The sequence below is a fragment of the Ranitomeya variabilis genome, chromosome 2, assembly GCF_051348905.1.
Source record: "Ranitomeya variabilis isolate aRanVar5 chromosome 2, aRanVar5.hap1, whole genome shotgun sequence".
NCBI classification, from domain to species: Eukaryota; Metazoa; Chordata; class Amphibia; order Anura; family Dendrobatidae; genus Ranitomeya; species Ranitomeya variabilis.
Genome location: NC_135233.1, coordinates 44020850 through 44165028, shown reverse-complemented (window position 1 = coordinate 44165028; position 144179 = coordinate 44020850). Strand labels below are relative to the sequence as shown.

The following is a 144179-nucleotide window of genomic DNA, read 5'->3' as shown; positions in this document are numbered from 1 at the left end:
CGAACTCGGGCGTCCTGTGCGTTTATGAAAGCCTTTAGTGTCTGCTGAATTCATCAGTCCTTATTGACAAGTCTGGTTAAATTATCAAGTTGTATTTAATTTTCTACAAGCTTAGGAAAATGAATGTTACAGCCAAGACCTTGGTGTTTTCTTTTCCTGAAATGATGATTTATACGTCTTGGCTTCGATAGATAGGGTGTCAAGGAGACGTTATACCTCTCCGTCTCTGACACATGAAGCACTTGGTTTCCAGTTGTAACTTCTAACCTCAAGCATGTTTCCCATTATACACATCCAAGTGACTGCTATCCACACTGACTCACATAGCTGTTTTACATTTTCACTAAATATATATCCCAATCAAAATAAAATACAGATGGTGTCACGGCGAACAAGCGGAGAACGGGATATTCACTTTTTCCTCCCTTGATTCTCCTTCTGTACACTGATTTGAAATCTTGTCAATTAAAACTCACTTGATAAGGGACTTAAAGAGAATTTGTCACCAGATTTTTGCTACCTTATCTGCGAGCAGCATGATCTGGGGGGCAGAGACCCCGATTCCAATAATGTATCACTTAGATTACTGGATGCAGCAGTTGTGACATAATCTGGCTGTCAATCAAAGCGCTGGGGTGTGCTTACACCCAATTCTCACAGCGGTGCTGTGAGCGGTGACCATAGCCACTCCCTGCATGCCTCTGTCGCTGAAAGATGGCAGCTCCCTGGAGGAAATAAGTTCATTTTCTCCCGGTTGGTGCACTTTCAATTAATCCTCAGGGCAGCATTGTAACACTATTTATTTAGATCACTCTATTTCTGAAGATGCATAGTGTTTTTCGAGGTGACAGGTTCCATTTAAGGGTCTTAGTACACATTTTGATCTGCCAATGACAAGTCAACCTCAGATGAGTGCCTGAACTAACACCACTCAAAAATACAGGGAAACCCAAGTCATTTCTTTCTTCAAATTATTTTTTTATAGTCCAATTGATGGGTTAATTGATGCCATTTTCCCTCATGTTTGCCTCTAAATGTAGCTGTTTTGGCAGCTTTTTGGCCCCCTGAAGGTGTTGTCTATGCGTTTGGTTTTTCCTCCCATTAAAGTGAATGAGGTTCCTTGAAAGGTTACCTAGTTGAGATGACTGCGACAAATCCATTACCGTGTGATGGGAGAGGCTGGTTTTGTGTGCCCAAATACATATTGTTACCAGAGCCACTTTAGGCTACCAATGCCAAGAGAGGTGATCTTAAAATGGATCCGTGATTAGTACTATGCATATGTGCTGCATTGAACTGTGAAGAAGATGACTGATAGATTGTGTCCATGTGAAGGATATGCTGCTGAGGTGTTTGCCAGCAAAGTGTTGTAAAACAAGCAAAGTGTGGCCAGTGTTAGCTTATTACTGTATGGAGTGTGATACAATATAATCTTAGAGAAAACCTTGTTATGCCTCCAAATGAAAATAAGCCACACGAGGCAGTTGCAAAAGTAAAGGAACAAAAAGTCCTTCCAATTCTAAATATCTAGATATCAAAATCGGTGGTGGGATCAACTTCTCATATTACATCATCTACGTCAGATAAAGACTCCATTAAGTTAGACAATTGGCCAGTTGATTCACTCAAAACTATTGATTATTGTTGATAATTAAAAACTCATTGTAATCGGTGGAATTTAATTAATTTTAATGTAACATACATTTATAATCAACACTTCTTGTGCTCAGCCATAATTGCCATCACAAAATAAAACTCCTCATCTGACATTGACCTTTTGTAGCTTTTCTCTGATGGAAATTACATTTGGGTCTCTATTGCATGGCTTGTTGAAGCACTGTACCCCAAGGCAATAGAATTAATAAAGTATGGACACTCTTCCGGAAACGAATCGATAGATTGTTAGAAATAACCTTGCATAAGTCCTGTGAGGCCATTCGGATTTTGATGATAGCACTGTGGTTACTCACTGCTATCTGCTGATCACTGTTGTAGCGTTCGTTTGGGGTACACTCAGTTTGGGAGTCCAGGGCAAAAAAAATCACAAACTGTTTTTCTACTGTCAGTGTTGTCTATTTGTGAGCCATTCATTTAGTGGGATGTACAAATATACATGTGTAAGAAAAAAGAACGCAAATGTGCAACGTGTTTAAAGGGAACTTGTCACCACTTTTCTGTCCTACCAGCTAAAAATATCATTTTATTCAGTGTCAGCTATGCATTCCCTAAATACTTATGTAACCCCCTGACTCCACATTTATCACCCATAAAAACCTTTTATATTTCTCCTGCTATTTATGCTAATAGGGTCCATCTGGTTCAATGGGTGTGGCTTCGGCTCACTCACTCCACCCCTCTCCTCAGCTCCTGCACTCAGTCATTGACATGGATGATGCAGATCGCTGTGAGATATTGAACCTGAGCAGTCAAATGGTTTCTCGCGTGTGCGCACTTCTGCTTTTTGGCTTGGTCTGGAGTTGGGCAAAGCATAGTGCGCACACGCGAGAAACCATTTGAGGTGCATGAAACTCGACTGACTCCTGTTGCGGTAGAAATCTTGAATTTACTATTATATGCAAGTCTGCAGGATGGAAAATCTGATCAGGGGCATAATGACGAGAGTCACAGAGGTCGTGATGGGGCCCATCTGGGTGGGGGCCATGCAGGTGAGGGCCCGCCGACGCCAGCAGAAATTTCAACTGGATGTGCTTCTTCGAAAGCACATCCAGTTGAAGTTTCTTGCGATGCACAGACCCATCAGAGCCGTGCTGGGCAATACACGCTTCCAGTCAAACAGAGGCCAGCAACTGACATCAGAGTGCACATGACTGGGAACACATGGCAATGGCATCATGCACTCCTGTCGCATGCATGCTGAAGTCATCTGCCAGCTTCATAGGAGAACACCGCATGGTGGGGGAGCAGAGGGTAGGTGAGCATAATTTTTTTTTCTTTTCATTAAAGAACAGCAGCAGAATGGGGCACATATACAAGCATGGGGTCCAGAATAAGGGACATATTACCAGGGTTGTGGATATAAACCAGGATGGGGCCCAGGATAAGGGGCATGTATACCAGGGTGGAGAATCTATATGCCAGGATGGGACCCAGACAGTATTAGGCACATATACTGTATACCAGAATGGGGGATATACACCAGGATGGAGGACATATACAGTGGGGAAAATAAGTATTTGACACCCTGACGATTTTGTAAGTTTTCCCACTTACAAAGAGTGGAGATGTCTGGAATTGTTATTGTAGGTACACTTCAACTGTGAGAGACAGACTCTAAAAAAAAAAAGAAAATCACATTTTAAAAAGAAATTTGGCCCCGATTTATGGTATTGTAACTGCTTTCACTGAAAACTATTACTAACAAACAATCAGTTTGTAGATAGAAACATACAATCTGATGAATGTCAGTAACATACCACTAATGGTTTAGTGGGTGTCAGTTCTGCACTTGTTGTCTTGCCTAACACATGGAGAGACAGGATGCACTTCATAATTAACCCCTTCACCCTCTGACAATTTTCAGGGTTTTTTTTTCATTTTTTCCTTCCCTTCTCCCAAGAGCCATAACTTTTTTATTTGTACGAGGGCTTGATTTTTGCAGGACGAGTTGTACATTTTTTTGCCATTATTCACTTTATCATACCATAAAGCAGAAAAGAAGAAAAATTTCCAAGTACATCGAAATTGCAAAACAAAGTTCAATTTCACAATAGTTTTTTGGGTATTTTATTTACCACATGCCACGGACTGGCTTTCACTGTAGGCTCGGAATGACAGACGTGGGGGACATCAGCAGATCCCCAGCTGTCATGACCACCCATCGGCTCCCGCGATCATTTGACGGGATGAATGATGCACTTCTTCAGTGGTTGACAGTGGCATTTAACTGATTAACAGCCGCGGACAGAGCATCACTCCATCGGCAGTTGATAGAGGCACATGATGGCTGATTAAATCAGCCATCAAGTGTGGGAAAAGATACCAACTCGTGAACCCACGCCACATTATAGGCAAAAACAGTACGTACTATAAGCACATGAAAGGTAGTGAAGGGGTTATCCAGGACTAAATTATTTTTAACTATGAGCCAAAAAACGATCAGGCAGGTAGTTGCTAACTAGTTAACAACCACCTCCCTGTTCTTTCTGGCTCCAACTCAGAGCGGTCACTTTTTTTCCATTATGCCCTGATTCTTATTTACAGCCAGTGTTTCAGTTGTTTTACTAGTATACATTGCACTTTATCAGCAGGTTTACTTCTGTTTTATATGTATATTTATTCACATTTGCACTTTGAATAGTTTTGTATATTTGTGATAATAATTATATCTTCTCTGGAACTTTACATTAGTATTTAATATAATAATAATAATAATTGTTATTTATATAGCGCCAACATATTCCGCAGCACTTTACATTTTAGAGGGGATTTGTACAGGCAATAGACATTACAGCATAACAATAAACACATAGATCAAAACAGATACCAAGAGGAATGAGGGCCCTGCTCGCAAGCTTACAAACTATGAGGAAAAGGGGAGACACGAGAGGTGGATGGTAACAATTGCTTTAGTTGTTTGGACCAGCCATAGTGTAAAAATTGGGTGTTCATGTAAAGCTGTATGCCTAAGTATGTAACAGTACAGACACAGAGGGCTATTAAAGGGAATCTGTCACCCCAAAAATCGTATCTGAGCTAACCCCACCGGCATCAGGGGCTTATCTATAGTATTCTGTAATGCTGTAGATAAGCCCCTGATGTATCCTGAAAGATGAGAAATAAAGGTTAGATTATACTCACCCAGGTGCGGTCCTGATGCGGTCCGGGTCCGATGGGCGTTGCGGTCCGGTCCGGTGCCTCCCATCTTCTTACAATGACATCCTCTTCTTGTCTTCATGCACCAGTGCAGGCGTACTTTGTCTGCCCTGTTGAGGGCAGACAAAGTACTGCAGTGCGCAGGCGCCAGGGCTCTCTGACTTTTCCCGGGGTGAAAGATTCCCTTTAAATGCATAAAGCATGTGAGAACATGCTGTGAGGAATCTGGTTATGGTAAAAGATTTTAATGGTCAACACAGGGATAGTTAGGTTAATGCGTTGAGGCGGTAGGCCAGTCTGAACAAATACGTTTTAGGGCACGCTTAAAACTGTGGGGATTGGGGATTAATTGTATTAACCTGGGTAGTGCATTCCAAGGAATTGGCTCAGCGTGAAAAGTCTTTGAGATGGGAGTTGGAGGTTCTGATTCTTGAGGATGTTAATCTCAGGTCATTAGCAGAACAGAGGACACGGGTAGGGTGGTAGACTGAGACCAGGGAGGAGATGTAGGATGATGTTGAGCCATGGAGTGCTTTGTGGGTGAGAGTGATAAGTTTGTACTGGATTCTGGAGTGGATGGGTAACCAGTGTAAAGACTGGCACAAGGTAGAGGCATCGGTGTAACAATTGGTGAGGGGAATATGATCCTGGCTGCAGCATTCAAGTCAGATTGGAGAGGGAAGACTTTGGTAAGAGGGAGGCCGATTAGTAGAGAATTACAATAGTCCAGTCAAGAAAGAATAAGAGAAACAGTAAGAGTTTTTGCAGAGTCCAAAATAAGAAAGGGTCAAATTCTAGAAATGTTTTTGAGGTGCAGATAACAAGAGTGAGCCAATGATCGGATGTGGGGGGGTGAATGAAAGCTTGGAATCAAGTATGACTCCAAGTATTTGATTAGAATTGTTTTATATTCCATTATTGTTTCATTTCATAGCATTCTTTGTCCATTATCTTTGTGGAGTTTGGATACAAGACGCCATAATTATTTGTAGTAACTGTACAATATAACAGTTTTTAAATGTTTTTAATCCTTGCCTTTGTCCTTATATTTGAACTCATTTTAAATAAAGTTGTTACGTTGTGCACGTGTGTGTAACCATAGCTGTTTTTTATGTGTCACTTAGGTTTTTGGTGTCTATGTATGCTTTGATGCATCTTTTCGGCACCCTTTTTACATGTTGGTTGGTCAATGTCGTCCACACTCCTATTTTTCATGTTCAGAAGCAGCATCGTGGAGAACATTGCACCGTAGTACCGAGCAATGTAGCTGTGGATCCAGCTATAAGGTGAGATAAACACTTACTGGAAAGCAGGAACAACATCTGTGTGTGTCTCAGCTGTAATCTGATCCCTCAGTAAGCTGGCAGTTTTGGATGTATTTCTGAGTAAGTGATCAGTTCAAGCAGAGGGAAGGAAAAGAAGCATCTTTCTCAGATATATTACAAAGTTTCTTAGAATTGCTTTTACTATTGATTTATTCAAAATTTGTCAAAACGACAGTGACCATTTAAGACATTCATCAACATTCAGCACCAAATTTTGGACCTAAGATGTAATATAGTTGTAAAGCGTGCCGAAGCACTTCAAGAATGTCAGCCTCAAGATGACTTACTCACTAAACTAAGTACATCTGGTCCTACAGAGGATACTTACGGGACTTGGAATGTGCAGTCATTCCGTGGTCGTGTGCAGGTGATCACAGATCACAATTCTCCACCAGCTATTCAATACGTACTCACTTATTTTACTGTCTTTATAATACTTGAGCAATTAGATTTTCCCAGGCCAAACCACATTGTTTAGAAAGCTGCATACATCTTGCCTTCGGAGATAAAAGCAGGAAGTAATGGGCTGATTGTGGTTTACTAAGCAACACGTTTTCATTGTAGGAAAATACTTTCTATTATACTTTCAGATTAAGTTCTCTATTAGTTTTGGACGTGACTGCAGGACAGAAGACGGGGAAATAATGACAATATTATTACACAAAAATCCATTTTTTTTAGGTATAGCACTTTATTGCAAAAGCTTCATATATTCATGTTTATTCAGCTTTTCTAGGGATTAGTATTAGGCTTTATTCAGACATCAGTGATTTTTCTCTTACGCAAAAAATACAATTCCCATCAATTCCTATCAACCAAGTAATAACTGACAGTCTGCTCTCCTAATCTATATGTCTCACACTGGTAATGTCCTCTTTCATTTAAACCCGTCACACATATGACGTAAACTTTTGTCATATGCCGCGTCCCGCATCTATCCCCACACATGATGGCCGATTTAATCAGCCATTATGTGCCTATAAATCACAGGTGTGGTGAAGCACCACTCATGGCTCTAACAGCGGCATTTAACATGCGTTGGAAGTGGGACGCGTCGGTGCAGCCATGATGTGATCGCCGAGTGCCAATGGTTTGTCATGACAGCCGGGGGTCTGCAGATATTATAATAATCCTGTGAAAACTGGCTCATGGCCGGCATTCATAGGAGATCATGATTTTTACTATACATATAGTACAAGCAGCTAGCTTCAAGTACCCTAAGGGGACTTACAGTAAAAAGTGAAAAAAGAAAGTTTTTAAAAGTATGAAAAAAATCAAAAAAACACAAAAGTTTAAATCACCCCTGATCTGTAAACGACATAACGAGAAAAAGATTCAAATTACTTTTTTTGCACTCCACAATTTTAAAAAAATGCAGTAAGCGGCAATCAAAACATCAGTTTTTATCAGTAAAAATGTCAGCTCAGGATGCAAAAAAAATGCCATCACCCAGTCTCTAATCCCAAATAATTAAAACATAATGGATCTTGGAAATTTTTTATTTTTTTTTTACAAATTTCTATATAAAAAAAGCTTTACATGTTTTGCACACTCATAATGACTTGGAAAATCACATTGGCTGGTCAGTTTTAGCAGACAGTGACCATGGTAAATAAAATAAAATCTATTTTTTTTTACAATTTCACCACACTTGGAATTTTTTTTCCTGTTTTCCAGTACACTATATGATAGAATGAATGGTGTCAATCAAAAGTACAACTTGTACCACAAAAAAAAACTAAACCCAACTTTAAAAGTTATGGCTCTTGGAAGAAGGGGAGAAAAAAAAAATGGAAAAAAAAAATGGAAAATTGCAATGTCCTGAAGGGGTTAAAAAAAGCTCAGGGAGATTTATGTCCAAAGTTCACTTTCCCTGCCTTTAGACATATTGAATGTCAACAGGAATAAAATAGAGTGCAGCCCTTGCTTCCTGTTGTTGTTCAATACTCTGAAGCCAAGGAGAGTGAAGTCGGAGCTGACTGGGTGTAGACCTCCTGTGACGTAACAACCTCACGTGAGTCCCGGGAACGCGAGTGTCGACACCGCTGGAACGGCACTGGCACAGGAGGTGTGTAGGAATGTTTTAACAGGGCCAAACAAGAGGAATGAGAAGGGGCTGGTCAAATAGTGGACAACCCTTTTAATAAATACCGAGCTATGATTGGCTCTGTAGGTATCCTGCATATGTAGACAGGACAAGGAAGTAGACAATAGAAGAGAAGTTTTGGAGTAGGAGCTGCTGGGAATTAGTGACTAGTCTTAGCACTATAAAAAGATTTTTGGGCTCACTAACCTATATAAAGGGAGTATATCAGCAGAAAATGACCTACTGTTTAAATAATATTTTATGCAATATTCACACTGGCCACTAGGGCTATACTAAATTGTGTCTCCATATCTCACCAGGAGGTCTAGCTAGGGCCAAGAAGAAAGGTAACATTTGGCACCTCCTAGGTCTTGGAGGGGAGATGCTAATTGCAGCCTGAGGGGATCTATTCCTGAGAACCTTTTCACAAGTGTCTCAAGAGAAAATAATATATTCATTAGTAACGTGGCCGTGGCCAATCAAAAAGCCAGCAATTATGATATTAACCTGAGGGGTCGGTCTAGAAACCTGACCTCCAGACCAAAGTTATAAATTTAGGCTGCAGACAGAGAATTGTGTTCACATGATGGGGGCAGCCTGAGAAGCTGGTGTGATCCAATCTACATTCGTCCTACCCTCAGGGAGCAGTAAGCAACTACCAGTTAGATAATTTCTGTAAGTTTCTCCTCTTCATTTTATACTGTTTTGCATAAGTTGTATGTCTTTTTATTATCATATTTTTATACCTTTTTCTTATTGTAAGCATTGAACCTTTTGTTATTAAAGTATAAAACTTTAACAAGTTGAACCTTGAATGTTCTAAAAGAATCCATAGCCTAAGGTGTGTGAGCCTTATGAGTGATAGACATATTTTATTAGTATTCTTAGTTTGGGACTCATCGCCCGTGTATTCGGTGAGTGGTGGCAGCGTGTATGAGCGGGTGTGTGGACTGGGTCGGTGTGTGATTTATGCTCCCATTACAGCATAGGTCAGAGGTTGAATGCTGGACTGAGAGTGGGGAGATAGGTTAACCCTTGCAGGCACAACCCCAAGTCACATGTGAGAGCAGGCACGTGACGAATAAGTGACACCATGGAGAAGGGATTCATGACAATTTCTATACTAGACTCATACTTCCTGTTTTTTCACCGCTGGAATGGCACTGTCATGGGAGGTGAGTATAGGTGTTTTGGCACAGGAGAAGAGTATACGGTAAGTGTTTTTATTTTAACGGGGTCAAACATGAGGAATGAGAAGGGCTTGTCCTAGTAGTGGACAACTCCTTTAAATTTCAACTTGTCTTTCTGCATAAAGCCAAGATGGCTGCTACTAATCATGAAAAAAAAAAAAAAAGAATAAAAACACACTAAAAATAAAATTATAAAAAAAGACCTAGTTTTAATGTAGATATCTAATTAGTAAAAAAATAAAAGAAGGTTATAGCTTCCCTTTTAATGAAAGTTACAGGGTATAATATACTCATGTACAACAATCTACATGGATTAAAACCACATATGCTGCATGTTAGAACATAGAGATTACATATAGCGCTGCCATATGGCTCTAATGATTTCAAGTACAAGAAAAGTGAAGGTCTCTTGACAAAATAAACACATTTAATGCATTGTGAAGGCACGAGTTACTATTCATAGATGTCTTATGTCACTTTTGTAAAATGTAATGCAGACCCAAGGAAGAAGAAAGAAGTTACAATTATTGCAAAACCCATCTTACAGTATGCAATGGCTATTTTCTATATGTATTTCCACAAATTACAGAATTGTTAAAAAATATATTAATCAATTATAAAATATACTTTTTTAGCTTTAGAGAATATTATTTATTTTACAGAAAAAAAGGCATACGCTTTCCTGTGACTTGAATAACTTTAAGGTGTCAAAAATTGGCAAATGTAACCCTTTTTAATTTAGCTTTAATTTTCGCAGTTTCTCTTTTCCGTTCCTTTTTCTACAGTGCAATAACTTTTATTTTTCCATCGACATATCTGTGGGCTTTTTTGTGGGACAAGTTGATATTTTGATTGACACCATTCACTTTGACATATAATGTACAGAAAAACAGGAGAAAAATGTAAAGTGGGATGAAATGGTAAAAAAAATTGCTATTTTTATTTTGGTTTTATATTTACTGCATTTAATCTGTAATATAAATTACCTGGTAAGTACATGATTTCCCCCGGTCAGTTTTTTTTTAATTATTTTATTGCTATAAAAAAATCATTTTCTTTAATTTTCTTTGTGTGACCATTTTCTGACACCCATAAATTTTTCTTTATTTTTTATTTTGTCATTGAAGCTGTCTGAGGGTTTGTATTTCTTGGTACCATTTTGAGGTACAAATGACATTTTGATTGCTCCTTATTAAGTTTTTTTGGGGAAATAATGACACTTAAAAATAGCAATTATGAAGTTTTTATTTTATGGTGTATACTGTATGGGTTGAATAATTTTAAATTTGTGAGATCAGATATTTAGGAATTCGGCACTACCAAATTTCCTAATATTTTTTTTTGGCTATTTTTCTATTTTTAAAACAGGAAAATAAGGATGAATTCAACCTTTGGGTTGAATATCTTTTCAAATACAATTTTTTAAAACTATGTTTTACATTTATTTAGTACTAGAACCTATAAGCATTGCTAGAATACTTTTACAATATATTGTAATGATACCAATTTCCTATGAAGCCCGGCTAAGGGCCAGGCTTCATAGGAATACAAAGCTGGCAGTGACGGGTTCAGTAGTCCACCAGCTGCAGTTGTAATGCGGCGCGCCCCCACACCGCCGCAGGGCCGAGGGGTACCCGGAGCCGGGCCTCTGGGATCTCAGTCCTGGGGTTGTCATGGTGGCTAGACCCGGTCCGTGGCCCTGTCCGTCAGTGGGGGACGTCCGGTGAAATAGGTGGTGATAACGGTGGTGTAGCGGTGCAGTTGTGGGGTGCAGGTCGCGGTAAATAACGAGGACACCAGGTTGCAGTCTCTTTACCTCTTTACTGGAGATCTCTGAGTCCTCAGTCCAGAATACGGTTCACCAGGCTGCGCAAGTCCGGCCGGTCCAATGGCACCTCCAGAGTTCTCTTCACAGGTGGAAATCAGTGCCTTCCTTCTTAGCGCTGTGTGTTGTAGTCCTTCCCTGCTGTGCTCACGGAAAGTACCCCACAACTGTTGTGTCTGTTTCTTAAGTTCCCTCACAACTCGATTAGATGTTCCTCTCTTATTCCGTCCCTCCCTGGTATTCAGGTTGGAACGGCACCCGTTTGTCAGGTAGGCCTGGAGTTCTTCCGGGACCCTAGTGACGCCCCTCTCCCGCAATTGCCCCCCAAGACTTCATAGGTGATATGTGGTAGACAGCCCGCCTGAGACTGACTGTCCTGCCGCTGTTTGGAGTATGGCTTAAAGCTGTATATTATTCCACTCCCTCGGCGTTCCGGCCACCGGTAATGCGCCTCAGCAAGGTGCTGCCTCTTTCAACAAAACCCCTGCTGGTATTCTCCGTCTGCTTGATTTCGTTTCTCACTCAGCACAATCTATCTCGCTTCTAGTCCTTTCTTGGGCACCGCCGCTATGCTGAGCAGGCACGGTCCCGTTACGTTCTTTCCAATGCCAAGCCTCTGCCAGGATCCCACCCCTGGCAGAGACCCTACTGTCTCTTCCTCCACAACACCCTCTCTCACTAGGTGTTGCTTCGTTCAATCCAGTCAGCGTTCTCTCTAACTTCCTGCCTGACCCCCAGTTTACCCACTATGGTGGGGAGTGGCCTAATGAATAGCACCCTTAGCTCCCCCCGGAGGCCCTGCTGTGAAACATATTGGTGTCTGTGATACCTGATCAGAGGAACTCCTTCAGTGCCATCGAACGCACCATGGCTCCCCTTAGTGGCGAAGCCACAGTACTGCAACGACCAGGACTCTGGGGCGCTGCACTCCCCCCTGGTTAAACACAGTACTCCGGGACTGGGAAGAAAAACAACAATACAGATTAGCAAAAAGACATACAATTTTGTTGAGTGCAAAACGATAAGTATACTTGAACAGGCTTCCCTTTATGGGAGGTGAGGACACTTTAACGTTACAAACATAGTCAACATTGTAAATTTCAGGCTATACATAACTCCTGCTACCCAACCGGGTATTCTACTAAGTGCAAATGCTAGAACAATAAATTAACATTGCCTTTAAGAAACATACACTCTTAGTTTATCAAAGGCCTTCCTATAATCACATTACAGGGCAAAGTAACTCTTCATTCTCCTACTTTTGAACCTGCAGGACCGCCTGTCCCTATGGCACCAGACCTACTGCCTCTCCTTTCTTTTACAGGACCGCCCCGTTCAGCCAGGGCCTACTGCCTTTCTCTACTATACATAGTATAGACATAACATTCCTTTCAGTTTGAGAACATGGAGCCCACTCTGCCTGGCTCCTATAAGGACTCACTCACTAACCCCTACGGGTCTACTTTCTGTCCTTAGTAACAAACTAACTTTCTATGGGGACGCAGGGTTTACCTTCTATCCTCACCTTCATTATTACTTTCTTACGTTTCTATCCATGCAGAACTCTAGTCTACCTCAACAGGCTTTCTGCATCTTTCCTTTTGAAGAACATTATTCAAGCTTCACATTTCAAACATATTAAACACATAATTTTTCATGTAAAACGGTTACATTTCTTGCAAAGCATCATCATGACATTACTGTTCCAAAACAGTATCACTTTCAGGTTCAATTCTAACCTCCACTTTAAGAGGAGATCAAGTCTTTCTGAGGTAGCTCTTCTTCTCAGCCTACCAGTCCATACCAGAGCTCCGGAATGGCATCTTCGCAAAGTGTCTTTAACTAAAACCAGTAGGAAGCACCTTTAAGAAGGTGCAAACTATTTACAGGAAAGTTTGAATCATGCACAGTCCATGATTACTGCAGTTCGTGTAACTTTGTGCAAAACTTCTGGAAAACAACAATAGTGACCCCGGGTCAACAAAGGGGTCACCTTTTTAAAGTTTACCCTGAACGAGTTTAGCAGCAACAGGAACAAAAGAATAAACAGTAACTATTTACATTTTCAGGTTTCCGAGGTTTACTCTTTCTCAGGTGGCTTGGGCTCCTGCCCCCCGGCCACTGTGGTGCCAGTGTCCGCGGTTCGAACGTGCAGATGAACTCGAATGGCCAACTCGGTGGCCGCTACCAGGCGCACTGTCGCGATGGTGACAAGGTCGGGTGCTCCTGGGACCAGGTCCGAGGTGGTAAGGGTCGCGGCTCCAAACATACACCGCCGAACATTCCGTGCATACCACCCGAGCGGGTTCTGGTGGCGGCTGTAGGTCACCTGATCCCCCTTCTGCAATGGTTCTCCACTTCAGCCACAGCAGGGAGCCCTCACGTTACAGTGCGCAACAAAAACGTCAGTATCCAATCCTGGCTCGTGTATGAGGCCCCACCCCCTTCTTGCATGGTAGGCCAACACAGTGCCCCGCCTTATCACGTCTCTGTCATCCCATGCCGGAGGGGATTGTTGTATTTTCGATGGACCCATCGGCTCGGCCTCTTTCCGGCCTTTCCACTGTAGAATCAAGCACTGTCTATATTGTTCCCACGTAAGCACCGCAAGAGTGGACCCGTTCTCCTGGGATCCATCTGTCCCAACCCAGGGGCTGTCCCACCGAAGAACTACTCCATCTAGACTCACATCCACGGGCTCTCCCACTCTAGTCGACAGCGGTGGCACCATCCTCCCCAGGTCACCAGGGGATAACACCATTAACCCTGCCGAGAAGGGTCGACCTTTACTGAGATGGAGGTGGGTCGTGGAAAAGGACTCGGGAGGGGGAGCAGGGGCGTCTTCCGTACCTACGCCTGATGTGGTTCCACCGATGTTGATCCGGTCCGCCGACAAGAACGCTGGAGTCGGCTGCTGCTCGGACCGTGGCTCTTCCGATGCGGCCCCCGAACGCTGCTCCGCTCGCTGTGGTTCCTCCTCCACGGACTCCAAGGTCAGGGTTGGTGGACTCAGCTCTGCTATCTGCTCCAGGAGTTTCAGGCCCTCCGGCTGCAGGGGACATAAGTCCGTCTCCGGTGAAGAGGGGCAAGCCGGAGTCGCATCTTCCTCGCTCAGGCACTTGCTGTTCATCATCGCTGCCTGATAGTCGGTGGCAGTGCATGCACCTGACTCCGCCATTTCTCCGAGGTCGGGCTTCTCCATCTCCTGCTTCCCGCCGTTGCAAATCAGGAGGTTGTCTTCTGCTTTGGGGCAGGTCATCTCCTTGCAGCCCGAAGCGCAGAGGGCGGTATCCATTTCTCGCGCCATTCTGGTAGTCTCCTACCATAGCACGCCCTCCTTCTTCTCCAAAGTAGCAATGGCGACGGCTTTTGGCGGGAACTTCTCTTGGTCAATGGTAACACACAGTCTCTCAATAAAGTACGGTTCAAGTACAGTAAATCACAGTCTCTAGGCACACATGACCTGATTCTTCAGGCTTAAGTAGATCCTGTTCGTGACGCCAAGTCTGCGGCGCGCCCCCACACCGCCGCAGGGCCGAGGGGTACCCGGAGCCGGGCCTCTGGGATCTCAGTCCTGGGGTTGTCACGGTGGCTAGACCCGGTCCGTGGCCCTGTCCGTCAGTGGGGGACGTCCGGTGAAATAGGTGGTGATAACGGTGGTGTAGCGGTGCAGTTGTGGGGTGCAGGTCGCGGTAAATAACGAGGACACCAGGTTGCAGTCTCTTTACCTCTTTACTGGAGATCTCTGAGTCCTCAGTCCAGAATACGGTTCACCAGGCTGCGCAAGTCCGGCCGGTCCAATGGCACCTCCAGAGTTCTCTTCACAGGTGGAAATCAGTGCCTTCCTTCTTAGCGCTGTGTGTTGTAGTCCTTCCCTGCTGTGCTCACGGAAAGTACCCCACAACTGTTGTGTCTGTTTCTTAAGTTCCCTCACAACTCGATTAGATGTTCCTCTCTTATTCCGTCCCTCCCTTGTATTCAGGTTGGAACGGCACCCGTTTGTCAGGTAGGCCTGGAGTTCTTCCGGGACCCTAGTGACGCCCCTCTCCCGCAATTGCCCCCCAAGACTTCATAGGTGATATGTGGTAGACAGCCCGCCTGAGACTGACTGTCCTGCCGCTGTTTGGAGTATGGCTTAAAGCTGTATATTATTCCACTCCCTCGGCGTTCTGGCCACCGGTAATGCGCCTCAGCAAGGTGGTGCCTCTTTCAACAAAACCCCTGCTGGTATTCTCCGTCTGCTTGATTTCGTTTCTTACTCAGCACAATCTATTATTATTATTATTATTATTTATTATTATAGCGCCATTTATTCCATGGCGCTTTACATGTGAGGAGGGGTATACATAATAAAAACAAGTACAATAATCTTGACCGATACAAGTCACAACTGGAACAGGAGGAGAGAGGACCCTGCCCGCGAGGGCTCACAATCTACAAGGGATGGGTGAGGATACAGTAGGTGAGGATGGCACCATCTCGCTTCTAGTCCTTTCTTGGGCACCGCCGCTATGCTGAGCAGGCACGGTCCCGTTACGTTCTTTCCAATGCCAAGCCTCTGCCAGGATCCCACCCCTGGCAGAGACCCTACTGTCTCTTCCTCCACAACACCCTCTCTCACTAGGTGTTGCTTCGTTCAATCCAGTCAGCGTTCTCTCTAACTTCCTGCCTGACCCCCAGTTTACCCACTATGGTGGGGAGTGGCCTAATGAATAGCACCCTTAGCTCCCCCCGGAGGCCCTGCTGTGAAACATATTGGTGTCTGTGATACCTGATCAGAGGAACTCCTTCAGTGCCATCGAACGCACCATGGCTCCCCTTAGTGGCGAAGCCACAGTACTGCAACGACCAGGACTCTGGGGCGCTGCAGTAACTCCATCATTCAAGTACGTAATATGAGCGAGCACTAAAATACTCGGATGCTCGTTACTCGAACTGAGCAATTCCTAATGCTCGGATGCTCGTTTCAAGTAACAAGTATAATGGGAGTTAACCCATAGCAGAAATTTTCAGGAATTTTCTTTATCTTGGCTGACAATCACTTGAAGAATGTAGATAAATTTTTTTGAATTGGCTGCCATAATAATTCCCAAAGGTCTCCTCTTTTAACTACAGATTATTCACAAGAAGTAACATGAAGCTATTCCATCTCATTTAACATTTTGGACTCTCTCAAACAAATAATTTCATACTTGAACTTTTGGACATAGCTGAGCTGATTTAATTAATAGTCTGACTCTTCTGAAAATCAATTTATTCCCATAGTGTATAAGTTCCGTGTGTTCTCCATCGTAATTTCCTTGTAGTTGCTTTATGATTATATGATAATTGGAGCTTATTCCGCTGGCTGTTTTCTTGATGTTTTGAGGTCACCTACTGAGAAGTGGAACTGGATCTTCTTTCACTTTTTTTGGCCTTGGTTGGATCCATGGGACTTTTAAGCTTGTTTGACCCTTGAAAATCATGAAAAAAGAAACAAGTACAGTAATTTATCACCCTGAAGTTCTTGAACAATCTTTCTGCAGTCCCTTTTCAACTAGCTGCCAAAATCACGTTTTCTCAACAAATGCTCAAACCCTCCAGAAGTTGCTTTCATTCCCAACATCCTTCAAAAAAGGAGTTTATTTGGAAAGCCCTAAAAATAAAGAACAGATGGAGACGGAACTGAGGCCTGGACTAAATGTTTCATCAAAATGCTGCCTTCAGTATTCACAAGGATAGTATAAAATGCAGAGCTGTTCTATGTGATAAATTAAATGTAAGCAAAGGATAAAAACATACCAGGACTGCAACACATATTGAGACTTTTTCTAAGGGCAGGTCATTATGGGAGCTCACAAGCCAAGATTGTGTTCACAGTTTAGTCAAGTTTTTAACATTTCTCTTCCATGATACAAGCAGAAAGACAAAAATAAGGAGACCCTGATCCATCATATGAGGGACAATAAAAATTCCTATCAGACCCACTTTATGGGGGCTGCTGGATTTTGCCAAAATGTCTGCACTATTTTTCTCATTAATGGCCGGGAAGAAAAGCCATCTTAAGGCCGGTTTCACACATCCATTTATTTCCAGTACAGGAAAAAAATGGTACCGGAGATAACCATGTCCGTGTGTCCATGTGTCCGTGTGTGTTCTACATGTGTTCTACGTGTGCCACCCGTGTGCCGCATCAGTACCACATAGACAGCCGCCGGGGAAGAAGCGCTACAGTAAGTGCTGTTCCCCGTCGCCAGGTGCTGAAGCCGGCTCTCATCATTCTCCTTTGCTCTGCCGGTGAGCAGAGGAGAATAATGAGCATTGTATTAAAGTCCGAACGACAGCAGGTGGGGGCTTATGGGACTCTTACAGCCCCATGGGTGAAGTAAGCTGATCAATGCATTCCTATGTGTGCGGATTCCACGCGATTCCGCAAATTTAATGAACATGCTGCGTTTTTTTCTGGAAAGCGTTTCTGCTCAGGAAAACAATGCAGCATGTGCACAAAAAATGTGGATTACATTCTATTAGATAGGATGCTTAATGTGAGCGTTTTTTTCATGGTTTTATAGTGTTTTTATAGCTGAAAAACACGAAAAAAACACGGAAAAAAAAGCGACATGTGCACACAGCCTAACAGGAAATGAGTCTAGACCAAAGGGAGCATTATTTTTCAAGGTAGACATGAGCCCTTTTTATCTTCATGGTCTCTTTACAGCAGTACAGGTTGCACACATGGCATTGTAATGGTTGCACTGGCCGAGGTGAGCCGAGGCACAAGTGGCATGGGTTAGCCACATCTGGCTAGATGGTACAGTAACTCGAGATTTACAGTATAAACAAGAAAGGATGCAATCTATTTTATAAAAAAAAACTTGATTTTATTGATCAGCTGGATGCAACATACAGTATATAGAGAGAATGATAGGTACATGACCTGAAAATCACATCTGTATTGAACAGAGGCACAGTTAAAATATCCAGCAGTTATACTCATTGCCTGTCACAGGCCCTTCATTTTTCTTGATACTACTGTACTTTCCTTCTGCCTACAGCCCACTCCCAGATGTAGAACCCATGCCCAGACTTTGTCCACTAAAGTGCAAGTACAGTTTACACTTGCCTCTGTCTCTGTCACCTTGGCCATCTTAGGGTCCCCACAAACCTTTGCCCACCTCTCCAGTCCTTTGGCTCAGTACACTGAAGTTGCTTCCTTCACATCTCTCCAAGATTTCTATCCTGGTCCAGGTCTTACCAGTCTCTAATTCACAAATCAGTATCGGAGTAAATTTAGAAGCATGTTATTGTCATCCTTCCCTGTCATACACACTCTGGTGTGGCTTTCTCTTTGCTTCTCAGTCTCTTACGTCCTCCCTTGTAACACACTACTCCATAACTAAAGACTAGCTCTAATCTAGAAATATTTTCCGTCTTCTTTTTCAGCAACTAGAACCACCATCTGGGCTGGCCAGCTATGACCCCATCTCTCCCAGACAGTGTCAGATTGGGACAACAATGGCCCACTAGTAACATTGATTGTGGGGGTCCACTGTTCTGCTACATGCAAAAATAACCCGACCCTTGTTTTATAATAGAAAACAAGGTATTTTGTTTAATGAAGGGTTAGATGCTGCTTTTATCTGTAAAAAGTGAGTAAAGTGTATTAATTAACACTTCTTACATAAGTGTGTGCATTGTCCACTCCTTCACAGGGTTCTACCAGGGGATTTACCTGTTCTCTGGTGGAAAAGTTCGAGCCTTCTGTCTATTCTTCTACAGCCCCACTTAAGAAGTATCACAGTAATCCATATTAAACAGTATATAACATTTCTATTCAAATAATTTATGAACATAACCGTGACTGGGTTGTTTGGGAAGCCTGAAGTTATGTTGCTACTGTCTCTTTAAGAGCTATATAGGTGGTTACTAAAAAATATTGTTTGCTAGGGAAAGATTCCTGGCTTTGGAGCCATGGGGAATTTAATTGGGAATATAAACACACTTACTTATTGGTTTTGTCTTCAGCTTAGCAAAGATATGGTGAATTCTCTTTTCACGAGCCTGTAAGATAAACCTAGCGATACGTTTGTATTACGCTAAGGTTCTTTGCATGAATGATATTTATTATGTCTCTGACACTTCACTAATCAAAACACGTTCCCCCCTCAGAGCTTCTTGCCAAATCATATGGCTTTGTTTGCTCATGTAACATAAGAAATAAAGATTACAGAGTCCAGGATCCGTCTACTGTATGTTGGGAGTGTGGGGGAAGGGATCCAAAGGAAGCCATTCAAAAATGTGCAATAGCAAAAGGGTTGCTGCATTTTAGGTAAATACATTTCCCTTGAGCAGTCAATATTATAGGATGCATGATTTATATGTATATACTATTTAATCATAAGTCTGTGTTTTTTATTATAGGACGTGTAGTGATAGCAATACCACTTTAAAGTGAACACGTCAGCTCATTTTACATAGGGTAGTATTAAAATGGCTGTGTAGGTGCTTCCCTCCCAATAAAAATAATACTTTTTTTTGTAGAGATCCCATGTTCCAGCAATGAGAAATCTATTAATAAAATCCATATGCAAATCAGACTATAAGTGCACTGGGGCATCTCGATTTTGCCCCCTATGTCCATTGGCTCTGGTTGTGCCCCCTAGGTCCTTTGGCCCTGACTGTGCCACCTCGGTCCCTTACTCCTGGCTGTGCCCCCTGGCCCTGGTTGTGACCCCTTTGCCCTGGTTGTTGTCCCTTGGCCCTGGCTATGCCCCCTAGGTCCCTTGCTCACTGGCTGTGCCTCCTAGGTCCCTTAGCACAGGCTGTGCCCCCTAGATCCCTTGGCCCTGGCAGTGCCCCCTAAGTCCCTTGGCCCTGACTGTGCTCCCTTGGCCCTTGCTGTGAAGCCTAGGTCCCTTCACCCTTTCTGTGCCTCCTAAGATAGAGGATAGGATAGGGGGCAAAGCCACAGCCAAGGGACCTAGCAGGCACAGCCAGGGACAAGGGACCTAGGGGGCCAAGATGGTGCACATTATTAAATAAAGGGGGCCAGGATGAGTGACTGGAAGGGAACCTATCAGGTACCCCATGCCCTCCATCCCAGCAGCATTCACTTATTTATGAGTAACTTCTTTGCCTAATCAGCCCTGTATGACGTTTGTCTGTAAAAAAAAAACTTTTATATTGTCCCCTTTTCCTATGCTAATGAGGGCTTTGGCTAGTCAATGGAGCATTAGTTACTGACTACTCAGCCTTCTTACCATGTTATCACGGGATTCAGAGGTGCACTGTGCATGGTCGTAAGTTCAGAAGATGGCTTCCGGACATAAGCAGTATGCGCCTCTGAAGCCGGGAAGCGTACACCTGGCTGCAGAGGTGCAGTGATGCTGCCGAAAAGTATGGCACACGTGCACAAGATTTGCAGGGGCTGGCGATGATGACAGCTCCTACAAATTATGTTATCACTCCCACAGGGGCAAGACAACATGGAAAGATGGCTGACTACTAAGGAGTAGCTAACGCCCCATCGACTAGTTAAAACCCTCATTAGTATAGGAAATGGGGAAAATATAAGTGCTTTTTTTAAACCTCATTTTTACAGACAAACATTATACAGGGACAGTTAGGCTGGGAATTTACTCATAAATAAGTGAATGCTGCTGGGTTGGAAGGCTCGGTGGATCTGACAGGTTCCCTTTAATTACTGTGTGGAGGCCAGAATGAGGAACATACATTATTAGTTTATGGTGGCAAGTGGGGGACATTATTACTGCTGAAATATGACTTACTTTTTAGCAGAATTTAGTGCTGCCCTGCACAGTATGTCACTTTTATTCTTGATCTGGCATAGTAGGGAATGTGTTCTAAGAATGATCAACTATAGATAACTGTGTGTTATTTTCTGCAGAGAGTTGACGAGTCCAGGCAGGAAAAAGTGATGGTGATAGAATGTGGACCCCACTGACAATAAGAGCTTACACTCTACAGGAGAGAGAGGAGCCCACTGTCCATAAGAGCTTACACTCTAAAGGAGAGACAGAGGACCCCGCTGACCATAAAAGCTTACTCTCTACAGGAGAGAGAGGACCCCGCTGACCATAAAAGCTTAAACTCTACAGGAGATAAAGAGAGAGGACCTCACTGACCATAAGAGCTTACACTCTAAAGGAGAGAGAGGACCCCAATGACCATAAGAGATTACACTCTAAAGGAGAGAGAGATAGAGGACCCTGTTGACCATAAGAGCTTACACTCCACAGGAGAGAAGAAGAGAGAACCCCGCTGACCAAAAGAGCTTACACTCTACAGCAGAGAAGACTCCACTGACCATAAGAGCTTACACTCTACAGGAGAGAGAGGACCCTGCTGACCATAAGAGCTTACACTCTACAGGAGAGAGAGGACCCTGCTGACCATAAGAGCTTACACTCTACAGGAGAGAGAGGACCCCACTGACCATAAGAGCTTACACTCTACAGGAGACAGAGCCAGAGCAAGAACCCCACTCACCATAAGAGCTTACAGTCTACAGAAGAGAGACAATTACCAAATGGCTCTAGAGATAGAAAATGACTCTGCCGTACAAACTGTGCTCCACTGGGAACCGCTGATCTGTGATGGTCCCAGTACTGACCTCTCCTGTACAGGGGATGATAATCCGCTAGATTTCATAGCTGAAGGGCATTTGGGGAGACTCATTTGGTAATACAAAAATAAATTAGCCCACTCTCTGATGCTTCAGTAGTGTGGGAAATGTTGCCGTGCTTTTGTGACTCTCGTATCAAATCTCAAAGTGTTCAAATTCACTTGAAACCATGAAATTTCAGGAAATTTAACTTAAACTCAGATTGATCTCCTCATTGCTTTAATGATGTACCATCAATAATTAAATTTTAACCCCTTCATGACCTTGCCGTTTTTTGCAATTCTGACCAGTGTCCCTTTATGAGGTAATAACTCAGGAACGCTTCAACGGATCCTAGCGATTCTGAGATTGTTTTTTCGTGACATATTGGGCTTCATGTTAGTGGTAAATTTAGGTCGATAATTTCTGAGTTTATTTGTGAAAAAAATTGAAATTTGGCAAAAATTTTGAAAATTTCGCAATTTTCACATTTTGAATTTTTATTCTGTTAAACTAGAGAGTTATGTGACACAAAATAGTTAATAAATAACATTTCCCACATGTCTACTTTACATCAGCACAATTTTGGAAACAATTTTTTTTTTTTGCTAGGAAGTTATAAGGGTTAAAATTTGACCAGTGATTTCTCATTTTTACAACAATACACCATTTTCATAGGTGAAATATTGCAAATTGCTCTGATTGGCTGTTGCACTTTCAACAGCCAATCAGAGCGATCGTAGCCACGTGGGGGCAAAGCCACCCCCCCTAGGCTGAAGTACAACTCCCCCTCTCCCTGCAGATCGGGTAAAATAGGAGTTAACCCTTTCACCCGATCTGCAGGGATGCGATCATTCCATGACGCCACATAGGCGTCATGGGTCGGGAAGGGGTTAACATTAAACTGCTTTGAAAACATTTGCAAAATGTTACTAAAAAAGACTATGAGACAACAAACGATTTTTACAAAACTTTATTTTTTTTAGAAAAATAAAACATTTTTAAAGCTGAAGTACAAAAACAATCTAATATAATAAATGTCAGTGGCAGCTTTCATTGAAAGCAAATACGTTAGATACCAGACGTACCTATTAAATACAACAACCTTCAGCACCAATGAGGATAAGTTAGATAGTTTACAACTTTTTCTCAAAAATATTGGAAAATGGAAAACAATTTATCAGTTACAAAGGGCAATTTTACCCTTTTTCTTTTGCACAAGTCCTTATGAATCTTCCCAGATATCGTTTGGTCACTGGCTAATTCCAATCATGGATGAGCCAATGAAAACTACAGATTGTGAAAAAAAAATCAGAATAGACAAAACGTAAAAATGAAAAAAAATAAATACTGTAGGTTCCAGTTGTGACAAAAAACTTATCGTACAACAATGCAATTTCCTAATCAAATAATTTGCAACATTTAAAGATTTATTGTCAATAGATTTACTTTGTGGACTCTTGAGTAGAATTTCCATGCAAAAGGGAAACAATTGTGTATAGTGAAAAATTATTTTGTCTTCAACCGCCAATCTATAAAGTTTGCAGTATTACATGGATTCCTGTTCTGTGAATCATAATTCATCAATACTCTTTCAATTCCTTTGATAGATAAAAGGGGTTGACCACCACTACTCGGACAACCCCTTCTTAAACTAAATGTTCAGCCTCGATAAAATAGTAAAGCTTATACTCACCTCCTGTGATGGCCCCCGTTCTCACGTTGTCACCACTGGCCCTTCCCGGGGCTGTTATGCTGTGTTGTGACACGTGACGCCGGTGCCCAATCAGCTCTGGTGTCACTGTCTCGGCCTTCAAATGAACTGAACATGAAGAGGAAGCCAGGGATCAGCTGCAGCCCGACCTCCTCTTCATGTTCAGTTTGTCCGAAGGTGCAGACAGTGACGCCAGCACTGTATCACAGCCCCGGGATCATGAGTGCCAACACCGCTAGAACGTAGCCGGCATGAACCGTGAGTATAGGCTTTATAATTTTATCAGGCATAACATTTAGTTTAAGAAGAGGTTGTCCTAGTAGTGGGCAACCCCTATAACCATGAAAATTCTGGTCACTCGTCTAACATGGTTGTCATAGAATAATACAGCTATTTTGTAGCACTACAAGATTATATTTCCTATTAAATTTGTAGAGGATATAGTAAAAGCCAAATTGTTCACAAAATTTATCTTATCAGATTTATCAATAAGACAAAATAAAATAACCCAAGTTGGGGTCTGGAGCAATAAAAGATGCTCAATTTGCAAATGTTTTCCAAGATTTTTCTTTTTATATTTTTTGGGGCTATTTTTTTTTATGTTGAAGTGCATATGCGACATGTACATAGCTATTATTATTATTATACTATTTCCAATTATTGTTATGCTTTGTGAGATAATCTCATATTTGGTCATAATTATTCCACTTTAGTTCTGCCTTATAATTGGCTTTTCCATCTGTACAACCATTTTTCACATATCCTATTAGAATATAAGGACATCATAGATAGATGATCTCGATTGGGCTTGGCTCCCGCTCTGGAAAAATTCAATTGAGTTGTCTTTCTGCTTAGCTTCAACAGTAGACTTAAAGAGGTGTGCTCAAGGGGATAATTTTTCAATCTTTGAGGGTCTGACCACCATGGCCACCCATCGATCTCAAGAATCAGAGCTTTGAAGAATCCTCGCTGAATGGAGTGATGGTTGATCATGCCCACTACTGCTCCATTTCTTCTTAAAGGGAGTGCCAGAGAATGCCAAGTAATGTGGTAATCTAGTCTTTAGCATTCCTATTAGAATGAATTGAGTGACAATATGCATGATCGACCTCTGGCCCATTCAACCCAAATTCTCGAGACCCCCGATGATCGGAAAGTTATCCCCTATCTCGTTCACAGGGGAAATCCTTCAAATACGTTGTCTATTCTTTTAAATGGGCACCATATAATACTACATGCCCCCTTTAGCAGCCTTGAGTTTCCCCTCGCTAATCTGCTGACTACTGGGGCCTTGACAAACTAGCTATCTCCGAGAAGGATTTACTCTATGAAGGTGTGGTCTAGATGAGGCAGACCCTTTAACTTACGTGCAAGTTAGGGTGATTTGGTTCAAATGTTTTTGGTACAAGAGTAGTGATCACTTTGGTACATATTAAATATAACATTCATGCATTGGTTTAGTTTCTTTTTTGCCTTGCTTTTTTTGTATGAAACCATAAACTGTGTTGATTATTCCCTGTATAAGTTCATTTTATATTATCAGTGAGGTACTTTCCTTAGACAAGGCTGAGCCATATGGCTTAGCAAGAGAAAGAGAGAGAGAGAGAGAGAGGGAGGGGTATGTTAGGAGATATTAGGAAATTGAATAGATCTCTCAAAAGCTTTATGAAACTTATCAAGATGTGTGATGCTTTCAAATCCATCACAAACACGTTAGAGGACATATGTTAACTCAAGGCCATATAAATTCAAGTTCAAATCCCAAAACCTTAACCACAGACCAACCTTAGTGGCAATCTGTTACTAGATTCATGCTGCCCGAACCACGGCTAGCATAAATTAGAATTGGACTGCGCAATTGCAGCAGGAGAAAATATCGTTTGGGGAAAACAAAGTTTGCAAAGTTGGCCAGGAATGATAGGGAAAGACCTGACTTGTCTGATGATGTCCCCCCACAAGCTTCTACCTACCCCAGGTGATTGACAGGTCTTTCCAATTTGTGTACATAGGTAGAGACCTGTCAATCACTTAAAACGGGTCAACCGGGGGCTGCACTGGATTAGTCATATTTTTATCTATGGTCCCTGGTGGCTTGTCAAACTTTGTTGCATTTGAAACACCGCAGCATTTTAGGGGAAGACATACCTGAATGCAATCGAATCATAGACAGCATGAATCTGGTAACAGGCTCCCCTTAATGTCACTATAGAGTTATGTTGGCAAGCCAGTCATTTGTGATGGGACAGGCCGATCATCTAATATCTACAAAATGTTCAACTTATGTTCATACAGCAAAGATTGAGGGGGAAAACAGATAAAGGAATTTCAATATGTCCATTTCTTTCTCCACAAGGGAGGTAGGCCTATCATCCTCTATTCTCACGGGAAGAAAAGTTGTTCTTGAACTGGGCCTTCATATTTTTGGGGAGTATGGCTACACTTGAATGGCAAAAATCTAGATTATTTTTTAACTCTAAAGTTTTGAAATAAACGTTATTGGCAAAAGTATAGATGGATGGACATACTTCGCAGCCTTGACGAAGGCAATACTTAAAGTAGAAAAATTAGAGCAAAAGAACTGAAGAAGAAAGCGTGATTGTGCGGAGAAGGACAAGAGAGAAGCCTGTGTTAGGTGGCAGCCTTGTATACATAATTGCTGGTTAACAAGCCCTAACGTATCAAATAAGTTGGTTTTCTTGGAAAATTGCTTTCTTACATATTCTATTGCATTCAAAGTCCTCTATTTTCCTAGAGATTGTCTTCTGGGGAAAGAAAATGGTCAATGATGGCCATTTCATATGAAACCTTTGTAATCTTTAATTTATTGATTACTTGCTTTACATCTTCAAAATGTAAGATTTCTTGCTATGTATATGAAAGTTGTAGGTGCATTTATTAAGAACTGAGACTATTTGAAATGTGAAATAGCTTTATACCTCTTTGAAAGTCTTGAAACATAAGAGCTATGGTTTTGTTTTGCTGGAATCTTTATGAATCAACATCTTAAATTAAGATGTTTTATAATTAAAATCTCATAATTTACAATTAAAGTAGCAAATATTTATAATATAAAAATAATTACTCATCCCTGTAGAAAAAAAAAAGAAATATTTCACACTGGATGCAAATTGCCAGTGTACCATTGAAGAGTCACACAGAGTTAAAAGCCAGCAGCCTACTGACATTGGTGCGCTTGAACCAATCCAAATGTCGTTCTTCTTCACCGCAGAAATAACACTATGTACAGTTTAAAGATAATCACCATATTCATTATCTTCATTTCCAACAGTGTATCACATTTTTTTGTCTTTTAAATCACATTTAAAAAAAAATTGCTGACTTATTGCACATCCACCCTGGTAAATTCAGGTAAATTTGAACAGCACTCTAGAAATTAGAATGGAAATTAGAATGAATATTAGTGCATTTTTCTCCAATTCATTCAATACTAATGACCTCATTAGAGAACCACTTTGGTCAAACTTTGATTTTCAGGTAGGTTATTTTGTTTTCATCGGGCACAAATTTTCTTGAGCCTGTTTTGAAGAAGACAAGTTGTCGCCCTAAGAAAGAAAAAAGAGAGATAAATATCAACAAAGCAATTATTATATGACAACATTGTAAAATATTTTTTGGTATAGAAAACTAAAAACAATTCATATTTTGGATCTAACGTAAGAAAACCAACAGCTCAGCACCACCCGCAATCACTTCATCCAGAATGCTCCACTGCTTGAAGTATGTGAGCAGAACCAAGTGAGAAAAAGCTTTATTTTATAACTTAGCTTCCAAGTAACCTATATTTGAAAACTATATTTAGTATTGCTATAGTTCCCTAAAATTGAGATTCATAAAGCCAGTCTTTATTTTGAAATGAAGAACCAGAAATAATGACTTTCTTGTGCTCAGGTGTTGAGAGCGGCTGGCTTTCTGCTCAGCTTCAATTACACAATCAATCCTTCTTCACATTCACATTTATTTTAACCTATCTTTCAGTAAAGTGTTGCATGTTTTTCTTCCCAAGATACTTGAACTGGGCACCGATTCCATAGTCTGCATCCAAGTCAATGACTTCTGCAGTGACAAAGAGGAATTCTCACCTTTTCTTGTTAGCTGGTTCATTCTTCGGGTCAAATGTTTTTGAGTTTCAAAAATGCTTGGCGTCTACAATATTCTAAAGTTGGCCTATATCACATTTAGTTCTGTCTCGGAAGTTTTTTTGTTTGCAAAAAGTGTTGTGTACAAGAATAAAGGAAAGTCCCTCACAGATGAAGGAAATAGTTCCCGTATCCGTAGGGGTATTCCTTAAAATGGTATTATGGTTGCCATGTTTTTAATTTGTATTTTTAATGTATTATTGTTGTTAATAACTTTTTTCACATTTTGGATATAGGTGATTGTTGCACTACGCTGATAGGGATAGAGGGAGGGGCAGAACTTCCTGCGAATACTACTATGTACCCACCCTATTTCTTCTCAGTGTTTGGACCCGTTGAAGTGCTGAGGCATTAAACGGCCGTTGTCCGCATTTTTCTACACTCTCCCTTGCTTTTGTTGTAATTACGTCCGAATAAAATTGTGACTTTTGCATACACGGGTAAGTGCACTTTTATCACTTTTTATAGACTGATATCTATAAAGACCACCACATCAAAAAATATACATCTATATATATAATTGTCTAAGGGGTACTTCCGTCTGTCTGCAACTTCCGTCACGGAAATCCCGCGTCGCTGATTGGTCTCGCCAGCTGCCTGTCCTGGCTGCCACGACCAATCAGCAATGGACACAGTCCGGCCAAGAATTAGTCCCTCCCTACTCCCGTCCAGTCAATGCCCGGCGCCCGCTTCATACTCCCCCCGACTCAGCGCTCACACAGGGTTAATGACAGCGTTAACGAACCACGTTATGCCGCGGGTAACGCTGTTATGATCCGGGTGGTAGGATCTCAAACTGACCGGACAAATATACCCTGAATATATAGGACAAGTTCTGGGGATGTGGAAGCTATACTGACCGCAATCCTGATCCTATCCAAACACACTAAAGGCAGCTGTGGAGCGTTACCTGAAAACCTAGATGCCTCGTCACAGCCTGAGAAACTGACTACCCCTAGAGAGAAAGCAAAGACCTCACTTGCCTCAGAGAAATATCCCCAAAGTTCTAGATAGCCCCCCACAAATAATAACGGTGAGTTAAGGGGAAAACACAAACATAGAGATGAAACAGGTTTAGCAAATGAGGCCCGCTAATACTAGATAGGCAGATAAAGATAGGTGTCTGTGCGGTCAGTACAAAAACTATCAAAAGTAAACCACGCAGAGAATACAAGAACCCCCACACCGACTCACGATGTGAGGGGCGCACTCTGCACCCCAGAACTAACCAGCAAGCAAAAAATCACATGAAAGCAAGCTGGGCTGAACTCATCATATAATGAGAAACGTTTTCAAGGAAATAATGAGAAACTGAACAAGCAAACTTAGCTTCTCATAGCAGGAGACTGGTCACAAGGAATATTCAGGAGAGCACAGGATCAGGACTGAATACACCGACAGCAGGCGACGAGTAAAGGTCCAGGTGAGTTAAATAGGCCCAGCCTAGCAGGAGATGAAACAGCTGAGCCCAGCCATATCGCTAAAGGCCACCAGAGGGAGCCCAAGAACAAACTCACACAGTACCACTCATGACCACAGGAGGAAGCCCGAGAACGGAATTCACAACAGTACCCCCCCCTTGAGGAGGGGTCACCGAACCCTCACCAGAGCTCCCAGGCCGATCAGGACGAGCCAGATGAAAGGCACGAACCAAATCGGCCGCATGGACATCGGAGGCGACAACCCAGGAATTATCCTCCTGACCATAACCCTTCCATTTCACTAAGTACTGAAGTCTCCGTCTCGAAATATGAGAATCCAAGATCTTCTCCACCACATATTCCAACTCCCCCTCGACCAAGACCGGAGCAGGAGGATCAACAGAAGAGACCACAGGCACCACATATCTCCGCAACAATGACCTATGGAACACCTTATGAATGGCAAACGATGTTGGGAGGTCCAAACGAAAAGACACAGGGTTGAGGATTTCCAAAATCTTATAAGGACCGATAAAACGAGGCTTGAACCTAGGAGAGGAAACCTTCATCGGGACATAACGAGAAGACAACCATACCAAATCCCCCACACGAATTCGGCGACCCACACAGCGACGGCGGTTAGCAAAGCGCTGAGCCTTTTCTTGGGACAAAGTCAAATTGTCCACCACATGGCTCCAAATCTGCTGCAACCTATCCACCACAGAATCCACCCCAGGACAGTCAGAAGACTCAACCTGACCCGAGGAGAAACGAGGATGAAAGCCAGAATTGCAAAAGAAAGGTGAAACCAAAGTAGCAGAACTAGCCCGATTATTGAGGGCGAACTCAGCCAATGGCAAAAAGGTCACCCAATCATCCTGATCAGCAGAAACAAAACATCTCAAATAAGTTTCCAAGGTCTGATTAGTTCGTTCGGTTTGACCATTCGTCTGAGGATGGAAGGCTGACGAAAAAGACAATTCAATGCCCATCTTAGCACAAAAGGATCGCCAAAATCTGGACACAAACTGGGATCCTCTGTCGGACACAATGTTCTCCGGAATACCATGTAAATGAACCACATTCTGAAAAAACAGTGGCACCAAATCGGAGGAGGAAGGCAACTTAGGCAAGGGTACCAAATGGACCATTTTGGAAAAACGATCACAAACCACCCAGATGACAGACATCTTCTGAGAGACAGGAAGATCCGAAATAAAATCCATGGAAATATGCGTCCAAGGCCTCTTCGGGACAGGCAAAGGCAAAAGCAATCCACTGGCACGAGAACACGAAGGCTTGGCCCGAGCACAAATCCCACAGGACTGCACAAAGGAACGCACATCCCGCGACAAGGAAGGCCACCAAAAGGATCTCGCCACCAAATCCCTGGTACCAAAAATCCCAGGATGACCTGCCAACACCGAAGAGTGAACCTCGGAAATAACTCTACTGGTCCATCTGTCTGGGACAAACAGTCTCTCCGGTGGACAACGGTCAGGTCTATTGGCCTGAAACTCCTGCAACACCCGTCGCAGATCAGGAGAGATGGCAGACAAAATCACCCCCTCTTTGAGAACACCAGTCGGTTCAGAAACTTCCGGGGAGTCAGGTACAAAACTCCTAGAAAGGGCATCAGCCTTCACGTTTTTCGAACCCGGAAGATATGAAACCACGAAATTAAAACGAGAGAAAAACAACGACCATCGAGCCTGTCTCGGATTCAACCGTTTGGCAGACTCGAGATAAGTCAAATTCTTGTGATCCGTCAAGACCACCACACGATGCTTGGCTCCCTCAAGCCAATGTCGCCACTCCTCAAATGCCCACTTCATTGCCAACAACTCACGATTACCAACATCATAATTCCGCTCGGCAGGCGAAAACTTTCTTGAAAAGAAAGCACATGGTCTCATCACAGAGCCATCAGAGCTTCTCTGCGACAAGACAGCCCCTGCTCCAATCTCAGAAGCATCAACCTCAACCTGAAAGGGAAGAGAGACATCGGGCTGGCGCAAGACAGGAGCCGAAGAAAACCGACGCTTAAGCTCCTGAAAGGCCTCCACGGCCGCAGGAGACCAATTCGTCACATCAGAACCCTTCTTGGTCAAATCCGTCAAAGGCTTAACCACGCTAGAAAAATTAGTGATGAAGCGACGGTAAAAATTAGCAAAACCCAAGAACTTCTGAAGACTCTTCACAGATGTAGGTTGAGTCCAGTCATGAATAGCCTGGACCTTGACTGGATCCATCTCAATAGTAGACGGAGAAAAAATAAAGCCCAAACAAGAAATCTTCTGGACTACGAAGAGACATTTAGAGCCCTTCACAAACAAGGCATTGGCATGCAGGACCTGAAACACCATCCTGACCTGCTTCACATGAGACTCCCAGTCATCAGAAAAGACCAAAATATCATCCAGGTACACAATCATAAATCTATCCAGATACTCTCGGAAGATGTCGTGCATGAAGGACTGAAACACAGAGGGAGCATTAGAAAGCCCAAAAGGCATCACCAAGTACTCAAAATGGCCTTCGGGCGTATTAAATGCTGTTTTCCATTCATCGCCCTGTTTTATGCGCACAAGATTATACGCTCCTCGAAGATCTATCTTGGTGAACCAACTGGCCCCCCTAATCCGAGCAAACAGATCAGACAACAATGGCAAGGGGTACTGAAATTTGACCGTGATGTTATTTAGAAGGCGATAATCTATACAGGGTCTCAGAGAACCATCCTTCTTGGCCACAAAAAAGAACCCCGCACCCAAAGGGGACGAGGACGGGCGAATATGCCCCTTCTCCAAGGACTCCTTTATATAACTCCGCATAGCGGCATGTTCTGGTACAGATAAATTAAAAAGTCGTCCCTTAGGGAACTTACTACCAGGAATCAAATTTATAGCACAATCACAATCCCTATGAGGAGGTAGGGCACTGGATTTTGGCTCATCAACTACATCCTGGTAGTCTGACAAAAATTCAGGGACTTCAGAAGGAGTAGAAGAAGCAATTGACACCAAAGGGGCATCGCCATGAATTCCCTGGCAACCCCAACTTGACACAGACATTTCTTTCCAATCCAGGACTGGATTATGAGCCTGCAGCCATGGCAGACCCAACACGACAACATCATGCAAATTATGTAGGACAAGAAAGCGAATCACCTCCTGATGTGCAGGAGTCATAGACATGGTCACTTGAGTCCAGTACTGAGGTTTATTCTTGGCCAATGGCGTAGCATCAATTCCCTTTAGTGGAATGGGGAATTGTAAAGGCTCCAAGATAAAACCACAGCGCCTGGCAAATGACAAATCCATCAGATTCAGGGCGGCACCTGAATCCACAAAAGCCATAACTGAGTAGGATGACAGAGAGCAAATCAAAGTAACAGACAGAATGAATTTAGGTTGTACAGTACCAATGGTGACAGATTTGGTAAACCTTTTTGTGCGCTTAGAGCATGCTGAGATAACATGAGCAGAATCACCACAGTAAAAGCACAACCCATTCTGACATCTGTAGTCTTGCCGTTCAACTCTGGTCAAAATCCTGTCGCATTGCATAGGCTCAGGTTTCTGCTCAGAAATTACTGCCAGATGGTGCACAGGTTTGCGCTCCCGCAAACGCCGATCAATCTGAATGGCCAAAGACATTGACTCATTCAGACCCGCAGGCGTGGAGAACCCCACCATAACATCTTTAAGGGCTTCCGAAAGACCCTTTCTGAAAATCGCCGCCAGGGCGCACTCATTCCATTGAGTGAGCACAGACCACTTCCTAAACTTCTGACAGTAAACCTCTGCTTCATCTTGACCCTGAGAGAGAGCCAGCAAAACCTTCTCTGCTTGGTCTACCAGATTAGGTTCCTCATAAAGCACTCCAAGCACCAGAAAAAACGCATCCACATTTAGCAATGCAGGTTCTCCTGGCGCCAGAGAGAATGCCCAATCTTGGGGGTCACCACGCAACAAAGAAATAACAATTTTAACTTGCTGAACAGAATCACCAGAGGAGCGAGGTCTCAGAGAAAGGAATAACTTACAATTATTCTTAAAGTTCAAAACCTAAAACCTAGATCTATCTCCGGAAAACAGCTCAGGAATTGGTATTTTAGGCTCTGACATAGGACTGCGGACTACATAATCCTGAATGCCCTGTACCCTTGCAGTGAGATGATCCACACTAGAAGACAGACTCTGAATGTCCATATCTGCAACTGAATTCAGAACCACCCAGAGATTAAGGGGAGGAGAGAAGCCAAACACAGTGCAGAGGAAAAAAAAAAAAGACTTCAGGATTTCTCTTCTCCCTCTTCTGCTGCATTAACACTTTGTGGCCTGCTGTACTGTTATGATCCTGGTGGTAGGATCTCAAACTGACCTGACAAATATACCCTGAATATATAGGACAAGTTCTGGGGATGTGGAAGCTATACTGACCGCAATCCTGATCCTATCCAAACACACTAAAGGCAGCTGTGGAGCGTTACCTGAAAACCTAGATGCCTCGTCACAGCCTGAGAAACTGACTACCCCTAGAGAGAAAGCAAAGACCTCACTTGCCTCAGAGAAATATCCCCAAAGTTCTAGATAGCCCCCCACAAATAATAACGGTGAGTTAAGGGGAAAACACAAACGTAGAGATGAAACAGGTTTAGCAAATGAGGCCCGCTAATACTAGACAGGCAGATAAAGATAGGTGTCTGTGCGGTCAGTACAAAAACTATCAAAAGTAAACCATGCAGAGAATACAAGAACCCCCACACCGACTCACGATGTGAGGGGCGCACTCTGCACCCCAGAACTAACCAGCAAGCAAAAAATCACATGAAAGCAAGCTGGGCTGAACTCATCATATAATGAGAAACGTTTTCAAGGAAATAATGAGAAACTGAACAAGCAAACTTAGCTTCTCATAGCAGGAGACTGGTCACAAGGAATATTCAGGAGAGCACAGGATCAGGACTGAATACACCGACAGCAGGCGACGAGTAAAGGTCCAGGTGAGTTAAATAGGCCCAGCCTAGCAGGAGATGAAACAGCTGAGCCCAGCCATATCGCTAAAGGCCACCAGAGGGAGCCCAAGAACAAACTCACACAGTACCACTCATGACCACAGGAGGAAGCCCGAGAACGGAATTCACAACATAACGCACTCCGTTAACGCTGCTATTAACCCTGTGTGACCAACTTTTTACTATTGATGCTGCCTATGCAGCAGCAATAGTAAAAAGATCTAATGTTAAAAATAATTTTAAAAAAACCCTGCTATTCTCACCTTCCGTCATCCGCTGAGATGCAAAATTACCCAGAAGACATAGCAGTCTTGCGAAACCGCTAAGTCATCTGGGTAATTTCGCAATGCATCGCTGGGAACGGAAGCTGGCGGCAGCCATGCGCATCGACACAGCTTCGCTGGACGCCGGCGGGTGAGTATAGAACTATTTTTTATTTTTATTTTTTTTAACAGGGATATGGTGCCCAGACTGCTATATACTATGTGGGCTGTGTTTTATACTGCGTGGCTGCTATATACTACGTGGGCAGTGTTATATACCACGTGGGCTGTGCTATATACTGTGTGGCCAGTGTTATATACTGTGTGGCCTGTGTTATATACTGCGTGGCTGCTATGCTACGTGGCCAGTGTTAGATACTGTGTGAGCTGTGTTATATACTATGTGGGCTGTGTTATATACTGCGTGGGCTGTGCTATATACTGCATGGGCTGTGCTATATATTACGTGGGCAGTGTTATATACTGCATGGCCTGTGTTATATACTGCATGGGCTGTGTTATATACTACGTGGGCTGTGCTATATACTACGTGGGCAGTGTTATATACTACATGGCTGCAATATACTACATGGGCAATACTACGTGGGCAATGTTATATACTGCGTGGGCTGTGTTATAGACTGTTTGGTATGTGACCTGTGTTATATACTATGTGGCTGCTATATACATGCATACATACATATTCTAGAATACCCGATGTATTAGAATCGGGCCACCATCTAGTATATATATATTTATATATTTTTACCAGTCCATGTTGTCTGATTTGTCCAGATAAAAGCTTGACACTGTGAATGGCTCTCACAAACTTCTATTGCTTCATTTATATCGAATACTGAAAGGAGACATCCGTTATGATGGTAAGATGGCCAACATCTGTAGTCTTCATCAACTATCGAAACGTCTTGCACTTGTCTATATTCTGAATGACAAAAAAACAAGATTTGTGAACTTTTCTGGTTCCAAAAATAAATGCAAAAAATAACTTTTGCAAATAAGTATAAATGCTAACTAATTTATGCAAAAAAAATCTCAAATATAGAATATTTATATATAAGCATTACCATGAATTGCCAATAACTTCTGAAATTATATGTTAGCTGATGGTAGATTTGGTAATATGGTTTAGGCTAGTCATACACATTTGATAACTGGAAAGAGCTGTTATAAAACCTTTAAAGAAGAGGTCACACTGTGTTTCCATAGCCTTCATATTTTCATGTTATACATAAAAATTGTAACTTGTTCCCGGTGGCGTAACTTGAAACTCACGTGTCCAAAATTTCCTACAGCGCCACTATTACTGCAACTCTTTAACAGTATTACATTTCTGATATGGGCCAAAGGAACTTTTTGGTTTTCACCTAGGCCCCAGTGCCCGAATGCAACTGAAACCTTTGTTTCATCCCTACTTGTACGTGTACTATCACCTACTTATAATATATACTACATAGTATAAATAAAAATTAAATGACTGCAAGGTAAATGTGATTTTACACATTGCACATATACCAAGAGGTGTTCCGGCTCATTTCTTTGGTTTTACTTTAGTTTTTTGCACTTTCTACATACAGGGGGTGTGGCTCAGCATTTTGGGGCTATTTATCTTGTCTATATAGATTTTCAAAGGCAGGTGCAAAACAATCAGGCCTGGGTCTTTCTCTGTCCCCATCTATTTTGAGGTCTGCTAACAGATAGAGAAGTGAACTACCAGAGTTAGGGTCCATCCTTGTTGCGGTGGGATGACTTTTACATCGTTTCAATCAAAATAGTGTTAACTAAGTACCCTACTGTATCCTGTTTACGTGTACTATTACGATTTACTTATTTGCTCATTTTGGTTTTTTTTTAGTTTTTTTGTATTCTCTATAAACAGATGGAAAACAGTTTTCTCTTGACTGCACTGCTCTTTACCTATCACAGTTTTGGGGATCTTTGGTCGAGGTAACGCACAGTTTTTACCAAACAACTCTACAACCCCCAACTTACCACTCACTTGAGTAAATATGGGTGAGATACAATACTAGACAAAGCCTATGGACAAATGTGGCACTTTTTCAGAAGAAAAATGCTTTTCTAATCTCAAAATTAAATAAATGCTTGAAAAAAAAATTATAATATGCGACTTAGCACAAATTAAACCCTCCTAATGATCATATGACTAAAGATCAATAGCCTATTGTTAGAACTCAGTGTTCACCGCAAAAACAATATTTTTTTAGGTTTCTGTATTACGAAAACACATTTTTAATTTTTTGCAAAATTTATTTAAATCATAGGTCACTTTTGCAGATACACTCACTTATAGAATCATGTTATATTGGCAATATTTTCTTTTCACAAATTGGCCGTATTCTGTATAAACTGGCTGCTGACCAAAACTTTCTTATGCAACTGAGGCCAACTTTTCCATAGACATCCATAATAAATTAGCACGAGTTGCAAATTAGCCAAACTGCTGACATCAGCTCAAGATATCTTAATGCCTGATAAACAGCCCATGGGCAAATTAGGGTGCAATTTGTTTTCTCTGGTCTGTAAGTATGTGCCTTCTATCCCTAAAATGTAAAAAGTAAAATGAAGGTCTAAAGCGCTCTGCCCACGTAAAGTAATCACAGTGACTTGAGATCCCTCTCGCACTTCCGAGCAGCACAGTCTTCATCTCTGATGTAAGAATGTAACAAGTCCAATAAACTCTGTTAATTAACTGAAATTTCCTAAGACTTTCATTAATTGATCATGGGGAGGACTACATGGAGCATGTCACTTAGTTTCCTCACCCTCCTTTTCTGTGCTAATATATTACCAGCTGGTCTTGGCTGCCGTTCAGTCTCCGATGGATTTAAAAGCCACCCTCTTGTTTCCTGTTCACAGCTTCTTCAACTTCCCCGGCCATCACTGAGCTTCCTTTATTTTCACAAACCATCGGTGAATTAATCACTTTTTAATATAACAACTTAGTTCATTTAGAAACATTCAATTTAGTTGTAACAACTTAGTCGAAGCAGAGGTGTATCTAGGTTTTCTGGCTCCTTGGACAAGAATTCAGCTTGGCACCCCCCCACCACCCTGCTCAATCTTTTTGAGTAGTTGTCATGTGACTACTTATATGCCGATTCTCTTAAAGTTCAGTGAAACACTACAACCCCTTCTTCGATGAGAGAAGCAGGAAGAGAAGCTAGCTGTCAAGTGACTGTAAGTATGAAAATCACATACGAGTGGTCATGTGATGACCGCTGGAACCAGGAAACAGAGCTGAGTTCTGACAGGGAGTATTCGTATTACACGCTGTTAGGATTGGGCATGCTACAGGGCTTAATGTTATATTCAAAAGGGGTTGTCCAGGTTTGTGATGAAAGTCTGCAGCGCTTGCGCTCACAATGCATGCACTGCACACTGTCAGGATCCTCTGGTGACGGTGGACGGTCATGTGAGTGCAAGTATACAATTTGCATACTTATGGCCACATTCCAACTTGACGTGTCTGGCCTCTCTCAATTCACTCGCATGCATGTCTAGTTGGCACGTGACTGCATGTATACAAATCACATACTTGCTTGACCTCTTGCTTTCACCGCTGGCATCAGAGAATCCTGACAGCGTGAAATGCATTCGCCATAAGGATTCAGAAGAATGCAGTCGCATACTTGGGACAACCCCTCCTAAAACTTGGGACAACCCCTCCTAACATTTATAAACCATAAATAAAAACATAGTAACCCTTAACTTGTCAGAAAGTAAAACACTTTATTAAAAGAGAGCAGCCGACTCACACTCCAGGGGGAAGCAAAATGCAATTGCTGGGGAGAAATGTCAGACTGCCACATCAATTGGCCTGATGGTGCCCTCCCTAGATACACTCCTGGTCAAAGGATTCATATTTTTCATGTAACATAGACCATACAAACCACACAGCAGTGGGTCATGCAAAAGTAAATAGTGACTTCTGTTACGCCTAAGTTTATGTAGGTTGAAATTTCATACCCACTATATTGTAGGACCCCCTAGTCCAATGTTTTAATGAGAACATATTACAACTCCGCTATGATGGTCCTTATGTCTAGTAAGGGGTTCTTATCTTGACCAAGTTTTCCATAAATTTCAAGGTGCGTTAAGATAACTAACATGAGATTGTCATTGACCTCATTTACGAGCCATACGATGAATAGAAGTCTCAGCAGATATAGGAATGTTAAGATGTTTTTGAGTATTTGCATCTGTACCTTAGGAATTTTTGAACTTGTAATATTTTATAGTCTTGAAAATGTAAGTTTTCTCAAAGACAAACAGACACCGGTTTTGTTAGCCTCAACGCTTGATTAGATCTAATGCACCCGACAACATAATATCTTAGAATATATCTTAGAGAAAAAAAATAAAAAATAAATATTTAAGAAATTGAGGCCCGAAAGGGCATTCTTTCCTCATAATCTGTTGCACCATAAGGAACAATATTGAGCTCTGCATTGGAACTTATATATACACTCACCGGCCACTTTATTAGGTACACCATGCTAGTAACGGGTTGGACCCCTTTTGCCTTCAGAACTGCCTCAATTCTTCGTGGCATAGATTCAACAAGGTGCTGGAAGCATTCCTCAGAGATTTTGGTCCATATTGACATGATGGCATCACACAGTTGCCGCAGATTTGTCGGCTGCACATCCCAAAGATGCTCCATACAAGGCAGGATGGATCCATGCTTTCATGTTGTTTACGCCAAATTCTGACCCTACCATCCGAATGTCGCAGCAGAAATCGAGACTCATCAGACCAAGCAACGTTTTTCCAATCTTCTACTGTCCAATTTCGATGAGCTTGTACAAATTGTAGCCTCAGTTTCCTGTTATTAGCTGAAAGGAGTGGTACCCGGTGTGGTCTTCTGCTGCTGTAGCCCATCTGCCTCAAAGTTCGACGCACTGTGCGTTCAGAGATGCTCTTAGGCCTACCTTGGTTGAACTGCCGCTCACTGGATTTTTTTACTTTTTCGGACCATTCTCTGTAAACCCTAGAGATGGTTGTGCGTGAAAATCCCAGTAGATCAGCAGTTTCTGAAATACTCAGACCAGCCCTTCTGACACCAACAACCATGCCACGTTCAAAGGCACTCAAATCACCTTTCTTCCCCATACTGATGCTCGGTTTGAACTGCAGGAGATTGTCTTGACCATGTCTACATGCCTAAATGCACTGAGTTGCCGCCATGTGATTGGCTGATTAGAAATTAAGTGTTAACAAGAAGTTGGACAGGTGTACCTAATAAAGTGGCCAGTGAGTGTATGTCAACAGTTATATGAGAAAGATTTCCCCTAGAAGCTCTGGGATTCTGGAGGGAACTTGATCAGATAATTAGTACTATGTAACAGTTTTAGGCAGGTGTGGAAAAAATGCTGCAAAGTAAGAACGTTTTAAAAAACAGAAGTGTTAATAATTTAAATATGTATATCATTCAACATATTGCAAAGTGAGTGAACAAAATGGAAATCTAATTCAAATCTATATTTGATGTGACCACTGCCTTCAAACAACATCAAAGCATCAATTCTTCTAGGTACACCTGCACACAGTTTTTAAAGAAACTTTTCATGAAGGTTGCTCCAAACATCTTTGAGAATTAACCACAGATCCTCTGTAGATCAAATTCTTCTGTTTCTACATGTAATCCCGGTCAGACTCGATAATGTTGAGATCAGGGCTCAGTGAGGCCGGAACATCACTTTCTGGACTCTTAGTTCTTCCTTACACACAAGATAGTTCTTAATGACATTGACTGTATGTTTGGAGTCAATGTCTGGCTGCAGAATAAATATGGAGCCAATCAGACACCTTCCTGATGGTATTGCATCATGGATAAGTATCTTCAACATTGACGACACCAATAAATGGCCAACGTTAAGGACTGTAGAAGTTGGTCAAGGAAAAAGTGCAGCCGATGAAAGATAATAATAATAATTTTATTTATATAGCGCCAACATATTCCGCAGCACTTTACAACTTATAGAGGGGACTTGTACAGACAATAGACATTACAGCATAACAGAAATCACAGTTCAAAACAGATACCAAGAGGAATGAGGGCTCCGCTCGCAAGCTTACAAACTATGAGGAAAAGGGGAGACACGAGAGGTGGATGGTAACAATTGCTTTAGTTATTTGGACCAGCCATAGTGTAAGGCTCGGGTGTTCATGTAAAGCTGCATGTATGTAGCAGTACAGACACAGAGTGCTATTAACTGCATAAAGTGTATGAGAACACGATGCGAGGAACCTGATTATGGTTTAAGTTTGTTTTTTTTTTTTATTTGAATGGGCCACACAGGGATAGTTAGGTTAATGCGTTGAGGCGGTAGGCCAATCTGAACAAATGAGTTTTTATGGCACACTTAAAACTGTGGGGATTAATCATCGTATTAACCTGGGTAGTACGTTCCAAAGAATCGTCGCAGCACGTGTAAAGTCTTAGAGACGGGAGTGGGAGGTTCTGATTATTGAGGATACTAACCTGAGGTCATTAGCGGAGCGGAGGGCACGGGTAGTGTGGTAGACTGAGACCAAAGAGGAGATGTAGGGTGGTGCTGAGCAATGGAGTGCTTTGTGGATTAGGGTAGTAGTTTTGTACTGGATTCTGGAGTGGATGGGTAGCCAGTGTAATGACTGGCACAAGGTAGAGGCATCGGTGTAACGGTTGGTGAGGAATATGATCCTGGCAGCAGCATTCAGGACAGATTGGAGCGGGGAGAGTTTGGTAAGAGGGAGGCCGATTAGTAGAGAGTTACAATAGTCCAGATGAGAATGAATAAGTGAAACAGTAAGAGTTTTTGCAGAGTCGAAAGTAAGAAAAGGGCAAATTCTAGAAATGTTTTTGAGATGCAGAAAAGAAGAGCGAGCCAGTGATCGGATGTGGGGGGTGAATGAAAGCTCGGAAAATACATTGATGTTTAGCTTCCTTTGAAGTCGGACGATGCCCAGCAGTGCCATCAGCTCAGAAAGGGCAGAAACAAATGGGATTGAGTTACATCCATCCATTGTTTGAAGAAGTCCGACCATAAGTGGTCTTGCTGGAAGTATTAAGTCCAAAGACCATACTTTCAATGTGGAAACAAGGCCATATGACTCAACTATACATGAAAGTAAATGAACTGGGGTGCAGAAAAATGGCAGCAGGCGCTCCGGACTGATGAGTCAAAATGTGAAATATTTAGCTGTAATAGAAGGTATTTTGTTGTAGAAGTGCTGGAAAGTAGTACTATAATGAGTGTCTGCAGGTAACAGTGAAGCATGGTGGAGGGTCGTTGCAAGTTTGGAGCTAAAATGAAGTTGGTGATTTGGTCAAAATTTATGGTGTCTTCGATGTTGAGATCATACTATACTCAATCAATACTCAATCAATACTCAATACTCAATCATGCAATACTGCAAACTTTTTTTTCAGCTGGACAGCGACCTCCGACAATGAAGATCTGTGGTTAGTTATTTATTATATATAGAATATCCTCCCTGCCGAGTTCCTTCAAAAACATTGTGCATGTTTACCGAGAAGAATGTATGCTTTGATGTTGTTTTGAAAGTAAAAGGTGGTCAGGTCACATCTAATATTGATTGGATTTAAAAGTCTCTTTTGTTCACTCACCTTGCATTTTGTTAATGACAACTGAAAAAAACTGTTACAAATAGTGTTGAGCATTCCGATACCGCAAGTATCTTGCGGGTATCGGAATTCCGATACCGAGATCCGATACTTTTGTGGTATCGGTATCGAAACAACATTAATGTGTAAAAGAAAGAATTAAAATAAAAAATATTGATATACTCACCTCTCCGACGCAGCCTGGACCTCACCGAGGGGACCGGCAGCGTTCTTTGCTTAAAATGCGCGCGTTTCCTTCCTCCCGTGACGTCACGGCTTGTGATTGGTTGCGTGCTGCCCATGTGGCCGCGACGCAACCAATCACAAGCAAGCCGTGACGTAATTTCAGGTCCTGAATGCAGAATTCTGCAATCAGGACCTGAAATTACGTCACGGCTTGCTTGTGATTGGTTGCGTGCCGCAACCAATCACAAGCCGGGATGTAATTTTAAAATGCGCGCGTTTCCTGCCTCCCGTGACGTCACGGCTTGTGATTGGTCGCGTCGCCCATGTGACCGCGACGCGACCAATCACAAGCCGGAACGTAATTTTAAAATCCTGAATGCCTAGAATTCGGCATTCAGGACCTGAAATTACGTCACGGCTTGCTGTGATTGGTCGCGTCGCGGCCACATGGGCGGCACGCGACCAATCACAAGCCGTGACGTCACGGGAGGAAGGAAACGCGTGCATTTTAAGCAAAGAACGCTGCCGGTTCCCTCGGTGAGGTCCAGGCTGCGTCGGAGAGGTGAGTATAGCAATATTTTTTATTTTAATTCTTTATTTTACACATTAATATGGATCCCAGGGCCTGAAGGAGAGTTTCCTCTCCTTCAGACCCTGGGAACCATCAGGAATACCGTCCTATACTTGAATCCCATTGACTTGTATTGGTATCGGGTATCGGCATCGGATTAGATCCGATACTTTGCCGGTATCGGCCGATACTTTCCGATACCGATACTTTCAAGTTTCGGACGGTATCGCTCAACACTAGTTACAAATGAAAATAATGTTTTTTAAAATATTCTTTCTTTGCAGCATTTTTTCACACCTACTTAAAACTTTTACACAGTGCTGTACGCGTCATGCAAAGAATTGCGCTGCTATTTTATATCATCACGCGTTAATACACTAGTATGCATTGCCCTGGTAAAATATGGCCCTATTAGAAGAGAGAAAACTTTGGTGGAGTCAATGATCAACACGCCCATTCAAATCAATGTGTCTGTGTTAAAAATATGCCATTCATGTGTTATCTGCGGGCTATATGTAATATGTAACATTTATGGTAAAATAGATGGTCCAACAAGCTGCAGCAAATGATGAAAAGCAGTTAGTTACTTCTTGGATGTAAGAAAACAGCAACAAACTTTATGAATGAGATTTTACTATCGGTAAAGGGAACCTGACAGATGATACATGCTGCCCAATCCACAAGCAGTATGTATCAGACACTGACTGTGCAATTTCATGTCAATCTCTGCAAGGAGAAACAATACTTTTTGGATAACGGTCTGACGCCTCTCACACAGCCAAACCAGATCTCCACTTTGCACTGACGAGGGGCAGTACCCCTGAAACACAGTGTCTACACATTGAGATTCTGGTTTGGCTATTATCCTAAGTCATGTGACAAGGCTCGTTAAAGGGTCAACATTGACTTGTAGGATCGCTACCTTCCAATAGGTGGCACTAGAGTTCTAGCTCTCTAAAGAGACAATTTGCATAATTAGCATATTACCCAGAGGAGCATTGCCGCTTTAAGTCTCCTCATCTCGGCATGCTTAGCATGTCGATCTCCGCAAGGAGAAACGATACTTTTGGGATAATGTGCAATTTCAGTAAGTTATGTCTGGCACTGAAAATCTGTAATGTTTCAGAGAAAAATATACTGTAAAAGCCGCACAGGAAACTAGTCGGATAGGCGGGTCCCTGGCCACCTATACCCGCCCACTCCACTTGAGTGACAGGTCTCTCCCTATACACGTCCATAACACAGTTAGCTTCTGATACATGCTGCTTGTAAATCTGGCACCAGAGATGTCAACCATCCAGAAATTCCAGGACAGTTTCTAAAAATAAGGCAATGTTTTGCTCTGTCTGTAAAAAAAATGTTTGTGGCGTTCGTGAGTTTTTTGAAGCTGAAGAAACTTCTACAGATTATGTTGACTACAGTTATCATCAATTTACAGTCAGAGAATTCAGCTTATGTCTTCAGAATTATCGGTTTTAGACATGCATCACTGAATCATAATAATTTATTATGGTTTTCCAATGTGTCCATAAAAAAATATTGTCTATCCCTGATTTTTTTTATAACCTGTCCAGAAAAAATAAAAAGTCACTGTACGGCACCATGTATCAACTTTCGGGTTCCCTTTATAAATGCTTTGACATATTGTGGTGAGATGTCAAAAGTTTTGATCAATCCCAGTTGATGGACAAAGGCTCCTCCCTTTAATGCAAAGATTGACTAAAGCAATCATAGACTCCTAGAATGTTAGAGTTGGAAGGGACCTCCAAGATCATCGTGTCCAACCCCCTGCTCAATGCAGGAGTCACTAAACCATCTCAGACAGATGTCTGTCCAGCTTCTGTTTGAAGACTTCCATTGAAGGAGAACTCGCCACCTCTCGTGGCCGCCTGTTCCACTCATTGATCACCCTCACTGTCGAAAAGTTTTTTTTTAATATCTTATGATATGGTATTTTGAAAGTTTGACAAGTTAGAGCTTGTTCACATGAAGTGTTTATGATTTGTGCATTTTTGTTTGCCGGAAAAAAAATGCATCATTTTACAGTATCATAAAGGTGAGAGCGATACCCTGATGCCATATTCCAAAAATATTGAAAAAAACATATCTTTACAACATTTTAAAAAAAAAAAATGTGGGAAAAGTTCAGATTAAAAGTATTGGGTGACCAATGGCAGTAGACATTTTTTGGAACAGACCACTTAGAACAGTGATCCCCAAATTCCAAATTGAGCCGCCCCCCCAAACTGATTTATGTTTTCAAGATTCCATCATTATTGCACAGGTGATGGAATTTTTATCAAGGCATCAGAAATTGCAACAGGTTCTCTCACATGTCCAATATTCAGGAAATCCTGAAAACGTGATCTGTTGGGGGCCCCTGAGGACTGGAGTTTGCGAAACACTGATTTAATCTTTCAACCTCAACAGTATAACAAACATAAGAAAATAGTAACATTTTAAATTCAATAAAACAACATATTAAAGAAATAATTTGATTTTTTTTTAATTTATGCACATTATTAATGTTATTATTAATAGTGGTATTTTATATGATGCATTACCTTAAACCACCCTGAACTATTTAGACTAATAAAACACTAAAGGTTATTACAATTCTTTGGTGAATAGCAGAAAGTTGTGGCTCAGAATTAGGACATTTTGCTCCTTTTTTCCTACCTAGAGAATCTTTACGACGTCTGTTTCTGCTTTTTATTCTGGAAGCAGAGCTGCAGCTAGGAAATGGTTGTAGATTAGATCAATATTTACCTTTTAATTTTGCCCTAAAGGCTTTCCAAATACCGTATAATTGTTTGATGCCAATTGCAAACTAATTGGAAACAAAAGTCTTGTATATTTAGACCTAGCAGCGTATGCTTCTTTTCAAGCGGCTTTGACTTGTGCCGTTGTCTATACAAATATTGGTATATATCAGTTCTGTTCACATTTTTTGCCATAATATTAGTAATAGATGCTATTGTTTTGCAAAGTTTAGATGGAGGGTGGCTAGTCTACATAAATGTTTAATACTATTATTAACTTAATATAAATATATATTTGATCAGTTATTTAAAGGGGTTGTACTGGATTAAAAAAAAGCCCTGCTTTATTTTCAGAAACTGTGCCAGCAGGGGCATACTGATCGTGGTCGACCGCGACCGGGCCGGTGCTCAAGGAGGTCCCCCTTACAACAGTGGCTATTGGATGGAAACCATTATGCCAGGATAGGGATCATTATACCAGAAAAGAGAGAGGTGTAAAGGATGGAGGACATTATGTCAAGAAAAAGACACAGATCAGGAAGGGGCCCAGGATGGAAGACATTATGCAAAGAAAGGGAGACTATATTAGAAAGGGGCCCAGGATGGAAGACATTATTCCCAGAAGGTGCTCAGAATGGGAGACATTATAAAAGAAAAATGCCCAGGATGGAGGACATTATAAATGGAAGGGGCCCAAAAAGGAAGACATTATACCAGGATGTGGATATTATACCAGGAAGGGGTAAAGAATAGGACACATTATACCTGGAAGGGGCCAGGATAGAAGACATTATATGACAAAAAGACACAAGATAGGCAACATTATATCTGAAAGGGGACCAGGATGCAGGACATTACATCAGAATGTGAGACATTATATCAGGAAGGTCCCAGATTGGAGGATATTGTTACAGGAAGGGGCCAGTATGGGGGACATTATTACAGGAAGAGACCCAGGATAGGGGACATTTTTATAAGATGGGGGAATTGTTACTTTGGGGGACAAAAACATATGTCTTCATAGAATCTTGAAGTCAGCAGGGGCCCATACATCTGATGAACATGCAGGTGGGGCCCAGGTCCAAATTTGCACGAGGCCCATCAGACTCTAGTCATGCCACTGCGTTCCAGGCAACCATTGGACAAGAATGTTGCTCTATTTTGGTGAAAAGTAAACCTTTAAGACCCCATGCATAGATATGAATTTTCCTATAACTAATCAGTCATCTGTCAAAATAATTATTGTTCACTCGTGAAATGAACTATTGTATGTCGATAGGCCCCAACACATTACAGACTACACTGGCCAATATTGGATTTTTTTAGGGAGTGATTAGAGGGGTTGGTCACTACTTTTTTTTTATTGATTATCTATCCTTAAGATGGGCCATCAATATCTGATCGATGGGTGTGCAACACTCAGCATTCTCACCAATCACCTGTCACTGGTGCCGACCAGAAGTTTTTGGATGCTGTACATTTCTATGGTGGCAGCCGTCAGGTCCTGCAGATCCACCGGCTATTTAAATGAATGAGGGGTGGATCTGTAGTACCCGAATGAGGACGCTATTGTTTTGATGGAGCTCTTGTCTTCTGGCAAATTCCGAGAGCCTCTGGCCACCACCGATGCAGGTAGCAGCTGATCGATGGGGATGCCGGGTGTCACTGAAATTACTTAGCTTCAAGGAGAAGGACTGATGTGTATAAAGCAATATAAAATTGCACTTTTTTCAATATCTTCACATATAAATAGTTTCTCACTAAATTCTTTTAGCTGTGATACATCTCAGCTCTGCATTTATGATTTGACATCTGGCTTGCTTGACATCTTGCCTTGTTAAAACATTCCAACTGCGGACTGGAAAAAATTCTTAAATATGAAAGAATCACATTCTATGTGCAGAATACAAGACAAATGTTTTGACAATTAACATTCTTTGCAAAAAAAAAACCCTGATATCTAAAATGTGATAAAGTACATTTTCTAAAAAAAAAAATTTGGTTAAAATAATTAAAAAAAAAACTTTCTTCAAGGCACAATAGGGGTAAGCTGAAGAAATTGTTATCACTGTTTTTGTAAACTTGGGGTACCGTCACACAGTGAAATTTCCATCGCTGCGACGGCACGATTCGTGACGTCGCAGCGTCGTATGAATATCGCTCCAGCGTCGTAGACTGCGGTCACACTTTGCAATCACGGCGCTGGAGCGATGCCGAAGTCCCCGGGTAACCAGGGTAAACATCGGGTTACTAAGCGCAGGGCCGCGCTTAGTAACCCGATGTTTACCCTGGTTACCAGCGTTAACGTAAAAAAAACAAACAGTACATACTCACATTCCGGTGTCTGTCCCCGGCGTTCTGCTTCTCTCCACTGTGTAAGCGCCATAGCCGGAAAGCAGAGCGGTGACGTCACCACGTCACCGCTGTGCTCGCTTTCCGGCCGGCAGGCGCTCACACAGTGCAGAGAAGCTGAGACGCCGGAGGACAGACACCGGAATGTGAGTATGTACTGTTTGTTTTTTTTACGTTAACGCTGGTAACCAGGGTAAACATCGGGTTACTAAGCGCGGCACTGCGCTTAGTTACCCGATGTTTACCCTGGTTACAAGCGAACACATCGCTGGATCGCTGTCACACATAACGATCCAGCGATGTCAGCGGGTGATCAAGCGACGAAAGAAAGTTCCAAACGATGTGCTACGACGTACGATTCTCAGCAGGGTCCCTGATCGCTGCTGCGTGTCAGACACTGCGATATCGTAACGATATCGCTAGAACGTCACGAATCGTGCCGTCGTAGCGATGGAAATTTCACTGTGTGACGGTACCCTTAAGCCCCACACTATCTTACCACTAATGATCAAGGCTTTGTCTCCCCAGAAAGGAAGCTTACTTAAATGAAGTCAATGGAATTTGAAGTCTTTCAGCAGTAAATCACATCATCAAAAGGTCAAAGTTCTGGTCAATTTCCAGACTAATGATGTTTAAAACAAATAAATACTTGCCTAATACAAGAAATGTAGTCATAAATTTAAGGGTGGCAAAACGTCAAACTGTTAACGTTCAACTGGCAAAGAAAAACAAGATGGAGAAGATCCAAAATTTGGACATGGAATTTTTGATTACTTCTTATTTAGAAATAAGATCACTTAAACTAAATGTCTTCGTTTGCAACATATTGTGTTATTGTTTTAATGTTTCATAATATTATTAAAAAATGAAGCGTCTTTACATACAGTTGTGAGTTTAATTTTTTACCGTTTTATGTCTATTGGTTCTATGCAGACCTATGTGTTCCCATGTTTACAAGCACATTAACCCTGTGTACGTTGATCCTGTAGTCAATTTGACATTTTTTGCAATTAAAATTAACAAGACGTTGGGGGCGAATTAAAGGAGTTAATTTTTTAGCTATGGGTCTAAGATCTTACAGGCAGGAGGTTGCTATCTACCTTTTTGTCCTGCCTAGCGTTGATCCTGTTGGCTCAGAGCAGTCTGTGACTGCCTCAACCATAGATTCTGCTGCTTCATTTGACTTCACATCAACAGAGCAGCTCTTCCTCTTCCGGAATGCTCTGTCAACAAGTCTTCCCTGTTGGCGTCATGGTGGTTGACAGCTGGCTCCCCGCAGTTAGGCAGCAGGAAGCCGGCTGTCAATCAGCATGACATCAGCAGAAACACCCCATCAGCAGAGTATAGAGGAAGAAAACAAACTGCTCTGTTGACATGACTTCACCGGAATCCGGAGGAGCGGTCCATGGCCCCTCTGTCTGTTAAATGTTAGCCTGAATATTCCTTTTAATGAAAATATGAATACAGGGCTAGATGGCACAGGATTACCATGGAGACCCAGAAATGTGCAGAGAAGTTGTAGACACAAGACAGTAGATTAAAATAAAAAGTCAAGTTGGCAACCCTGGGAGCAGGCTCAGCTTTGATATCACCTACTGAAATTGGTGAAACCCATATTATTTACTAAATATTGGGGTGTCATATCTGTCATTGTCATCCTGCCTCTGGTGATAAGGAGTCTGCTGAAAACTCTTCTGGTAAGGTCAGGGAGGACAAATTATCAGTGTGAAAATAACAAGATTGCTAATATTGACAGAAAACATTGACAGCAATATTTATAAAATACAAGGAATACGAAAACCTGGATATATACCAAGAAAAAACAATGGAGTACATGTCCATAAATATTTAAATACAATTTTATTAGGACACAAAATCACAAAATACAAATATTTACAATTTCAATCAAGACAATTGTCACTCATTCAGATTGAGACGAACCGGATAGCACAGACCAAAAAACTAGAGTGGGTCTCGAAAAACGCCATATATCACCATAAAGTGCATAGTGCAAGTATATAGGGGTATTATAACCGGGGGAGTAGTAAAAAGGTGGAGGACCATACATGAGCCCTGTACACAGACTCAAGGAGTGTCATAAGCGTAACCAAAAAGACCCCCCCAAGTTCTTACCCGTATGTTGGCGTCAGACAGAGGACAACACCGTTGCCCCAACGCGCGTTTCGCGTCGGCTTCGTCAGGGGGCGGTCAAATATGAAAACCTGTATAGGTCATTTTCTGATGACACATTCCCTTTAAGAATTTCTTAAAGGGAATGTGTCATCTTTCAATTCCCCATTCAGCACACAGGGTCTAAAGATGAGTGCCTTAACCCCTTAAATGTAATGTATGTGCTTCACATAAGTGCTGCCACAGACCTGTACTTTACTCAACCTTTGTTTTCTTTGGTTTAAATATAGAATTTACTCTAATGAGGATTTGTCTCTAAACCAAAAATGTCTTGTGACCTGATTTTCATTGTTTTAAATAGCTGGAATTACCCTCAATCTGATTTTAATCACTCTTAATGACCAGTTATTTCAGCCCCAGCAAACCTGACCGGATTTTACTACCAATTTTAGCTACCAACTGGAAGGAAGCCCGAAATCTTATTTTCTAGTCCTGCAGGTCATTGACCCTCGAAGCCATATTGCAAGCCATTTACTAACAGTTCACACTGTACTTGACTTTTTATAAAGCAACGTGAGTCCGTGAACTGTTCTTGTCATAACAAGGTTTTATCTCCTATCAGATGGTATAAAAAGATATCGATATGTCAGGGTTTATCTCTTACCATATTCCCAAGACTGTTCCAATTTTCCATAATGTACAGCTCAGAAATATCTCTTCAGTGCTTTACAGCATTATCTTCATGGTTCTTAAAGGGTGTTTTAATATATTAAAGTAACATCTTGTCTATTAACATGAATAAAGCCGGGCTACAATGACCAACACAGGCTATGAACATAGGTGGCACTGGTAGTGAAAGTAAATAGTCACAGTTTTCTAATTTCATACAACCCCTTTAAGATGGTCATGGTGGTCACCACAGAAAAAGGCAACATCCATTAGGGAAATGAGGGAATGATCATAAAACTGCAAGTTCATTGCGTAATGATTGTACATGTACTGAGACTTCCGTAAGGGGTCAAGCCTGTAGACCTGCTTTAAAAGGAATCGTAATAAAATAGCCAGGTTATGATAAAGCATCTATAGAATTAAATATTTTTGAGACTATCTACTAAAAAATTAATTTTTTATGCTGAATACTATCGCACACACAGAAGGTTGTAAATTCCTGTTTTCTGCAGGTCACTTTAAGCTTTGCTGTGTAGACGGGGATGCAATCAGCAGAGTCACTTCACTTTAATTAGTGAGTGGGTTCGTTTGACAGATAATAGCCTTATCGCACTATCAAAGGCTGAAAAATATCAACACTATATACACACAGATATGGCTTTTGATGCAGCCCCTTCATCACAGCCTCGTTTCTGAAGAAGGGCTGTAGTTTATCACTTCCTAGTGACTATATTAATCTATGAACACTTTTTTGCTCACTTTACCTTTATTTTACCAAAAGTGTCGGGGTCATGTTTTTTTGGTATTTACTAGTATATGAGTATTACATGCTTTCCAACTCTTCCTGCTCTTCCTGTTACTTCTTCTCCTCCACTTCCTGATCCTTCTTCTCCTCCTCCTACTTCCTTGCAGACTGTTCAGAACTTGTTATGACTGCCTAACCTCATTCACACAGGTAACGTACAAACTCAGAAGACAAATACCTGAATATGACAGGTAGGTCAGTCTAGGTAAAGCCCTTCTCTGACCCTGGTCTGTTCCTGCCTGACCGCAGTGGTTGGCACCCTAAGGTAACACAATGACGCCCCCACTAAACGGCGGCTTACCCTGAATGTCCCAGCACCTCCTAGGATCACTACAGTAACAGTTCCTTAAAGCGAACCTGTCAGCAGGATTTTGCTAAGTAAACTACAGGCATTGTCAGGTTGGCTTTGTTAGACTGATTAAATTATACCTGGAGGGAAGAAATCCGTCTTGTGGTTCTTGTGTAATCAGTGATAGAAGTTTTCAGTTAATGAGTTGTTTGTTCTCTGGGTTGGGACCATAGGCAGAGTCTTATCTTAGTGCTCTAGGACAGAGAAACCAAGGAAAGTCCTCCCTACATGCCACCCAGAAACAGAAACATGTTCTTCATCATAGAGATAGAGAGACAGACTGTTTGTGCTTTGGGTGGCCTGTGGGCAGGTCTTTTCTTGATTTCTTTGGCCTAGAGCACCAAAATAAGACTCTGCCTACAGTCCTGCCCTGGAGCAAGAGCATCTCATTAACTGAAAACTTCTAACACTGATTACACAAGAACCACAAGATGGATTTCTTCACCCCAGGTATCATTTTAATCAGTGTAACAATGCCAACCTGACAATGCTGTAGTTTACTTAGCAAAATTCTGCTGACAGGTTCACTTTACAGAATAAATAAATCCTACACAAAGCAACTGCAACCAACAAAAACTACAGCAAAGTGAATGAATCCAACAAAGTCTATCACCAGCAGGATCATCAGTAGGGTAAGGTATTTAGAGCTGCACCCAAAAGGTGATAGGACAGAAAAATAGAGTACATGAAAATCATCTGTTACCCAAAACCGACAGAAACAAAGACAACGGAACTAAAATACCCAAAGAAAAAGTGCATTAGTTGTGGTAGAGATACTGACCACATAATCAAGGGTTCGAATCTAGAACCATGACGCTCCTGTGACAGGTTTGGTGACATGCTTCTCCATCAACTGCCATTTTGATAAGAGGAGAGCTAACATGCAGGTGGTATATCACAATGGCGAAGAACCTGTAATACTTATATATTACAAAGTGCCATAAAATCTTGTCCCTTTTATTAAAAATAAGGATAAAGTGGACAATTCCTTTAAGCTCCTATTCATTTTATTTGCCATAAAGCACACATTTCCTTTGCAGATACATAAATATTATCCAAATTTCACATTGGTAAAGCAATATGAAATTTCTAAAATAATATAATAAAGTATAATAGAAATAAAACATTCCCGCGTCCCAGAAATAAAACTTATCATATTGTGCTGCTTGGCACCTCAATGTCTTTATTACAAAGGAAAAACTAACAATAGGCTCCTAATTCTCTCCCTTTGGATCGGCGGTTCCACAGATTTGCAGCCTTCCCAGTACAGTGCGCCAGAGCTGCTGCTGTAACAACGCTCCGAGTACATTAGAATTTAAAGCGCTATAAATGTTTTACAACTCAAACATTTTTAAAGCTTAAGACCTACATTTTTTTGTAACCCGATCAGGGTTCACCTTGTTAAACCTCGTTTTATGTGAACGCTGGGCTTCACATGCTGTTTCACTGGATTTTCAGAGTAATTGTTAATATCACTTTTCGCACTTGGTGTTGTTCAAAGAAATCACTTTTTTCCTATCGAAAACAGAGGGGTGACGCGTGAAGGGCAACTGCTCCACATGTTATACTGCTAGCTTTTATTTTTTTCCTTCTTCCTTTGGTATATGAGAAGAAAACACTAGAGGGAGGATAAATCAGCCTTTAAAAGGGACGTGTTCTCCTAAGTACAGGCCATTTAATTTCCTCTAATTAGATTTTTTTTGTAATTTTGACACACAGAAGGATAACTGGACCCCAATAAAAATTCTACAAAGGCCCACCCCTCTCTCCTATGTAATGCATAACACTAGGATCCTCAAATGAGAACCTTAAAGGGAACCTGTCACCTGAATTTGGCGGGATAGGTTTGCGGTCATGTGGGCGGGGTCTTCGGGTGTTTGATTCACCCTTTCCTTACCCGCTGGCTGCATGCTGGCCGCAATATTGGATTGAAGTTCATGCTGTGTCCTCTGTAGTACACGCCTGCGCAAGGCAAGATTTCAAGGGTCCTCTGCGGGTTCTCCCTGATAAATCTGCAGGGCAAAATCGCTGCGGTTATCCCTACAGATTTATCGCGGTTTGTCTTGCGGTTTCCGCTGCGGGTTTACTCCTGCACTTGTTTTACTATTGATGCTGCATATGCTGCATCAATAGTAAAAAAGATCTAATGTTAAAAATAATAAAAAAATGGTTATACTCACCCTCCGACATCCCGATCTCCTCGGCGCTGCACGTGGCGGTCCGGTTCCAAAGATACTATGCGAGAAGGACCTTCGTGACGTCACGGTCATGTGACCGCGACGTCATCGCAGGTCTTGCTCGCATAGCAACCCTGCGACCGGACGACCGCGTGCAGCGCTGAGAGGCGGGAAGACTCCGGGGCCATCAGAAGGTGAGTATATAATTATTTTTTATTTTAATTCTTTTTTTTTACACAAATATGGTTCCCAGGGCCTGGAGGAGAGTCTCCTCTCCTCCACCCCGGGTATCATCCTCACATGATCCGCTTACTTCCCGCATTGTGGGCATAGCCCCATGTGGGAAGTAAGCAGATCAGTGCATTCCTATGTGTGCAGAATCACGACAAAGAAGTGACATGCTGCAGATTGTAAACCGCTGCGTTCCCGCACGGTTTTTTTTTTCGCAGCATGTGCACAGCATTTTCAGTTTCCCATAGGTTTACATTGAACTGTAAACTCATGGTAAACTGCTGCGGATCCGCAGCTGCAGAAATGCTGCGGATCCGCAGCAAAATCCGCAACGTGTGCACATACCCTAACTGTCATTTCAGCAGAATGTCTGTCTCCGCCTCTAGCTCCTCCTCCTCCATAGAATGTTAAAAGCACCAACTGTCATCTCGTATCTCAGTAAGGGGAAAATCTGTCTTCACTGAATAGAGATTTTACCCATGAACTAAGAGTCAAAGATCAGTCCAGGAGGCGAAAGAAGCAGATTTCTCCTATAACATACATCACAGAGTTGCTTATTTTCACGTGTATGAAAGGAAGATAAAAACAATGGTCACACTTTAAGGTGGCTGCCATCTCCTATCTCAGTAATGTAAAAATTTGTCTTAATCAAAAACAGATTTTACCCCGAAATTTAGATTTTTAAAAATTAATGATCAGTCCTGGAGGACAAAAAAGCAGATTTCTCTGATAAATATATTGCAAAGTTTCTTATTTTCACATGTCTTAGAAGCAATAAAATAATGTGAGAAGTCTAAAAGTTAACTTTTACTAGTGTTTTTAAAAGGCCATACATAAAGACAACCATGTATAAAATGCCTTTGTATCTGTAGTGTTTCCAAATAAATGTATGTGTGTCTATGTGTATGGCCTTTAAAAAACACTAGTTAAAGTTAAAGGGGTTGTCTGGCCTTGGAGTACACTCTGTGACTGCAGATTGTGAATACTCACATCAATGAGCACTGTGAGGATTCTCCACAGCGATTTGCCTACTTCCAGCCACATAACAACTAGACGTGTCCGGCCTCATTCAATACGCTTGCATTGATCGAGGCTGCATACGTCTAGTTGGCCTGTGACCGCATATATGCAATTTGCTCAGTACACGCGATGTGAGGATTTACAAGCTTGCTGTCAGATAAAACGACTGCAGACTTGTACCCCAAGGCCGGACAACCCCTTACGTTTCAGACTTCTCACATTATTTGCTTGTTTCTAATAATCATTTTTTGACCAATTCCTAATTGGGACAGTGGTCATTTTGTATGCTTGTATATTTTCACATGTACTATTAACCCATTATCTACCAATGTCCTTTTTTTGGGACGCCTAATCTTTAGCTTCTAGCAACTAAGATTTTATAATTTTTATAATTAGGTCCAATTTTTTGTGTTGTGTTTGTAAAATGAATGTTTTCAAAATAGGAAATCATGTCATTGTCATTTTTAATTGAATATTGGGACGCCCTTTTCTGAAAAGTCCGTACTTGTAAAAATTTAGCAAAATATGGTTTTGATTCATTAGGACCCAAATCATTAAAAATCTGTCATTTAAAAAAAAATAAATAAAAAAATAAAAATGAAAATTGCTAATTTGGCAAGTAATGAATTAATTTATCAAATAAAAGTGAAAGTGACATTTATACAAGATCTGTAATCATGTGGACCTATCCTTTTAACACTCACTATATTCTCTACACATTTTTTTATAATTTATTTTATTTTTCACCATCCTTATTTTTTCTCATTGTGATAATTGTAATTATCTTTTAATTAAGCTGAATTTCCACCAGTGCGCCCATAATAAGCTGGATGGATACTTTCCTCCCGTCTGCCTGTACTATATAAACTCCCTACAATGGAATGTTTGTATTATGTCGCGGTGGCGGATGTAATGACACGCTGACGACAGCTTTCACTCGGCGGACAATGAAATGAGTAAATCCTTACCGGCTCTAGGTACGTATGTAACATTTGACAGATATAAGCCGCTCTTGTATAAGTAAAGGACCTTTTCGAACTGGGCGGCGGTTTCGTCAATGCCCCAGCGAAGTTCACCTGGAAAACACGGAAGAGAAGAGAAACAAATTTACATATATCTTCTATATTCACAGCATTCCATGTAATCAATCCCAATATATTCCTAGGGATTGATCTAATAATAATAATAATAATAATAATAATAAATGGAGGGGGGCAACATATTAGCAATGGGAATAGGCTAAATTATAGGTGTAAAATGTCTCTGGCATATTTATAAAAGGCTGCGCACCATATATAGGGTAAAAGAAATCCATCAGTGTGTGCGTTTTCTACATCAGCTGATGTACTTACTCTGAAAATCCAGATCAGAATGGCTGCATAATCCTGATATTCAGATGAGCATTTTAGAAGTCCGTAAAATGTTTACTTTAATATCAGTTAAAAAAAAAAAACTTTCAAAAAGCATTAAACAACCATTCTGATACGGATTTTTGTTGTGAGTACACTTGTATCATCAGGTCCAAGAAATCTTTTCAGAAGGTTATTCTGATGATTGCTTTCAGGAGCACATCATTTTCTTGTCTCCTGGCTTCATGCTTCCAGGGGGCGGTGCGCTCCTGATGGTTGACGGTTGGCGCAAGGGTCGTGGCTGGAACTATTCGAGCTCCACTGCTTGATGTAGAGGCAGTTTTCCTATGCAGCATCAGAGGAGTGCCAGGGCATTGAAGCTGGCTGGTTATGGTTATGGATATGTTTCCTATGCAGATAAAGAGCCTTCATAGGGAACTGTCCACTTCTGATAGACTGCAGAGGTGGCCGAATGAGCAGTAAACAATAGCAATAAAAATTCTTCTGTTCTTGAAGATTTTTAATCTATACAAACACTTTTTGCCTAATTACGATAAGGAGAAATAATGAATGTAGTTTGTTTTGTGACAGATCCGCTTTACAGTAGACCATCGTAATCTCAGAGGCCGACCCTGGTGATCAGCAGAAGCAAACAGTCACGACACTGGGGACATAGTCATTCACATATGATGGGGTGCACATGCTCAGCACTGTGTCCGTAGGGGTCCTGGAGATTAGACCCCCCATGGTGGATGCATTATTAACCTTATAATTGTACAGCTCATAATTAGAGATAAGTGAACCCAAACTATCCGGTGCTGAACTCCGAACACGGACTTCTCCAGGAAGTCCATTGTAGTGTTTGTAGTTCGGATGTGGAGAGAGATGGAGACCTTTTACAGCACTAAAGTTTGGTTCCCATTGACTTCTATGAGGTTCGGGGTTCATGTTCGGGTAGTGTTCTGGTACCTGAACCAAACATGGCACTAAAGTTTGGTCAAACCCGAATATCCCCGGGTCCGCTCACCCCTACTCACAATGTATGATGCCCCACACCATTAGACTCTACACTTGGCACAACAAACCGGGCTTCATTTTATTACTCCTTATGGGCTTTGCTATAAGGGGTGGGGTCCAAAGGCCGCTCGGCTACATAAGAAGACCCCAATATTATAAATGCCACCCTCCTAAATGTAACAATGCTTCCATCTCTGTCCAGCACCCACCTGTTGCATTCACTATCGCGTCCAGCAATGGCCTGAGAGAAGACGGTGCGCTGTGAGGGAGGAGGTAAGTGAAGAAAAACCTAAAAAAAATAAATAAAAATCCACATTTATTAATATAATAAAATTTATACAGATTTACAACTTACAGTTTAAGAGCTCACGATAAAATTCCAACAAGCAGTAAAAGGCTAAACTCTCCAGGAAACATGGTCCTATGTCATAACGAGAGAAGAAATACATAAGTGACCGTAACCCAGCAAAGCAAAACCAGGGCCGGCAGGACACAAAGCTGCCTTGTAATCACCTGTGAAGGCCCCATTAACACAGCCGCCCGCTCCGGAGCTTAGAGGATTGCGGCTATTTGGAGGGATGTCTGGTACTTGGAGAAAATTTATGGCCCTTGGATCACCAATGGAAGAATGGAAGACGTTTGTGGCTACTGGGACCAGAAATCTTGGAGAAGGATATGGAAATTATAAGCATACAAGTAAAACACATATAAATCCGGGAACAAGGGAGCAAAAATGGATGACTTTTCTGGAAAAAAAAAAAAAGATTTGGGGGTCAATTCATCATTGCTTTTTTTTCTGGATTACTAATAGTGATGCTTTTCATTTACGACTTATTCATTATTTAATTTACACCTTTTTAAAGGTAACTTTACTCGCTTTTGTCTATTTTTTGTTTGTTTTACATTTTTGGCAAAGTTTTGGTTATGAGATGCTTTAGCTTAGGACCGGGTGCATTCCGAATTTTACTCTCAATACAGTGGCTCCATCAAAGCTTAAAGGGGTATTCCTATCCCAATATGTAGTAGGTGTAATATTAATGTTAGAAAATACCTCCAATTAGAAATGTAGTATAGTTCTTCAGATTCGTTATTTCTTTTTCCAGGCATTGCAGGACCTTAGGTATCCATGGTTACGACCACTAGCAACTAGCTAAGAGTCACTCTATTAATGGTCATAACCATGGATACCTAAGGTCCTGTTTATTAGTTTATTTTATTGGATGTATTTGCTAATATTATTATTATTACACCTACTACATATTGGGATTGGATCTTGCAGATGAGAATACGCTTTTAAGCCCTGGAAAATGGCATTCAGATGTAAGCCATGATGTGTCCATTGACTGCCATATTGTAGGTGGAGTCACTCTATCAGACATAATTTTCGGACTTATTCACCTATTTCAGGTGGGCCCCATGACATCGCAGACTCAAATAGGGCAATATAGCCTAAAATGATGACTCCATCTGCGTTATTACAGTCAATGGCCCGTCGGCACATACGCCCAAATCCCATTTTCCAGATCTAAGCTCCGAAGGAGTCACTGACGTGACGATAAAACGCAATGTGAAAATAGCCTCATCCAAGAATGATTACCTATCTAAATGTAGCAAAATATGCAAACTAGTGGAGTATAAAAACTGACAATTTTTTTTATTTCAGCCGTTGGAGAATAATATGTGACATTGTGATGGTTATTAAAATGATCTTTTGATTTGAAAAGATGAAAAAAGTAATTACAAAATTTTTTTTTTTTTTGAGTTTTTGATATATTTGGTGCAAAATCCACTGATTATAAGAAAGACAAAAAAAATAACGTAAAAAATGCAAATAATGAATCTGGACCTTTTTATGAATTTAAAGGGATTTTGGTTAATTTGTGGAAGAAACCTCTTATCTGGCTGCTAAAATGTCAAAAAGTAACAGTTCTATTTTTCTCTTTCCCAGTGCAATCAGTGTTTGCCATTCAATGTCACCTGCTGTTTTCTCTTTTTCTCACACAGATGACATTACCTGCCCACAGTAACCACCTGTAGGCTCCTTTCTGGTATGTGTCATCAGTATGGAACACTTACAGTAATAATTGGCGGGAATCAGCTACTTGTATATACCTTAGCCTTATATACAATATGGATAGCTTTGTCCTATTAGGAAAAAGGGGAGAGGCTCCTGCTGCAGCCAATTTAAAGGGGACTATTTGCTGTTACTATGGACCTAAAAACTGACTATCTGCCTGTGTCATTGACCACTCCTGCTGGCAATTGAGCTGCTCTTCTGGGCTGCTCTGCTGATGGGGCGTGACTGCCGATGTCATGCTGATTGACAGCTGGCTCCCCGCAGTAAGGCAGTGGGGAGACAGCTGTCAATCAGCATGACGCTGGCATTCACACAAGAAAAGCTGCTGCTCTGCCCCCGACTGCTCCTGAATAGCTGTCAGGAGCAGTCTGGGGGCACAACAGACAGGTGACAACTACATGCCTGTTAGATCTTAGGCCCATAGTCTCAGATGACGCCTTTATCTGCCACACATAGAACAGTGAAGTGCATGAAGGTAACATGGCTGAGCTCCTGAAACATACATAGATGCACAGAGATGTCGGGTCCTCCAAAGACATTCTTAGTAGTCACTCTGAATAACTAATAGAAGATCTTAGTAATAAAACTACATTATGGAATTGCTTTTCAAGCATTTCTTTAATTTTTGAACATTTTTAACTACAGTGTGTAGCATAATTTTGCAGACTTTGGCAAATACTATCCGAAAGTTATAAAGTTATTTTACCCATCACGGGTCACTTTTCCACAATGATTTAGGAGTGTTTACAAAGTGAATGTAATATATTACTAAGAGTTCCAAAAACTTTTTTTTACTTTGTTTTTGTTAAAGGTCTCCCAGCGCTTTTAAATGAAAGCCTCGGCCTATTGTTGCCTCCAGCCTCGTATCCCTTTGAAAGAAAGTTTACGAGTTGGGCCAGAGTTTTGATATGCCATGACTTGCCAAGTGCCCCTATAATCTGTTTACTAGCGGTTGGGTTGCGATGAATAAAGAGTTTCCACAAGAAGTCCATTTGCTGCAGTTCATTTACATCATGGCCTTTTAGCTTGTTGAAATCATCAACCTTGTCCTAATGCAAAGTGTCATAAATCATCACACGCTCACTGTCTGCTGAAAGGAAGAGCGAGGATTCTGGCCACAAACCCTCCGACTTAGGAACACGGATTTAGCCGCAACAAGGACGGCTTCTGTAAGTTCAAAGGGGATTGGGAAAACACAGCAGATTAAAAGGACAAGTAAAGGAAAGTTCACCGGGTCGTGTGTTAATCATGGAGTAAACTATGTAAGGTCAACAGCGGATTCCAAATGTCCTCTACATCTAGAACACAAAGAAGGAAAGAGAAAAAAATCTATTTCACAATCACACAATAACTACTAAAAATGTGAAAACACCCATTATCTATCTACTGTATATTATCTATCCATCTGTCTATCTATCTATCTATCTATCTATCTATCTATCTATCTATCTATCTATCTATCTATCTATCTATCTATTGTCTATCTATCTATTATCTATCTATCTATCATTTATATATCTATTATCTATCTATCTATCCATCCATCTATCATCTATCTACCGTATCTATTTTCTCTCAATCTATTATCTATCTATCTATCTATCTATCTATCTATCTATCTATCTATCTATCTATCTATCTATTGTCTATCTATCTATTATCTATCTATCTATCATTTATATATCTATTATCTATCTATCTATCCATCCATCTATCATCTATCTACCGTATCTATTTTCTATCAATCTATTATCTATCTATCTATCTATCTATCTATCTATCTATCTATCTATCTATCTATCTACCTATCTATCTATCTATCTATCTATTGTCTATCTATCTGTCTATCTGTTATCTATCTATTATCTATCTATGATTTATCTATTATCTATCTATCTATCTATCTATCTATCATCTATCTATCATTTATCTATTATCTATCTATATAAAAATCCAGAAAAATTGGAGGCAACACACCTGCTGCCTCCAATTTTTCTGGATTTTTATAATTGAGGTTTGGTATTTGCCTGGGGGGCTCTGCACCAGGACTCTTACTTTGTGCTGCTCTAATTCTCTTTCTCCTATTATCTATCTATCTATCTATCTATCATCTATCTATTATCTATCTATCTATTATCTATCTATCTATCATCTATCTATTATCTATCTGTCTATCTATTATCTATCTATTATCTATCATATATTATCTATCTATTTATCTATCTATTATCTATCAATCTACCTATCTTTCTATCTATTTATTATCTATCATCTATGTATCCATCTTCTTTCTTATCATTCATCTATTTAATGGAGATCATGTATAGTATTATCAAAGTTCAAATTTACAAAACATTGCAAGATTTTTGTTAAATATTGGCACATCTTTAAATTATTTTTATTTTATTATTATTTGTATATTTTTAATTTTATTATTAGTTTTTTATGACACCGACCTACTGAAAATGATTCTACAATTTTATTTTTTTTTGCAACTTTTTAAAAACAAATGTTTCTAAAAATACCTGGATCAGCACACAATGCCCACTTTCACCAACAATATAAGAAACAGTTGTATGAGGTTGAAAATGATGCACATTTGTCAAAAGTAGAGCTAAATGAATACATTCTAGTTGATTTCAACTCAATTTTACAAAAAAAATCAGAATTCTGGAGAATATGGATGTTTTGTAATTCAGCAAAATGGAGGCCGGCTGTGGAGTGCCCTCTGGGAGCCTGAGGCCGGAAGTCCAAGCTTAGCGTTCATTCTAGTCCGGGACCTCTGGCTGCGAGCAAGCCTCATTTGATCACAGCGCATGTGCAAAGGCTTCTGGGGCTCATGGCTGGATTTCCCCGCTTAGGGCTTACACTGGACTGGAAATGGGGCATGATGGACGTGTGGAGAACTGGACAGTGGGTAAAGAACTGCGGTGGTGGACAGAGAAGGCAGCTGTGAGTATGAGGGGTTTTTTAAACTTGAAAAGAAATAAAATATACTCACCTCACTGCTCTCCTCTCGGGCCAACCCCACTGCTCCCTGTCCGCATCTCTAGTCCGGTGTTCACTATGCAATGGGGAGGACATGACATATCTGAAGTAAACTCTGGGGCCTGCAGCCGGAAACTCCGGGTTGGTGTTCAATCTATGCCCAGAACTTCCAGCCACACGCAGGCCCTGAGAGGTCACTGTGGATGCTGGAGCCCATGGCAGAAAATCCTGGCCTAGAGTGAACATCGGGCTGGAAATGTGTGGAGAGCTGAACAGCGGGATGGGAGCAGCGGAGACCCCCGGACAGGTGAGCAGTGATGTGTGCATGATTTTTTTTTTCTTTTTACATCTTACTTTTACTATTCTCTGGGGAATGGAAAGAAACCATAGCATAATAGGAAACATTTGATTCAAATTACTTTGCTGCCAATTGAATTTCCTGGGAACATCAGAAAATGTGGAAAATTCATAATTCGCGAGATCCAAAAAGTTCAAATAATAGGAGTAAAATTAATAATAACTAAACATGATATCTATTTATCTGAATAACATTTATCTACTAACTTATCTATCAGTTCTGTAGAAGATTCCTGTGTACCACTTCCATAATTCGGAGCTTTCTTGGGACAACTGTATTCTATCTATCTATCCTCATAGCTTTCTATCTATCTATCTATCTATCTATCTATCTATCTATCTATCTATCTATCTATCTATCTATCCTCATAACTATCTATCTATCTATCTATCCTCATAACTATCTATCTATCTATATATCTATCTATCTATATATCGATCTATTATCTATCTATATATCTATCTATCTATCTATCATCTATCTATCTATTATCTATCTATCTATCTATCTATCTATTATCTATCATCTATATATCTATCTATCTATCTGTATATCTATCTATTATCTATCTATATACTGTATCTATGTATCATCTATCTATCTATCATCTATCTATCTATCTATATACAGTTTCTATCTATCTATTAGCTATATATCTATTATCTATCATCTATCTATCTATCATCTATCATCTATCATCTATCTATCTATTATCTATCTATTATATATCTATCTACCTATCCTCTATTTATCTATCTATTTATCTATCTATCTATCTATCTATCTATCTATCTAAGAAATATTATTTACATAGACACGAGAAACATGACATACAGGTTTCCTGGAAAGATTCCCAGCCAGTCCCTTCTTGAAGACATCTTGCTGTGGCCATACACGTGGTCTCTTACCTGTAGGCATTGTAGAGGTTCCGCTTCTCATTCATGTTTTGACATTTGCTATCAACAGAACATTGAAGTGTAAAGTTCCTGGCAGGGAATTCCATAAAGCAGTTCTCATTGCTTGTACACGGTGTCTCCTCCATGCTCGCATCATCTAAGTCAGTCACTTTCAGTTCACCATCAACGATCACAAACTGACGAGGACGGAAATCCAGTAATGTTATGGAGCCAAGCGGGGAATGGGCGAGGTAATGCAGCAGTCGTACTAAGCTGAGGCAAATCTGCAATATGCAACATTGTGGAAATGAACAGGATCACAGCGTTATCTCACAATCGCAATACTTTTCACAAAGCACAGTGAACAGTGAAGACATACTTATTGTGGTATTGTTGGTCTTGACTAAGCCTCACATAATGTTTCTTCATTGTACCTTTGTGTATTTTTTCATCTCGCTTTGCCCCTCTCTATATACAGCTTCACAAAACAGATTGGTCGCTTCTATTCTTATCTGCTAAGGATACATTTCCCAGCATCACCTTGCTTCTCTTCAGTGCTGCAGATCCTTCCCCCTCTTCTGTGTGCTCCTGATATTCTAAAGGTAGAATTCACCATACGTTTCTATGCATTCTCTGCTATTGTACAAGTACCCTGCCTGACTGATTTCACCTTCTTCCATCTACATCAGTATAGCTGCACTGTGGCTTAACAGAATTATTAGCTGGTTTATAGCAGAGCTCAACTCTCCTGCACTTCTCCACAGTAGAATTTGTAATTACTATGCAGTGAAGACAGAGTGGTGTTTTTTGTCTGCTGCTGAGAAGTGAATAATGTGAAACTGCAAATGCGGTATTGTGCATCAACAGAAGAACATTTACAATTTCACATCACTGAACTCTCAGCAGCAGGCAACAAACAGCTCCAACTCCTCTCAGTTCCTCTATATATGGCCCCATTCTGCAGAATGTCACTTCACTCAGCCCCTCTACTTACAGACATATCCTGCAGTATATCATTCTTTTCCATTGTTTTATCTACAGCTCCATACTGCAGTATATCACTCATCTCAGCCCCCTATATACTGCCTCATTCTGCATTATACTGTATCACTACTTGCAGCCCCACTATACACTGCTCCATCCTGCAGCATATAAACCTTTTCAGCCCCATCTATACACAGCCCCAACTTGCTATATATAACTTCTCTCAACCCCTCTAAACACAGCCCCATCCTGCAGTATATCTCTCCTCTCAGTCCCTCTATGCACAGCCCCATCCTGCAGAACATGTCCTCTTTCTGCCTCTCTATAACAGTAACATTCTGCAGCATATGACACCTCTCAGCCCCTCTATACATCACACCTCTCAGCACTTCTATATATCACACTTCTCAGCCTCTCTTTATATCACACTTCTCAGCCCCTCTATGTATCACACCTCTCAGCCCCTCTATATATCACACCTCTCAGCCCCTCTATATATCACACCTCTCAGCACTTCTATATATTTTGGGAATAACCATTTAAATACTATGATCCCTTTTATATTTTTAGGCCACATTATTATACATAAGCAAACACATTACAAAAAGTAATGCATTGTGGGAAAACAGGATAATGTGATGTGTGCAACACATTTGGGCTTATTTGTCAGTGCTGTCTAAATCTTAAAGAGTGCCAACTTTGACTAGACAGTCTTAAAATGCATAAAATTTACACTGTTCGATAAATCTGGCAAATTTTAGGAGCACTGTGCTGAACTTTAGGCCAATGCCCCTTTCCTGGTAAATCACATCTCTTTTCGACGAAGTCATGATCCACAGTCTGACAAGTTGTAAAAAGGGCCTAAAACACTAAATATAATAAAATAATAATAAACTTGGTGCAGGTTATGAAAGACAGCGTTTTGCTGCAAATTAGGCAAAAATTTGGGCATATTTAGCTTGATTAATATAACTGGAAATAACACAAAACCAACACACTCCTATTTCCAGTTGCCATTATATAAAGCTATTGGCAAAAGTAAACTAGTCTTTTCTTATAGACAATCTAAGACCAGCATATTGTAAGGGTAGAGATCCGGGATTCCAGCACTGGGTAACTTATACTGCCCAATTATCATGAACGATCGTTCATAGCATGCCTGATAATTGGACCGCCTAAACAGGCTGCCGATCACCCAATGGATGAACAAAATACTCGTTTGCAGGGTGAAATAATCTTTTGTGCTGCACAAACGATCATAGTTCCGGATATGTAAACAAGACTTGTGCTGCCGAGAATAATGGTGGCCTATGTGAACTGAACGATCTTTTACAGAGTGATCGGTACACATCTGTATCATGGTCTACCTGTGTAAACAGGCTACTTAATGACGGCCAACCAGCAAGCATTTTGCCGACCAGCTGTTGATTAGCACACCAACGGTCCTTTACTATGCTGCTTTCTATAGTTTTGATAAAACAGTGTTCTATCAGCAGGAGATAATTAATGAGAAGACTAGCAAATCTGCAGCAATGTAGTCAAATCTTTACTAACCAACTGTAATACTTCATCTGTCCTGTAGGAGTGCTGTAATTCACGCAGTCTATTACCTAGTGGAAAATGTGATATCTCCTGCAATTGGCTATGTGCATCCCTTTTCGAATGGATGAATGAAATTATTACATTAAATCTTTTCCTGAGTTTTGTTTTTGTAATGAAGAATTTTTTTTGTTTGTTACAATAATAGAAAATGGAATTTTTTTTAGAATCAAATTAAACCGTTCACTTACCCGGAATCTGTCCTCCCAAGAGGATTGTAAAAGCTGAATCATCTCTAGAGGGGAACCCAGTTCAATGATGGTTGTCAGGGTGTCAGATATGTCGTTGCTGTCTTGATAACAATATCCATAAAGCTGAAAAATCACAATACAAGCAGATGAGATCAATCTGTATATCAGGTGAGCAATACCAAAGCAGTGCACCAGTCGTGTATATTGCATACAGCTGTGACAACTTGTGCACAAATTAGTTTTAATAAATATCTTAAACCTCTAGTTCAAACATCGATGAAAGGTGTTTCTGCTAAATTTGTCACTTTCAAATCAGCTGGTGAAAGTAATCCACTGGATCTCAATATTATTCATCTTATAAGAGACCCAATGGATGACTTCAGATAGAAAATTAGGGCAGGTGCAGACGAGTGTATTTTTGGTCCTAATGGGAACCAATAAAATATCGGATTGCAATCGGACCAATATAGTCTATGGGGCCGTGAACATGTTCAATTTTTTCCTCTGGCAGAGTCTGTCAAAAGAAAAAAATCAGTGCATGCCCAAGTTTTGATCTGATGAACGGATAACACTCCGCCATGCAAGTCAATGAGTGCGTGGGAAACATCGGACTGCACTCGGAAGACATCTGAGTGCGGTCCGATTTCCACGCATTGAGAGACAGGAAAAGATGGATAATTTTCTCCTCATCCGATAGAATTGGATCACACTATGATCACACTCTGGTCAAACTGTGATCAGAGTGTCATTTGATGGGAAAATCTATCGCCATCTGCACCTGGCCATAGTGAAAATCAGATAAGCCAGGAGGATCTTTGTGACGGTAATTTCTACTGAGTGTGTATGTGTTATAGTAATAATAGTGATGCGTGCAAGTGCTCGTTATTCGAGTTTCCAGTGGGTGCTTGGGTATTCCCCGAGTATCGCGGGTTCTTGAGTAACATGTTCTAGTCCCTGCGGCCACATGTTTCGAGGCTGTTAGACAGGTACAAAACATGTGGCCGCAGGGACTCGAACATGTCAATCGAGCACCGGTGAAACTTGGTGCATTCTCGAGCACCCTTGGTAAACTAGAGTAACGAGCACTTGCACTTTTCACTAATTAAGTCAGACTTCTCTGTAGGTGGTTCATTTTCCCTGAGAACAAAAGGGTCAGGCATGTTGAATTCTAACTACCTCATCCTTCACTCTATCCTCGACGGCTATCTTTCCTAAATCTGGCATACACAGGAACCCTTCACTCAGCCAAACTTTCCTTTGTTTTCTGTCTGACTGTCTGTCCACAGTCTCCAATATCATGTCCGCTCTCTATCTGAAACTCAACCTCTCCAAAGCTGAACTTCTTCTGCTCCCGCTATCTTCTAACCTCCTTCACCTCCCACATACAATCTCTTGCCCGCTCATGCCGCTTACACCTAAAGGACATCCCTAGAATCCGCCCTTTTCTCACCATGGAAACAACAAAACCCCTCACTGTCGCCTTCATCCACTCCCGCCTGGACTACTGTAACGCTCTATTAATTGGCCTCCCCCTCACTCGACTTTCCCCTCTCCAGTTCATCCTTAATGCAGCAGCCAGGGTCATCCATCTGGCTAATCGTTACTCGGACGCGTCCGCTCTTCGCCAATTGTTACACTGGCTGCCCAATCATTATAGGATACAATTCAAAGTACTTGTTCTCACCCACAAAGCTCTCCACAGTGCGGCACCCCCTTACATCTCTTCCCTCATTTCTGTCTATCGGCCTAACCGACCTCTGCGCTCTGCAAATGACTTTTGACTAACCTCTGCACTAATCCGTACCTCCCACTCCTGACTCCAAGACTTCTCCCGTGCTGCACCAATCCTCTGGAATGCTCTACCCCAAGATATTAGGACCATCCACAATTTGTACAGTTTTAGGCGCTCGCTCAAAACACATTTGTTCAGAGCGGCCTATCACGTTCACTAATCAAAGCCATTTTATGTTTGCGTGTGTGTGTCCCATTCACTACTTCCATCTATCCCCCCTCTCATGATGGTTGATTATTATTTTTATTATTTTATGCTGCTAGAATCATCTAACAGTTACTTATCTCCTGACCAGACAAAAATATCAGGTGACCGAAATCCAATCGTCTGATCCTTACGTCCTCCAATGTAATTTGTTGGGGGGACAGTCGGAAGGCTTCTATACACCTTAAATGGTCGAATGATCCCATCAAAATTGGCAAGCTCTGACAACTTTTAATTATTGATGTGCATAGGGGCCTTAAGACAAAGCAAGTTAAATAGATTTACGATAATTGAGGTTAGATGTTTTACCAATGTTACCAATAAATAAAATTAAATAAAATTTTTTAATTTTTTTAAAGTAATATTGTATCATTAATTTAATGTAGATTATGGTGGATCCTTGTGAAGCAATGTAAATGCATTAAAGAAAAAGATTCATTAACATTTTTATATTGGAATTCCTCTTAGTTACCTATGTAATTCTGTGCAAGTGCATTAAAATACTTATTACTGCCGGGTTTCCAGTCCGTTCCTGTCCCATGTGACCGCTCTTCAGCTTTGATGGCGCACACAGGGAAAAGGGTTCACGCTGAAACCCCTGTATTAACCGATTAGTCTGTTATTAGGTCACATGGGCCAGAAGAGGACCGGAGCAGCGCTGGGAATTGGTGAAGACGGCAATCGGTAAGTTCTGCAATGCCACAACATCTTCTTCAATATTCTTTATGGGAAGTTTCTGTAAAAATCAGAATGTTCCTGTTTTGTTGCATTGTGTATTTTAGGCTATAACAATCTTTGGCATTTATGCAATAAAACTAAAATACTCTTTTAATACCTGACTCCTCTATGTATAACACTGAGGAATATGCTGTCGCAGTATATAAATACATTTTTATGAGTCTGATTATTTATCCAATTATCATGTAATTGTTGGCGAAACCCAAATTCTATATTTTTGATATTTTGTATTAAATGTGACAGTACAGAAACATTCCCTTCAGTTTGGTAATATGAAATTAATTGCACCAGTGATCGGCTCCTGGGATTTCTAGTAACCTCTATTTTTGTTTCTTTCCTACATCTGTTTCAAGTACTGGGAAGTGTTTGCAGAGCAGATGAACGGTGGGTGTGCGCTCTTTTCTTTGGATGATACCTGCAGAATAATTGTTTTAGATGTACTTTGAGATGGAGCAGTAATCACCGTATAGCAGTTAAACAGAACAAGACAGAAATTGGCCAAGAAATTCCCATCATGGTCATTTCTCGTTGACAAATACAGTGGCATGTAAAAGTTTGGACATCCCTTGTCAAAATTATTGTTATTGTGAAGAGTTAAACAAGTTGAAGATTAAATTACCGTATATCTAAAAGGCCTAAACTTAAAGATGACACATTTCCATTGTATTTTAGGCAAAAAATATATATATTGTCATTTTTTACATTTTAAAAATTACAAAAAGGAAAATGGGCCGCTGTAAAAGTCTGAGCACCCTTGGAGATTTGTGTGTTCAGATAACTTTGATCAAGGTTTCAGACCTTAATTAGCCTGTTAGAGTTATGGCTTGTTCACTATCATCATTAGGAAAGGCCAGGTGATGAAAATTTCCCAGCTTTATAAAACCCAGCCTCTTCTAACCTGGTACCAAATAACAATAGCCATGGGTTCTTCTAAGCAGCAGCCTAGCACTCTGAAAATGAAAAAGGTTGAGGCCCACAAAGCAGGAGATTGCTATAAGAAGATAGCAAAACATTTTCAAGTTGGCCTTTCCTCTGCTCAAACTGCTCAGTTAACAGGAACAGTGGAGGTCAAGATAAGGTCTGGAAAACCAGGCAAAATTTCAGTGAGAGCTGCTTGTAGGATTGCTAGAGAGGCAAATCAGAACTCCCGCTTGAAAGCAAAAGACCTTCAGAAAGATTTAGCAGACTCTGGAGCTGTGGTACATTGTTCTACTGGTCAGAGGCACCTGGACAAATAAGGCCTTCATGGAAGAGTCATCAGAAGAAAACCTCTCCTGCGTCCTCACCATAAAAATTTTTTACATTTTAAAAATTACAAAAAGGAAAATGGGCCGCTGTAAAAGTCTGAGCACCCTTGGAGATTTGTGTGTTCAGATAACTTGGATCAAGGTTTCAGACCTTAATTAGCCTGTTAGAGTTATGGCTTGTTCACTATCATCATTAGGAAAGGCCAGGTGATGAAAATTTCCCAGCTTTATAAAACCCAGCCTCTTCTAACCTGGTACCAAATAACAATAGCCATGGGTTCTTCTAAGCAGCAGCCTAGCACTCTGAAAATGAAAAAGGTTGAGGCCCACAAAGCAGGAGATTGCTATAAGAAGATAGCAAAACATTTTCAAGTTGGCCTTTCCTCTGCTCAAACTGCTCAGTTAACAGGAACAGTGGAGGTCAAGATAAGGTCTGGAAAACCAGGCAAAATTTCAGTGAGAGCTGCTTGTAGGATTGCTAGAGAGGCAAATCAGAACTCCCGCTTGAAAGCAAAAGACCTTCAGAAAGATTTAGCAGACTCTGGAGCTGTGGTACATTGTTCTACTGGTCAGAGGCACCTGGACAAATAAGGCCTTCATGGAAGAGTCATCAGAAGAAAACCTCTCCTGCGTCCTCACCATAAAATTCATGTCAGAAGTATGCGAAAGAACATGTAAACAAGCCTGATGCATTTTGGAAACAAATCCTGTGGGTCGATGAGGTTAAAATAGAACTCTTTGGCTACGATGATCAAAGGTACATGTGGAGAAAAAAAGGGCACAGAATTTCAGGAAAATAACATCTTGCCGGCCATTAAGCATGGGGGTGGATCAATCATGCTTTGAGGTTGTGTTGCAGTCCATAGCCCAGGGAACATTTCACAGGTAGATGGAAGAATGGATTCAATAAAATTTCAACAACATCTTGATGCAAACATAACACCATCTGTAAAACAACTGAAGTTGAAAAGAGGATGGCTTCATCAAATAGATATTGATCCTAAACACACGTCAAAATCCACAATAGACTACTTCAAAAGGTGCAAGCAGAAGGTTTTACAATAGCCCTCACAGTCCCTTGATCTGAACTTCATTGAAAATCTGTGGCTAGACTTCAAAATAGCAGTGTCTGCAAGATGACCCAGGAATCTCACAGAACTGGAAGAATTTTTCAAGGAAGAATGGATGAAAGTTCCTCAAGCAATAATTTAAAGACTCTTGTCCTGCTACAAAAAGGGTTTACGAGCTATGAAACTTGCAAAAGGGGGTGCTACTAGGTACTAACAATGCAGGGTGCCTAAGCTTTTGCATCGGCATAGTTTCCTTTTTGTAATTTTTAACATGTAAAATATGAAAATATCTTCTTTTGCCTAAAATACAAAGGAAATGTGTTATCTTTAACTTTATGCCTTTTAGAGAGTATTTCATCTTCAACTTGCTAAAATGTTCACAATAAAAGAGAATAGAATTTGTATAAGGGTCTTCAGATTCTCCCATGACAGATGGTGATGGAGGAAATAAGAATTGGATAGACTGAATAAAAATGTAGAGGTGTCTAAGGGAATTAGAAGAGATAGGTGAATGCAATCTGATGTGTATAGCTAATCTTAAAGTGGTTACTTTCAAGGGTGTAAATATCACAGTGCTACACACCTGTGCTGGATTTAGGCTTTGGCCATCTCATTCCGGTCTACTGAATTTTGTTGTACTCAATGTCAAGGCTTTGCAGGTGGCCCGGCGTGCTCCCATGTGATTATTTGTATTGGTCTATTCATAGCATACCAAGACATGTCTGTGTCTTGATATTAAGACATTTAGTGTTCTTGAGTCCTGTCTTTCTGTGCCCTTCTGTACCTCTGCTACCGGCTTCCTGGTCTTCTGTCTGCCTGCGTCCTACAGTACCTCTGCTATGTGCTTCCTGGTCTTCTGTCTGCCTGTATCCTCCAGTGCTTCTACTACCCATTTCTCAGGTGACTCACTTGCCTGCAGCTCTGATGCCCATTGCCTGTGTGCAACTTTGGGCTTGGAGGATCCACCTCACCAGATGAGTCAACGCATACCATGCCTTTGGTGATAATAACAGAGGGGGTTCTGTCCTGGTTGGTCCTTGGCTTTCCACAAATGAGTGGCAAGAACCCTAGTAAGCAAACGAGGTAGTGGAAATTGGACGTCATTTAAAAGGAAACCAATAGTAATCATTTTATTCATGGGTGGAAAAGTCTACCACCAAAATGTCAAGCCTGTTTGATCAGATTCTACAGATAGTAGGTCTTTACCAACAAAGTCCAAATCTAGTTTAAAGTATGGCACTTCAATCAATAATACAGTCAAATAAGCAATTTTCCTCAGGTGTATATTTCTTACCCAAGAAATAGAAGAGAACCATAATGATTAAAATATAAATAATTTATTAGATAAATATATATGAAAAAATAATTATAGGGAATGCCTCAAAAAATGGACACACTACATGCCTAACATCAATTATAATGAGCGCTTAGGTATAGCACGCCCTTTAGAAGAAGCTAGGCAAAACGCGCGTCAGGGTGAAGGACACAACGCCTGACATTCTCTTTGACTGTATGACTACTGCAACACTAGATAACATTAACAAACCTGTATTTTGGACAGCATTTAAGCATGAATGAATACTTGGTCTATTATATAACGATCCCTCCTGTTCTAACACTATGCTATATCGAAGAGCTCGTTATAATTGATGTTAGTCATGTAGTGTGTCCCTTTTTTGAGGCATTCCCTAGATTTATTTTTTTATATATATTCAGCAAATAAACTATATTTTAATCTTTGTGGATCTCTTCTATGTCTTGGGTAAGAAAAATATACCCCTGAAGAAAACTGAATATTATAAGATGGTAGTTATTTGTAGAGTAGTATATAGAGAGTACTTCTATGTAATAGTGCACTACTCTGGCTACTTAAAGGGGTTTTGCTATTCCCCGGTTACAGTTTGTCTATGCACCCTTCCTCCACCACTGCTCCTATTGTCTGCTATTGTCTCCAGTGTTTACATCATGTCGACAGCACTGCTGCCAATCATTGAGCTCAGTGGCTCTTAGTGGCTCATTCTGTCAACTCGGGCAGAGATGCTGAGCTCACTCATTGGCTGCAGCGCTGTTGATGTGACGTTAGCGCTGCCGGCAATAACAGACACACAGAGACAGCGGTCAAGACTCAGCACTGACCAGGTCAGAGGGAGTAAAGTGTTGTTTGCTCTTTTTAAAACAAACTGCAATTGGGGATTGTTTTTTTTTTTCAAAACCGGAAATTCCTTTTAATAGGGCTCTCAAACTAAAGAACCCCCTTCATTAACTGAAAAAGCCCTAATAGGGCATATGAATTTGGGTTGTCTAAACTCAACCATCCCTAGTGGCGAACAGCTGATCATCTTGTGACCTTCTCCCGACACCTCCAACAAAAGCCCATTTTTCATGGTGAAACCACAGACAACCAGGCCACTGAATTAAAAATGTAGTATTACTTGGTAGCCATTTACTGTAGATCTCATCCTAGCATCCCCTGCAAACCACTAGATACAAGTAGCAGGCCGCCGGGCATTTCCATAAATGCCCAAAGAAGCATATGGACAGGGGTTCTCTTTTTGGGACAACCCCTATAAAAGTGTTATTACAATATCTTGAACAGGCATTACTCAATAATTTGAATTCAAAAGAACAACTAACTGAAAATTAGTTGTAGAATATGGATGCGGCCATAGTATTTTTCCCAAATTATATCCGGACAGCCTTACGTGAAGCCAATTTACTTTTTATGTGCGCAGTTCTCTGGGATGACAGTGATTTCCCCGCACTGCTTTTGCCTTTAGCACTTTTCGATAAGTAAATAAAAAGCACTTAGTGGCTAGTAAACTACTCCATTAAGCAGTGTTTTATTAAGCAAATAACTACCCATATGGGACAAAGGTGTTTTAGTACGTATTCACATTGTTAGGCATTTTTCTATTACCCTCTTATTATTACTTTACTGCAGTAATGGCACCTGTCTGGGGTGGCTTCCATTATTTTGGAGGCATATTGGACCATTAAATTGATATTTACTCATCAAACAAGATGGCTGCATCCAAACGTCGCAGGTGACAGGTGCACTTTAAGATAGTGATTATATAGTATGCCATGAACCTAAGGGGACTGTAAAATAACAACCAAGAAAAAGATATGAAAGTTCAACGTACTCTTAGTTATTCCCATGGCAGGAAATCTATTGTGTAAGAACATATATCAGCTCTACTTATCATCACAGCGGCTGTCTATAAAACACTAACCAGAAACATAAAAATACGGAGAGCAAACACTGAATAATAAAAACATAACGTAAGGACATATTGCACCAAGATCCTCAGCAGGCAGCTACAATAAACACATGATCACATCACTTTTTTCATCTGTGACTCATGGTTGGATGTTATTATTGTTGCCAGTCCTCTCCCATATAAAAAGAATGTGCCCTCCTCAACAAATATACATCATCGGTCCTTTCCTATAAAGTAGTCAAAACATCCATTTATTTGTTACTGAATCAATTAAACTATTAAAGAAGCACTCCCATCAAAGATTTTATCCTCCTAATATATTGCAGTCATCATATTATACAGAACTGTTTACTTACAATTGCTCATTTTGCCTTTCTACCCAGTTATTGCTTCTCTTTTCTCTGTTCTATGTAGAAAAAGGAAGTCTCTTGCCCCTACATTTATCGTTCCCCTTTTCAACTCCTGACCCTACTGCTCCCTCCTCCCCAGGATTATTAAAGTGACTCATGAGTCATGCATGGAAAATTGATTGTTTCTACATAGATATTAGTAGGATTCAGTTAGTCAGTTATTAATCATGTGATGTCATAGATCTAATGGAAAAGAAAATAATTAACTGGGTCAAAAGGCAAAATGAGAAATTGTAAGCACACAGTTTTATAAAGTGATTACTGCAATATATTAAGAGGATACAAATGTTTATGGGAGTGTTTCTTTAATTCAGCTCCATCTAGGGTGAGCAGCCCATCTTAAAGGTTTTTGGGGCATTTTTAAAAAGTGGGCAAAGGTCAGGAAATCAATCACCCAATAAATCCCCTGCATTCCAGCACTGCAGGTCCCGTGACAATTACGTCATGTCCATCACTCAATCACTGGCCGTCATGTTAGTACGCATGACACATGACCACTGAGGTAAGCATTAGCTGCAATGGTGACAAACATGTTACATATATGTGCATACATAGAAATCTGGGGCTCAAATTGGAATCCATTTATATGCCCGAAACTGCCATTAAACAACCCACCAGGATCTTGGAGCACAATTGAGGTGGCAAAGGCTTCAATTTATCAACTTAGATGCCATAGTCTTTATTTCCTATGGCATAAAAGGGGTTGAAATGCTGCGATCAAAGCTAGTTCCAATTGCAGCAGTTACTGGTGGGTGTCTGCTGTGTAAAACAGATATGTGAACCTGCTCCATACAAATCTTGTTAACTTGTGTTGTAAATTTATATGGCGGATGTTGGGATAAGTTGGAGGAAGCTAGGCAGGAGGAGCGGCTGTTCAGCATTGGGACCTTCCCGCATATGGATCTCTTAGTGTTCATGTGTCTTGATGCCATTGGCGGAATGCCAATGGTCACGCGAATAATGGGCTTCATCGGTGCAGGACTGGAAGAGACCACCGAATTGCTACAGCAATGATGGATTGAATGGGTGAGTATTGGCATGTTATATTATTTTAATGCTTTTCCTTCCTTTAGCCCATTTTTAAAAAAATTTGAACAATCTTTTGAAGCTGGCTTTACACAAAAGAGAGATTTTGACTGACCAATGAGCAAAAAATCTCCTACGACCTTCCAATAAACATGCAAGCTCAGTCGGACAGTTTACTTCAGAAAGGATTAGGCAAAAATCTGATATTTGGATGACTGCTGTGATGCTTGCCTATTTTGACTCATCATACGAAGAGCATAATCACTTGAGAAAGATATAATGGTTGGAAGAATAGAAGAAACAAGGAGAAAAGAAAGACCGGCACCCGTTGGCTTGTTACTATCAAGATAACAGCGGAGAAAGCCCTGGTGGATCGATCTTCCTTCAGACGGTTCCTCCATCAAGTCATCATGGTTCAAGATCGAGCCGAAGGCAGAATAAAAATAAAAAAATAAATAAAAAACTGTGATGCAATCATACAAATTTGATTGTTGACCAATCACCCCCCATCAAATTGACAGGTTTCGACCACAATCTAATGATTGGAACTTTAGAATTTTTGATAACCTAGGTGAGAATTTAGCCACCCTAATCCAAAGCCATGAAAATGGCATGTAGAAAATCTGTATCGATATTATAGCAGTAGAGATGAAAAAAAAAATCAATCTTCGGGACCCAGGACCAGCGGCCATATCAATATTCTGTGGCTTCCAGTTCGGACCCCTATGTACTGCCTCCTTCTTGCTGGCATTCATAGCTCCTTTTTTGGTTAGTCGGCCTGTGTGTGTGTCCCGCCGCAATGATGACGTCACATCAGACCAGGTAATACTGATGTGGCAACTAGACCAGGATCCTGCATATATAGTCCCTCATCTCTATAGAGTAGTGACTCTAAACAAACGGAGCATGGAGGTCACATTCATATACCCAGCTCTGTTTTGTATGAATTCACTATTTATTTTTTCTTGGTAAAAAATTAGGCAATTTCCCACAATTTCATAATGGACTTATATCCTTATAATCATTTCTATTGTACATTATATCCTTATAATCCAATCTCGCATAATGATTATATTTCCACCAAGTAACGGGCCTCTTGGAGGTTTTGCTAAATTTAATCCAGGAAGAGTACAGTATTTATACAGCCGTGAATTATTAAGGGGAGGTGAAGGTCTGTGTGCTGCGTACTGTCCCATGTTAAACCTAATCTAGCGCTGACACAACCAAAAATGATTAGTAAAAACTTCAAGTCTAATACGCGATCTATTACCTGGTTAGAACTAGAAACTCTCCAGTGCCCTTATTTTCTAACGTTTCTATCTGGTTTCACTTGTCTGGTAATATGAACACTATATTCATTTTATTAATCCTATGTTATTGTCTGGAAACTATTGCTACTGTAGAAGTCAAATGGAATAATACCCCGAAAGCCATTAATGGAGCATATACATAGTAAAGGAAGGCAAGAATATGAACAACTGTCTGCACAATGTCAGTGTGCAGCAGCCTAAGCCTGGTATTTTTTTGGATTTGCTATTTTTGCTCATTTTTGCTGTGTCTGCCTGCGTCTCGACTGTCTATTTCAAGGCGTCTTCAAAGACAGACGGTAATATTAATTCCAAAGGTTTAACTTATGATAGCAAATAATACACGATTTTCAAGTGAACTTCTCGTAAGTCTTCTCGCAGCCATAACCAGCCATTTCATGTCAATCCGGCATTCCACATTACTGCAAATTAAAATGACACAGCTGCCCTTACATGACAAAAAGAAGCAAAGGTCAGACTCCACACAAAGGGCCAACAAGACTTTTGAACAAAACACAAAATAGACTTCATTATTCAGCTGTCATCGGCCTGTAAGTATATGCAAACTACGACATCCCTTATTCCACGAAGGCTACGTTACATAGGGATTTGGTGATTTTAGTTTGTCGCACACAAAATGCATAAAGCAACCGCAAAAGTAAAAAGTTTATCTAATTCAATGGGTAAGAATCCAAAAGCAAACCTTATATAGTCAGAAAACCTTCATGGTTTACAGAGCAATGTGTATACAATATTCCCTACATGTCCACTGACTCAGTATTCATATCATACATCTTTATAGCCTTTGAATGCCACACTAAACTAAAAAAGATTAAAAAATATATATATTAACATAAAATTATTAAAATTATAAAGTTGTGTAATTAATATAGGAAATAAACTTAGAAATATATTTTTAGATGACTCCAAAATAAGTATTATTATTATTATTATCACCATGTCTCTACCATTGGGCCAACACAATATAGATTTAAATTGAAATGATTCAATTTACAGAGATTATTATGTTTATTATTACGGTAGTTTATTTTTTTAGGCCTGCAAAAATAAAATATAATCTAAACATTAAAGAAAATTAAATTATGAATTACCTTGTTCTTTAAAGTAAGTTTCAAAAATGAAATATTTTATTTTCATTTTTTCCCCATTTTTTTTTCCCATTGGTCGTATTGATATGGAATCATATATCTGGAGACATACTTCCAACATATGTTTAAATGCTCAACCCGTTACATTGAAAGGGCTAATTTAGGAAAGCAGAAGGACACAGACGACTACATGCTGATTTCATTACAGGATTTATCAGAAGCTAATTGGCAACTGAAGCAGAAAGACATGGGAAATATATTAGAGCAGTGAAGTATTAAGATAGCAAAAAAGGACATTCAGAAGCCAAATTAAACCGATATACTATATATCACCCCCCCCCCCCCATAAAAAAGAAGTAAATAATCCCCCCAAAATAATAAAAAATGTAGTGATAAAATATAAAATACAAAAATTGATCCATGCTTGGAAGGTCTGGAACCCATTTTCCACATACCGCTTGCAAGTGTTGCTTTTCAACTTTCTGTTATATTTATATAGATGTACAGCATATATATATATATATATATATATATGTAATATGAATATATATCATTATATGTGTGTACATATAGACATATTTATATATATTGTTTTGTTATATATATCTAAAGATACTGCAGATATATACAATAAAATAGCAATATATATTATTTTTAACATACAGTATATGTGTGTATATAGTATAACACACACATATATATATATATTTACACACATATGTATATATATATATATATATATATATATATATATAAATTATACTAGAAAAATTTTAATTTTGACTTTTTGTGTGACGAATTCTTGTGATATACAATATCACATCAGAATTGATAGTAATAATAATAATAATAATAATTTTAACAATAATCTTATTTAGATAGTGCCGACATATTCTGTAGCAGTTGGCACTTTATAATAGCGATGACACAAAATCACAAACAATTCTATTTTATTAGCGCCCAAACATAGATCCACATTCAGGTTAGGACGTGGCGTTACAGTTTGATATCTAGTTTCCCTCTATATCCTCGTTGACACACGACATCATGCCAAAAATTTACTCTTTCATCATTGTGTTCAAATTTTTCCTGGAGAAGACATTCTCAGCTTATCTCTGTGTCCATTTTCTGTTATCTGGGAAATGTCCTGCTCTTCTCTCAGCTGATTCTGTCGTTGGGCACACGTCCTGTATATCCCCGGCCTCTCACATCCTCATTCTGGGCTCTTTACTCAATAGCCTGGACTTTTCCTTCCTTGACATGTTGTATCTGTCCTGTATTATCTGTAATCGCAGACACCACTCTCTCGCACTGCTCAGGCTTTGACATCTAATGCCTCTCCTTCTGGTTCCAAGTATTTCCTTGAGCTGCCAATTGCCAGAGACCCCATCACTGCCAGCTTCTTGTAAATGCCACGAGAAGCGGCCAATGTTTTTAATTATTTTTAGAAACCCTCCACTTGACAAGGTGTCTCATCGACCTCCCTAAAATATGAGAACTTCAATGCAACCTTATCCAAGATCTCCAGATTTACTTCTGCTCAAACCCAAATGCTTTAGATTGTACAAAAGTGGATAACGTCGGGGAGGGCAGATTACTTTTTTTCGACTGGACTTTTGCAATACAGCCTAGCTATCTTATCAATTTTGGATCTATTGTATATGCTTCTGTGCAATAAAGACTACTGTCCTAAATATTACAGAACTATTAGATTAAAATTCCTGCAAGGAGCCACAAAATACAGCAGATGTTTCAAAATTTTTCAATATAACCCCTTTTAGTAATGCCAATTAAAATAAATATGGGCTGGAAATGTTCACTTCATTGGCCTTTTTAAGACATATTGAAGTCATGAATAGTCTTCTATTGCAGACCCTGATGATTACTCATTACTAGACGTTTAGAGTTTTATACTATAATTTAAGTCTAGTTTTATATAGTTCTATATTATTTTTATTCTATAGTTTTATACTAATAATATACAGTTGTAGTGTATAGTAGTTTAATCTTTAGTTATGTACAAACCTAATATATTTGTATGCTAGTTTTTTTAATTATAATTTTATAGTTGTTTCATGTTATAGTTTTATACTGGTAATTTATAGTTATATTCTAGTTTTATTATATAGTTATACACAGGTTTAATATAGTTTTCAATTGGTTTTATACTTTTTTATGCCATAGTATTATTCTAGATTTATAGAATTCTATATGTTATAATGTTATACTAATTTTATATAGTTGTACTGTGTACTATTTTTTGTGCCATAGTTTGTTACTATTGTTATATAGTTACATAGTTATATATTAGTTTTATGAAGTAGTTGTATGTTGCTTTAAAGGGAACCTGTAATGCAGTTTATGCTTCCCAAGCCGTGGGCAGCATGAATCAGAACCTGGCAACATAATTGCAGACAGTTATATTAGTATATTCTTCAGCATTTCATAGAAAATAGAGTTAGACCCAAGCCAGTGACGAGAGCAATAGACCTGTCAATCATCTGTAGCGGCTGGAAAAAGCCGTCCAGGGGCGGCACCAGACTAGTCTGATCTGTGGCTATGGTTCCTCGCCTGATCTTCAAATTGTATTTCTTCTGAAACACCAAAGTGTTTTGAAGACAAATAAACCTGACGGCAGTCATGCAGCCGAGCTTTGATTCATTCTGCCTATGATTTTGGTATCCTGAATTAAACAGGTTCTCTTTAATATTATTTATTATGCTTATTTATATAGTGCCATCGAATTCCGCAGCGCTTTACAGACAACGTTATTATTGTCCCTATTGGGGCTCACAATCTAAATTCCCTATGTACTGTATGTCTTCAGAGTGTGGGAGAAAACCAAAGAACCTAGAGGAAACCCATGAAAATACAGGAGAACATACAAACTCTCTGCAGATGCTGTCTTTTCTGAAATTTTAACCCAGGACCCCAGGGCTGCAATGCAACAGTGCTAACCACTGAGCCATCATTACATAGTTGCATTCTAGCTTTATACTATTGTTTTAAACTAGTTTGATGCTATTCTTTTATAATAGTTTTACATAGTTGTATACTATTTTAACTCTAGCTTTGTGATAGTGATTTTTAGTTGGATACTACTTTTATGCTAGCCCTACAATAGTCTTATAAAGTTGTGTTCTAGTAATATATGTGGTTTTAATTTAATACTAGTTTAAACGACTCATGAATTTATTCCATTTAAATATATGATCAATTGGTATAAGATAAAATTAAAAACGAAAAAAGTTGAGGTGGCCATACACAGTTGAGTAGTGATGATGGCCAAAGTCATCGACCATCAAATCTGTATACAGTAGAGACCTCTTGACTCTCCCCTAACAGAAGAAGTTGGGGGAGAGAAGAATAAGGCAGTCGGATTCCAACATACCCTTTTTTGGGGGGGAGGTAACCTGCCATTCATGGTGTCCAACCAAAGCCTACTTCCCTATATTCATTCTGAACTTATGCACATTGGGATATCTAGGCCAAGAAGGAGATTTGTTGTGGATTCTGTTTGTGGGCTCCCTCTGGTGGTTACTGCTGGTACTGGGTGACTTTGGTGGGTTGCGGCCTTTGGTTTCCACCTGTCCATCAGAGGCTGGGTGTTTCCTATTTTACCTGGCCTTTCTGTCATTTCCTTGCCGGCTATCAATGTATTCAGATGTGCTCTGTTTGGTTCCTGCCTACCTGCTCCCAGATCTTTCAGGATAAGCTAAGTGCTGATTTTCAGTTGTTTGGTTTTTTGTCCAGCTTGCTTATTATGTCTCTATGCTAGCTGGTAGCTCTAGTGGACTGAGGTTCTCCCCATGTGCCATGAGTTGGCACATGGGTTCTTGTAATCTCAGGATGGTTTTTTTGATTAGGGTTTTTTGCTGACCGCTCAGACCCCTTTTGTATCGTTCTGCTTTCTAGTTTACAGCGGGCCTCTATTTGCTAAACCTATATATATCATCTCTATGTGTGTGCCTTCCTCTCATTTCACCGTCAATACATGTGGGGGGCAACTATACCTTTTGGGGTTCGTTCCTCTGGAGGCAAGTGAGGTCTTTATTTTCTCTGCAGTACTAGTTAGCTCTTAGGCTGGTGCGTGGCGTCTAGAACCAACGTAGGCACGCTCCCTGGCTATCTCTAGTTGCGTTTGTCAGGCGTAGGGCAGCGGTCAGCCCAGGTTCCATCACCCTAGAGCTCGTCCGTTATATTTGTACCTTGCTTGTCCTGTGCTATCCCTAGCCATTGGGATTCATGACAGTATAGCCGGCCCACAAAGTGTTAATTGTTTGGGCTGAAGCAGGAGAATAAGAAGTGTTTAAGGTGTTTAAGTGTTTTTTTTTTTTTTCCCTTCAGAGTTTTGCTGCCTAGCCCTTAATTGCTGTCTAGCTGCTTCTTACCTCCTCTTAACCCTTGAATGGCTCTGATCTTAGCTGTTTAACATGGATGTCCAGAGTTTGGCTTCCAGCCTGAGTAATCTCGCGGCAAAAGTTCAAAACATACAGGATTTTGTTGCTCACACTCCCATGTCTGAACCTAGAATTCCTATTCCAGAGTTCTTCTCTGGAGATAGATCTACCTTCCTGAATTTCAGGAACAATTGTAAATTGTTTCTTTCTTTAAAATCTCGCTCCTCTGGAGACCCTGCTCAACAGGTCAGGATTGTAATATCTTTCCTGCGGGGCGACCCTCAGAATTGGGCATTTGCATTGGCACCAGGGGATCCTGCATTGCTCAGTGTGGATGCGTTTTTTTCTGGCATTGGGATTGCTCTATGAGGAACCCAACCTGGAGATTCAGGCTGAAAAGGCTTTGTTAGCCCTCTCTCAGGGGCATGATGAAGCGGAAATATATTGTCAAAAATTTCGGAAATGGTCGGTGCTTACTCAGTGGAATGAGTGCGCCGTGGCTGCAAACTTCAGAAATGGTCTTTCTGAGGCCATTAAGGATATTATGGTGGGGTTCCCTACGCCTACAGGTCTGAATGAGTCTATGGCTATGGCCATACAGATTGATCGGCGTTTGCGGGAGCGCAAACCCGTGCACCAGTTGGCGGTGTCTTCTGAACAGGCACCTGAGACTATGCAATGTGATAGAATTCAGTCCAGAAGTGAACGGCAAAATTATAGGCGGAAAAATGGATTGTGTTTTTATTGTGGTGATTCAGCTCATGTTATATCAGCATGCTCTAAACGCACAAAAAAGCTTGATAAATCTTTTGCCATTGGTACTCTGCAGCCTAAGTTCATTTTGTCTGTGACTCTGATTTTTTCACTGTCTTCCATTTCCGTTGATGCCTATGTGGATTCGGGTGCTGCCCTGAGTCTTATGGATTGGTCATTTGCTAAACGCTGCGGTTTTAGTCTGGAGCCTCTGGAAGTTCCTATTCCTCTGAAGGGAATTGACTCTACACCATTGGCTATGAATAAACCACAGTATTGGACACAAGTGACCATGCGCATGACTCCCGTTCATCAGGAGGTGATTCGCTTCCTTGTACTGTATAATTTACATGATGTACTAGTGCTGGGGCTGCCATGGTTACAAACTCATAATCCTGTCCTGGACTGGAAAACAATGTCTGTGTTAAGCTGGGGATGTCAGGGGGTTCATGATCATGCACCTCCGATTTCAATCGCTTCATCTACTCCTTCTGAGATCCCTGAGTTTTTGTCTGACTATAGGGATGTTTTTGAGGAGCCTAAGCTCAATTCGCTCCCTCCTCATAGAGAGTGTGACTGTGCTATAGAATTGATTCCTGGCAGTAAGTTCCCTAAGAGTCGTTTATTTAATCTGTCACTGCCAGAGCATACTGCTATGCGGAATTATATTAAGGAGTCCTTGGAAAAGGGACATATTCGTCCATCTTCGTCCCCTCTGGGAGCAGGGTTTTTTTTCGTGGCAAAAAAAGATGGTTCCCTGAGGCCTTGTATAGATTATCGCCTTCTGAATAAGATTACAGTCAAATATCAGTATCCATTGCCATTATTGACTGACTTGTTTGCTCGCATTAAGGGGGCTAGGTGGTTCACTAAGATAGATCTTCGCGGTGCGTATAATCTGGTGCGGATAAAACAAGGTGATGAGTGGAAAACCGCATTTAATACGCCTGAGGGCCATTTTGAGTATTTGGTAATGCCTTTTGGACTCTCCAATGCTCCGTCAGTCTTTCAGTCCTTTATGCACAATATTTTCCGTGAATATCTGGATAAGTTTATGATTGTGTATTTGGATGATATTTTGGTGTTTTCTGATGACTGGGAGTCTCATGTTCTACAGGTCAGGAAGGTGTTTCAGGTTCTGCGGGCCAATTCTCTGTTTGTGAAGGGCTCAAAGTGTCTCTTCGGAGTCCAGAAGATTTCTTTTTTGGGGTACATTTTTTCTCCTTCTACTATTGAGATGGATCCCGTCAAGGTTCAGGCAATTTGTGACTGGACACAACCTACATCTGTTAAGAGCCTACAGAAGTTCTTGGGGTTTGCTAATTTTTATCGTCGGTTCATTGCAAATTTTTCCAGTATTGTTAAACCTTTGACTGATTTGACTAAAAAGGGGGCTGATGTTGCTAATTGGTCTCCTGCGGCTGTGGGGGCCTTTCAGGAACTTAAGCGCCGGTTTTCTTCTGCTCCTGTGTTGTGTCAACCAGATGTTTCACTTCCTTTTCAGGTTGAGGTTGATGCTTCCGAGATTGGAGCGGGGGCGGTTTTGTCACAGAGAAGTTCTGATGGCTCGGTGATGAAGCCATGTGCATTCTTCTCTAGAAAGTTCTCGCCCGCCGAGCGCAATTATGATGTGGGTAATCGGGAGCTTTTGGCCATGAAGTGGGCATTTGAGGAGTGGCGTCATTGGCTTGAGGGTGCTAAACATCGTGTGGTGGTCTTGACTGATCACAAGAATCTCATTTACCTTGAGTCTGCCAGGCGTTTGAATCCTAGACAGGCTCGTTGGTCGTTGTTTTTTTCTCGTTTCAATTTCGTGGTTTCATACCTGCCAGGTTCAAAGAATGTGAAGGCAGATGCTCTTTCCAGGAGTTTTGTGCCTGACTCTCCTGGAGATTCTGGGCCTACTGGTATCCTTAGGGATGGGGTAATATTGTCCGCCGTATCCCCAGACTTGCGACGTGCATTGCAGGAGTTTCAGGTGGATAAACCGGATCATTGTCCACCAGAAAGACTGTTTGTTCCGGATGATTGGACCAGTAGAGTCATCTCCGAGGTCCATTCTTCTGTGTTGGCTGGTCATCCTGGAATATTTGGTACTAGAGACTTGGTGGCCAGGTCTTTTTGGTGGCCTTCCTTGTCTAGGGATGTGCGTACCTTTGTGCAGTCTTGTGAAGTGTGTGCTCGAGCTAAGCCTTGCTGTTCTCGGGCCAGTGGGTTGTTGTTTTCCTTGCCCATCCCGAAGAGGCCTTGGACGCACATTTCCATGGATTTTATTTCTGATCTCCCGGTTTCACAGAAAATGTCCGTTATCTGGGTTGTGTGTGACCGCTTTTCTAAGATGGTTCATTTGGTGCCCTTGCCTAAGTTGCCTTCCTCCTCTGAGTTGGTCCCTTTATTTTTTCAGAACGTGGTTCGTTTGCATGGGATTCCGGAGAATATTGTTTCTGACAGGGGATCCCAGTTTGTGTCTAGATTTTGGCGGACATTTTGTGCCAAGATGGGCATTGATTTGTCTTTCTCGTCTGCATTCCATCCTCAGACGAATGGCCAGACGGAGCGAACTAATCAGACCTTGGAAACTTATTTGAGGTGTTTTGTTTCTGCTGACCAAGATGACTGGGTTGCTTTTTTGCCACTGGCCGAATTTGCTCTTAATAATCGGGCTAGTTCTGCCACGTTGGTCTCTCCTTTTTTTTGTAATTCGGGGTTTCATCCTCGTTTTTCCTCTGGTCAGGTGGAGTCTTCAGATTGTCCTGGAGTGGACGTGGTGGTGGACAGGCTACATCAAATTTGGAATCAGGTGGTGGACAATTTGAAGTTATCTCAGGAGAAGACTCAGCAGTTTGCTAATCGCCGTCGCCGCGTGGGTCCCCGACTTCTTGTTGGGGATTTGGTGTGGTTGTCTTCTCGTTTTGTCCCTATGAAGGTCTCTTCTCCTAAGTTCAAGCCTCGGTTCATCGGTCCTTATAGGATCTCGGAGATTCTTAACCCTGTATCTTTTCGTTTGGATCTCCCAGCATCGTTTGCTATTCATAATGTGTTCCATCGGTCGTTGTTGCGGAGGTATGAGGTGCCCGTTGTTCCTTCGGTTGAGCCTCCTGCTCCGGTGCTGGTGGAGGGAGAATTGGAGTATGTTGTTGAGAAGATCTTGGATTCTCGTGTTTCCAGACGCAAACTCCAGTATTTGGTTAAGTGGAAGGGTTATGGTCAGGAGGATAATTCCTGGGTGGTCGCCTCCGATGTTCATGCGACTGATTTGGTCCGCGCCTTCCATAGAGCTCACCCTGATCGCCCTGGGGGTTCTCGTGAGGGTTCGGTGACCCCTCCTCAAGGGGGGGGTACTGTTGTGGATTCTGTTTGTGGGCTCCCTCTGGTGGTTACTGCTGGTACTGGGTGACTTTGGTGGGTTGCGGCCTTTGGTTTCCACCTGTCCATCAGAGGCTGGGTGTTTCCTATTTTACCTGGCCTTTCTGTCATTTCCTTGCCGGCTATCAATGTATTCAGATGTGCTCTGTTTTGTTCCTGCCTACCTGCTCCCAGATCTTTCAGGATAAGCTAAGTGCTGATTTTCAGTTGTTTGGTTTTTTTTGTCCAGCTTGCTTATTATGTCTCTATGCTAGCTGGTAGCTCTAGTGGACTGAGGTTCTCCCCATGTGCCATGAGTTGGCACATGGGTTCTTGTAATCTCAGGATGGTTTTTTTGATTAGGGTTTTTTGCTGACCGCTCAGACCCCTTTTGTATCGTTCTGCTTTCTAGTTTACAGCGGGCCTCTATTTGCTAAACCTATATATATCATCTCTATGTGTGTGCCTTCCTCTCATTTCACCGTCAATACATGTGGGGGGCAACTATACCTTTTGGGGTTCGTTCCTCTGGAGGCAAGTGAGGTCTTTATTTTCTCTGCAGTACTAGTTAGCTCTTAGGCTGGTGCGTGGCGTCTAGAACCAACGTAGGCACGCTCCCTGGCTATCTCTAGTTGCGTTTGTCAGGCGTAGGGCAGCGGTCAGCCCAGGTTCCATCACCCTAGAGCTCATCCGTTATATTTGTACCTTGCTTGTCCTGTGCTATCCCTAGCCATTGGGATTCATGACAGAGATTATCCTTTGGACATCTTTTGAACTGAGTTTATTGATCCCAGGGATGACTAAATAAATGGGTCTCTTAAACACTAAAAATTATTTTAGAACCACTTATTAATTTCAAACTACTGAGTACTCCTAGAGCTTTTGGCCATGAGCATTCAAAGACTGTCCAAAAGCCTTATTGGTCAGTCTGCCCTTACTTAACCTATTAAGTTCAAAGATAATTAAACTTTCAAAACATATCATTAAGCAAAATTGCCAGGAGAGTTTGGGAAACCTGGGTTGCTACCCTTGTGGTAATTTTAATGACAGACATATTGGCCATTGGATTACTAACCGATAAACAGATGCAGCTTAGAAGCAGCTGAACAGAATGACTATTTGAGGATGATTCATGCACGGACTGTCTTATGGTATTGTATCTGTATTCTATATTCAGACCCTCCGGCACTTGTATGGTCTGTGCAAAACAAAATTATATACCAGGGTGATTTATCATTATAGAATCTAAAGGAGGGATAAAGCTATATCTGTTTAAGGGGCTGAAATTATGGAATTAGCCGTCCTCAGAAGTAGTAAATGCCAAATATGATTACAGTAAATAAGTAACTAATCATATTAGACGTGCTCAGGCTATAGCATTACTTCATCCTTAACCTCTTATAGCAAAAGAAACTGTATTCCAAAAACCCAGCGTAAAGCCGAAGCCGGCAGACAGAGGACTAATATGTAACGGATGAAGGATTGTTTCCCTAACAAAATCATTGCAGATCTGGATGTGGGAACGTTCACTTTTATGAGCATGTCATAACATTTGATGGACAATTACTGCAAAACACAAACATGCACTTTACAAGCGCTTCTAATGCTTTTTACATGCATGCAGGTCAAAGACAAGGTGTGGAAAACAGAGCAAGGTAACTGGAGGTAAGAGAGAAGGCTTCACCTGCAGATATCCAAACCTGTACCACCATTTTCCCTTAAAATATACCAGTATATCGAGTTATCTTCTTTGATCATATTTTAATTTTATTGTGAGACTCAATAAGCTGGTGGTACATCTCTGGTGGTATCTTGAAGAACAAAGGATTGGGCATGTAATAAAAGCCAAATACATGAAATACCTGATGGTATCTATATCCTCCTGCTCCCCCATAAGTATGCATGTTTTCAGCTTACATTTGTTTTCCACCTCCTGGGGGAACAAAGAATCTCCAATGTGAAAATCCCAAATAATTGACCATTTTTTACTCCTGGCATCACATATCAGTAGACAGTTGGTGTGCCATGTACACATTGAAATGGTTTCCTAATGGTTGCATCTATTTTTGGGGGAAACTGGTTTTCAATCAACATGGCCACCAATACAACTCCAAAAGATTTCTTCGAATCCCAGGGGAGAATCTTCGTAGACAGCGATGACATTAGGTGATGTACCGTTCCATAGTAAGGTTGCATTCACGTATCCATGTTTCGTGGTCCATGACAGATCAAGATTTTCAGAACCCAAATTCAGCAATCTCTGATTTCATATAGAAACATTTGGGAATTTGTATTCGTAATCATGAGATGCTAGCAACAATTCTGAAATGCCACGCTTTAATAAAGTTTCCAATCCAATTGGCTTTCTTCCACAACGCGATAGTCACCTTTAGATCTGCGCCCAAGTGAACGTTGTCAGAATCAACCAAAATCAAGCATACCATGATTATAGTGAGAGAAAGAGGTCTAAGACCATTAGAGCAGCCATTTACCTTCAACACCTGTCAACTAAATTCTCATAGACTCAGCATCATAGGCTGCTGAGTTTATTTCAGGAGACTCGCCGTCAGTCTGTCAAACAGGTCCGTACATGGACTGTGAGACACAGATGTGTGAGTTCAGACTTTGGTGTTAAGGATCACAAAAGCCGTATGTCAAATCCCCCTGAAGCCATTGATAGTCATATTATTGGTGCAATCTGTGCACACACACAGAGGTAAGGGGGTCCATTTTGAATTACAGTATAAGGGTGGTAAGCGGTCACTAGAGCTGTTCACTCTGAGAACAAGAGAACAATTGATGGAACCACATCTACTTATGCATAGAAGGTTTGTTAAGGATAGCTGTTGGCCAAATGAGCATTCAATCGTCACCTATTGAAAGTGAGTGGCCCACCAATTACTGTAATCACGATATACTTGATTTAGTTGGGTCAATTTAGCCCCCCCAAAAACATAACCTAAAACAAATTCCAACAAAAGGTCTCTGAATGTTTTGTGTTTCTACCAATTGTTGTGATCAACAGAAAAAATGTCTGCCAAGATCTGCCAACTGGAAGTAGGTTATTTTCAAGATGGCCGTTGAAAACCATCAAAATCGGCAAATTTTCTAACAATCTTATTTTTAAGTGTCTTCTACTTTCTTATTGTTTTTCAACTTTCTTATTTTATCAGACCAAGCATTTTATGTTATTAATTAACTGTATGTTTTAATTGGTTCCAGGTTTGAAAAATGATTACTAAGCTTAGTGAGAAGTGTCCCATCTGCAAAGAAAGTTTGGCAGACGGCGCTGTAATCCAAGTTCTTGAGAAGGGCACTGATGGCATAAATGCAGCAAGTATTCTGAGAGGTGACAGTGTTGTTGTCACTGCTGGCTGTAAAGCGCATGTGAAATTAATTAAACATTAATTCGATGAAATGTGAGTCCAATAAACTCAGACAAAGTGAACGAGTGTCTGCCGGGCCTTTCATGAGTAGGCGTGATTGTCTTTTCTGTGGGACATTTGTTTCCCTTGAAGGGCCCGAGAACAGCTACATAAGGAAACATACATTGGCCAGGACCATGAAGGAGGGCTGTGAAAGTCGTTTACATGACTGGCCATTGAAAATAAAGGGGGGAATTGAGTACTATGGTGGAGATCTTCATGCAACTGAGTGCATATATCATCATGTATGTAGTACACCAGATATGATCTGCCACACCAATTTCGGGATGCTGCATCTTTTTCTGTGGAAAAGCATAATGTGGGCGTCTTAAAGGGAATCTGTCACCACTTTTTTGGGATATCAGGTAAAAATATCATTCAATTCAGTGTCACCTATGCATTATACCAGTACTTTTAATACCCCTTGACTCCCCACCTATGAGCTATAAATACTGTTTTTATTCCTCCCGTGGTGTATGTAAATCAGCTCGGTCTGGTCCGATGGGTGGGGCTTATTGTCCATCTCTCCTCCCCTCCTGGCTTGCTCTACACATTCTTTTTGGGGAATTTCTGTGTTCGCGTATAGTTTTGGCGCGTGCGCATTCAAATGGCCTCTCACACGTGTGCAGTATGCTTTGCACATACTTTGTTCATTCTACCAAGATTCACCAGTACAACATGATGAAGAAGCACAAAAGAAAGCCGTAAATGATACTGCAGCAAGGCTGATTATAAACAAAATTAAAGAGAATATTGTGTCTGCTATTAATTTCAACCCAAAGGTTTAGGATCTGACACGTCACTCTGCACTCGAATTCATACCAGGAACATTATGAAACCTGTTGAACCAAATATTTGTGGAGAAACAAATTTAACAGAAAGTTGCCAGTATAGGGCAAGCCTTCGTACAAGCAGCAAGACCAAGAGTTGTCATTGCACCATTGCCGATTGGTTTAGCAGTACAGATGCAACACCACGATCAATCTAAGTTCCTCTTGGGTATCCTTAGTAAGATGGGTTATTATAGCTCATTATATAATGAACTGCTCCGATTTGAAAAGAATGCCGCTAGCTGTGGCGCACCAGACTCTCTTTTTGAAGGTAATGAGCTATTCGACTATCCTTGGTTGTTTGCTGGTGACAATGCTATGACAGTAGCTGGCAAAGGAACATTTCATGGGATGGGCATATATTGTGAAAAGGGCAAAAAATTTCAGAACACATATAGCAGAGATGACAAATATTAAATGTATTAATGTAGTCGAGTGCAGTTTTGGCAAGAATACATTACGAGAAATAAAGTTTAAAGATCTTGCGTGTTTTCAAGATTGTAACATTACAGCTTATATAGAAATTTTGTGGGAACTTTCATTCCGTTTTAAGCAGCATGTGCCAAATTGGCAGGGAATGATGCATGTAATTCACAAGGTGAATACTCATGCTGGCCAGTCCTCCATCCTCGTTTTGCCCATGATCGATATGTGACCTGATGATAAAACCTGTATTCTATCAACATTAGAATTCAACAATAACTTAGCCAGCAAACATGATTTGCCTCCTATAATAACTATTGATCAACCCCTGTACTTAAAACTAGTGAAATGATCAAAGCTGCCCCCCAGGATTCCCATTCGAAAAAAATCACTTATACTTGGTAATTTCCACATTTTTATCAATTTGCTTGGAGCCATACGTAAGCTAATGGATGGTACGAGTCTGAAAAGCATTTTAGAAGCTGTGTATGGTGAAAATGCCGTAGTGCATATGCTTCATGGTAAAGCAATTGCAAAGGCTTTTAGATGCCATCTTCTACTGGAAAAATGTCTTCATCAGCTACTTGTGCAATCTATTCTAGATGACAATCCTGAACTGACTGCACTAATAGATGAAACTGAGATTAATTATTCTTCATGTGTCGTAAAGGGAGGAACCACTATTGAAGCTGTTGTCGCATTTAGCGATCATTGAGGTACTTCACAAGAAGAAAACTGAAGTTCGTGAAAAATCTAAAACTAGTAAGTTGTGACTAACATATCACCAAATGATAAGTACTGCTCGAGTGCTGATGAAAGCAGATCGTAGTGGGTCTTGGATTAATGATTTGCATGTGATTTACAATGCAATGCCGATATTTGCCGCAGCAGGGCACTACAACTATCTGAAGTCATCTTATCTGTACCTTCAGGAAATTATCGAATTGCAAAACAATTAACAATGAGGTCTACACGATGTTTCAAAATGGGTTACATGTCATCCGAGGAACAAATCAGTTTTGGGCTAGTCTGGGTTGTGACCTTGTGACTGAACAAACACTTATGAGTTCACTCAAAACGTCAGATAGTTTAACTCATGGAAGCAAGATGACCAGGCGTGGACATATCATTGGTGCAACCTGTGCAGCCGAACAAGGGCCCAGGGGTAAAAGGGGCCTATTTCTAACTACAATGCAGGTACAATTTTGCATTTTTAGGAGCTCTGGGCTGCAAAGGGTGTTCTTGTTTACACCAGTGAAGATGACGGAAGATCAGAGAGCGTTGTGGACAATGTCTGCAACCATAATGTCTGACTACAATCTTGTCATGCAGGACTTTAATGGAATCACTTACATCACAAGTGAACAACATAAAGATTCCACTGTCTCAAGAATTGAAAGAGAAACTCTAGACATTTAAAAAATGCATGCAAACGATGTCACGATGTTCACCTTTCTCAGCTGACCCCTCATTTAGAAATATCACCAATGGTATTGTGGCAAAGGAAGACGTCAATACACATGAGTACAAGTCAGTGGGAAGGAGAGTTGTGCACAGTGTGATTGAATAAAATGTATTTTTATTCACTTTTAGGAGGACCGACAAAGTAAAGACCCTGAGTAGTCCATCTGAAGTCACAGTCACATTCCCTCACATTGCTGCACAATTTCATAATTTAATGTAAAGTTCACCTTATTAAAATAGGTATTTTGTATTAAAAATAGTCCTCTTTACAATATAGTTAAAATTTGTTGTGATAATAAAAAAAATACCACAAAATGCTGCATATTTAGACCTAATAACAGGTATGGTACCTATATTATTCACTGTTGGTCACAATTTTGATCCTATGGGAAAAATTTGTTGGCTTAAATGAATTTGTTGACAATAAAAACCATACATTTGATGAATAAATAATTGTACTCTTAGAAATAAGAAAGCTATAAGACTTTGTCTGATTTTGAAGGTTTTTGACGGCCATTTTGAAAATAACTGACTTCCGGTTGGAAGATTTTGTTAGATTTCTTTTGCTAATCTATACACTTGGTAGAGACAAATAACATTCACATACCTTGTGTTGGAATTTGTTTTAGGTCTAATGTTATATTCACCCTACAAATTTGCTTGGACTGGACACCGCTCTAAAGGTCAATATGTGATTGTCACTATCATATTATGGGAGAAAGACGATTGGATTGGGAATCACTAACATAGCATGGCATTTCATGATTACCTATGCAAATCCCCATAAGTCTCTGTAGGAAATCAGAGTTATTCAGAGCGAGCCTATAGACTTCATGGCTCGGAGTTTGTGTAGACCATAATGACCCATGTCAATGATCCCTAAGTCAAGCAATGAGTAGATGTAAATGTGTTTGTATTGCGGCAGTCATACCAAGATCTCTTTTTAAGGAAAAAAATAAGCATTTGAGCAGTTGCTATTTGGGCGCGGGATAAGCAGAAAACAATAACAGTTTTGTTTTCAGTATTTCTGTTTATGAGAACGAAATATTAATTCCCGGGAACACTATTATTATTGATACCAGAACATATAATTTGAAGGCATACGACTATGGCAATGTTGTGCATGAGAGGAGAAGAAGGAGAGAGATTAAAAGGTGATGAAAACTCCATGGATGGAAGCGTCGACCTTTCCGTAAAGCTCGACTGTCCAAATGAAAGATGTCAATTACTTCACAAAGCAGACGTTTGTATTCAGTAATGGGGGAGCGCAGTATTTACAAAGTGACTAGACAGACGTCTGTTTCATCCAGGACACCTAAAGAACATGGCGACTGGCAGATTTCCATTTATAAAAAGGTCAGTCTGATCATTTTCCATATTTAATTTTTCCATGATGTCCTAGTCATTGCTCATTACCACTCCCCCTAGTAGGCAAAAAATCATGCATATACAATACCATTATATGTGTATAAGGGGGACTCTAACAGAGCAAGGTTGTGTAAGAAAAGCCCAAACATGGGAGCACAGAGTTGCTGTGACGCTATACTCCTCAGTTTATCGCCATATTCTTACTTAGATTTAAAGGGGTTTCCAGGATTGTACAAAATTGGCCCTAAGGTAGTGTATGTCATTGAATTTAAAAAAAAACAACTATTATTGCTACTTCTGTGACAATTCTCTGGAGGTCCTCTTGGGTGACTAGAAAAGATAAAATTCTGCCCTTCAGTTGACACTGCAGCCAATCACTGGCTTTGGTGGTCATATGCTGTGAATGCAAACGTCACCGCCGAGGCTAGTGATTGGTAGATGAATGATTTATAGGGCATCAACATTTACAATACCAAAGAGGACCAACAAAATGGTTGTAATGGATTGTCAGGGTAAGAAGAGGTAAGTAGTTGCTATTCTACTATTTTATATACTGTTCTATTCATAACCATGCGATCCAAACATGTAAAAGTATTAATAAAGGGTAGGCTGAACACCCTGCAACATAAATTGGGTCTTGTTGCTGCTGCTATAGGTTTCCATTGCGTCCAATAGGCAACTATTCAACCTACCCTTCTTCAATGCCTGAAGTTTGATTTGGAGTATATGATGTGAATGTTCATCATTACCTATAGTATGTTGTTGGATTGGCATCGGTGGCTCAGTGGTTAGCACTGTGGCTTTGCAGCACTGGGGTCCTGGCTTCAAATGCCACCAACAACAACATCTGCAAGGAGTTTGTATGTCTTCCTCACAGTTGCATGGGTTTCCACTACGTACTTTGGCTTCCACCCTCGCTCCAAAGACATACTGAAAGGGAATTTAGCTTGTGAACCCCAATGGTGACAGTGATGATGATGTCTGTAAAGTGCTGCAGAATTAATGACACCATTTAAGTGAGTGAAATAAGTAAATGAATCAATTATAAACCCACTCACACCCTGCCCAGCTCTGGATCGCTCTCACAGATAGTGAGAAATATTCTTTAAATATTACTATATTGATGTGTTGAATGTTTGTTGTCATCTATGATGTTAGATATGATATATTTGCTTTTCTGTAATGTATAAAAAGGTCCTAACATTCAACGACATCACATTCAGGGTGGATTGGCCCACCAGAAAACCTGAGAATCCTTGAATGAGCCCTGGATTACCCTTCACAGACTTCAATAGTGGCAGACTTTGCAGCCGATATGGGGCCCAATAGTTGGGGAGAACCTAGCACCACCATTTTTATTTAAAAATTATCTTAGCAGTTTTGGTACGTGACAATCAAATCAGCAAGTAGAGCCAAATCCTATCATTGTGTATCTTATTATTATTATTATTATTATTCATTTTTATAGTGCCATTTATTCCATGGCGCTTTACATGTGAAATACGGGGCAAATATAGACAAATACATTAAATATGAGCAAAAACAAGGCACACGGGTACATAAGGAGGGAGGACCCTGCCCGCGAGGGCTCACAGTCTGCAGGGGATGGGTGATGATACACTAGGAGAGGGCAGAGATGGTTGTGCGGCGGTTCAGTAGGTTCAGGATCACTGCAGGCTGTAGGCTTGTCGGAAGAGGTGAGTCTTCAGGTTCTTTTTGAAAGTTTCTATGGTAGGCGAGAGTCTGATGTGCTGGGATAGAGAGTTCCAGAGTATGGGGGAAGCACAGGAGAAGTCTTGGATGCGGTTGTGGGAAGAAGAGATGAGAGGGGAGTAGAGAAGGAGGTCTTGAGAGGATCGGAGGTTGCATGTTGGTAGGTACCGGGAGATCATGTCACAGATGTATGGAGGAGATAGGTTGTGGATGGCTTTGTAGGTCATTGTGAGGGTTTTGAACTGGAGTCTCTGGGCGATAGGAAGCCAGTGAAGGGCTTGGCATAGGGGAGAGGCTGGGAAATAGCGGGGAGACAGGTAGATTAGTCGAGCAGCAGAGTGTAGGATGGATTGGAGTGGTGCCAGAGTGCTAGAGGGGAGTCCAGAGAGTAGGAGGTTGCAGTAGTCGAGGCGGGAGATGATAAGGGCATGCACTAGTGTTTTTGTGGTGTCACGGTCAAGGAATGCGTGGATCCGGGAAATGTTTTTGAGTTTGAGGCGGCAGGAGGAGGCAAGGGCTTGGATATGTGGCTTGAAAGAGAGGGCAGAGTCGAGGATCACCCCGAGGCACCGGGGTTATTGCTATACCGTAAGATATGGTTCCTGATGAAACTTGGTCCTGGCCTGAAAACCCACTTTAATGATAATTAATTGGTTTTGTATAGATGGAAGGTGGGCCCTCAGACTCAAGTCCTCTGGCGGGCCCAATGTTGCTCAGTCTGACACTGATCACAATCCCCAGGTGTAGGCAATGACGACACTTTTACCACCTGGAGGCTATGACATCACTGAACACATTCGGGGGACTTATTACCATTTACAGGGGTTTATGGGGGGAACATTTGGTTATATGTATTGTCATGTTACCCTATTTCCTGCAGAAGGAACTGTGCACTGTAGCTATAAGTATTGTCTCTGCCTCACATTTTCCTACTTTGCTACTGTTTCAATTAGCTATTAATGGGTCTTCAGATGGGGTTTAAATACACTACATAGGATTTTTTTTGTTCGGATGTACAGCTATTTATTGGAAGCCTATGGGAAACGTTTAAGAGGGTTCTCTCCCAGACGCATGAATGGAGAGCAGATTTATAATGCAGAGTCCTTTAAGTAATACAAACAGCCCAATTACCCCTCATAAGTTAGAGATATATGTCATGTATGAGCCAGTACACAATAAAGTTACCCTCGTCACATGACTTGTTCTTAGAAGTGAGCTCATCAGACACAAATGTTACACAGATAAAATCATAAAAAGATCTTTGTAAAAAAAATAAAAAATCTATAATTGAACTACTTTTCTAGATTCGATTTTTGTATTTCTTTCTTATTCTTAAAACACAGATAGTATTTTGCTAAATAAATCAACTCTAAAAATTCTTCTTGTCCATAAATCATTTTGAAAATATTCATCAATCACCTCTTCTTCTCAATGTGCTATATTACATGTGGCTACTGTACATGAAAGCAGCCAGATGGCCGTGGCCCGATTCAACTGTTGGTTGGGAATCCAATTTTGAGTTTCCAAGGACCAGAAGTATCCAATACTTAGATATGACATTTATTCGTATTTATCTTACTCACTCATATAGCTCCATCATATTCCACAGTGCTTTACAGACATCATCATCACGGTCCCCACCAAGAGATTGGTGTGGAGGACTTGCAAGTACGATCTAACGTATATGGAATCCATATAATCCAATGGTGCTCAGCTACAAAACTATCATGCCTGTTCCCATTGGGGATCGCAATCTTAATTCCCCAATAGAAAAAAATGGACTACTGCAGGTGGAATTGTTAGACAGTAATTGTTACGTTCACTGGAAGGGGCTAGGCTCACCTCAATGGTTGCAATGGCTCTTTTTATTATTACAAAACTAATTTTTGTTAAAAGAGCACAAAAGTCAAAACTCTACACGTTTTGAAGCCATAACGACCTCTTCCTTAAAATTCTATATATTCTAAATTACCTATCAGTTTGTCTTTGTAGTGTGGGAGGAAACTGGAGAACCATAGAAAACTTGAGGAGAACCTTCAAGTTCTGATGTTTATTTTGAATATGTATCATCTAATCTTCAATAACCTGCTGTAAATTAAAGATTAAAAAAAAATATCAAGCTCGATTTAATTCCACATTAGAAAAAAATTAAAGAAAATCAGTGAAAGTTGTGTTGTTTTCGATAATAAGGGTCTGCCACGCAATTTTCTCTTGTAGTCTTGCGGCCTTTATTGTACAAAACAGTTTTGTTTAGGAAATTATTTCTTTCTAGGTAAATTTTAATTATTATCATTTGTTTTAAAACAAAATCTAATTTCGACTTCATAATAAAAAGTTGTGCCTTTATTCTGAGACCTAGATAAAATTAATTAAGTAATGTTTAGGTCTTCTAAATTCAATTAGACGACTAGATGTTGAAGGTCACCAACGATGGGAAAGGACAAAGGTTTTAGTTTTTTTTTCATTTTTCACTCGAAACATGAGAATGAAAATGACCGTTTAACTTTCAAGTTGGGAAACAAAAGTTCTTCCTGACAGAGGCAACCATCAAGAGTATTTGATACATAGCAACTGGGAGGCAATTAGTGTGCTGCTAAGTCTTGTGTTAAAGTAAATCAGTGACCCAAATCCCCCTCTTTCCCAAATGCCCCCTCATTATTAAATCTACTTTAATGAACAAGCCTCTTCACCAAATACATTTCCATCTTAATGGGAACGCACCTGCCCATCACAATGGCTTTTTTTTCTAGAAAGGAATTTCCGAAAAGCCAAGAATATGTATCTAAAATGGGTGGATGATGTTATATCCTGAGGTTGAATTTTTTCAGATATTCTACTTTTTTTTTTGTCGAAAAAGTTTTTTTTTCTTTTTAAACTTCTATTTTACTTTCCGGGATACAAAGGTTATGTAGATGTCTCCTCACCTCTCTGAAGTCCATTGTTTTCTTTCCTCATTTTACAGTGTAGAATGGTGCAGATTACATGATAATACCTTCTAATCCATCTTATTTTGACAGAAGGAGGTACAAAACATGCTGTGTTAGCAAAAGTAGTCAAAGACTTCCAATAAGTCACTTGCACTTTATGAAAGTTCTGCTCTATCTAAGAAAGCTTTCTCAATCAACTGACATTAAAAATAGTTGATATATTTTTCCATAGATTTTATTCTGACGGCTTTAACCCTTTAGGCTTCAGTCCAGAAGGTAGCTCCATTACTACTTGAAAACGGACACGTCCACACTTTTTCGACCAGTGGAATAAAAAAGAACATACCGGTATATACTTAAACTCTGGGTTCCTAAAATGTAATATATGATCCCCATAAAATCAAAATGACTAGGATTTAATACTAAATATAAAAAGCCAAGCCGTGCTTAAATCATACAAATGTAGCAAAAAGTGTAGAATAAATTAGAAAAACATTATTACACAATTTTACTAAATTTGTTCCCAGTGACTGATCGGCATAAGCACACAAAATGTTGAAGGTGATGTTTCAATGTATACTAAATTTTGGAAAAATATAAAAAAAAAAAAAAATTAATGTATAGAGAAGATGGGGGATATTTTAATGAAAAAGTTGCAAATAATGATCACCCTTTACCGTATGTTTAGGTTAGAGAAAATGTGATATGCCGATTTGATTTTTCAGTGCTAAATATATCTCAGCTGTGCATGTCACATACAGAACTGCACAAAGAAGAGATTTTAAGCCACTGCTAAATTATTAATAATATAATTTTCTGTTGGGCCTCAGGCTTTTTATACCAATATTTATTTAGGCACAAAAATAAAAACAGAAATAAATTAAGTTTAAAATAATATTATTGAAGTATAATTACATTTTTTTTGATTAGCGTTTTCTTGGCAGAAAAATATTTCCTGGCATTTTTCCAAAAACCACAATTACTAAATATGGTGAAAACACTGCAAAAATGACACCTGTTTACATATCTATGGAGTATAAGAAAAAATAGAAACATAGCGGGCATTAAGTAGGACACATGTAGATGTGACCATATTAATTTTGACTGTAGCTTTCACTATATATATATATATATATATATATATATATATATATATACTGTATATATATATGCCAAAGGAAGAGAATAAAGGAGTATATAGGTATAAAAGATTCAATTTTATTCAGAATACATAATACAATAAAATAGAAAAGTACAAAATCAGTAAGGTGCACAAAGATGGAATAAGGAAGGAGCCCTGGTGTGAGTGGCCGGCTCAATCAATAAATATCTGGGCAGAGAGCCGCTCAGTATAGTATCAGTGCCAGTCAAACAAGTAAAAAAATCACAACAAAGGCATGTTGGGAATAAAGAGCAGCACTTACCAATATATATAGCAGGCATGAAACACCAGGTTGGATCCAAAATAGCCCCAAGGCGCGTTTCGTTTCTTTTAGTACTTGCTTTCTCAAGGGGATGTGCTATATATATATATATATATATATATATATATATATATATATATATATACACAACTCTCATAAGAAAACCTGGGTACCAAAAATTAATAATTTTTTTTTACATCAATTGAGAGAATTACAAGTAATCTCCCGTGATAAAGCAAGGCGAAACGACGTGTGTCAGGATTTGTCTCACCGCCACGGGGTCTGTATGGATATTCTGACTACTATTTTGTGTTTTGGCGACTTGTGTATGCTGAGTAGTATCTGATAGAGGTTGCTCACTATTTATCTTATAGGGCATTATTTGGAAGTTTTACCCCACTCATTTTTACAGTGACCTACTTTAGCGCTGATGTATACACATAATATATGACCTGGGTTGTCAGGAGTAGGTTACAATTGTATTTAATCTTTTTTTTTTAACCTATGCAACTCTTTAGCAAACTTTTTTGTTGACTTCTCCAAAATGTATGCAATTATTTTCATTCTTACTATTTATTAATAAAGATAAGATCAATTTATATATATATTTTTGGTATTATAGTGCGAGGGTCGGACACGGCAACCATTTACTATATCTCCTTTAAGTACCTGGATATTTATGGGTCATCTTACTCAAAATAAAATTTATAAAATGAGCAATAAAATACCAAAAAAAGTTAATAATGATAGTTAAATGTAACATTATTTTGAAAGGTGTTTCCTTATGATTGGGAGGCATAGGACATTATAAAAATGTAAAAATTCAAACTTTAACGCAAAACTCTGAAAACTTTTTCAACTAAAGTTTGTCTGATCATTAAGAAAACGTGATGACATTTTCCGTTCCGAAGTTTCAGAAGCATATTTTTATTGTCTCTATTGGCAAAAAAATGCTTTTTTTGGAAGTCTGTATTTTTTGGAGCCACAGCTAGCATCACCTACACATGGAGACAACCGGTGATTTGTGACTGCTAATTTATGACATAATTGCTGTGTACTGAGTCCCGTGAACCATAATCTGTTTCTAATGAACCTCTCCTTCGTCCATTGGCTGGGAGTGAAGCTGCTGCTTCAGAGGAGATGAAATGCATTGCATCTGCTAAGTCATGGTTTTCAGGGCAGGCTCGGAGATGGCTATCATGAAAGCCTGTACGTATCTGTCTGTTTTGTGTTAGTGTGTTGGTGCCTCTCAGCAATGACATATTAACAAGCCAGCTTGATGATCCTAGATGGTTGTAATAAGCTCTGTTATAATGTTATTCTTTGCCTGGCTGAATGGAAACCGTCAACTTTTTAAATCATTGCAATCTGTTTCCATTATCGGCCTGTGAGCAGAGATCAGGTCACCTTGACACAATCAGTTCACTTGCAAAACAAATATCAGATATTAAATCGATGAAATAGACACAGTATATTATAGATTGAATAGTGCAATTATGACGTTTGCAAGCAGAAGGAAATGTAATTAAATTCCGCACCTCTAGAAGTCCTTCCCTTGGGGACGCAAAGATTTTTTTAGAACTGGATTCATTTTTTTCAAAGTCACTTTTTACGCAAAATTCATCAAAACCTAGAACGACCTTTGATTAATTTTTGCATTAATTGAATTTTTTTTAGGCTCTTTTGCTTGTTTTTTGCAACTTTGTAGAGTTAAAATTAAGCACTTTCATCTACAACTGTGCAAAAAATTAAAATAAAATAATAGTAATACAAACAATATTCCAGGGGGTTACCAGAGTATATTTGCAATTATAGTAAAAAAATTAGATTAAATTAGAAAACATGGCAAATTGGCTAACTACACCATCATTGATGAACAAATGTAGCAAAAAGAAAAGGGGCAAGGGGAAAAAAGGGAGCAAAATGGACAATGAATTGGGCGGGGGGGAGGGAGTCTAAAAGAAAAAATCAGTCAAAAAGAGTAGCAAAGGGTTTCAGAAAGGCACAAAAAGCAGAAAACAAAAATATGAATTTGGTGAAAAAAATTGCAAAAAAAAAAAAAGAAAAGAGAAAATCAGTCAGAAAAAGATGCATATTTAGTGATGATCCGGCCACTTAGTTCAGTGCCCTAGCTCTACCCTGGCTAAAGGTACCGTCACACTAGGCGATATCGCCAGCAATCCGTGACGTTGCAGCGACCTGGATAGCGATATCGCTGTATTTGACACGCAGCAGCGATCTGGATCCCGCTGTGAAATTGCTGGTCGCTGCTAGAAGGTCTGCACTTTATTTGGTCGCTAGGTCGCCGTGTATCGCCGTGTTTGACAGCAAAAGCAAGGATACCAGCGATATTTTACACTGGTAACCAGGGTAAACATCGGGTTACTAAGCGCAGGGCCGCGCTTAGTAACCCGATGTTTACCCTGGTTACAAGCGTAAAAGTTAAAAAAACAAACAGTACATGCTCACCTGCGCGTCCCCCAGCCTCTGCTTCCTGACACTGACTGAGCGCCGGCCCTAAACTGAAAGTGAAAGCACAGCGGTGACGTCACCGCTGTGCTGTTAGGGCCGGAGCTCAGTCAGTGTCAGGAAGCAGAGGCTGGGGGACGCGCTGGTGAGTATGTACTGTTTGTTTTTTTAACTTTTACGCTGGTAACCAGGGTAAACATCGGGTTACTAAGCGCGGCCCTGCGCTTAGCAACCCGATGCTTACCCTGGTTACCCGGGGACCTCGGCATCGTTGGTCGCTGGAGAGCGGTCTGTGTGACAGCTCTCCAGCGACCAAACAGCGACGCTGCAGCGATCGGCATCGCTGTCGCTATCGCTGCAGCGTCGCTTAATGTGACGGTACCTTTAGGCAGAGTAGCTTGTTGACACCTACCATCCGATGCCCCACCAGAATACTGCCCGTTGTGTATCAGTATAAGACCGGGGTCATACTTGTGAGTGCAATGCGTGAGTCTCTCGCATCAGTACCAGGCACTGCCGCCGGCACTCGGGACCGGAGTGTGCAGCTACATGTATTTCTATGCAGCTGAACGCTCCGGTCCCAAATGCCGGTGGCAGTGCCGGGTACTGATGAGAGAGACTCATGCGAGTTTCTTGCATTGCACTCGCATGTGTGACCCCGGCCTAAGGCCACATTGCCACGATCAGTATTTGGTCAGTATTTTACATCAGTATTTGTAAGCCAAAACCAGGAGTGGGTGAGAAATACAGAAGTGGTGCATATGTTTCTATTATACTTTTCCTGATTGTTCTAATCTTGTTTTTGGATTACAAATACTGACGCAAAATACTGACCAAATACTGAACGTGTGTATGTGACCTTACACAGGTGGTTTATGGAAAGTTGCGCTTTGGGATTGAAGTGGAAAGCATAATTTCATACAAGCACCTTTTTTTCTAAAATGTGTTGGATTTGGTAAGGTTACGTTCCCACGATGAGGTTTTGGTGAGTTTTTGACATTGCAGATTTTCAGCTCCATTTTTGCACCTATTAAGTATATTAGGTTACTAGCATTTTTTTAAAAAAAAAAAATACAGTGTTATAAACTCATCTAAGGCCACGTTCAGTATTTGGTCAGTATTTTACATCAGAATTTATATGCCAAAATTAGGAGTGGAACAATCAGAGGAAAAGTATAATAGACACACGTCTCCACTTCTGGATTTTTCACCCACTCCTGGTTTTGGCTTACAAATACTGAGGTAAAATAGTGGCCAAGTACTGAACACGTGAGCATGGCTTAAAGCTTAACATGGGAACGTAGCCTAATTGTTTCTGTTATTTTTTGCCACTTTTTTTGTTGTTGAAACAGATGTTGGCTTTTGTCAGTAGGAACAGTATAACAAAAGACAAACAAAAAAGTACTTTTTGCATTGGCCGTAGAGTTGTTGAAGTAAAAAATAAACACATGAACAAACGAATGTGTATGTAAAAAAGGCCGCAGCAAATTCACTAGGGCTTTAGGCCTCATTCAGGCGTCCATTTTTCACGTATGAGTTTTCTACGTGTTTTTCACAAATTTTCAAATATAGTTTATGTCAGAAATGTCTGTTTTTGATCCAAGCCATGAATCAAGCTAGCCAATTCAAGACTATGGGTCTGTGAAAAATCATACTGACCATTTTTAACATTGTAATGGGTAGAAGAAGCTTTGCAATTTATTTTTTTTCATAAGAGAAAAACACTGATAAAACACATACGGTACAAACTGAAGCTCTGGCCAAACAGTGATCAGATTAAAAATACTGACACTTTGATTAAGGATCAGAAACATTATGGACGTTTCAATGAGGCCTTAACTATCAAAACTGTCTGAAGGAAAACAGTCTTAGTTGCCAGTAGCAACCAATCAAAGCTCAGCTTTCATTTTGTAAACAGCCCTGGCAAAATGAAAGCTGTGCTGTGATTGGTTGCCATGGGAGACAAAGATGGCTTTCACTTTTTAGACAGTGTTAATGTTTAAAAAAAAGGCCTTAGGCCTTGATTTCTCAGCCGCTGACCTAACTAATTTTAGGGAGCGGTTAATAAGGGAAATACATAAAGGAACTGCTTTTTAGTTATCTTTTATATTTACCATATATCCTAGGTACACTTAAAATGCAGATGTTGGGACAACATGGTAGCAGTCCTATGTAAAATAGCAGATAACGAAAAAGAAAGATGAATTGCAATAAATTGGGCTATAGGACAAACTCAGATCTGCTACATTTGACAAGATAATTCTGTAATTATAAAGCCTAGGGGGAGATTTTAGAATAGACATATCTCAGTTGGGCCTGCGTAATGGCTGGTCTGAAGATAAAATGTATTTATTTGTGTTTGGCACTGGCGTACCACCTTGTAAATGTCATTTACTGTCAGTGCAGCCATGATTACAGCTCTTCATAGTAACGGCTGTACGTTTAGCCTGTAGTAGGTCAAACAGTGTTAACGCTGTAATGAATGGATATTAAAATCTTATAAAGTATCACATGTCGGGCTTTGATCTCCAGAAGGTCAGCAATGCGTCTGATCTCCTGACAACTGAATTACGTTTGTTGTGGTTAATGCTAAATTAAGAAGAGCCGGCTATGTTTAGATAATCTGAACTATACAATGAAATCGCAGAGATTATCTAGATAACAGTATCATCGTGACGCATGAACAGTGCTCAGAGATTATCTGCGCCCCGGCATAAAACCATCAGTTTTCTCCTAAACTACTGTAAAGTCACTACTGTGCAGTAAAGGAAAGTTTTATTGACAAATGAATGAATGAAACTGCAAAAATTCAGTTTTGAAATTCCAATAAATTTAGTGCGAAACGAACCTGCCAGCAATGGGTGGAAAAAAAATTTGTACACACCTTTCCTCAGCCATGCCCATACCTCGGTCGCCGCTACCGATCCTCCGATCGGCTCCTCTGTCTTCTAGCTTCTATTTTATTTTAGTTCTTTGCTTCTAGCGCTGCCATTCTTCACTAGGCCCTACATTGACGCATGGGGCACGGCACACCTCATTAACATATACAATGTGCGTAGAGTTGCACACAGATATAATTAATGTCAATGACATGAGTCGCAACCCACGTGAAGGAGTGGGGACTAGTTTAGAATGGTGGCGCTGGAGACCCAAAATGAGAAGGCCAAAGAGGAGCAATCAGAGGGCTGGATAGTGGCGGTACTGACTTGGAGAGGGCCAATAAAAGGTGAGTATAATAGTTTTTGGTTTTTCTAACTCTTTCCTGGCCCTTAAAATCCAGCAAAATCGAATCCTTAAAAATTCTGGATTGTTATAATCCAAATTTTGGGGGGGAAATTCATAATAAATTTGATAAGCTTTGAATTGGTTCGCTTATAATTGCATTATTTTGCAATATAATCAGATACAATATCATCATTACAATGCAAACAGATGGTACATACTATATCTCATGCTACTACAATATCACAATACAAGACAGATTACCCATTGATTAGCCATACAGAAGGGTTAATATCATCACAATCCACAGAGTTTATCCATCCTTTATCTACCACTGCTTCAGTACCAATGCAATGCAACCACACTGTGCACAAATTTTCTACCGCTACCATAATATCATCAGGATACAACCACAATATTCATACATTAGTTACCACAATAGAGGAAGATTTCATAAATCATCTACCTCTACTATAGTTTCAATGTAAGGCAACCATATTGTACACAAAGTAGCTGCCAGTTGTATAACAATATCAAAATACATATAGAATATCTATGAAATATATATACTTATATCTTAATGCTGCCGATTATGTATCAGTTTTCTACATCTACCAAAATATTATCACCTTGCAATCAGATAATCCATGGAATATCTATATAGAACTAAATATCATCACACTGCAGGTATACTGGACACAGTTTATCCACTACTAATTTGAATTTTTCACAATTTAACCAGATTATCCGTGAAATAGCTATAACATAAACCTATAAACCCCAGCGTCATCACAATAGACACAGATTATATATCGTTTAACTACAGATTATACTTTATCTAAACTCCAATATCCATACAGTGCCTCACAGATTCACAATACAGTCACAATCCAATCAGTCTCCAATATAGAGTTCAATTAAAAGCCAATCTGATTGTCCAGACATTATGCAGAGTATTTAATCCTATCCCAATTTGATCTGATTGTAATCATCACACTACAGATTACAACTGGGTCCCCCCCCAATCGACCAAGTAGGATTGTCTAGGTGTTGCCCATATACACAGAGATATCCTGCTAAGATTGGGCTAATTTTTGGACAACGTATTCCAATTTTAGCATTACCAATCACACACTGTAATAATAGTGATTGAAAATATTTGACAACTTCATTGACTTATTGCAAACTTCGTTAAAATTGGCTACATTGTATATCAAGTTGTCTTGGACTACTAAAGTATGACGTGCCAAAGTCACGCAATCTCCAATGTAGTGTGACAATGGCAGAGAATTAGGCTAGTCGGATCGGGGTCAATCCAAAGCAATGACTCATGATTAAGATTGCCTAGTGCAGTCGAAACGCGTCGACTGGGTTATGTCAACCATGTAAATTTTTCTTTTGTATGCACCATATTTTCTTTTGAAAAAGAAAAAGGAAAAGGAAAATCCAGTCCTGTTGAGCCGGACTCCAATTTTTTCTATTTTGCAAAGCAATGACTGGTTGTAACAAGCTTTTCACAAGATTGTGTGATCTTACAATGCTACCCAAGATGTGTCTGGCATGACAAATTCACCATGAAGCTATGAATCAAAGCATTATCATCTAAGGCTGAAAGGGGATGTCTAATGGTGCATTTACATTGGCGGCTTATGAACGTTTCTTTCCCGATAATTGGTCAATGTAAACAGGCTACCAATTATCCAATGAATGAGCAAAGTAGAACATAAGCTGCCTAGAGAAATGAAATTACCTACTATTGGGTATTACAGATTATTCTGTGTGCATTGGAATTACAGTCAGCCTGTCTAAAAAGAATAAAAAACGATTGCCGATCGGCAAACAGGTAGCCTATCGGCTGACGTTGAATAGTATAAACCCACCCTTAGGATCTGCTATCAACTTATAAGAATATCAACACGCTGGTATGTCAACAGTAAAGCAAATAAAGCAAAACATCAGCCCTTACTATCGCCACAACATGGGAATCTACCAGAAACCATGAAGTGTAGGAAAGGTGTCTTTCAGAAAATAATTTGATCTGATTAGAACATTGTCGGAGCTTTTTCTCCACGACTGAATCAACAATGCGCCACTTGTTCTTCACGAGAGGAAACTGTTCCGCACAATATTTTTATAATTATCAATAGTGCTAAAGATTCTACACACCGGATCCGTGTTGTTCGGGCACACAGATAGCCTTGTTTTCTCTCTTGAAAGACTGAGCTTGATTTACACTTTTCCTGCTCTAAGTAAATGAGCTGAGGCACAGGCTTCTCACTGCATATAATAAACCTCAAGGATTGACTTCTTGTTTAGAGTTCTTGGGGAGATGGGGGGGTGATGTGACTCTTTAAAACACTTGGATTGTCCTTGTAGAGCAATTTTGGAAACATAAAGTAGTTAGCTAGGCCATGTGCTACTGCTACACTACATAACACTTTTAAGAAACCATATGAGCCATTTATACACAACGTTGTTAAAAACATAGCTGATGGGTGGTCAATGGTCATACAAATTTTTATGTCTAGATCTAGTATACCTGAGTTTGTTTGATGCACATTTGACTCAGGTCAGAAAGATTTTCGTTTTCGTTGCCAGTAAAGCTACTATGGTACTTTTACTCAGTTATACATGCAGCAATTCTAAAGTGTTAAGGTGGCCGTACACATTTGATAGGCGTAGATTGACATTTGAACAACCATTGAATGAATGATCAACATGCTGACTCACGGTCATTCATGCTGGCGAAACATATTCATTGACATCAAGCGAAGGGCAAACAAAATTTTTTGAGACTGTTCTTTCAAGGACTAACAACTATCGGAATAAATTTTTAAACATGGACGACTTCTTATCAATGATGACAGATGATGACATCTGTCATTGATGGGCTGAAAAGATTAAGAACTTTATCCAAAAAGCAATCATTTCAGTTAGAATAAAGATTTTTTTCAAGTTTAGACTGTTATTAAATCAGTAAAATGTTACGTAAATTTTTTAACAGGGTAGAGGGTATTATTATTACAAGAGCATACCTAAATGATGGCTCAGCATAATCGATATTGGGTAAGCTCAAGAGGTGATATGTTTTCCTTAGCATCTATCCCAAAGGGGGCATTTGTACTGTGATGCCTGATATATGCATCAGCTTGCATTTCTTAAGCTTGTCTCCAGAAAACATAAGTCAACAGAGAGAATGTGTTTCATATCCAAGGCATACGAAGAGCGCATCTGGAAAGAGCAATCCGAATACATAACTAAAAATGTAGAATGATTTGTATCATAGTACAAAAAAAAAATCTCTGGAGTCCTGTGAATGATTCAGGAAGAAAAAATAAGTCTGCTTGCAAATAACGCTGTCTGGAATTGCAGGAAGAACTTAGCAGAAGACAGAGCATCTCACTGCAAACAGAAACTTTGGAGGACCACTGGCAAATCTTCATTTGTTTTTTTAAAATAAGTCTTTATTTGAATTTTACATAATTTTTTAAATGAAAAATTAGAATTCTAAGAATTTTTTTATCCCTTCGCCCCCTTTTAAAATCAAAGGTCTACCTATGTCAGATAAAAATACATTTTGCAATAAATTGGATGCATTGATTTGTAATACCATGTGAAAAAAGAATAATTTTTTAAACAAACAGATAAAAGAGGAAGAAAAACTTCCAAAAAACACAATCTTACATGGACTATTCAATCATGTTGATGCTCAGTCTTACCTGTAAGATGTTTGGATGCTGAAGTCTTTGCAGTAAGATCATTTCTTTGACAATTTTGAAGGATGCCAACCTATAGCAGTCGTCCAAAGTTCTATACTGTTTAAGGCAATTTTGCATGTCGTGTCCCCCAAAATCGACAGATTTCAGTGCCACCGACACCGTGTCATTCAACACCAATTTATAAACAGCTTTCGTGTAGCCCGAGCCAAGATAACGCACGTTGGTTCCCTTACTGATGTCCTGGCAACCCAATAAAGGTGGCCGTAGGGACAGATCTATTTTTGAACTTGGATGTGACAGAGATACTATGTCCGGCTCAAAACTGGATCTCTTAGGGTTTTCCCATTTTTGATTGTGTTCAGATGAAGATTGCTGGGCCAGGTCCATAAGTCTCCTCTCCAAGGGTCTCAGAAGCCTTTCCGTAGCTGACACTGGGATTTGGTGTTCTCTATAGCGGATCACCTCCTGATACCTGTCTTGGAGTTGCTTCAGTAGATCCTTAGATACCTCATTGTCATGCCATGATTGTCCAAGGGGTTCAGGAGTCCCTCTATCCAGTAAGCGATGGTTATGATCGAAGCCTGGCACACAGAGTAAATTTAGCAAAGTGCCAAGGAAGAAGGACAGACAGAATCCTCCTGCAACTACAATTTTTCTTCTTCTCATTTTCAGATGCTGTTCGGATCTCCAGTCTTCAGCACTTCTGGTTAGGTGGAAGGATGGGAGCTGATGAAGAATTCTTCTTTCACATTGTATTCCTAAATCTTTGCACTGTTGGACATCTTCACTCATCGAAGGCGGACACTTTAAAGGTTCCCTGAGACCAAACTTTATTTTCTTCTTCGCTTTGCACTTCAACCTCTGTCCCTGTTCTCGTAAGTTGGTGCCTTTACTTCTCTGCAGCTCCTTATCCTACACAGAATGGATGTTCACTGCAGGACTGTCAGAGAAGGAATGAGGGGGAAGGCGTGTTTTCAGACAGATCTTTTAAGGCCAGCCTCTTGCTGAGTGACAGCATCAGTCATTCATGGAGGGATAAAACACTTCCTCTTGTCCTGGATTGTTCAAGGCTCCTACATTAGCATCAGGGCATGTGGCTCATTGCATTTTCCTTGTCTCAAAACTTGAGGATGAGCTGTGATTAGGCTACTGCTTCATATATATATATATTTTTATATGCAGAGAGGCCACAGCCTGTGAAACACTAGGAGAGCTGAATTGCAGATCATCGGGTGCCCCCAGCAGTTTAACTCCTGGTAAAGCAGGCAGGATTTTACACAGGCAATCTCTGTGGTGCACATATGTACAATAAGCAAGGTGTCCCAGAGTCTTGATTACTACCGCACTTCTCTCTGCAGACTGATTCCATTGCCATATTACCCTGGAAAGTATCATATTACCTGGCTATCCCTCACCTCCCTCTCCAGTGCACAGCAGTTGTATGTTATTTTACTCACCACAGGGAAACATAGTCAATGGGAAACATAGGGAAGAATTAACCCCTTTTCTCCAGGATTCATTTACCCATCTGTATGTTAGCGCAAAGCAAGAAAATTTAATGTAAACTTTCAGGGATGAAAATTTCCAGATTTAATAAATATATTTTTATAGTAATAAAATTATAATATGAATATTATTGTAATAAAGTTGCAAATTATGTCTTAAAAATAATTATTATTTTATTGGAAATTTTGGTGACAACCAGAGATTAGACATTAAAGGTAAACAGTGAAGAGCACATCTGCCAAAATTCAAATTCAGCAATTTGCCTGGATTTGGCCCAGAAATTTGGTTTGCATCAATCTTATTCGGTTTGAATGTTCCTTATTATGTTCTGGAGTCTTTGAACATAATAAACTAAGGTAAAAAAAAATATATATATATATATGTTAGTGATGAGCGAACGTGCTCGGATAAGGTGTTATCCGAGCATGCTCTGCGTGTCTTCGGTGTGCTCGAAAAATATGTTTGAGTCCCCGTGGCTGCATGTCGCGTGGCTGTTAGACAGCCGCAACATATGCAAGGATTGCCTAACAAATCGGCAATCCCTGTATGTGTTGCAGCTGTTGAACAGCCGCGTGACATGCAGCCACTGGGACTCAAACATATTTTTTGAGCACGCCTTTGACACCCGGTTAACACCCGAGCATGCTCGGAAAACACCTTATCTGAGCACGTTCGTTCATCACTTATATTTGTCTCACTACTCATTTGGCCGGTTGCGACCACAAGCCATCCCTGGCACTCCTGAGTCTTGATGTCAGAGGAATATGCCCAGAGAAAACATCATATGACAAAGCAAAAAGGAGGCCAGAAGGAACTTTTCCCTTCCTTTTAGAATTTAACAAAATGACTGGTGAACACCATTTTGCTGAATTTGAAAAAAGCAACTCACAAAAGATTTGAATTCGGGAGAATCCAATTATTTTTTTTTTAAATTCAAGGCGAATTCAAGTTGTTTCAAATCGATCCGCTCATTTCTACTTCTAATCCAACTTTTCAAGTCTGCTAGATGTCAAACTGGCGTAATTGTGTGCAGTATATTTCCTCAATACATAATGATGCATAACTAATCAGATTTGGCATTCCAGATCCTAAGAAAGTAGGATGGCAACATGTTAGGTAGATGTAATAGTGACTGTGACATGATACAAACAGATAAAATTAAAATGTATGAATACATAGGCCTGGATTGAGACTGACATATCGTAAGATGCGCCACATTCATTAAGATGTGCATGCCACTTAATGAATTTGCCGTATCATATTAGTGGTGTGAGCCTCCATGCACCGCTTCAGAAATGTTACTCCAGTCTGTGACTGGAGTAACATTTATGGTGTAAGAAATGCTGCCACTATTGATGAATTTGACAGATGGGTGTAGCCACGCCCCATCCCTTTCCCTTTCCAGCTCTGCCAATTTTGACATAGCTGACTTAAGTTTGCCAAAACTCACAAAATTTGTGCACCAGTCAGCCTAGTGCAATAGTTTTGTACACACTTTGATGAGTCAGGGCCAAAAAGTTTATTGGTGCAGATTTTGAAAACGCTCTACTACAAAATCCATGTCAAAAACGTACGTCTGAGCATATCCTAAGGGTATATTCACTGAAAGAGCACATTACTATAAGTGAACAAGAGGTTAGACAGCAGAGAACATTATACAGGATTTTCTATTAGAGCCAGGAGACACTTATCAAGCTTCTCCATGTGAGAGCAATGACATTTTCTCAGCAGGGATAAAATGGATTAGACTTTGGGTGTAGAACTGCTGGAATAGCATTTGGTGCATTCATGACTTTAATATGCAACTATCACATGGTAAATGTATCCTTTTTTGCAGGAAGAGACATATACAGACTTGGGCCCCAATATCCAAGCTTGTAACGTGGCGAGGGGTGGTAGCCATGGGCGAGGCATTCGCCTTCAGCACTCTGGTACGTTACAAGAAAATATGGATCCTGGCTGGGTGTATGTACTTGTGCAGTGAGGACCATATGCCAGTGCAGGCCGCATTTAGCTGGTGTTGTGGGCTTGCCAGGACTAGAGGTTTCACAGTTCAATGAGGGAAACCACCATTCCATAATAGACTTTTTACTGAATGGATACTTGGTAAGGGTTATATACAAGTGATAGCGGGTACAACATCTTATGGACATATCCTTTACAGCATGAAGTATTATTCCACACAGTAACCTTCCACTGTAGTATACTCTAGGGCTTTCAAGGCACCCTGTTTGTCCCTACTTCACTGCAACCTAGCTTTAACGCTACAGTCCTGATTCATAAGCCTCCTTTACGTGCTCAGTGGTTCCATGTCATATTTCTTCCACTACTGGTGGCCTAGATCTAACACTCGGGATTTTTCATTAGTCTCTTTCTCGCAGTACTGCTAAGGCCTGTTACCTTTTGCGTTACAAGGTCTAGGTCTCGTGGCTAGGCATCTTCTCCTAGGACCAGTCTTTGAAAGGCCACTCTGTCTTGTTGGTCACTTTTTGGATCAAGCTATCCCTCTTCATTCAGTCTCCTCTCACTGGAGGTCACCCTTTGATAGAGCTCTGTTGACTTCACACTCAAAACCCTATCTCCTCTTCCAAGCAGGAAACAGTCACTCTCCCTAGCAGTAACCCCTCCCACTGTTGGTTAGTCCCAATCATTAACTCATAACTTACCCTATACAATCTACACCACTTATCCAATACATTATTATTATTATTATTTATTATAGCGCCATTTATTCCATGATGCTTTACATGTGAGGAGGGGTATACATAATACCTATCTTACAACACTATATGTACAAAAGAGACAGGATTTTATTCACATTACAATACAACACATAACGCGATTGGTATATCTTCATGGGTAAGAACGCAAGAGTCTTAATGCGCAACCCTTACAAGCTCATCATATTGCACAATTCCACCTGCTTTTGGAGGTGGTAGTGGGCTCCCTTAGTTATTGGACCACTGTGCACCTGTACAGGTTGCACTAATGGTTTTTCCACCTCTGATTGTTTATTCATTTGCTTTGGTTACTATCTTTTTACCCTCCAATATATTCATCATAATTCATAGTTATAATAATCATGCCTAATATGTACTACTGCTTATGATACCTTTCCTCCCTCTGAAATAAAGAACATTAGCTGACTTAAAGGATTTGTCCAGTGAAAATGAGCTATCCACACCTATCCGACCGCTGGGACCCTCAAATGCAGAACTTATATCCTTAACAGGGTACTTTTATTGCTGTTACAAAATGGAGTAGCAAATCAGAAGCCTGACCACTGCTCCATTAATTCTCTATGACGCTGTCGGAAAAATCTACCCCGTAGGGCGCTCAAGCATGCGCACTGCTGCCCTATTACAGTAAGGGTAAAAGGTCCCCATTTTGGTGATCAGTGTCGGTCCCAGTGGTCATAACCCACAATCAACAAATTATCATCTATTCGCAAGATAGTGCTCCTAAATTAAGTGATCAAAATTATGCCGATTTCTAAAAATTTGGTGCACTCACTAGACTTTTGGTGCACTCAATGTTCAAATGGACAGAAACATTTACCCGTTCTCCCAAAATACACACTAACATTATTAGAACATCACTTTTATTAGGTATTATTTAAAATGAATGATGTAATATACCCAACACTAGAGATGAGTGGATCGTTTGAAGTTCTAATTTGCAGGCTTCGCCAAAATTTCTCCAAGAATTTGATTTGCGTTGACTAAATTTACAGCAAATTGCATTGCTGGAAAGTTTCTATTTGCTAGCAAAATACATGTATAATACTCTTAGCTTTTGTAAGGAAAAGAGAGCAAGAGAAGTAGAATGTTCCAATATTGCTGTCTAAAGGTACCTTCACACGAAACGACTCTACAACGAGAACGACAACGATCTGATCGCTGCAGCGTCGCTGTTTACATCGCTGTAGAGATGTCAAACACAGCAGCTCCAGAACGACGCAGGAGCGATCCTGTGACGTAGCGGTGACGCACTTATCGTTCTCATAGGTCGTTAGCTCCATGTTTAACATTGCTGGCATCGTTGCTTTTGCTGTCAAACACGACGATACACGCCGATCTGACGACCAAATAAAGTTCTGGACTTCTAGCTCCGACCAGCGATATCACAGCAGGATCCAGATCGCTGCTGCGTGTCAAACACAACGATATCGCTATCCAGGACGCTGCAACGTCACGGATCGTTGTCGTTCTCGTTGTAAAGTCGTTTCGTGTGAAGGTACCTTAACTGGCAGCACTATTGCTCAACCTTCCTTTAGCTGCAATTGTTGTGTTGATGATGTGTATGCCGTACACACCGCCTTATTTGTGCTAAGGGCAGCCAGCATAATTGCTAAAACCTATCACACAAGCCAATGTGGATTTGTTACTCGGCGGACCAGCAGTGTATGGCTTGCAAAACCCCAGGTGCAACACCTGAAACAATCAAGTCCAAGTCCACCTGGACCCAGTGAAGCATCTGATCGACACAAATCGACACAGTCATCCTCCGCTGCACCTGCTCCCCTGGATCCATGTACTACTTGTATTGAATAAAGAAAGGATTGTTTTACCGCATCACTTAGTGCCACCTATTTTTTCCTCTTTAGTCTGGACCTATCACACAAGCCCCATCCGACAATGTTTCTCCGCTAGTTTAATTCCTTCAGGGGTAAAGGGCTTATAGGTTATAGCCTTGGAGATGTGTTTGATCCAAGTCAGGGATCAAACTTGTCCATTCAAATCAATTGTTCCATGGAAAGAACAGAGAGCACAAAAATGTTATCCCTGAGCCATCCAAGTGCTATACTTTTTTTCAATATTTACTGGGTAGGAGATGCTTGGAAATATTTGTTTTGCATATGAGTGAAAAAGATGCCTCACTGATGGTAAAAATGGACACATGGATCAAAAATTGATACAGTACATACTTACATTCCGGTGTCTGTCCTCCGGCGTCTCAGCTTCTCTGCACTGTGAGCGCCGGCCAGCCAGAAAGCGAGCACAGCGGTGACGTCTGACGTCACCGCTGTGCTTTCCGGCCGCTGTGCTTACACAGTGCAGAGAAGCTGAGACGCCGGAGGACAGACACCGGAATGTAAGTATGTACTGTTTGTTTTTTTTACATTCACGCTGGTAACCAGGGTAAACATCGGGTTACTAAGCGCGGCCCTGCGCTTAGTAACCCGATGTTTACCCTGGTTACCCGGGGACTTCGGCATCGCTCCAGCGCCGTGATTGCAACGTGTGACCGCAGTCTACGACGCTGGAGCGATAATCATACGATCGCTGCGACGTCACGGATCGTGCCGTCGTAGCGATTAAAATGGTACTGTGTGACGGTACCCTTAGACCGTTAGCGGAACCCATAGATATTGGTGGATTCAGCCGACATAAGTGTAATGTGTATGGCCAGCTTTATAGATAAGACGCCACCACAATTACTTTTTCATAGAGAATCCCTTATAGGGAAGAGTCAGAGGAGATTGGCCAACCTCTCTCTAAAGAGTATGGAGGACATAAGAGCTGAACTCTGATTGGTTGCGTTACAAGACCTCAATTTCAATCAACATTATTTACAATGCGTTAGACAGTAATAATATATATTAGTTTTTCTTCTCTCTATGCATATAATAAAAAGAAATACCCATAGAGTGGACGGCCTAAAATAAAGTATTCCATAAATAAACAATGGTGATCATGTTTATAGGCCCCCAAAGAGGAAAATAAATCCAGTTGATGTGTATAATGAAGCATGGAGCTTTGTATTTGTCCAGCTCTTGTATAAACACCTCCGGCAGGGATGTGTGTTTGGACAGGATTATCTGACCTCTGGAAGGTGATGATTATCTGATGGCATTAAATGGCCGATTCATTTAAATGTTTATATCTCTTCAACTAAAGTCAGCAACAGAAAAGATAAAATTGCTGTATGAGAGCTGCCATCAGGTCAGGATGCAGAAGGTATTACACTAAAGTCCGCTGAGCTCGAAAAGCTAAATGCGCACACAATTGTAAAACAATGCTTATTATACGGTGTATAATTGTACACACACAGTCAAGATATGAGATATTTAGTCATTTTTTCTTTGTTTGTGAATAGTTGGATGGATTTGGTCAGTTTTTACCATCAGAGTTTTATCAGTGTTGTTCGTATGCAGAAACAACTCAATGGAAGGCTCAATGGAATCTTCTAGCATGGTGGCTCAGTGGCTAACACTGTTGCTTTGCAGCGCTGAGGTCCTGGGTTCAAATCCCACCAAGGACAACATCTGCAAGGAGTTTGTATAATTTCACTGTCCTGGCTGTCCTCCAGGTTCTCCGGTTTCCTCCATAAGTCCAAACGCACACTGATAGGGGAATTGAGGTTGTGAGTAGAGTTGAGTGAATTTGTTCGGATTCAGTTCCGAATACGATCGGCAGCGAATATTGTTTTTGCAATATTCAGCAAACACAGCCGAGCGTCATTAGAATCAATGGGAGTAGAAATTACCGAATATGTTCGGAACCAAACAACAAACATACATTCGGCACAAATAGGGAACCAATATGGCACGAATATGGCAAATTCAGATTTGGCTACCGAATCTGAACAAATTCGCTCAACTCTAGTTGTGAGCCCCAATGGGGACAGTGATGATAATGTCTGTAAAGCGCTGTGTAAATAAATTAATGGCACTATATAAGTGAGTAAAATGATAGATAAAACAGTAAGAGACAAATGGACAGATCTAGGATGACAACAGTGTGCTTTCTGAATTTCTCATGGACCCATAGACTTGGATTTGTGAGTTTGATCCATTACTTGGGTCAAACACGTGTCAACCATTTTATTTGCAGACATTCAGTCCACAAAAGAACACAGACGTGTACAACCTTGTAGGCTACAACAGGTTCATGCTCTATCTGGGATACATGGACGTCTGAATGATGCCTTAGTGGATAACAAGGATTGTTGTAGTAGCATCGTTGGCATTTCTCTACCATATTCTCTTATAGTATGACATGCAAAATACAGCAAAGCAATTCTGTTCTGTAATTTCTTGAGCTAGGTTCATGTCTACGCTGTGCTCTACACTGAGTACTGCATCACATCAGCATGGCTTTTAATCAATAGATACTTCAGGAAAATGCGTTTTTTTTCTTGAAGCATCTTCTTTGTCGACTTTTTCTCAATTTTTTCTGTGGCATTTTCTTAAACTATCATATGTAAAACAGTAGCGGCTTTCAAATGGAAATCACCTGAAGATTGGAAAGGTTGCTTCTTTTAGCCACTTCATGGCTTTCGAAGCCTGAAGTGGTTAAAAGAAGTTAAAAAAGATGGAACATATGCACAGCAAATCGTTTTGAACCATGGTGGCAATATGTTCATTGTTTTGAATGTTTATTGACGCTTTTTTGGGTGGCTTCAAGGTGGAATCCACCTGAAAAAGACATCACGCGCTCATACCCTACATAATTAATATGGGATGTATATGAAACCTCCCATGGAGACAACGAGGCAGATGGAGCCACTTTGAATGCTTTCTGCCCTCCGTTCCAAGTGGTGTTCGTCTTTTTAGGAGGATTCAAAAGTGAAGGTTAGCTCTCTATTGTTTCCGCCTAATAAGTTCTACGAAGTTCTGCTATGTTCAACCCTACTGACTGCTGCCTGTCTGCCTGCCTGCCTCCAATAAGGTACAGTTGCCTGTCTTAAAGTAGGGGATATTCTAGTAACTTAATTCTTATCTTAAAACTTTTTTGCCATTGCTGTAACTGTATGGGCCTTGTTTATTGAGGGACAGGTTGTAGTTTTTGATGCTACCATTTTGAGGTACACATAAATTACAGATTAACTTATTAACTCTTTCTGAGGGTGATGGGAAAACAGCAATACCGCCACAAATTTTTCAAGTTACACATTAAAATGTATAAAAAAATTATCACAATCTGGTTTTAATTAGTTTAAAAAATGCATTTCACTCATTCCTTTAAAGAAAAATTAATAAAAATATTCCTAAAAAGAGTATTGGATATTTTCAGAATTTTTTAGTAGAGTAGCGCCTTGCCAAAAGAGTCTACCTTGTCATGGCAGCAGGCTTAAAAAATCTCAGAAAACTCTGTGTTAACAAAACCTAAAAGTCCTAGTTTTTTAACAACTCAAAACTAAATTACCGTACATTTTGTATTTGTGAACATATGTAATTTCTAATAATTTACCCAAGAATTCAATACAATTATGTGCGATCAGTTACCAAGATCATAGAGTTTATGTCACTCATTAACAAGTTACATCTATTCCTGGGGAAACAGGAGTTCAATGATGTATGAAGGGTTAATGAACGTCCCACTGTTATATTGTAATAGGTTCATTTCTGTGGCAGAAAGAAAAGTTGCAGGGCATTTAGGAAGGATAATGGAGGTGGAAGGATAAAGCTGTCCTCTTTAGACTAAATCTACAAATCATGGACTCTACATGGGGTAACCCTTGCCCTGCTGGAGACAGCGAATGGCAGGGGTGAGTGCTAATGACATAGTTATCCATCAAGGCCCTATTATACTGCTGTTAGCAACTAATTAAGAAATACAATGGCAGCGGAGAGTTCACAAAGAAAAGAGCATCAACACCAGAGAGTCATAAAAAGTTAGAAGGGAATTCCATGCTGAAAGTTCACTCTGCTGTAAAGAAGGTGGCAGTGTCCACTGCTGCGCCCCACAGGACCCTCATTCTAATACACATACATAGAAGCCATGCAAGCGATGACGCCCCCCAAACAATGCTCACAGCAGGCCCCCCTGCACTCTCCTACACTGTTATCATTCATTAGTTAATGCCTTCCTGGTGCTAGTTTAGGCAAATGAGGACTATCAAAAGCCAGCCAGCAGATGAAATCACGAAGGTCGGGGTACGTTACACAATTCCAGAATGCACACATAGAGCCAACGATGAGGCTTGTGCAATACACAAAGCATGGTAACGACATATTCTCTCTCATACACAGTATTCCTATAGCTACCAGGTAAAGTTACGAGGCCCTAAAGGACTAATGAATGGGTATTATGGCTCCATACCTCCCTGCCTTCCCAGATCAAGTGGGAAAGTCCCAAATTTAGGGAGCTGTCCCGCTTTGTCTTTGGAGGTTGGAAGTATGTCTGATTTAAACTGTGTCTGTGTTCTCTGAACACACCTGGCTAAATGTAATGTATAATATGTATAATGGTGGAGCAACAAGCCAACGGGTATTGCTTCACCGTTCTGTCTTGGTAGAGCCTGGAGGCCCTGCTAGGACCCCCAGGTCACAGGATCCTAGAATGTCATTTAAGGTGAAGGTCTTTTCTCAGGCACTACCTAGACTGACAGCATAGATTAATAACACGAGAGCCGTGAACAGGGAGGTGGCAGGCACCTGCGATGCTTGTTTAGCTGCATCATTCAGTGTGTGGCAGTAACTGTGTAGGTCATTTTATGGCATAAGCTAAGGAAATGCCTTTTATAAATAGGGTAGCATCACGGGTATACCGCAACAGAGAGGAGCCAGATGACCGTAGCGTCTGATTTCTCCTACACCTGCACTGATTAGAAGCACTTCACCTTTGTATTAAACAGTGTAAATTTATTTTGGCAGTGCAGGGGTTAATCTGCACTGCTGAGAGCTCCTGAAGCATTTAGGATGTCAGCTGTACAATGTTAGCCACTGCTATCTCCTATATAATCTGGGTCCTGGCTAGCACTCATTGTCAGAGTAGCTTTTGCTGCATGGCTGGAGGTTGTTGTTGGTGGTTATGAGAGTAGGTGGTTGGTGGATTTATCTGTGACTATTGCTAGGTTTTGAGTGTGTGATAATTATCCTTCTTCTCCTACTTTGGTTTAACCCCGTCCTCCACTCCCCGGTGTTTACCTCTGTTATTCGTGTGTGTATATTTGTATGTTTGGTATTTTTCGTTTTCCCTGTTCGTGTTACCTTGTTAGTCTGGTTGGTGTATTATGGTACACTATTACTCCCCTCTTCCCTGGGTGGCGGAAGGGTACAGACTGAGGGTGGATTCAGGATATAAGGCAAGGTAAGTGGCCCCGACATCTTCACCATCAGATGTAACCAGGGGAACAGGGCAAGCTAGGGCGCCCTTAGCGATAGGGACAGTGAAGGAACCTCTGGTCCCGGGACAACTGACAACGGAGTCGTGACAGGTAGAGCATGACACCAAACAAATTTTATTTCCCTGTTCTTTTTTATAAAAACTTGGCAAACATAGGCTGTACTCAAGCAATAGCTTAAGGGGAAAGCATTAACATATACATCAATTGATCGAGCAAGCCATCATATATATTTTTTTACCGTAGAGCCCTTATGCACCTTTATGGCACCACAATGTAACTCCATACAAAACGAATCCCTTATATGACTTTGTGCATGAGCAATAACTGTGTCGTGTTGCACTTAGCTTAACTAGTTTATTATATTATATAATGGTTGTTTTTGCAATGCTGAGAAAAACAAATATCGGTCAGGCTTAGGGCTTTAAATGAATCTTACTTTATGACTGGGTAGGCTTAATGAATAGCTATTATTTACTCTCCAGCTGTAAAATGTAGAGGAAAACAAATGAGGGGATTGGTAACTAGGTGTAAAAGTCAGCAAGATTCCATCTGATGGAGCGGACACAAAGGGGGATGAATACACAGCACTGTACTAAGTGGAAAACTATTTTAGGTATTAAGTGGTGTTTCATGCCCCATGCTGCATGCTGTGAAGACATGCTGGGTGTTATAGTTTTTCACACTGCTAGAAAATCATGGGGCATACTAAGAGTTGCAGTTTCATAAGAGCTTAAGACCACATGATAGTGAGTGTGATCAATGAGTGGAACAGGCTGCCACAAGAGGTGGTGAGTTCTCCTTCAATGGAAGTCTTTAAACAGAAGCTGGAGAGACATCTGTCTGAGATGGTTTATTGAATCCTGCATTGAGCGGGGGGTTGGACATGACAACCCTTGAGGTTCCTTCCTATGCTATTCCAATTAGAGGCGCATTTTCAGATTGAGCAGATCAACAGGTACAGCACTCATACGTTCACATTGTTCAAATCGTCTCCCGGATGCAATGTTTCATTTGCCTAACTGAGGCTAAACACATCATCCTCTTTACTATTATCTAGAACTTTCCTGCCACTAGGGAATTTCATTTTCTAACATGTAGGATTTCTTTGTAAATGGCACCTTACTATTGTATCCTTTGGAATCTTGTGCACTTGTCACTTTTGATGTTTTGGATCTATGGGCTATTACTATATGCTATGTTTTTATTGTTATTTTCATTTCATGGCCCATATGCTCCAGCACTTTATTTCATTGCCTCCTAGGGACGTATATTATCATTCATACATTTAATTGAAAGTGTAACATTGCTGTACTTGTCACCACTTGGTGTATTTGGGTGACGAATCTGCTCATCTGTCACTCTGTTGTGTCATCTCCTTTTTTGAATTGTACATGATGCATATAAAAAAAAAAATTCTTTAAACTATATTAATCTATTTACATTAATAAAAATGTATGATTTTATTGGGACCTTGTACTTCCCTTCTTTTTGGTTCTAAGCTTCCACCCTGGTTTACACTTGTACTAGATACTGAAGAAGTTCGATTCGAGACAAGACAGTCTTGCTACTGAAAGGACGCAGACATTATTAGCTTGGTCTACCATATTACAATTGCATGCATTAGAATTGAAATGTTTTCTATTGAAACTATAGATTTCTCCTGAATATCACCCATCCTCTGGAATTCCACGCCTCAACACATCCGATTATCCACCAGCCTTGGATCCTTCAGATGGAACCTGAAAACCCATCTCTTCAGGAAAGCCTACAGCCTGCAATAACCATTCTGCCGCCTCACCAATCACCTGAGCTGCCGCCTCACCAACCGCCCGAGCTGGCGCCTCACCAACCACCAGAGCTGCCACCTCACCACCACCAGAGCTGCCGCCTCAGCAACCACCAGAGCTGCCACCTCACCACCACCAGAGCTGCCGCCTCACCACCACCAGAGCTGCCTCACCCCAGAGCTTCTGTCTCTTCCCCAGTATCCGGTAGAATGTAAGTCCACAAGGACAGGGTCCTCGCCCCTCTGTACGAGTCTGTCATCATAAATTTGTCTGCTGTAAATTATATCTATAACCCTGTATGTAACCCCCTTTCTCATGTACAGCACCATGGAATTAATGGTGCTATATAAATTAATAATAATAATAATAATAATATAGGTGAATTTTATCACTTATCACAAATTTTATTTTCTAAAGGAAAAAAATAGGTAAAAGAGAGTCAGGGATTGCTTTTTACAATTAAATGACTTTTCTCTGTGTGTGTGTGTGTGTATTGCTTTTGACTAAGTGGTTAGTAATGGGGGTGTATTGTAGACGCCTCTCCATTACTAACCCCTGGGGTTGATGTCAGTGGACATTACACAGCTGACATTATCCCCAAAATATTACCCCACTTGCCAATGCACCAGGGCAAGAGGGAACAACTGGGCAAAGCGCCAGAATTGGGGAGGCTGCGGACTGCAATTTTTAGACTGGGGAAAGGACCAAATATCTATGGACCTTCCCAGCCTTAGAATACCAACCCCAAGCTGTCTGCTTTGCCTTGGCTGGTAATCAAAATAGGGAGGAATCTCTATTTACAATAAACAACCAAGATAAACCAGACAGCAGAGGGCTGCAGCGCACAGCTGTCTGATTTACCAGCACTTGTTATCAAAAATAGAGGGGACCCCACATCTTTTTATTTTATTTATTTATTTTTTACATATACTTATACAGTGTAACTCTTCCACATGTAAATCAATGCAATTAAATTACAGCAAGAACCAAATATGTGACCACACCGTGAAGGTGAATTTCAGTTCAAATTGTGCTTCTTGATATCCTATGATTGTTGCCCAATGCCTAGTTCCAAAACTGCAGCTAGTAGGAGTTGAATGCATATGTGTACTGTCTCTCCATTCTAAAGGTCCCTATTCACATTAGATAACTGCTGAACAATTTTAGTCTGTTGAATGATTTTTCAAATATCTCCCCTTACTCAGACATATATAGGAACACTTGGCCTGGCCAAGAACTGTTGTGTTTTTATGAGAGCGTGGATGCCAGACTCTTATGGCTGTGGCTTGTTTCATGTAAAATAGTATCGGTTCTTGGAAATCAAGCAGGAGATCCATCATCTGTTTTGGGGAGTATTGAGAAGCCCACATATACATTAGACTTTTGGATACTGGTGTTGTCAAGCCTTCAGCATTAAGTTTCCTTGCTGAGTTTATGTTTCCAGTACACAGTCTCCATCTAATGGCTGAATTTACCTATTTGCACTAGCTCTCTGTCCCTTTGCTGTTACCATCCTCTCTCCATGTAGTGTTGAATTGCGGGAAGAAGAAGCTCATTACCGCACAGATTGCTCTTCAGAGGGCCCCATTTGTAAAATTTCCAGGCCCCCTTGAGACTCTGTCCAGGCTCCACCCCTGTCCGCCTCCACCCTTTGAACCTTCCACAGTCCCACCGCCCACTCTTGGAAAAGCTCAACTTCTCCACCACGTCCTCACCAATCAGATATTAACAGTTCCCATCAAACACCATATCACATTCATAACCAGACGCTTTTGTTCTGGCCAAAAGAATTTTTAAGCTACCATCGCGACAAGGTAGACTCTTTTGGCCGGGCCCTAATCTACTGTAACCTATTAAATATTTCGTAAAATATCCAATACTTTTTTTAGGCATATTTTTATGTATTTTTCTGAAAGGGAATGAGTCACATACATTTTTTTAAATGACCATTAATACCACATACAAGGAACAAATACTGTCACACCATGACCAGACCATATATTACCAATACATACTGTAGATACCAAATAAAACCACATATAAGGGACAAATACCATCAAACTATGACTAGACCACATATTACCACTACATAGTGACCGAATAATACCACATACAAGGAGCAAATATCGCCACACCATGATCAGACCACATATTACCACCACATAGTGACTAAACACAACCACATACAAGGGAGAAATACAGCCACCATAACCAGATGACATATTACATCACATAATGACCAAATAATACCACAAACAAGGAACAAATACTGCCACACCATGACCAGATCACATATTACCACCACATAGTGACTGAATAATGCAATACTGATCGTTAATAAAAAAATAGCATTATACACAGTAGCTCTGTATTTACTGTCAGTGTACAGGTAATACAGTGATCACCACTGACATTGTACTCAGAAGCTCTGTATTTACTGTCAGTGTACAGGTAATACAGTGATCATAATTGACATTATACACAGGAGCTCTGTATATAGTGTACAGTGTACAGGTAATACAGGGATCACCAGTGAGATTATACACATGAATGCTTTACATAGTGTCAGTGTACAGGTAATACAGTGATCACAGTGACATTATACACAGGACCTCTGTACATAATATACAGTGCATAGTGTTAGTGTAAATGTAAATACTGATTCACCTGTGACATCGCTAGCTGAAGTACTTCATCTTTGCTTTTCTTTTTCATGCAGTGCAGACCGCCATCACTTCTTCCAGCCAGGACTTGTCTCTGCATAAAGTAACACATAGTTACCTAAAGCACCACATCCAGGGCACATTCCCCACTTTTTCCCTTTCTTCTACACTACACAGCTGAATACAGACAAGCACCCACTATTAATATATAATTGGTTATTATGCAATCCACACTTCCAAATATAAATTGTAATCCATCACTGTGCCCTCTACTAACTATACATAGCCACTTTCCTCACCTAACATACAAATTAATAAGCACCTGTACTCTTTCTCCCAATTCATTACCAGTCACTGCATTCTCAACGCCCCCACTATGTACCTCCCACTCTAACCCCGATTCATTATAGTTACATGACCATTCCACCCTAATTCAATGTTGTGTCTTTCTTTCCCACCCTCTATTCATTATCAACTACTGTCCCCCACATTCAATACATCATTTATTCCCCCACCCTCAAAATTAATCATTATTTGCTCTCTCCCAGGTCATCATTTGCACCCCCCACCTTCAATTCATCATTTGCTCTTCCCACCCCCACCTTCAATTCAATTGTTGTCCCAGTCCCTCATACTCAATTCATCATTTGCAGTCCCCCTCACCCCCAGTTCATCATTTGCAGTCCCCCATCCCCTCCCCCCACTTCATCATTTGCAGTCCCTTTCCCCCATTTTAATTTGCAGTCCCCCTTACTTCATTTGCAGTCCCTCATCACTCTCACTTCATCTGCAGTCCCCATATTCCATCTCCCTCTATTCCATCTCCATCATTTGCAGTCCCCTCTCAGACACACTTCATCATGAACAGTCCCCCTCCCCCACTTCATCATGTTCAGTCCGCCCTCAGACACACTTCATCATGTGCAGTCCCCCCACCCCTCTTCATCATGTGCAGTCCCACTCTGCCCTCCACTTCATCATGTGCAGCCCCCTCACTACCCACTTCATCATGTGCAGTCCCCATCCCCCCACTTCATCATGTGCAGTGCCCCTCACCCCCACTTCATCATGTGCAGTCCTCCTCAAACCCCCACTTCATCATGTGCAGTCCCCTTCACCCCTCCACTTCATCATGTGCAGTCCCCCTCATCCCTCTTCATGTGCAATCCCCCTCCACACCCCCACTTCATCATGTGCAGTCCCGTTCACCCCTCCACTTCATCATGTGCAGTCCCCTTCACCCCTCTTCATCATGTGCAGTCCCCCTCACCCCTCCACTTCATCATGTGCAGTCCCCCCACTTCATCATGTGCAGTCCCCGTCACCCCCACTTCATCTTTTGCAGCCCTCCCCCACTTCATCCTGTGCAGTCCCCCTCCCACACTTCATCATGTTCAGTTTCCCCCCACTTCCTCCCACTTCATCATTTGCAGTCCCCCTCCTTCTCCCCTCACCCATTTAATTCATTTTATAAAGAAAACAAAAACATTTTTTATACTTACCTCACAGACGTTCCTTTGCAGGCGCATCTCTGCTTCCAGCATCCGATACATGTCGGCGCATACGCAATGATGTCATCGCGTACGCGTCGTCACCTGACCAGAAGTACAGAGAAGATGGAGGGAGCGGGAGCTGTGGAGCCATCAAGGTTAGACGGCCGTGCACAGCTCCAAGAAAACTCCCGGGCCCCAGCGCCGATGTGTACACTGCAGCGCAGAGCACTTTAGTACACGGCGAGGTCCGGTGAGCAGAAGCACAAGAGTTGGGCCCTTTGTACTGCTGCTCACCGGGCCCCATACAGCAGTAAGGGTAGTAATCCCCTGATGGTGGCCCTGCATGTACTGATTGCTTGTTATTTTATTGCTTCTAGTTCCACCATATGTATTTACTAATGTTCAATAAATTGCACACACTTCAAGATACAGTCTTCTTATATGACTACAGTAGATCATTTTAGCTGCCTGTCAGACTACTTACACACCTCAGAGTACTGTGTAGCGAGGACAGAACAGGTGTCGAAAATATGAGTCCATGGCACTGAAGATATGAAGAATTGCAGAATGTGCCATAGACTAAGAGCCCATGTAGACAAGTCATTTGCAGCCAATAAACTACCGATGACTGGCTGTGTACAAGCCGATCGGCAATCATTTATTGTCCCAGTTAGACAGATGAATTGTTAATATGATCATTCTGTGCACATAGAATGTCATGTTATCAGAAGCACATCTCCTACATGTCCTACATACACACAATGCGTTTAGTGTGTGCATGTACGATTGAAACAAATGAGAGTTTTGCTCATTCATCAGGTGATTGCTAGATTGTTTACACAAAATGATAATCATCAAACGAGAATTCTAAAAGACATTTGTTCATGATTATCCTCTCCTCTAAATCAGCTTTAAGAATATTTTTGGGGGATATGGAAGTCTGCGGTACAGTAATAGAAATCCAGGACAGCTCCTCACTATGCCTCCTATATAATTATAAACTCTTCTATTTACCGTTACCCGGGGTTATAATTTCAGGATTTGTGTAGTGTAATATCATCCAGTGTTTAGAACCCTCTAAATGCTATTTACATTCTCGCAAATTCATTTTCAGAAATCATTAGTGGGGATTATTAACTTCAACACAAAGCAAACACAGCTTAAGCCTCTCAATTCAGGTTTCCCCTTTGGAAGATCTTATCACATAATAGCTCAAGGACACTGTATTTGAAGAATGGAAGGGAAAGGAACACTTGAATTGACACAGGTACTTTACATTACAATTTTACCTGTGGGTGGTTTGGGATTAGGATTTGTGGAATGTAAAGCTGGGGCTTTCTTAGGAAAGTTTTGTGTGCACCTCTCCTTGTCCCCTCATGCTGGGAGAAGAAATTAGATGCCTCTTTTCATTATAAATGCTAATGAGGCCGACTTCACACTGTGGCATCCTGAAACAGAAAGACTGTTTCTCTATTTATCTGTTTCTTGTTTAATTTACCCCCTTAGTGGATGACCCCCCTGGATTCCAAGATAGGGCAAGCTCTAGGCTACTGCTTCTAAAATATTTACACCTCGGCTTCTGTGCACACCAAGAATGCAAGCACTGTTGTGGACCCTCAAAGGGTAAAGAAGGACTTTCACTCAACCAAGCCCCCCCATACACATTAGATATCTGTCTTCTGAATGATTGACTATCTTTCCCAACAGCTATCCCTCCTGACTCCGTCATGCACTGGAGCCCTCTGTGCTCTCTATGAGATATCTGCTGCCACACTTCTCCGACATTGGCTTAACTCCAAGGAAAATAAAAGGATCGGCCACTGAAATTTAAAATAATTATGAATAACAAAAGAGTCCGAGCACTTAAATTAAAATAACCCATCTCATATCTCCCTCTACAACATCTGTCAGGATGGGGGACAATCAGGAGTGCCCCTTACACTTTAGGCTCCTAGCCAACTCTGACTATATATTTAGTTGGCTTTGGCCAACTTTAGTCTTAAGTATTTCGGAACCTTTGCAATATACATGATTCAGGAAACCCTTTCATTCTCATATGGGTGGTACTGATTTATTTTATGACCATGCATATGGCATAAGTAGTAGTAATGAAACTCGGCACTCAAAAGATATGGTGCAAAATATGATGAATAGTGATGAGCGAGTGTGCTCGTTACTGGAGTTTTCCGAGCATGCTTGGGTGTTCATGGGCGTGCTCGTAGATTATGTTTGTGTCCCACAGCTGCATGATTTGCGGCTGCTAGACCGCCTGAATACATTTGGGGATTCCCTAACAAACAGGCAATCCCTGCATGTGTTAAGGTTGTCTAACAGCCTCAAATCATGCAGCTGCGGGGACACAAACACAATCTATGAGCGCTCCCACATAATACTAGGAGAACACCCGAGCATGCTCAGAAAACTTGAGTAACGAGCACACTCGCTCATCACTAATGATGAATTTATTTAAAATCCATGGATCAACAGCTAGTGGATAACATTTCGGTCCACTGGGACCGTCATCAGATAAATGCTGTCTTGTTGAAGTGGAAAATGAGTAGTCAATACTGACTGAAAGGTGGTAAGAGGTATGTCTGCACTGGGGTAGGATGGCTGAATGCCACAGTCAGGAAGCTTTAAAAAGATTTAGTGAGATGATGTCATGGATCCATGCCTGGCAACCTGCAAAACACTACATGGAGCACAACAGAAGGCATCGGACTTAGGAGAAGGAAGCGAAACCGTGACACTCGGGACAGGTGTGTAAAGCTTAGATTAACATTGGCCAAACCAAATAATTGATTGGGACAGGTCAATCCTCTAATGTAAATGGCAGTCTCCTGATTCTATCTCGATGGCAGATGTTGGAGGAGACAAATATCAGACTGTTAAATTTCAACATGAGTCAATCCTTTTGTTCTGACAGCAGTAAACTTCACCTTTCCCCTTTTACAGAACACATGCATGATCGGGTGGGTCTGGAGAAATAGCTGTCAGTGAAAAACATCAAGCATTTAATATGTACAGCCACAAAACCTTGTTTGAACTGCAATTATATGTAACACGATCGGATCGTAAATTGATAAAAATCGTATTCAACCTGCCATTAAAATAATATATATATATATATATATATATATATATATATATATATATATATATATATATATTATGTATACTTTTGTTTTTTGTGTGTCCTTAGCTCACATTCATTATTCAGTGTCAAATGTTTTCTTATTTTGTCTTATCTGGGAAAGACATTTTCTTCACAATCTGTATGTAGACACTTTGATCTTAAAGCACCTTGATCCACGAGAATTGATGACTGTTTTTAATTACACTGTATTGACAGTCTGTTCCTGATTATCATACAATCTGCAGGGGGTCTCCCAGTTTTTCCAGAAAATGATCCAGTGTGTGAACATTATTTGCTGTTCCAGATGTCTAAATCATAGATGTTCTATTAATATCTTGTTACTCTTATTTGGGTTTTGTTTCATTTTCAAAGGGGAAGGAAATGCCCATTTTACTGAACATATTACCGAAATTATTCCTTGCAGCTTAATAAAATTTTAGGGGTAAATGCTGAAAAAAATTTATAGTGGAGCATAAATGTCATACTGTACAGTGTCATAGGGCGTTGCACTCAAAGCTTTCCTAACTTTAATGTCAAGGAACAGTAAAAATATATTTTGTTAAACAATAGAATATTTTAGATTATAAATTTCATTTCCCTTCAGGCCTCATGGTGGAGTGTAGATTTCATTTTTTTAATGAGATTTTATTTTTCTTGTGCTTATTTTTGCCCTTGAAATAAAGTAGTGGACGTTAGAGACATGAGTGTTTTTCTAAACCATGTAGATGTCAATTTTTATTCCATTTTGCCAATTCCCAGGGAGAAAATTGATGAAGTTGTCTGCTAGACTGTGTATGAAAGCAGAGGTAAAGTCCTGGATGGAAGATATGTGTCACCGAAGTGTCTAGCCTCTGTGATGTATGTACCGAAGGTGAAAGCTCCAGCAACAGTAGGTTACTGAGAGTTTTTTATTAGGACCGAATTTGGGGTTCGGGATTTAGGAGAGACCAGAAGAGCTTGGGTGGGACATCCAGCCCATGCTTTACGTATATTTAAGGCAACTGAGCTGTCTCAGAGTCTGTCTGTGTGTGCAGGAAGGAAAGACTGCTAGTGTTGGCAGTCTCAGCCAAAAGCTCAGAAGGAGAGGACTATAATCTGAATGGGTGAACCCGTCCTGGTATTTGTTGCCTGCTGGTGTATGAGCTGTCTATTTTTCCTGTTATACCTTTGTTCCCAAAAGAGGCTTTTTTGTTTTTCGTAAACCACTGGAGTTTTATTAAAAGCCAGGGCTGGCTCCAGGTTTTCATGGGCCCACAATTCATGGCGCACAGTTAAGTAATATAGATGTAGTACAATGCCAAAGATTTCACTTACTTCTTACATTACATGAGTGATATCTATTGTAAATTCTCCAATAGCTCAGAAACCGTTGAATCTTCGCAGTGCACAGTGTGTGAGCTGGGGGGATTCAAAAGTCATTTTGACTGACTGCAGACTTTTCATTTTAGAGCGGACAGTTTAGTCTTCCATACAGTATTATGGACACCACATAGTCCTCCATATAGTATTATGGGCACTACAGTATATAATGGCCCCGTAAATTGCTCAATGTAGTATATAATGGCTCATGTATTGTTCCATACAGTATATAATGACCCCATATAATGCTCCATACAGTACAATGGGCCTCCTATAATGCTCCATACAGTACAATGGGCCCCATATACTGTCTGACACAGTACAGAGAGTCAGAAGACACTGAAGAGATCGGTGCAGCGGATAACTGGGAGAGTTCAAAATTTGGTAGCACAAGGCTCCCCAGACTCATGGCCTCCATAGTGTTCCAGTGTCCCCAATGTCAAATGGGCCCTGGCACTTGCCCAGGTGCACCGGGTGATGACGCTGGCCCTGATGAAAGCAATAAAATTTCACATGTCTGGGCCAGACTGCATTACCTCTGTGAAAGCATTGAGCCGCATTACCTCAGGAGAAATAAGGTATTACACATTCCTCTTTGGAATAATTAATGTGGCAAATGGATGAGGGTCTAGAATAGGGCACACTTCCTAAAGAATAAGAGGATGTGATAAAATAGTGAAATAACTTAGACTCAGTAAGTCCTCCAACGATCCCCCACTTTTATGGTCCTTCGTATTGGCGTAACTAGAGTCTGATGGCCCCCCAATATATATATATATGTCTTCCATCCTGTTATATTTGTCCCTCATTATGGTATATATATATATACATATATACACCTGGGATATGTCACTTATCTTGGGACCCATCCAGGTATATATATCTTCCATTTTGCCGCTGTTCTTTAACTTACAGAAAAAAAGTAATGCATTATACTCATCAGGGATGAACATAGAAGTCATGGACCCCATAACAAAAGTATAATGCACTCCCCACAGTCCTCCATATAGTATAATGTACTGCCCATACCTCGCCTACAGTATAATGCACTCCCCATAGTCCTCCATATAGTATAATGCACCCCCTATACAGAATAATGCACAGCCGATAGTGCTCCCTATAGTACAATGCACCCCCATAGTCCTCCATATAGTATAATGCACTACCCATACTCCTCCATATAATGTAATGCACCCTATAGTTCTCCAAATAATATAATGCATCCTCCATACAATATAATGCACAGCCCATAGTCCTACGTATAGTATAATGCACAGCCCATCCTGGTATATGTCCCCTATCCTGGTATTTGTCTCCCATCCAGGTATATGTCACCCATCCTGGGCCCCATTCTTGTATATGGCCCTCATCCTGGTATAGGGCTCCCATCCTAGTATATGGCCCCCATAATGGTATATGGCCCTCATCCTTGGCCCCATTATGTTACATGGCCATCATTCTGGTATAATGCCCTCATCCTGGGCCCCATCCTAGTATGTGGCCCTTTTCCTATTATATGGACCCCATCCTGGTATTTGGCCTTCATCCTGGTATATGGCCCCATCCTGATATATGGCCCTCATCCTGGACCTCATCCTGGTATATGGCCCCCTTCGTGGTATATGGACCTCATCTGGGGCCCAGCATGATACATGTCAACATTGTGGTATATGATTCCACTGTTGTTCCATACACAGAATAAAGAAAACAATAAATGCTCCTACTCACCTTCCCAGCGCTCCCACGCCATGCAGCGTCCACTTCTGAAACTGGCAGCTGCTTTTCATGTGCGACGGAAGTGCATGACATCAATTCCATGCGCCCCTGGTTAGGTGCATGCTGCCGTCAGCTGCTGGCCCTTGATTGGCCAACAATATGTATTGTGGAGTTTGGACCCTGCAAGTACTTGCACTGCAATACACTTCAGCTGAATGTGCATCCCAGTACGCATATTCAGCTGAAGTAGGGACTGGCGTCGGTGGGCCTCTCACCCGCCGGGCCTGGTCGCAGCAGTCACTATTCCCTTGGTCCTTCTAGTCTTCGTTAGCTCTTCTACATTGATGAAATTATTGGCCTCAATGTTGTTGGTAGTTTGGTCAACATATGATCAAGTTGCTCATTCTTCAAGTGATTGGATCGTTTATACCAGCATAAAAATCATCGTTATCGGCAGCACATCACTCCCTGTAAACATGAGATCTGCTACCAATATTATGATGCTGTATGGGAACAGAGCAATCATATGCGTACACAATCGTTCTGTTCCCATCAGTAATTTATTGGCATCTGTAAACAGCAAAGCAAACAAGTGCTGATTGTATATACAGTCAATCAGTGCTTGTTAACAGTACAAAATTGGCCTGCCAAAATAGCCCTTAGGTATTAGTCGAAGGAGTATTTTTCCGACAAATATTGAAGGTGTGTGCTTTAACTCAGAATCTCCACCCAGGGTTTTTAAAATGTTTATTTTAGAAAGCAAACAACCCCTATAAGTTACATTTCCTAAATACTAACTAATTAATATTTAGCTCAGTAGACAAGACCTTTGATTGATAGCTGTTGGCCAAGCAATCTCTTGGCCATAAACTACTCATTGTGTGTGGATGCCTAAGATTATCACTAACTATGGTGACTGTGTGTCTCTGAGCATCCCCATTCATATGTAAATGGACCACACACCTTCTTCCCTTAACGAGCTGCTATTTACCAATCTATTGTATCTTCAGATCATCATTAGGAAACCTAAATTAAGCAACATTCATTTTCATACAATGAGGTTTCCTTATCTCATTGATGACAGTGATAAATCTCCACTAAATGTTAAAACAATGTTATGTTTCCCAGGTAAATATATTAGGATTAGAAATAAATAAATTGATTATATTATGATGAACTGATGTCAAATTTTAGGAAAATCGGTGCTGAAGCCAGAAGATTTGAATAAATGACAATTCAATTTGTGCGAATTGCCCCCAAAAATTACCACTGCCATTTTACACAAAGCAGAAGATTGCATGAGGTCACTTGCACATCTATAAGGCTGTGTTTGAGTTAGGGTACCGTCACACATTGAAATTTTCATCGCTGCGACGGCACGATCCGTGACGTCGCAGCGTCGTATAATCATCGCTCCAGCGTCGTAGACTGCGGTCACACGTTGCAATCACGGCGCTGGAGCGATGCCGAAGTCCCCGGGTAACCAGGGTAAACATCGGGTAACTAAGCGTAGGGCCGCGCTTAGTAACCCGATGTTTACCCTGGTTACCAGCGTAAACGTAAAAAAACAAACAGTACATACTCACCCGTCGGTGTCCTTCAGGTCCCTTGCCGTCTGCTTCCTGCTCTGAGTGCAGCCGTACAGTGAGAGCACAGCGCAGCACCGCTGTGATCTGCTCTCACTTTCCGGCCGGCACTCAGAGCAGGAAGCAGACGGCAAGGGACCTGAAGGACACCGACGGGTGAGTATGTACGGTTTGTTTTTTTACGTTTACGCTTGTAAACAGGGTAAACATCGGGTTACTAAGCGCGGCCCTGCGCTTAGTAACCCGATGTTTACCCTGGTTACAAGCGAAGACATCGCTGGATCGCTGTCACACACAACGATCCAGCGATGTCAGCGGGTGATCAAGCGACGAAAGAAAGTTCCAAACGATCTGCTACGACGTACGATTCTCAGCAGGGTGTCTGATCGCAGTAGCGTGTCAGACACAGCGATATCGTAACGATATCGCTAGAACGTCACGAATTGTAACGTCGTAGCGATGGAAATTTCAATGTGTGACGGTACCCTTAGGCTACTTTCACATTAGCGTCGTGCACTGCACGTTGCGACGCACCGACGCATACTGTGGAAGCGCCGCACAACGGGGGCAGCGGATGCTGTTTTTCAACGCATCCGCTGCCCCATTGTGATGTGCGGGGAGGCGGGGGCAGAGTTCCGGCCGCGCATGCGTGGTCGGAAATGCTGGACACGACGCACCAAAAAACGTTACATGCAACGTTTTTTTGGTGGCGACGGTCCGATGCAACACGATGCAACCATCACACGACGGTTGCAATGCGTCGCACTGCGTCGCTAATGCAAGTCAATGGAAAAAAACGCATCCTGCAAGCACTTTTGCAGGATTTGTTTTTTCTACAAAACCACGCATAGCGACGTGCAGTGCACGACGCTAGTGTGAAAGTAGCCTTAAAGCGCTTAAAAAGTTTTCAATACAGTCCTAGGAGATATCAGAATGATACATTATTATTTTCAGAGCAGTTGGAAGCTTTGTATTACTTATGAATTGTGGCGAATTGATTGAACGTGGGGGGAAAATTTGACAAAGTTATCGAATGCAAATTGCAAAAGGTTTGTTGATCTCCAATTAGGATGTAACATCAATCATGAATGTACTTGGCTTAATTTTATGACATGATTATATTGTTACTACTTTTTTTTGTTTGTTCTGTTTCTTGCAAAAAAGTCTTTGGGCACTTTTGAACATTGAACCTCAACAGCCACTCAAGCTGGCAGTAATATAATCTGCCATCGAGTAGGACATTAAATTGAGCTGCATTTCCTATAGCAATAGGTAGGGGTATAGTTAATGGGCATATACCCCTTTGCTGGATACCAGAGAGCCAGAGATGGGATTCAGCAAGTCAAGCAATGACTCTCTTGACAGGGTATTTAGCTACAGAGCTAGGGCATCAAAGTGATTCTTTGACCAAGTTAAGGCTATGATTAAGGCAATGCATGTCCAATAAACAATGGGAGTGATACATATCTAAATTGTGGTCCTGGTGTCAAAGTTTACTAGAAAGGGGTATGATTAATGATCAAACAAAGATATATTGAATCCATGTTTCTTCCCTAAACAAGATAAAGGCTTTGGCGATGTACTGACGGCTCCCATGGGACTCGCATATTTGCTTCATGAATCAAAGCTTTTCCGTAGTAGCTGAGAGACTAGGATAAACTTGTGTTTCAGTGGTTGCAAATGGGAAATCCAATTTAAGCAGCCTATGCTTACATTTTTGCAGCAGTGACATTTTCCCTTTTCCAAGCCACTTTGACATTTGATCTTTGACTAAAACCCTCAATGTTCAGAATATACAAGTGACCGTAAAAACTAAACAGAGAAGAGTGGCTCGGCTGAGGTCAGCAGAAGTGTAAACGGCTCTGTTGCATCATACCTTTGCAAATTATACAAAACCTACAAGAAACAAAATGAGCAAAAACCCTGCTGTAACTAATTAAGTAAAAAGCAAAAGTGCATTTAAATAACAGAGTTCTTAGTAATACTGCTTTTGAGTAAAGTTAGCAAAAAAACCATCCCACCATCGACAAGGTGACTCTGATCGGGATGGTCCTACACTGTCTAATATTAATAACCTTAACATGTGTCAGAGTTGACCTTAGTGTGTGAATATGGACAGACAAAAGGACTGGGTCCTAACCAGTGGACACCAGTCTAGGGAAGCCTTTAAATGTAATTTCTAGCTCAGGAGAAGGAGGCCACACCTCAGCTTGCACAGAATGCAAAAATACAAAAAAAAAATACAAAACTTGAGCTTGATTTGAGTGGGTATACATGCAGCACATAAACGCATGTTCACATTGGCCATAAAACATACAAAACCTGCAAGAAAAAATTAGCAAAAACCCTGCTGTAACTAAATAAGTAAAAAACAAAAGTGCATTTAAATAACAGAGAGTTCATAGTAATACTGTTTTTGATCAAAAATAGCAAATAGCCATCCCAACTGTCGACAAGGTGACTCTTATTGGAACGGTCCTACACTGTCTAATATTAAAAACCTTACCATGTGTCAGAGTTGACCTCAGTGTGTGAATAAGGGCAGACAAAAGGACAAGGTCCCAACCAGTGGACACCAGTCTAGGGAAGCCTTTAAATATCATTTCCAGCTCAGGAGAGGGAGGCCACACCCCGGGTTGCACAGAATGCAAAAATACAAATAAAAGCACAAAACTTGATCTTGGTTTGAGTTGGTATGCATGCAGCACATACACGCATGTTCACATTGGCCATAACACATACAAAGTCTACAAGAAACAAAATGGGCAAAAACCCTGCTGTAACTAAATAAGTTCCCCCCGAGGAAACATTGATAGCGAAACGCGCGTCGGGGCCACTCCCATGTCTGGCATATAGGTTGATATTACCTCTATTATTTTATTGTACCCTCTGGTATGTTTATTGTGGACTTAGATATTTTTTGCTTGTGATAAAGTTGCTCTCATGCAACGTGGTTATAACATTGATGGCTTCACATACTCTATTATATTGATTGAATTGGCATACTTTGTCTATTTATTTACGCTGTTTTTGCACTTGCATATTTATGTGAGCCGCCATTTAGTTCTATAAGTGTATCAACTTTGCCCTGCTGTCATGGTTCCCAATGGCAGGGACTCAGGCAAAAACGGACTAGCTCTAGGAATGATGGAATCTCAGATGACCACGACGCTGAACCTAACACGCAACTAATAGTAGCCAGGGGGTGTGCCTACGATTATCCCTAGACACCTCGCACCAGCCGGAGATCTAGTTACTCCTAGTAGAGGAATACACAGACCTGGCTTGCCTCCAGGGAAACCCCAAAAGTGATAGTAGCCCCCCACATATAATAACGGTTAGGTAAGAGGAAAACACATACGCAGTATGAATATAGATTCAGCAAAGAGAGGCCCTCTGACTAGATAGCAGAAAATACAAAAGAGGACTTCGCGGTCACCTCAAAACCCTAAACAGCCATCCTGAAATTACTTTAACTCCGTTATCAACTCATGACACCGGAGTAGTAATTTCAGATCACTAGAGCTTCCAGCAGCAAGAGAAATATAAATGCATGCTGGACAAACAAACACAAAAAATGCCAAAGATCCAACTTAGCTGAATTGCAGACTTGGAGCAGGTAGCAAGCAACAGAGGTGCTCTGGTAACATTGATTGCCGGCACTAGAATGACTGAGAAGCCAGACTAAATAGGAAACTCCCAGATTCCTGATGGGAACAGGTGCAAGACAAAAGTCAGCCAGTACCACCAGTAACCACCAGAGGGAGCCCAAAAACAGAATTCACAACAGTACCCCCCCCTTAAAGAGGGGGCACCGAACCCTCATGAGAACCACCAGGGCGATCTGGATGCGCCCTATGAAAGGCGCGAACCAAATCAGAGGCATGAACATCGGAGGCAGTCACCCAAGAATTATCTTCCTGACCGTATCCCTTCCATTTAACCAAATATTGAAGTCTCCGTCTGGAAACGCGAGAGTCCAAAATCTTCTCCACAACATACTCCAATTCACCCTCCACCAGCACAGGAGCAGGAGGCTCAACAGAAGGAACAACCGGTACCTCGTACCTCCGCAACAACGACCGATGGAAGACATGGTAGGTCCAAACGAAAAGATACAGGATTAAGAATCTCCAAAATCTTATAAGGACCTATGAACCGAGGTTTAAACTTAGGAGAAGAGACCTTCATAGGGACAAAACGAGAAGATAACCACACCAAGTCCCCAACGCGGAGATGATGACCCACACGACGATGACGATTAGCAAACTGCTGAGTCTTCTCCTGAGACAACTTCAAATTGTCCACCACATGACTCCAAATCCGGTGCAGTCTATCCACCACCGTGTCCACTCCAGGGCAATCCGAAGATTCCACCTGGCCAGATGAAAAACGAGGGTGAAACCCTGAATTGCAAAAGAAAGGAGAAACCAGAGTGGCAGAACTGGCCCGATTATTGAGGGCAAACTCTGCCAACGGCAAAAAGGCGACCCAATCATCCTGATCAGCAGACACAAAACACCTCAAATAAGTCTCCAAGGTCTGATTAGTTCGCTCCGTCTGGCCATTAGTCTGAGGATGGAATGCAGACGAAAAAGACAAATCAATGCCCATCCTGGCACAGAACGCTCGCCAGAACCTAGACACAAATTGAGACCCCCTGTCAGAAACAATGTTTTCCGGGATACCATGTAAACGAACCACATTCTGAAAAAATAAAGGAACCAACTCAGATGAAGAAGGCAATTTGGGCAAGGGTACCAAATGAACCATCTTAGAAAAACGGTCACACACCACCCAAATGACGGACATTTTCTGAGAAACCGGGAGGTCCAAGATAAAGTCCATAGAGATGTGCGTCCACGGCCTCTTCGGAATAGGCAAGGACAACAACAATCCACTAGCCCGAGAACAGCAAGGCTTGGCCCGAGCACAAACATCACAAGACTGTACAAAGGCACGCACATCCCGAGACAGGGAAGGCCACCAGAAGGACCTGGCCACCAAATCTCTGGTACCAAAAATTCCAGGGTGACCTGCCAACACAGAAGAATGAACCTCCGAGATGACTCTACTGGTCCATTCATCTGGAACAAACAGTCTCCCAGGCGGACAACGATCAGGCCTATCAGTCTGAAACTCCTGCAAAGCACGTCGCAAGTCTGGGGAGACAGCAGACAAAATCACCCCATCCTTAAGGATACCCGTAGGCTCAGAATCACCAGAGGAGTCAGGCTCAAAACTCCTAGAAAGGGCATCTGCCTTCACATTTTTTGAACCCGGCAAGTATGAAACCACAAAATTAAACCGGGAGAAAAACAACGACCAGCGCGCCTGTCTAGGATTCAGACGCCTGGCAGACTCAAGGTAAATCAGATTCTTGTGATCAGTCAAGACCACCACCTGATGTCTAGCACCCTCAAGCCAATGACGCCACTCCTCAAATGCCCACTTCATAGCCAAGAGCTCCCGATTACCGACATCATAATTTCGCTCGGCGGGCGAAAACTTTCGAGAGAAGAATGCACATGGTCTCATCACTGAGCAATCGGGACTTCTCTGCGACAAAACCGCCCCCGCTCCAATCTCGGAAGCATCAACCTCGACCTGAAAAGGGAGCGAAACATCAGGCTGGCGCAACACAGGGGCGGAAGAAAAGCGGCGCTTAAGCTCCCGAAAGGCCTCCACAGCCGCAGAGGACCAATTGGCAACATCAGCACCCTTCTTAGTCAAATCAGTCAGAGGTTTAGCAACACTTGAAAACCCAGTTATAAATCGACTATAGAAATTAGCAAAGCCCAAGAACTTCTGAAGACTCTTCAGGGAAGTAGGCTGCGTCCAATCACAAATAGCCCGAACCTTGACAGGATCCATCTCAACAGAAGAAGGGGAAAAAATATACCCCAAAAAGGAGATCTTCTGAACCCCAAAAATACACTTTGAACCCTTTACAAACAAAGAATTGGCCCGCAAAACCTGAAAAACCTTCCTAACCTGTTGAACATGCGACTCCCAGTCATCCGAAAAAATCAAAATATCATCCAAATACACAATCATAAATTTATCCAGGTATTTACGGAAAATATCGTGCATAAAGGACTGAAAGACTGAAGGAGCATTAGAAAGACCAAAAGGCATTACCAAATACTCAAAATGGCCCTCGGGCGTATTAAATGCAGTTTTCCACTCATCTCCCTGCTTAATCCGCACCAAATTATACGCACCCCGAAGATCAATCTTAGAGAACCACTTTGCCCCTTTAATACGAGCAAATAAATCAGTCAATAGTGGCAAAGGATACTGGTATTTGACTGTAATCTTATTTAACAGGCGATAATCAATACAGGGCCTCAGGGAGCCATCTTTTTTACCCACGAAAAAAAAACCCGCTCCTAAAGGGGATGAGGATGGACGGATATGTCCCTTTTCCAAGGACTCCTTAATATACTCTCGCATAGCAGCATGTTCAGGCACAGACAGATTAAACAAACGACCCTTGGGAAACTTGCTGCCCGGAATCAAGTCTATAGCACAATCACAATCCCTGTGAGGGGGGAGAGAACTAAGTTTGGGCTCCTCAAAAACATCACAATAGTCAGACAAAAATGCCGGAATTTCAGAGGGAGTAGATGAAGCAATGGAAACCAAAGGTACTTCCCCATGAGCCCCCTGACATCCCCAGCTTAACACAGACATTGTTTTCCAGTCAAGGACTGGATTATGAGTTTGCAACCATGGCAATCCAAGCACTAAGACATCATGCAAGTTATGCAACACAAGGAAGCGAATCACCTCCCGATGGTCAGGAGTCATACACATAGTCACTTGTGTCCAGTATTGTGGTTTATTCCTAGCCAATGGTGTGGAGTCGATACCCTTCAGAGGGATAGGAACTTCCAAAGGCTCTAGGCTAAACCCACAGCGTCTGGCAAAGGACAAATCCATAAGACTCAAGGAAGCGCCAGATGTTATGGTTCTCAATGGCAAGAGAACATAGCCCAGCAAACATACGAACTAGCTCTTGGAAGGATGGAAACTAAACTGACCATGAACTAAACCTGCCGCACAACTAACAGTAGCCGGGTAGCGTAGCCTGCGTTTTATCCCTAGACGCCCAGCGCCGGCCGGAGGACTAACTAATCCTGGCAGAGGAAAATATAGTCCTGGCTCACCTCTAGAGAAATTTCCCCGAAAGGCAGACAGAGGCCCCCACAAATATTGGCGGTGATTTTAGATGAAATGACAAACGTAGTATGAAAATAGGTTTAGCAAAATTGAGGTCCGCTTACTAGATAGCAGGAAGACAGAAAGGGCACTTTCATGGTCAGCTGAAAACCCTATCAAAATACCATCCTGAAATTACTTTAAGACACTAGTATTAACTCATTACATCAGAGTGGCAATTTCAGATCACAAGAGCTTTCCAGACACAGAAACGAAACTACAGCTGTGAACTGGAACAAAATGCAAAAACAAACAAGGACTAAGTCCAACTTAGCTGGGAGTTGTCTAGCAGCAGGAACATGCACAGAAAGGCTTCTGATTACAATGTTGACCGGCATGGAAGTGACAGAGGAGCAAGGCTAAATAGCGACTCCCACATCCTGATGGAAACAGGTGAACAGAGAGGATGATGCACACCAGTTCAATTCCACCAGTGGCCACCGGGGGAGCCCAAAATCCAATTTCACAACAGTACCCCCCCCTCAAGGAGGGGGCACCGAACCCTCACCAGAACCACCAGGGCGATCAGGATGAGCCCTATGAAAGGCACGGACCAAATCGGAGGCATGAACATCAGAGGCAGTCACCCAAGAATTATCCTCCTGACCGTATCCCTTCCATTTGACCAGATACTGGAGTTTCCGTCTGGAAACACGGGAGTCCAAGATTTTTTCCACAACGTACTCCAACTCGCCCTCAACCAACACCGGAGCAGGAGGCTCAACGGAAGGCACAACCGGTACCTCATACCTGCGCAATAATGACCGATGAAAAACATTATGAATAGAAAAAGATGCAGGGAGGTCCAAACGGAAGGACACAGGGTTAAGAATCTCCAATATCTTGTACGGGCCGATGAACCGAGGCTTAAACTTGGGAGAAGAAACCCTCATAGGGACAAAACGAGAAGACAACCACACCAAGTCCCCAACACAAAGCCGAGGACCAACCCGACGCCGGCGGTTGGCAAAAAGCTGAGTCTTCTCCTGGGACAACTTCAAATTGTCCACTACCTGCCCCCAAATCTGATGCAACCTCTCCACCACAGCATCCACTCCAGGACAATCCGAAGATTCCACCTGACCAGAAGAAAATCGAGGATGAAACCCCGAATTACAGAAAAAGGGAGACACCAAGGTGGCAGAACTGGCCCGATTATTGAGGGCAAACTCCGCTAAAGGCAAAAAAGCAACCCAATCATCCTGATCTGCAGACACAAAACACCTCAAATAT

At 41.0% G+C, this 144179-nt stretch overlaps 1 protein-coding gene across 1 annotated transcript; it reads right to left on the bottom strand.

The window, feature by feature from the left end:
• Positions 1–25063: 25063 nt before the first annotated feature.
• PKDCC (protein kinase domain containing, cytoplasmic) lies at positions 25064–111358 on the bottom strand. The gene is made up of 7 exons (XM_077282358.1): positions 110403–111358; positions 66797–66919; positions 64035–64306; positions 57913–57992; positions 56306–56413; positions 35207–35380; positions 25064–27139 (listed from the first exon to the last, which is right to left on the bottom strand). Exons 1-7 carry the CDS (start codon positions 111192–111194, stop codon positions 27054–27056), a joined length of 1635 nt encoding a protein of 544 aa, XP_077138473.1. The 5' UTR covers positions 111195–111358; the 3' UTR covers positions 25064–27053.
• Positions 111359–144179: the final 32821 nt, after the last annotated feature.

Coding starts and splice junctions, on each gene's coding strand:
- PKDCC (XM_077282358.1), bottom strand. CDS start 111,194: ATGAGTGAAGATGTCCAACAGTGCAAAGATTTAGGAATACAATGTGAA. Junction 64,307..66,796: donor CTTGGGAGGACAGATTCCGG/GTAAGTGAACGG, acceptor TGCATATTGCAG/ATTTGCCTCAGCTTAGTACG. Junction 56,414..57,912: donor CGCGATAGTGAATGCAACAG/GTGGGTGCTGGA, acceptor CGTGTTTTCCAG/GTGAACTTCGCTGGGGCATT.